At 43.9% G+C, this 142,899-nt stretch overlaps 4 protein-coding genes across 6 annotated transcripts in view; 2 read left to right on the forward strand and 2 right to left on the reverse strand.

Annotated features, from left to right (window-relative positions):
* The first annotated feature begins 6,423 nt into the window (after positions 1-6,423).
* Positions 6,424-49,632, forward strand: SCAF4 (SR-related CTD associated factor 4). 2 transcript variants are annotated; one of them, XM_065741783.1, is made up of 21 exons: positions 6,424-6,673; positions 18,297-18,380; positions 18,972-19,016; positions 19,621-19,782; positions 20,924-21,059; positions 24,315-24,454; positions 24,780-24,956; positions 25,296-25,396; positions 25,887-25,934; positions 27,048-27,156; positions 27,507-27,674; positions 29,006-29,091; positions 30,304-30,494; positions 32,258-32,358; positions 33,265-33,378; positions 34,021-34,177; positions 35,320-35,474; positions 40,200-40,362; positions 40,477-40,557; positions 40,666-40,854; positions 48,432-49,632. In XM_065741783.1, exons 1-21 carry the CDS (start codon positions 6,644-6,646, stop codon positions 49,265-49,267), a joined length of 3,273 nt encoding a protein of 1,090 aa, XP_065597855.1. In that variant the 5' UTR covers positions 6,424-6,643; the 3' UTR covers positions 49,268-49,632. The 2 variants fall into 2 exon arrangements, with proteins under 2 accessions (XP_065597855.1, XP_065597856.1); XM_065741784.1 differs by lacking the exon at positions 25,887-25,934.
* A 2,333-nt stretch (positions 49,633-51,965) lies between these two features.
* SOD1 (superoxide dismutase 1) lies at positions 51,966-56,503 on the reverse strand. Its single transcript, XM_065741819.1, has 5 exons — positions 56,361-56,503; positions 55,912-56,005; positions 55,356-55,425; positions 53,175-53,289; positions 51,966-52,536 (listed from the first exon to the last, which is right to left on the reverse strand). The coding sequence occupies exons 1-5, from the start codon at positions 56,433-56,435 to the stop codon at positions 52,426-52,428; spliced, it is 465 nt and encodes a 154-aa protein (XP_065597891.1). The 5' UTR covers positions 56,436-56,503; the 3' UTR covers positions 51,966-52,425.
* A 41,077-nt stretch (positions 56,504-97,580) lies between these two features.
* The window catches only part of BACH1 (BTB domain and CNC homolog 1), a 506,041-nt gene continuing 460,722 nt past the window's right edge, over positions 97,581-142,899 (reverse strand). The window contains exon 6 of the transcript XR_010622516.1: positions 97,581-97,591. The gene's annotated coding sequence lies outside the window, so the exon portion shown is untranslated. The remainder of the gene's footprint in view (positions 97,592-142,899) is intronic.
* The window catches only part of TIAM1 (TIAM Rac1 associated GEF 1), a 126,690-nt gene continuing 98,604 nt past the window's right edge, over positions 114,814-142,899 (forward strand). The window contains exon 1 of one of the 2 annotated variants that reach the window (XM_065741791.1): positions 114,814-114,875. Coding sequence is in view for 1 of the 2 variants with exons in the window: in XM_065741790.1 (XP_065597862.1) it covers positions 128,201-128,225 (25 nt within the window). In the remaining variant the exon portion in view is untranslated. Of the gene's footprint in view, positions 114,876-128,026; positions 128,226-142,899 lie in introns of those variants that run through there. The other variant, XM_065741790.1, reaches the window with a different exon arrangement.

A 142,899-nucleotide genomic window follows, 5' to 3' on the forward strand; every position in this document is an offset into this window, starting at 1 on the left:
CCTTAAAAATGCCACCTTCTGAAGTAGCAACTACATGATGATCCTAGGCTTTGGCAAAATAAATAAATAAAATTAAACTTTCTTGACAGCATATTACAAATAAACACCAAAAAAACTCAAATTCCAAAGCAACAAAGCAAATCATTAAAGAAAAACACATTTCTACTGTTCTACTGGCAATTATAAGTCCCCTCATAATGGGGAAAGAAGAAAAGACTGAACGTGACATTTTTTGTTATAATAGGATTTTTTTTAATACCTGAAATAAGTCACTTTAATGCAGGTTCAACAGGATGGATTACTGCAAACACTACACACAAATAAAAATTACTTTAAAATCCACCACTCCTCCTTTCCCCCAGATAACATGGAGAGTAAAGAAAAGAGGATAGAAGAAATGAAGGATGTTATTTATTATTGCTTCCGTGTAGGATGTATTGCATGCACACTTCTGAGATCCAAGGTGAGCATAACAGGTTTTCTAATAATCAGGAAGAACAAAGCCTCCAACACTTTCAATCCACTGAAGACAGTAGATTACTGAGTGCCACAGTAACACATCACTGAATCTTATGAAGTCCCACTGTAACCTGTGGAACATCTATCTCAGTGAAATAACACAAAAGCATGGAGCTTAAATAAGGACACCAGAATTTGCTCCTGTGTAATACCAATTTTGCTACATACATACCAATGCAAGAGAAGGTGAATATTCCTGGGTAATGTGATTTTTCTTCTCCTAAATAAACAAGTAAACACACAAACCAAGAAACACAACTCCTTTCCAGATAAACAAGAACAGTGTTTTGCTGCTTCTCATTGCGGACTGGAGGAAGAAACCTTCTTAAATCAAATTTTAGTGAATCCAAAATACTTTTTCTTAAAAAAAGTAAAGAAATGGGACCAGAAAGCTGCCATAGAAAGAGGCAGAAGCTGTATTACTGGTAAATGGATTCACACTGCCAAAACTGTTGTTGCTATTGGCTTACATACATGCCTAGAAGCTCAGAATGTTGGCTATCCTAGAATTGCAACAGTGTTGGGTTTTTTGGTTTGTTCTTTTTCCAAATAAATGATTCATTAAGAAAAAAATAAAAAAGTAACTGTATTTCCTAAGAAGAGATTCACTTTCAATTATGAAAGTTTCTGAAAGCACCAAATCATTTATTTTAATGCGACAACATGAACACATCTGTTACAAATATTTGTTCTCATAAACCCTATACTGTCCCAGACAAACCATTAAATAATGACATAATACATACTTATGTGTGTTTCCTTTCCCTGTAACCATAAATTCTGTATTTTACCATCATCTCCTAAAACACAAATAAGTGCTGAATTTTCCAACAGAACTAATTCATCTTTGTTTGATGGCTCCTAGCTTCACTAGTCTCTGTGCCTCCGATGAACAGCAAAACAACAGTATGACAGAATTTCTACAGAAGGAAGTAATTTCTGACATATTTTGATCTTCAGTCTTACACCTACAATAAAATGTTATGTAGCTTCATCACCTTGCCAGCCTGCGCATCAGACTAGAGGCTAGTGAGAAAACTGTGGAGGAGCAAAGTTGGAAGTCTGTTTGTATGTGTCTGCTGGCATAAACAAAATAAGTCTAGATTCCACAGAAAATATAGATGGTAGATTGTCTTCTATCAAGTTAATATTCTATCCCATAGGCTTTCATGTGAAAAACCTCCATTTATTTAACAAGAAGTTGCACGAGACCTTGTAAGGCAAACTCGTGATTATTACCTTGCTGCATGACTTGGAATCTTCATTAATACTGGGCTAACAATCAAGAACCACTGGAGGTAATGGATTAATGGTTACCAAAGCTATTTTGCTGAAAGCAGAGGTCTCCTCTCATCTGCAAAATATTAAAAAGGATAAACTCAGTATCGGATTCAGACAAGCCATACCATCAGTGGTTAGATAACCATCAACAGCAACTTTAGATGTTGCCTCACGAGCACTTAGAAAACAACTTTTTTGTTGTTGTTGTTGTTTTTAATACTGAAGTCCACAAAATTATGGCAGTGCATAAAAATCTAGATACTCACAACAGACAGAGTTCTTAAATATCCACTGTTCCAATCTGGTTCAATAAATACGAGTAACCCTTGACCAGAAAGAAATATTTCACAAGAGGCTCAAATCTTGGACTTCATTAAGAATACAAGAGCAAGTCCAATAGATAGAATATCTAAAGTGCAAACATCATAGATCCAGTTGTCTAGATTACAGATCTGTCTGCGTAATTTGTATTCAGTTACTTGTCTCACTCCAAGGCGACCAGCTCTCAACCCTCTACAGGGTTTCTAGGTTAGAATCAAGGACCATGAACTATACCCAGATACTCACAGTGCAACTTAGAGTAAAATTGAAAGATATGTCCATCCAAACCTTATGCACACTGATTCACTCCACTAAGGAGGAAGACAGAACAGTGCCTGTGCTATGAGGCTCCCCAAAAGACCATTAGAAGCAGATCCACTACAGTCCACCTGTCAATATTACTCAAGTTTACAAATAGTAAAAGAACAAAAGGTCAGCATACAGAAACACTAACTTAAGTATACAGTCACAGTGCCAGCCCTACAAGCCTAATCCTTATGGAGCACAGATAAACCGTAAGGGGGATATGTACTCTTCCCTCAAGGACCTGTTGATTTCAGGGACGCGATTTTAGTGTGGCTTGTATTTGGAGCCAATATTTGGAGAATAAGGAAATCACTCCCCATGATCTGAGGGAGATCTATGCAGAGCAACAGAGTGTAAGTATTTATAAATCACAGTAAACTTACACAGTATTGGCTTAATAAAGTCTATAATGCTGCAGTAATATACTGAACACTGCAAGAAAATCAGTTTTGCCTTTCTATGGAATATAAGACTTCATTAAATTCTAAAGAAATCAGTTGTCCAATAATCTAAATTATATCATCAGGTTAGAGATTGATAATGGACAAAATGCTAAGTGGTAACTAATTGTTACTGAATGAGTCAGATACAGTCAGACATAGATAAATATTACATTTTTCATGGATGACTGCTGTCGATCATTTTGACAATAGCAATGCAAAATGCTAGTAATTTGGGAGACAGAGTAAAGCTGGGCTTCTTAACACTTTGAAAGATCAAGATAATATTACCACAAGAAAAAGAACTGTATCATTATGCAAAATTCTCTACATTCTAAAGCTAACTGAAATTCAGCTAAACTTGTGCTTCATTTTGTGTAGAATAACAAGGACTGCACTGAATTCAAAACATTTCAGAACAACAACCTTGAATAGGACACCATCTGATGAGATTTATGTGCAAAAGACAAAAAGAATCATTACATCAAGTAACCATAATTTGTCCTCAATAGCAATTTCCATACATTGTTGTGCATATTTATTTCCCATCTGTCAAAAACAAGAGTGAGCTGAACATAACTAAACTAATGCATCAACACAAATCAAAACTGCTAAACATAAGACACATGGAATTACACAGAATAATATTTAAAAACATATATTATATCAACACCGCTATGAAATGCTCTGTGAGTCATGTCTGACTGCATGGTCCTTGAGGTAAGAACCATTCTTTATTTTGTACAAATATATAATACAACACTAGGCATTATGCATCAGGTATTTGTACAATACCTACTGTTGTTATAAAAGCAGCTTAAATAATAAACCTGCTTTAAGCTGAGGTATCCACAAGTGTAAAACGGACAAAAGCATAATCAAAAGAATATGTTTTTTATTAAGAAATTACAGAATTTTCTCCTTTGTCTCTATAGGTATTCACAATACAAGCAATGGTAAATTTTACTTCAAAATTACTAAGCATATTGCTGTGTGAAGCAGATCTGCTTTGAGCAACAAAGCTGTTAAGTCTGGGTTTTACTGGACTAAGTCTAAACCCTGAGACATTAACCTGCTTTACCCTTTTCTACCCCCAAATCCTAACATCCAGACCCTTAGAAATCCAAATTTCACTCTCAGCAAATGAAAGGAGCCAAGGATACTTCTAGAGAATCCATATGCCATATTGTAAGCAGAACTGGGACTGTTATAGCACAGATAAACAAAGAAACAGATTTTGGTTTGGTGATGGAATGAGCATGTAAAGCTTGGCATTTCAAGGTAAGGACTAACACAGTGGGCACACTCAGTACCAAGTTACTGTAGCTACCAGTGTTTGTACTAGGCAATTTCAAAACACACTGAAGTATACCTATACTCTTTTTTCCCTGCAGGTTACAAGAGCTAATTATGCACAAAGTTTGATTACTAACACACTACAGAAGTGGGTGTTTTATAAAGAAGATACATAGTAAGACAATGCCAAATACGTAAGTAGTAATGAGGAAACTTGGAAGTATTTAATTCTGTTTTAGAGGAGTCACTTCGAGAACCTCTACTGATATCCAGGAAATGCCAGCAGAAGTTTTAATAGGCAAAACAACTAGAAAATCCAATATTATTTTCCAGAACCGCTTGATCTTTTCCTCTCCTGGAAAGGTTTTACTTTTTCTATACTCTGCATAAACTACTAATGTGGTGTTGAGAAGAGACACCTTCATATTACCGAGTTTATATACTGAAGGAACATGAAAATCAGTTACTCAGCAGCAGCAACTAACGTTACAGAAGTGCCAATTATCATCCAGGTTTCAAATCTGAAAATTACCTGCCAGTTTAGGAAGTCCCATCTCATTCACTCACTCTTTTTCACTAAGCCAAGAAGCTTCAAAGAGATCATTCTTCTCAAAAACCTTTTCAGCTGCTCCAAAAACCATGCAAAGGTGATTTAGATTTTCAAAATCTCATCATAGATTTCAGTTCTACATTTGCTGTTCCTATTTTTCAGGTGGTAGAATGAGTCACCTGGATTTTGGTGAAGTTTTGGACAGTGGTGTAAACAAGAACAGTAGCAAAAGCTACTGTATGAAGTAATTTACCATGTTGAACTGTTTTAAAAAATAAATCTCATGCAGCAAGGACACTGAAATAGGACAGTACTACATTCCTTTTTTATATATAATTTTTAAAAAACTATTATTTTTATTATTCTCTACGTTGGCAGCTTTCTTTAGGAACAGCTCTGAATCACAGATTATAGAATCATACAACATCCTGAGTTCATAGAGACCTACAAATACCATCAAATCCAACTCCAGTCTCCACACAGCACCATCCAAAAGTCAAACCCTAGGTCTGAGAGAGTTGTCCCAACACTTCCTGAATTCCTGCAATCTTGGGTCCTTCCTGTTGCTGTCACCAGAGAGCAAGTGAGTCTCCCCTAAGTGAGCAGGCTACGGTGAGCCCTCCTCTCAGCTTCCTCTGCTCTGGGCTGAGCACACACAGGGACCTCAAGCACTTTTCGTATGTCTTCTCCTCCAGACCCTACACCATCTCCATAACCCTGCTTTTGACACTCTCTCGTGGTTTCATGCCCTTCTTATATTGTTGCACCCAGAAACGCACACAGTGCTCAAAGCGAGCTAGCATCAGTGCAGAGCAGAGTGGGACAATCCCTTCCCTTGCTTGGAAAGCCTATTTTAAAAATTCCTCAGAGTAAGAGCGGTACACAGACACTTTGTTTACAGATTTCATAATCTGAGAAACGAGAGGTCTTATCCCTGCCTCAGCTTCCTTAACTTGGAATGTAAAAGACTTGTTTTTAAAGAGGAGCAACTTCTGGACGACCGTCTATTGAAGGAGGGGAGCAGAGACTCTTGAAAGCAGTTTGCATTTGATTAACAAGTGAAATACAAGGCGAAGCCCATTTGCGGAGCAGTCAATGAAGCCAACTACACCTTGCGACGTCTGTACCATTCCTTCCCATTTAGTCCCTGGCTGACATGCCAGACCAGAGTTAAACAACTGGAAGTTCAACAAGCACACCTAGAACGCGACACATCATACAGCACTGCGCAGACTGGCGCTGAGGGACGTGGTTAGCGGTGACAGAGCGGGTGGGCTGACGGTTGGACGAGGTGACCTTAAAGGTCTTTTCCAGCCTTTAATGACTCTACGAGCCCTCAAGTTGCTAACTTGACATCAGCACTAAAACACTGCACGTGACAATGCCCTTAACAAACGAGGCGCCACAGCCACTCAGCGCCCTTGAAGCCGGCATTTTACAGGATAAACGCTCTTCTCTCACGTACACAAACTCCCACCGGCCCGACCACCCCCTACAACGACCCACCGAAGCTCTCCGCCCGGCCCGGCAACGCGCCGCCATTTCCCCTCCCCGGGGGCGGGGCGGCGCTGACATGGCGGGGCGCTGGGACTCACCCGGCCCCGGATCACGTGATGCCACCGTCGCGCGCGCTCCCCCCCCCCCCCCCCCTCCCGCCCCGTTCTCTCCTGTGGGTGGCGCGGGGCCGCGAGGCCTGCGCGATCCCAGGGTGCCGTGCGCGGCGTGGGCTCCGCCATCCCGCTGGGAGAGACGGCCTGCGCCGGGGTCCTGCCAGCGAGACCAGCGAGCAGGCGAGGGAGGCAGGCAGGGAGAGGAGAGGAGAGAGCACCGGCCCCGCCGCCGCCGCCAGACGGCCATGTCCGCGCGCAGCCCCTGAGCGGTACCGAGCCGCCCCTCCCCCGCGCGGACGCCCGCCTCAACCGCCGCCAACATGGAGGCCGTGAACGCCTTTAACCAGGAGGTGGGAGCGCGGGGCGGCGGGGACCGCGGGCGCCGAGGGGTCACGGCGGCCGCCGCCATCGCCTCACCCCCGCCCCCAGCGCTCGGTTTCCGGCTGCGGGCCGCGCGGGCTCGGCCTGCGTTGGGGAAAGGCCCGGGCCCGTCTCGGCCTGCGGTGTAGGGCCTGCCTGGGGTGGGGGGCACGGCGGGGCTCCTCGGGAAGATGGAGGCGGAGGGGGCTCGGCGGTTGTAACGGCCTAGAACGTGGGCCGGCCGGGGTGGGGGGGCGACCGGGGGCTGCTCTCAGTCTCCCCCGTGGCTTCATCGCCCCGGGAGCCGTGCGGCGAGGCGTGCCCGGAGCTGGGGGGGAAGGGGGAAGGGAATGGGAGACGTTTGGGAGCGCGGGGCGCTGCCATGTGAACGGCCGCGAGTGGGAAAGGCGTGACGTTAAACGGAGTGAGGATGTCCGACTGCGTGTGGGGATGGGGCCGGAGGAGCCGTCCGCCACTGACTACCCACCCAGCCGTTGGCAGGTGGGAGAGGGGTGAGCGTCCAGCTGGCGCACGGAAAGGCCCTCCTTTCTAATGATCCCTTAATGAGCCAATCAGAAATTTGTAACGAGGTAGACGACGACTGCTTTTTTGCATCATGTATTGGAAAAAGAAAATCCAACTTGTATTTTATAAAGTTTTTGACACGTGGCTTGAAACAATTCTTACACCGAGTTCCGTTTAATTATTTGGCTTTTTCAGGTCATGTTCAGACTTTCATACTACCATTGCAAATAATCATTTAAAACTAAGCCAGAACCTATTCTCGCACGTTTAATGCGTTTTGAAGGTTGCTGTGCACGTTTGCTGAGCAGAAAGAGGAAAAATGGCAGGCTGCTCTCATGTGATGAAGTCATGCTGTGTAAAGTTCACTCCCTGCAACTGCTTGTCGCACATACACAACTGAAAATCTGTGCTTCCTTAAAATAATACGAAAGTTCAAAGTGAGAGAGCAGATCTGCCCTATTAAGTGTTTTTGTTTTTATCTATTTGTGTCTGTTATGGGTGCACGTTCCATTGTTTTGAATCAAATGCATGAAAGGGTACAAAACAACCTCCCCAAACACATTAGAGTACAATGGCACATTCTGCGTTTTCAATTGCAATGCAGAAGACAGAAGTATTCTTACTTGACTAAATAGAAATAAAAGCAGTAATCTGCTAGAACTTCTACTCAGTTTACTTCAACGTGTTGTTACCTGATAATGCTTAATTGTACAGACAGTGCTTAGTGCTTCTTATATGAAAATACATATATATCTTGCTGATCTGGTGCTGAAAGTACGCGTGACTTTAGAGTATTCTGTGACTAACCTTAGTTTCAGAAACAGGTGAGTCCTAACGCCTCTTCTGTGATGTATATATATACAGATGTAGTAAAAGCACAATTCTTTGGTTGATATATTCAGAAATACTGCATGAAATTCTGGTGACTCTAAGCTGAAACATTAAACCACTGAATTTAATTTGAGTGTAAGTTAAGGGAAGAAATCTCGTTAAAATCCCTGTTCCGCGATCATTTGTACATGTGACGAGTTCCATAGGGCTGCTTGAATGAAGCTAGCATGTTAGTAGGCTTAGGATTCATGTCACTAATGTGTTGCCTTTATAATGTATACGTATGATATGTGTTAGGAACATAAAGTTCCATAAGCTGTTCTGTTAGCTTTACAAAGTGTGATGTCTGAAACTGTGCACAAAACCCAATGCATATTAAAATAAGCTTTGAAACACCTCAGCTTTTTGGGGGAGTGGAAGGTTTACAGTCATGTACCATTCTATTTCTGATCTTTTACAGTAAGAGTGGAGAAAACCGTTTTACGAAAGGTGTCAGTGTTATTCACAGCATGGTGGGCATAGGGCAGGCTGGTGACTGTGAGAACTTGTCCTTAAAATGCGTAGATGTGTTAAGGACTACAGAGGTACCAGCATCTGCTGATTGAATAGATAATTGTTTGACTGAGAATAAAATAGCTTCAGCAGTGAAGATCAGGGTTATCCCAGTCTGTCCTTTAGGTCAGGAATTCTTCAATGTTGTGGTCGACAGTTGTACAGTGCTACTGTAGAAAGAGAACTAGCATTTTATAATGGCAGCTCTAACTTCATCAGCCTTGAGTTTTGTTCTGGGATTCCCATGCGTACCAGGGCTTTGCTGTCTCTTCTGGTGTGGAGGTGGCAGCTGTCATTTACTCACCTCATCAACATACACAAGGAATGTGACTTGCTGCCTCAGGTGACCGTATGATCGTTTGGGATTTTGGGGCAAGTTTGGTGTTTACAGCAAATTTCTGAATGGTGGTAGATCCAAACTCAAATCATGGCTGTAAATTAGGCATCCTCTAGGCTGTTACGTTGCTATCTTTTTCTCACAAAGGCTCTTAGGGAGGAAGAGAAAAGCACGAGCAATATTTTTACTAACGGAAGTTGCACTGTTTTGTTTCTCCTGAAGCTGGGCACCCGGTTCTGTACAAATGCAAATTTTTTTGGTTGATTCCAGTTTTTCAGGAGTTCCAGTTTTGACCTATGGGTTCTGGCTGCATATGGTCACGTTGCAGTGAAGTAACATGTTCCTGCCTGTCAGCTAATTGTGATAAGTATGTGATCTTAGCTGCCCATCTGAATTGGGAGGTGAGACGTAAATATAGAGGTCTGAGCTAGCATGTTCTACTTAGCAATTGTGGCAGGCTGCAGAAGAACACTTAAATTAGTTTGGCTCTGGTGATGGGTACTACCTTAGATGAGTTATGTAATCGGATCATGTTTGTGTTGCCCACTCCTTTAAGTCCTGCTTCTTGTACCTATACTTTGAATGCAATTTTTCTAGACAATGAGCCTCTTTAAAATTGTAATTTTTCTAAAGGAGTGGGCACTTTTTTTTTTGTTTTCACCAAACATATTTACTGCTTTATTTTCATCCAGCTGCGCTCTGAGAAGATATTACTGACTGAAGAGTACGATTTGTCACTTATGTGATACAGTGTATTTTCCCTGAGGAAATTAGTTCAGTCTGTATCTTGGGGGAAGGACTTAATGTTTGTCTATTGTTTGGTGTACATACTTTATTATGTTAACAATATAGTGTAAGTAAATCACAAAAGGTAATTTGATAATGGTGCAAAACTTAGATGTGCCTTCAAGAAGGGAAGTAAATATTTTTCTAGAACAAAAAAACAACAAAAAAAAACCCTAAACAATTTAAAAACAACCCACACATTTATGATGATTTGCAAAGTTTTTAATCCCTGTCGTGTTTTAATTTAGGAAAGATATGTTTTCTTTTTGTTAATCTGAAAAAAGCTGAGGGATGACTTAAAGGTTATAAAAGCTTAAGACCAGAAATGGGGATCTTCTTTACAGTCTGTCTGGAAGTGGAAACAAATTGAGTTTGCTGTTTTGTAATCTTACCTTTCTATTGAGTAATGCAGCATATTAATTTAATCATACGTCTCAGGTTGGCAGTAGGTAATCTGTACCACTAAAACAGTTGATATCTCACTTCAGTTTCCCTACATCACAAATAGAACAGGCATTTTGTGGGCTGTTTATTTAAAGTTACAGCTGCAGCTTCCTTCTTAGCATTTTTCCCTATTGAGTGAACCAGTCGGTTGTATTTTTGTTCTATATAGCTGTCTTTCACTAATGGTAAATTACATTTTACATGCTGTATTATGTAGGTTGCTATAAAAGTAATACCTCATGTGTTTCCATAGAAACTACAACAGATACACTTAGCACAATAGTACTATTTGATAGAGCAGATTCTTAGCTACAAACGCTATTGCTCAGTATAGTCACCACCATTAGCTATGCTTTTTTTGCCAGTGATGAGCAAGAGCTTGCATGCCATGCTTGTAAAGAGCAAAACCAAACTATAACCTGCGCCAGTGGAGGTGACCCACTGTTGCTGTTGTCACTGCTGAAATACACCACCCACCTCTCACTGATCTTACATCGAGTGTTTGATCTCCAGAAATGTTCAGCAAGCATTTATGAATGTCAGTGGGTGCCATTTTTTTTCTGCATGGAGGAATTCGATAACACAGCTTTACTTCACATGCACCTACAAGTTAGATGCAGTTTTGTCAGACTGCCCCTCTGCAGGCACTGTGGGGCAACAGAGTGTAACGGAATACAGTCAAGAAAGTTCAGTGTCTACTGCCATAGCACTGCCATCCACCTCTGATGTGAGCCAACATAATGAAGTGGGAGGTGTTACTTTCAGAGCAACCTTCATACAATCCATCCCATAACCTCTTAGTCCTTCCCTTTGTTGTTTTGCTGTTGCCAGCAAGTTTCATACTCTTCCACAGTGTGAGTAGTATCCGGAAGTTTTGTAAAGGAAACATGGGTAACCTGTATTCTCCACTCCGTGTTCTTCCCCTTCTCACTACAAGACCTGTAAATAGGTCTTAGCAGGGTATCCTTCACAGCAGCTCTTCAGCAGTTCACTGAAACTCGTGAATCTCAGAATCCCTCTGATGTATGGCAAAACAACAAGAGCACAACTAGCGATGCCTGTGGTCAGAGGAAAGACATACATCACAATCTCTGTGCATATTGGTACCCTTCATCTCTTTCAGAAAGCACTGAAACTGGTTGCAGCTGCCTAAAATATGTCCCAGGAGGCACTATAAGGGTGTATTTTTAAGTGAGTGCTGCCTCCCACATATCCTGGGAGAGTTGCTCAAGCAGCAGTTGTAATAATGTTTGGGTGGTGTAGAGCAGGATAAGAGACTGCTTCTGGAGTTTCACACTGAATTTAGTCTTTCTTTGCTCTGCGGTGGAGTCTGAAATTGCAGAAGTAGTGTGAGCTCTTCTGGGACAGAAGTTGCTTTGTTGCTGCATTCCCATTAATTGAAGGGTCATCATCATTGTGATAGTGAAAAAGCTATGTGTTTCTTCTGGACTGAGCCGTTTTCAGGAATGTGGAAAGCTGTGATGTCCTATTAGAAGTTCTTGGTAAGAGAAGAAATGGTGTAGGAAGCTTTTCTGCTGGACTCGTGAGTATAGCACTGACTCTAAGATACAGATGGGTTTTAAAAACGTTTGTGTAGGAAACAAAATTCTGGTCTGCGTGCTCTTACGCTGTCATTTTATTTTGTTGGCTTTTTTTTGTGAAGATTTTTCTCCCTAGTGATTCTGAATTTGTGAATGGCCTTTATAGGCCTCAGAAATAGCTTAGTGTGTCAAGTACTCTTTTTGCTGGGGTTTGAATCTGGTGGAATTGCAGTCTCAATATGTTTTCCAGAGATGAGAGTCTGGCAACTAGTTTTTGTGGTCATCTTCCGCAGCACCTAATTCTTGGGATGTTTCACACTTGATGGTCAGGAACTTAAGACTTAGGTTGTCCTCTGATGAGAGTCTTAGCAACAAAAGTTTGGTCGACATCATCATCTTCTATTTAAAAAATGAGTGAATATGCAGAATACTGACTGTGTCGTACATGTATGTGAAGCAGAAATAAATGTTCTTGGACACATGAAACTTCCTGAAATTGTTAATGGCAACTCTACAAAAGTTGTAGGGGGAAGATTGAATGAGAGTATTGTAACTATGACCTGAGTGCTCGGTGCCCACTGAACACTGCTTTTCTTTCAGTATGTTACACATCAGTGCTGTTCAGTTTCTGTGGATTTTATTTAACAAGTATATAAAACTGAGCCATATCTCTGTTTGCAAATAGAGATCTCTTTATAGCAAAGAGGCTTAAGCTGGAGAGCAATGCCAGCAAAGTCAGTTCATTGCTTGAAAGGTATTTTTACCTTCTTATTATGTTACCTTGTGCTTAAAACAAATAGAGTTAAGACCGGATGTCGAGTACAAGATACAGGAAAAAGTTATAGGCCTTATCTTCCTTCTGTGCCAGTGGGTTAAGTCTCATGGCATGTCACTTTCCTTTTCCCCTCTTTCCTAGTATTTTCAGTTTTTGGAAACATACGAACTGCCTTCTTTCTCTAACTGTTTGCCTTGAATATAATGAAATAGTCCAGTCAGAGAGACATGCAGAATTAAAACAGGACTGCCTGAGCGCTTCAGGACTAACCAAAAGTTAGAGGGCATTATTGAAATACGTCTTTAATGCTCACAGCCACAGGGCATCAGCAACCTCTCTAGGAAGCCTGTCCCAGTGTCTGGCCACCATTGTGGTTAAAAAAAATAATTCTGTAATGTCAAGTTGAGCCTCCCTTGGAACAGTTTTGTACCATTCCCACATGTCTTAACACCGATGACTAGAAAGAAGAGATCATTTCTTCTCTCTTCACTTCCCCCTCTCAGGTTGCTGCAGGTAGCAGTGAGTTTGCCTCTTACCCTCCTCCAGGCTGGACAATGCAAGCATCCTCAGCCTCTCTTCACAGGACATGCCTTCAGGCCCTGTTCACCAGCTCTGTTGCCCTCCTCTGGGTACATTCAAGTACTTTAGCATCCTTTTTATGTTGTGGAGCCCAGAACTGAACACAGTATTCAAAGCAAGGCCACAATAATGTTAAATATAGGGGGAGAATAACCTCTTTGGTTGACTGTGCTGTGTTTCATGCACCCCAAGGTGCAATTTGTCCTCTTGGCTGCCAGAGCGTGGTGTGGGCTCACACCTAGCCTGCTCTTACCATTATCTGCTCCAGTCACTCATCTCACAGTCTGTGCCTGTGTCCCTCCCATGTGCAGCGCCCAGCTTTTTCCTTTGCTGAACTTCTGTGCTTGGTGCCCCAGTCTACTTAAATCCTTCTGCGAGACCTTATCCCTCCAGGTGTCTCTTTCTTTCTCTCTTCTTTCATGCATGCTACTGCATGATTTTGCTTTTCTTCTAATAAACTTAGTAATAAAATAAAGCTGATTGTGTTCCCATATTTCTCTTGTTCCTAAGATGTTCTGTGCCCAGATGTGCTGTCTTTAGGGTTCTGAGATAAGGCTGTGGGTGAACTTGAAAATAGCCATTCTTTGCTTCAAAACCTCATCATTCTTGTGCTTCTGTGTAAAACAGACCCTCAAAGGGCATGAATTAAAGAAAGGCAGAAATGGATAATTTGCTTTTTTTGGAAGACTGAAAACTAATGGTCATCATCCAATTCCTTCTCCCATTACCCACCTCACCCAGGGCTTTGATAGAGACTGGATCAGGTGCTACAGTTTGAATTGGAAGATGTTGGCAGTCTTCTGTTATTTCCTATTGTGTGTTTTCTGTAGTACTTCCATGTTTTACATTGATCTTTAGGGGATGATTACTTGCTTGTTCATTAAATAGCATGTAGTACCATTGATCTCCCATTCTATAGCTGGTAAGGGTTAAGGAGCCTTTCAGTTTTATTATTTGATTGCATTTATTAGCCTTAAAATGAAGCAGTGATTCTCCTCCCTTTGAGATTCTTGACTTTAGAGGTATTCTATCCTGCAATTCTAGACTGTTACAAGAACGCAGAACTATTCTTCACTGAATATTTTGTATTGTAATTTGAGTTAAGTAGGCTCTTTTTTTTTTTTTGTGGTAGTACATGGGATCTTATTTGAAAACGTGGTGCTGCTACAGCACTCAAACTATCAGTTTTAGAGAGGGATGTTCCAGGAGTGTTTGATCTTAAACTATCCTAAGCCAGAGCTGGTGTAAAACAACATTGCATTTTTTTCTGCTGCTTTCAGCAGGTAAGGTGTTAGTTTTCTCTTATGTATGAAAAAATCAATGTGGACAGCAGGATACAACTCCTCTTGAACTACTGAAATCATCAAATGTAGATAAAGGTACAAGTCCTGAATAGTCCTTGTGTTAATTCATTCTTACTTTGCAAGGTTTTGCTTAATTTCTTTTCCCTTACTGTCTCTTGCACTGTGGTGCTCCCCACCCTAGGGAACGGGTTACTTTGCATAGTTCTGAGCAGGAACTGAGTGAGATGGAGGGCAGAAGCCGCTGCTTGCTTCTCTAGACGGCAGTATCATTGTACAGGGAAGGAAGGTGGGAAGCAGCTCTGAACTGTTTCTTTTCGCCAGATACATAGTTACAGTTGGTAGGCATTTCCTAACCGGGTATAGGCTTTACAGGGTGTTGGAAATGCTCTCCAGCTAAGCTTTCGTATCTAGGTTGCCTCTTGAACTGATGGTATCACTCTTGGAGGAATTAGGTATTTCAGTACTACTAGAAGAATGCTGCTCTGAAAACAGTTTTGTTTTTTTTTAACGTATATTAGCTTGGGAAATGGATACAAAAAGAGGATGGAGGTCTAGCTGAATGTATGCAAGTACAACACATGTCTACTCCACAGTTTCCCCTTCTAACAGTGAAAATTCTCAAGGAGCTAGTAATGTTGGATTTTAGATTTACCCTGCTTTTCAGCATGGTTTTGACACGTGTAACTACGATAATGAAAACTTAATAAAAATGAGCTTCAAAATGGTCATTTGATGTTGTAAAATCTTAAGAAAATCTAAAAAGGCAACAAAGTTCTGGTGTGCCATTCAGAAAGATAGCAGTGGGGTGTGTGTGAAAAGGGGGCAGGATATTTATGCATGTACGCACATATGTTTACACGTGGAAGTATTTTCATCTTAATTCATGGGTGTTCCAGCTGAAGTTGATCCTGGGTTGCACTCTGGAAATATCTGTGTGTACTGACCTCACAGGCTTTTACTGTTTTTGTTGCTGTTGCCCAGAGTGCTGTCTGTAACAGCAAATGGACACTTTGTAGTCATCTGCTCAGTCCTGTTCTTCCCAAGCTCCTCTTTATTCCTGTTTTATTAGCCTCAGATCCAGCCTCTCATGTTCTTTAATTAATGACTTCTTCAAGCTACCATACTCTTTATTGCATCCTTCCTGGCTACTTCATCTGGCTCATTTCCCTTCTTGTTGCCTTCCAGCTGTTTTGTTTTCCTTGTATTTTTTTCCCCAGTTGTAACATCATTTTTGGAATGCTTTTTTTTTTTTTTTTTTCTGGCTGTTTCTTGCTATCTATCCTGCTCTGAGCTCCTCAGTTTCCTTTTTCTCTCCTCACCTTTTTGTTGCTGAAGTACAAATGTTGAAGTGCTGCTTCACACTGGCTGCTTTGTTCTCGTCTTGGGGTTGGTTGCTTTATCTGCAGGGCCAGTTGCTTCCCTCTGTGTCACGGTAAGAGTATGGAGTACTTGTCTTAGAATGTGACTTTTTTGCCTGCACCACCTCATCTTTGATGCCTTTTGTTGGCTTATTTGTGAGTACTGTATTTAGTTGTGGTTGTTTTTTTTGTTGTTATTTTTCTTCTGTTACATCTCAAAACAGATTTTCCTGAGTTTTGATGTTCAAATATAAGGCACCATTACTTGGCTTTTATGGAGATTAGGAATGAAAAGTCATTGTCCTAACTTGGTGTTGGATTGGATATTTGGCAACTGCTCTCTTGAAGGACAATATATATTTTTTTTCATTTGTATCTTCTGGAATAAAAATAGGGTTTTTCTTGTTTGCTTGTTGAATATAATTCGTGCTTTGCCCCTTATTTGTGTAAGGCTCACATTTTGAATGGCTGAATGCGTTATGGACACTTTGCTTGCCTTCAAGTAGTTGTCTGTAATGCTTTTTATTTTCTTCATAAACATACCTGCTGTTTTTTTCTTTAATTGAGGCAACAGGCACATCTGTGTAGGTTGGTCACCTCCAAAGCATTTTGGAACTTTAAATTCATAGGAAAAAAAGATCAATTTTTAAATGACTTCTTACCTTCCATTATACTGTCACATGAAGGTACTTTTATTCTCTACTTTGTTCTGTGGTGGAGAATGTATTTCATTTTTGGCTAGTATTTAAAGGCTTTAGTTTTTCTTTATTATGACAAGCAAAATAAGTTAATTATTTAGTCCAAAACATATTTCTATAATTTGTGGGGAAACAAACTCATAGTGAAAATGATAGTGTGCTTAAGAAATCTTGAAGATGTGGTTGGTTTTTCTTTGTTTTTAATTACAAAAACCGTGACAACGTAAGGATTCTGCTTTTAGTAGGCCACAACTTAAATAGCAAGTTAAGTTGATGGGAAGAATAGAATGTAGGATCCAGAGGAGCAGAGTGCCTAACTGTGAGGTGTATTATGGAAGGAGGCATTATATGGGAGAAAGCTGTTTTGACAAGCCAGTGTGAATTGTGTTTCCTGGTCTACAGGGCAGCAGAAATTGCATTTGCATACACCTTAAAAACATAGAGTAGCATATGGTGTACTTTTGAGGATTGGACATTTTGTGATGTGAAATGACAGCAGCGATGTATGGAGTACATAGGGTTCACTGTAGATCCAGAGAAGACAGCCTGGTCTGGAAAGTGGTAAAATATGCATGGGATTTTGGTGTCACAGGTGTGTGCGACACATGCTTCTCAGTGCCAGACTGTAGAACTGTTATTGAAAAACAGATCTTTTCAAATTGATTATTTCCTTATTCTTTTAAAATGCTCTTCACGCATCCGTTACGGTAGGAAAATCAAACTGTTGGAGTGTTTTAGGCATCTGAGGAGAGCATAGTGCCCTTTCCTCAGCGTTGTGCATTGCCATTGAGGATGTAGTATGAGCTGCAAGAGTTCTATGTGCAAGTTTTAGTTTCTATCAGTTTCTGAAGTGTGAATTTAGTACTTGCTTTTCAGGATTATGGTTAGTACTGGAAGACAGTGGTGTGACTTCTCAGTGCCTAGATTCAAAACACTGTGGAACTGATTTGTGATAGAATTCCTCACGTGAGACAAAAGTCATTCTGATGCAGTTTGTGAATATAAAGTTTGGAGTTAGATTTTTATCTCCTACACATGCTGTACCTATTTTGAACACAGCATATGCTTTCTGTGAATTTAAACTTCAAGAAAATAGGAATCTGTATTTAAATCTAGTACTGTGGGACTCTTCTTTTGTCTTTAATGATCGTAACACGACTTCAGACTATTAGCATCTTGTATGATCACAGCTTTTTGATACAGAGTACCTGGGCTATGCTTATATTGTAATTATTCTGTAAGTCAAGGCAGGTTCATGTTGTTGCTTCTGCAAGCTTTGTCCATGATGAACTGATTTTTCCACTTGGTAGTGAGAGTTTGGAGAACAGCACAGAGGATTCTCCACAGCAGTTGCTGCAATTAAATTTAATAATAATATGATATGTTTATAGCAAGCCAAATATCTCCATTAAAGACATTTGCAACATTTATATACAGCAGGATAATGTGGAAACTTAGTGCTGATGCGATTGCCTTGATGGATGAAAGTTGGCATACTTGTAGGCAAATAGAATAATTTGTATTCTAAGATTAAAGGATTATGTCGGTCCGGTGCAGTTAATTCTGCTGTATGTATTTATATTTGTGAAATAGTTCTTGTACTGTAAGTTAAATATCTGTGTTTAGACACAAATAAGATGTTGACAGAAGCCTTATCAAAATCTTGTAACTTGCTCTGTGTGTTAGTTCACGAGGAGTGTGGCTTTCAGCGTAACCCAGAAAGGTCTGCTTGGTAGTACCTTTGTTTCAAGAGCTGACTAGCACTGTTGTGATGCCTAGTGCTGAACATCTGTAATCAGTTGTCTGTCTGAAATGTTGTCTTTTTTGTTTAAACTTCAGAATACACTTTTAATATTTGTTTGGGGTTTTTTGTTTCTATTCAGCTCTTTTCACTGATGGAGATGAAACCTCCTATTTCCCGAGCAAAAATGATTCTCATCACAAAAGCCGCCATTAAAGCTATCAAGGTAAAGTACAACAGAAGAAAAACGAAACTGCAGTGCTATCAGTGTGTTATTATTTTGCTTCCAACTAAGTGCATCTGTGGGTTTTCTAGTCTTAGCTTCATGGATGTTTTATTTTAGTTGGCGTTAAGAATGTTATTTAGAAACAAGTGAGCGGTGAACATCAGCTTGTGGTTTTAGACTGCCAGCTTCTTTTTACAATTACTGCTTTTTAATGCCACTCACTATGGAGTTATGATTTCTATGTAATAAAATTTTCAATGTTGCAGTGTGCAGCTGCATCAGAACATATTAAAACATACTGAACTTGCTTATAAAATAAATCCAGAAGGTTCTTACCAGTACTCTAAAAGCAGTGTTTTGTGTACACGTTGAAATAATGCTGACAGAAGGGTTGGTTTGTGTCTGCCCGCTCTACCTGTGACATCTTTTTCCCCCGTTAGCTGTACAGCTGTATTAATCCTAACATACTTCTTTCTTGAATATGAATACAATATTTTGTGTTAGTCCATGCTATGTGGTCATAAGCTTTAAGAGTTTTTTAAAAAATGGTGTAATGTTGATGATAAATTGATTTATGAATTTCTTTTCCAGCTCTACAAACACGTTGTCCAGATTGTAGAGAAGTTTATCAAAAAGGTAATTAAAAAACATAAAAAAAATACTGTCTGCATCTGTCACTGCTAGTATTATTTGGAAATTGAAGGACAAAATTCTATTTTGTTAAGATTTTATGCATTTTTATCTCTTTGACCCTATAATCTCCTTATTTCAACTTCTCATGCTACACTGGGAAGGGTCGGAAAAAAAGCAAGTGTAAAATTCCCTCCTCTGTAGTTTCTTGGTGGTGTTGAGTTCTTGATATTCACAAGCATTGTGGTTGAACCCAGCAGGTGGCTCAGCACCACACCACTGTTCGATCACTCTCCTAGTTTTACTTTTCACTTTTTCTTGTCCTTGATAACTGTTGCTTGTATTTAATGTTGCATGTATTTAAATATTTGTTTTCATACAGAAGATATTTAAAATTTGCAAAAGGGGAATTATTTCTGACAATATTGTTTGATTTTATGCCATCCATGTTTTTCTCTGGAGCCCGTATTGTTCTAGATACAATTATTTGCAGGTTTTATTTCTTTTTTTCCTACTCTTAAGAAATCTACGCAAGATATATTACAGGAAAGTAAGGAAAGCATGTTACTTCATTATCATCAATGCTAATAGAAAATTGTTTTGTTTCCAGTGCAAACCAGAGTATAAAGTTCCTGGATTGTATGTTATTGACTCTATTGTTCGTCAGTCTCGTCACCAGTTTGGAACGGATAAGGATGTCTTTGGGCCAAGATTCTCTAAAAATATTACTGCCACATTCCAGTATTTGTATCTCTGTCCATCGGAAGACAAGGTACAACTATGATTTCCTAAGTTGAGGATTGGTAACTGTATGACTTTGATGTTTCTGTATGCAAGTGAGTTGATTTGGTGATTCTGTGTGTCCTTGTAGTGAACATTATTATATGAGATGATAAAACATGCTGTGAAAGATTATCAACAGTAACAGTTAAATAGAATTTCTAGCTAAAAAAAAATATTTTGTCTAAATTCATCAGTTCTGTTCTGTGTATACAGATGCATGAACTCTGTGTGTGTGTGTGACTGTGCCAGAACTTTTTCTTCATAAGACTTCTTCAAGATGACTTAATCCTGAAGGTTGTGTCTCCCGCAGAAGGTGTTAGAAGTGCCAGAGTTATAGCCAAGTGCCAGACTTGGAACCGATGGAGGTTCTGCTCATTTTTCCAGACTTTCAGAGTGATTAGTAGAGACTAAAGATGCTGCTGTCTTGAAGTTGTTTTTCAGACCAAAATCGTGTTCAAAGACAATCACTTATAAGTTGCTGTCTAACTCACGGTATTATAGAAAATATTTTGTGAAATTGTTTAATCATTTAGCTTTAACTTCCTGCAGTGATCACAGATTTTTCTGCCTGCTTTTCTGATCTTTTGAATAATGGTGGAGATGGATTTTCAAACGTCAGTGTAGGAGTTGGTTGGATTAGTAGAAAAAAATTTGGACAAACAGTCTTTGCTAACTTTAGAACTTTATTCTAGTATTTTATTGTAGTTTTATGGCCTATCATTTCCATGGGCTTTTCTAGCTCATCTTCATTTTTCCTGTCTTTCTCATCACATTTGTTGTTTGTTTCACCCCTTTTATGACTGTCTGTGAAGAAACGGTGGGGCTGATGTGAATTCCTCTACTGTTTATTAGACCTGGATTTTCTGCCTGGTCGGAGCAACTTCAGAAAAATCTCACAGGGAACTTGTTACTGAAGGGGATAATAAGTTTACAGATTCTGTTTTTTTAGGTATACAAGTTCTTGCTGACCTATGTTACGACAGTGGGTTATTTCAAAGGTCTGTCCAATTCTGATGCAGTCCTGCACTGTTAAATCTTTTGTTCTCAATGCTTAAAAAGATAGAATAAAATCAGAGTTTGTGTATTTAGGAAAGTTGTATCTAGTGTCAATGTCTGCTTTTGTTCAACAGAGTAAAATAGTCCGTGTCCTGAACCTTTGGCAGAAAAATGGTGTCTTTAAAATTGAAATCATTCAGCCTCTTCTGGATATGGCAGCAGGAACTAGTACAGCTGCTCCGGTGACAGAAAACGCTACTAATAATGAAGGTATGAATAACATGAGCAATGTCATCAGTGGACAAAGGGGAGGCAACTGATATCATCTACCTGGACTTTTGCAAGGCCTGTGATGTGGTCCCCCACTACATCCTTCTCTCTGAATTGGGAGAGATGGATTTGAAGGGTGGACTATCCGTTGGAAAGGGAATATAGATTGGAAGGTCATAGCCAGAGGGTTGTGGGCAACAGTTTTATGTCCAGGTGGAGGTTGTTAATGAGAGAAGTCTCCCAGGGGTCTGTCTTGAAAGTGCTAATCTTTACCATCTCTATCAATAAAAGCTCATGTAGATCATGGGATCAGAAGCACTTTTAGCACATTTCCTGATGACACCAAGCTGAGCAGTGCGGTTGATGTGGCAGAATGACGGGATGCCATCCAGAGGGACTTTGATAAACTTGAGAGATGGGCCCATGAGAACCTAATGAGGTTTAGCAAGGCAAAGTGCAAAGTATTGCACTTGGCTTGGGGTAATCCCAGACAGGTATACAAACCCGTTGAGAGCAGCCCTGCTGAAAAGGTCCTGACTGATTAAAAAAATGGAGTGTGAGCCAGCAGTGTGCTCACAACCCAGAAAGCCAATAGTATCCTGGGTTTCATCAGATAAGGGGTGGACAGTGGGGTGGGGGAGGTAATTGTCCCTCTCTGCTCTGCCCTCATGAGGCCCCATCTGGAGCATTGCATCCAGGTCTGGGGCCCCCAATACAGGAAAGATGTGGAGCTGTTGGAGGAAGTCCAGAGGAGAGCCATGAAAATTATCAGAGGGCTTGAGCACCTTTCCTATGAAGACAGGTTGAAGGAGTTGGGCTGGTTCAGTCTGGAGAAGAGAAAGCTCTGGGGAAACCTCATTATGTCCTTCCAGTATTTAAAAGTAGATTATAAACAGAAGGGAAATCACAGCTTTTGCTACTACTTTCAGAAAGGGGAATGATATTAGAAATTTAGTTATTTTCATATTGAAAGTAATAAATTGCCTACTAGTCATTTCAACAGTAACGTATTAATATATTCAACTTGACTGTCACAATTATGCGGACAGACTGAACTCATTCTAAATAAATGCTGATACCAAATGGTAGTTTTCAGAATACCTTAAATCTATATTTGAGTGCACACATTTTCCAGAAAGGTGACTTCAGTATCCCCTCTTAAAATAATCTTTTCTTGAGTCTGAAATATTTTTCTGTTTCATCTCACTTTTATGATTCTCATGTTGTTTTTTTTAATGTTAGGGTCTGCATCAGTAAAGTTCCATTACATGTAAGAGCTTCATGTTACAGCGAATCATTTTAGTATCTGAAAGCAACAGCTGTTAATCTCTTCCAGTATGAGACTCCGAAACATCTTATATCAGTGTTTCAAATCCAGATTCCTAAACAGAGGATTTATGCCTGACAGCAGGCTTTATGTGGACTGCTTGTTGAAAACCACTGACCTAGAGAACTGAGTAATGACTATCTTCCCTCAGAATTTTTACTGACCTTTTTTATGCCACATCAAATGCTGGTTGTGAGGTTACTGAATTGTGGAGGAGAAAATGCTTACCACAATTCTCTTTCTCTGGAGGGCCTTCTTTTTGAGCTTCTCTATTTGTCTTCACTTTGGTAGTCTTTGATGAGCTCACACATGTTGTGAGTGAAGTGTGATGACAGACAACAAAATAAGGATGCACAGTAGCATTAATAGAGTCTTCTCCAGTGGTGGTGCAGAAAGTTCATCTATTGACAGTCTATACATGGCAGGGCAGGGGGGAAACGTCTTCACATCTGAATGCAAGTACAGACTGGTGGTTATACAATTGCATTCTGATATGACAGTAGAGTGACACTATTTTTACTGTCTCTGTTTCATCACTGGTTGTCAACAGATGAGGCGTTTTTTGCCTGAATATTCATTTTTATTTCAGTCAGATTATTCACATGCACCTGGGGGGATCATTTGGCCCTGGAATAAACTTATTAATGATTAATATAGATATATTATGAAAGATAATTTGTTTCACTCATAAAGCTACAGTCTATTTAGCCAAAAAAGAGGAAGATAAATGCAAATTTTTCTCCCTTCAGTGAGCAGATCTCCTTCTGAATATATACAGGAAGTAATTTGGGGAGTTGAATTATATTTCAAAACAATCACATACCTTTTTGCAGGATTTTAGTGTTTGACTGCTAGGAAAGTATTATTCAGCATGGTTGGGTTTGCTTGCTGCGTGTCGTTGCAGAAAATTAAACTGCAAATAGATGAATGGATTTAAATAAATCAGTGTTGTGAAGCAAGAATATTTGCTTAGTTCCTCTAAATAATAGTCTTTTTTTTAACTTTATCCTATTGTACAGTTTCACAGTATTCCAGTAATATTTCTTTGCTGGAGAACAGTTACTTGCTCACAGCATGGAGAAGCTGATGGCATTGCTGCTTATTTACAACATTGTAATTTAAAGCAAAGAGAATGGGAAAGCTGCATGTGTAGACTGAGCTAAGAGCGTGCCTTAAAATGTGATTGTGGTTGTAGGAGGGCTCGGTGGAAATGAGTCTTTTCCTGGAGGAGTTAGTACGTGGTGATTTGTACTATACAAGGAAGGATTTATCAAGCATATGCAAGTTTAGCTTTTGCCTATGCAAGAGTGGCATGTGAAAAAGCTTTGTCAAAGAAAGGAGATGCTTGTGAAATAAACTTTAGAAACCTTTAATTATTACCGGGCTTTCCAGCAAAAGTTCTGTTAATCTAGAAAGTATGTTCTGTTGTCTGTAGTTCAAATACTTCAAGTTAAATGAAGGATTATGATTATAAAAATTAACTTCTCTTAACATGAACCATTAGATGATTTATTTGAAATACTTATCAGAAAGAATTTTAAAACTTGGAAAATGAAACTCATTTTAAGGGTACTCGTGTACATTGCTTAACGCTGTCTTGAGTAGTGGTCCTTCTATTAACTATTCTACAGTTGTAAATACATATGCATCAAATTATCTTCTGAAATAACATGCTGGGATCACTTTTAGATAGACTGTCTATTTAAAATTTCTGCAGTACAGTAATGTGAGCAAGGAATGGAGCCAGTCATAGGCAAAATGAATAGAATATGCAGTTGGTGTAGTTTGTGTGGGAAGAAGACTCGCTTCTTGGGTTAAATAAGCTAGTGTGGGTAGTCAGTTGTTTTGGGGAGGTGGATGTATGTAGTGAAGAGTACAGTGAGTGTTTTGGAATAACCTAGCTTTCTCCTTTCCAATGGAACTTGTAGGTTCACCACCCCCTCCAGCAAAGGTTGCTTCGGAGCCCCCTCAGGTCACTGCTAATTCAGTACCTACTATGCCACAGTTGCCCAGTTCTGATGCCTTTGCAGCTGTAGCTCAGTTGTTTCAGACAACACAAGGACAACAGGTAACCTGTATTTTTGTGGACTTGGGGGCATGAATGGGTAAGAGTTATGAAGTTTCAAAACTAGGTTTAATATGTAAATGTTCAGATTTAATGTTTGTACATGTGATTAAACAATTGCACTGTTGCAAGGCTTGAATACTCACATATTAGGATGTGCTAGATTTTGCCAGTGGAGTATTTTAAAAATGACTTCATAATTCACTCGTGTTATTGGTGGTGATCATTTTGTGCTGCAGTCTGATTTGATGGAGAATTTATATCCTGCAATGCTTCTGGTACTATAGAAAATTTGTTTACTGAATACTGTATATGTTTTTTTTTGTAGCTTCAGCAAATTCTTCAGACTTTTCAGCAGCCTCAGAAAGCTCAGTCTCCAGTCATAGATAACACTGTGATGGCTCAGGTTCAAGCTATTACTGCTCAGTTGAAAACTACAGCATCACAACCACCTGAACAAAAAGCTGCTTTCCCACAGCCTGAGCAGAAAACATCATTTGATAAAGTAAGTTTTCATTTGTTCTGTGTGTAGTATCATCAATTCAGCAGGAGGCTGCTTAGTGGATACCTCAATGTCTTCAATCTGCTAGGGGGAAAACAGTACAACCTGTGTTTCTTTCCTTTTGGTCAGGAGTTGTCCTCCCGTTTTTATAACCTCTGCATTTTCTAAAGCTTAATACAATTGGCTTGATCATCTGAGTTAATATCAGTGTTTTTGTCCAGCTCCTAACCTTTTAATTCCAGAGTAGCTAGTGCTATAGGAAGACAACAGTATTAAGGATATTTTGTTTTCCAATTGTGTAAACTATTGAAAAAAACGTTGACTCAGTATATATTCTTTCAGAAGCTGCTAGATCGGTTTGACTATGACGATGAGCCAGAAGCAGTGGAAGACTCAAAGAAAGAAGATTCAGCTCCTTCTCCTTCAGTTTCTCAGCCTACCTTGTGAGTTTTCTTTGTCATAATAAACAATTATTTGGTATAAAATACCTTTTTGTTTTCAAAGCTTACTAAAATTCCAAGTTATCAGTGCTTCACTATTAACAATCAAAATTTAAAATATTAACATTCTCTGTTCTTCACTTCGGTGATTTATTGTAGATTTGGCATGTGGCATCATTGATTGAGTAGTGTGTTTATTAGAAAAAAGCTCAGTCATGGTTTCAGGATGGGTCTGTGGTTTTTTTTTGCACAACTGCATGTGTCAGGACATTGTTAGTAATTAGCTGAATTGCTTTGTCCTCTGAAAAAAAAAACTATTCTAAACATCGTAGTAATGTTAGATATTAACTATTAAAAAAAAATAGGTTTGGCTTTGCAGCTTTAAGATAGCAAAGATTGAATACCCATGCAGACTAACTCAGGCTCCTCCTCTTCTGGTGTGCGTTTTGATGAAGTCTTGAATTATATGATCACATACTAGTTTTTCCCACAGGACTTCTCTCTCATTCAGTGCACAGACTGGATGGTGCTTAATACCTGGGTTAGTCAATATTTCTTTTTTCCCCTGCTTTAGTGTGTGGCCTCATGTTTTTCTTTCTATATATGCTGTCAAAAACCCTGCTCTGAAAAACAGGATCGCTAACTTTGTAATTAGTTTTTTTGTTAATGTGTTTATCACTTTAAGCACTTTAACATTATATATGTTAGTTGATTAAAATGCCCTTTGAATAAATTGGTGGAGTTTTACCTCTAATACAAAACTCTGGAGTACAGAAATATGAAATAGGTCAAACACGCACCACTTGTGTATGCCTAATCTAGAGGTCATTGGGCTCGACTTTTCAGCGTGCTTGTATTCCATTTGTAGCACTTCTAAGCCTCTGCCCTTATTACCTTATAGTTGTGTGAGATACTTCTGAAAACTGGATTCCAGTAGTCTCATTTTGGGCACACAAATTCAGAAGTATTCTATATAATCTGTCCAGTATCATGTGTAAGAATTATATGGTGCCCATGTTTTCAAATCCAACAAAGTTCCATTTCACATAACCATTAAATTACTTTATTTTCTTGAAATCCTGTTTGTTTTCATACACAAACTGTATCCTGTAAACAGGTTCAGTTAACTGCACATACCTTGTTAATTCCCTGAATGCTGTTCATTCTGTATGTTGATTCAGGGACTGAAGGGCATCACTCTGATCCTCATGTATTATACATATCCCTGTCTCCTCTGCCCTAAATTCCATGCAAACTGATTCATTTTTTTTCCCCAGTAGAAGTATGGCCACTGTCTGATGTACTCACAAGACAAACTTGAAAAGAGGATAATTAACCTAAGGCAGACTACCTTAATGAAAGATTTACATAATCTTAGGGCTTTAGCAAGACCGTATAAATAAAAGGGAAGAAGTGGGCTAACTTTTATGTAGCATTTCCTTAGATGTTAAAGGGCTGTTCTTACAATGGAGAAAAGGAAGACAGTTTTTATTCTTCTTTTACAGTGAAAATAGTATACTAAGAAAGATATATTTTTTTCTGTCTAAGTTTAAAACAAGAACGTGTAACTGTGCATAGAAATATGTGAAAGAAAGAAAAATGAAGAAGTCTGTATGCCTACTGACTTATCTCACCAAAATATTATTGTTTTTAGTGGGTTTGCAGGAGAAGGTATACAACAGCCAGTATTTCCTCAGCTCCCAAATATGGATCCTTTTCAGCAGCGAATGATGGGAATGCAACAGGATCCAATGCGCCATCAGGTAACTTGAGGGTTTTTGTAGTTGCTTCTTCATCTGCTATGTCTTGTGTGTCATTTCCTCTGCTGAAGAAGCAAAGTTATCATGTTTCTGTTAGTGGAAAGTGATTATGGCTTAATCTTTCGGCTGTTCCAGAAAAGATAATTTTGTTGTCTGTTCTAGTCAAGCTTTGGAGTATTTGATATTGATGCTTTTTAAATATACATAATTGCTTGACCTACTTCATCTTTCTCATGCTTCTGGTCTTCCATTGTGACTTTTGTGCATAGAGACAGTTTTAGTTCTTGCAGACTAGAAAAGCTAATATAATTTTTTTCCTAACTGGAGGTTTTTGTGTATTTTGTTCTTCAAAGGTCCCACTCCCTCCTAACGGACAAATGCCAGGTTTTGGTCTTCTTCCTACCCCTCAGTTTCCTCCCATGGCTCAGCCTGTGATTCCACCAACAGCTCCTGTGCAGCAAACTTTTCAGACTCCTTTCCCAGTACAGAGTGAATCGCACATGCAAAAAACACATCAGCCGGTGAGGATCCCTTGCAGTAAATAAGTTCTTAACTTAAAGTGCTCTAATACTTGTCCTTACCCATGTTAGATGGAGTAGATTTCATGGTAACGGTGTCCAGAGGTGGCTGTGAGGGTTGCTCATCTGAGAGAAAGTTGGATAGCAGTAGTGCTACATGACGAGTTCAGGAATCTAGCTAAACCAGAGTGTGTATACTGTATGTTTCTTTCTGTGACAGATTTGGGTTTGCATTTTGTCGACCGCCTTCTTGCTTCTCCTTATTCCCTTTTCCTGTTCGTGCTTCAGGAGCTCTTAACAATGCAGTCCCATTCAGGAGAGAAGCAATCTGAAAAATATAATTTTTAAAGGCTCCATAGATCACTCAAATAGAAAAAGTGAACTCAGAAGTCTGTAGAAGTTCTAGTAAATAAAATAAAACTATCTCTATACACCTCTAAAATAAAACTATCTCTATACACCTTTTGAAGATTTTGGAAAATACTGCTGGAAAAATTTTAAATGAGTAAATAATACTAAGCTGTACTGTATGGCAACTTGTGATGTGACAAGTTCTGTAAGTAATTCTTGCTTCCCACTGGGAGTGATGATCCTCTAGATGATCTTCATAGTTCGTTAGTCTTGAAGTGTATTTATTCAGGAAATTCTAAGAGGTTACCAAGGTGCTTTTTTAGATATTCCCTACTAGGCTTGCATCATGAAGACTTTTTAAAGTTTAGGCAGGATGCGGTGTGTTTTGGCATGGGAAGCTATAGAGGATTTTGGGTAGGAAGGAAGATCCATGCTGTTATTTTTTTTCTTTATACAAATGCATTTTAAGCACGTTCATTTTAACTATTGTTTTGATGACTTTATTGCTTTATTCTTCAGTGTATTTTACTATGATTAATTTACATTTTATGGCTTAAAGTTCTCTCCGGTAACATCTTGAAGAAAAACTTTTCAGCAGATGTTACATTATACTACCTGTGAATTTGAACACAGAGCGTGATTGGCTGACTTGACTTTTATCATATTATTCAGGCATCTGTATGATGCTGAAATTAATAAAAATATAGAAAAACAATTTCTACATTAAAGATGTGATTATTTTTTTCCAAATTATCTTAAAGATGTTTTCACAGTGACTGCATTACATTAACTTACTATCATAGATTCTGTATTGGTGACTATGCTAGTGGTGAAGGTTCTGAGAGGAATTGCGTTACATTTTATTTTCACATATGTGACTATTCAGTATTATTTTAATACTCTTACATAACTCAATCACGGCACAAAATGAAATAAATACTTGCAGTGCTCACCCCTAACAGCAGTCATACTTAATATTTTAGAACATGGAAGTGGAACAGCCACCTATTCAAGAAAGAAAACGGCATGTTTCTGACAACAGAAAGTCAAGATCTAGATCTGCATCAAGGTAAAATAACGGAATCGCTTTAATTTTGTGAGGTTATATATTATGTAAAGAATTAGATTTTATATAAGGAATTTAAGCGTCTCGTGTCCAAAAATGTGGAAGTGCTTTATTCGTTCTGAGTGCTGAGAAGAGCTAGGCTGGTGGGAGCTCACAGAATCTGTTTCTGTGGTGCCAAATCTGCTGTGTGGTGTTGGAATTTCTGTAAGGTAGTAGTAAATAGCGTGGAGGCAAGCTAATTCCTCAGACTGCTGCTGAAGATCTTTTTCGGTGATGTAGAACTTAAAAGTTTTGTTACCCGTATTTTTGCTGGTGTTGTGAGTGCCCTACTCAGCATGCTTACTGTTGAGGCTGCTTCTTCGAAGTACCAGTCTGCTGTATTGGTTGGTTTCTGTTAGCAAATGCTGATAGAGATTTAGCAGCAGAGTCCCTTTTTGACTTAATTTATGGATTACTTATATTGCTGTCTGTGCATGACTCCATGTGTGGACAGCACTTGTGAAATTTCTTGGTAGAGGCAGAGCCCTCAAGGATTTTAACAGGACTCCCCTTCTGGAAAGGGAATAAGAACAAACAAACAAAAAAGACCTTTTCAACTGTATACCTCTCACGGAAGTCCATATATATAATATATGTACGTATAAGTACAGCTTAATATTGCATGCACTTCCATGCAGGGGTAATGAGGAGTAGACTAGTGACTCTTTAGACTTGCAAACCTCTGAAATTCATCTGCCTTCCAAGGGAAATGGAGTAGCTGTATAGTTTTCTTCTGTTGGTGGAGAATAACTTCTGATATTCCCTAAGTTAAAGGGAAGCAGAACGTGATTTCAATTTTGTCTGCACTCTAAGGACGCTTTTCTTATGAAGAGATCTGTGAATCTGTCTACTCAGGGGTCTTGCAAGTGCAGTAAACATTTTCCTCGCTTATGCAGATGACTTTTTTTTCTATTTTAATGTAGATATCATTTTGATACTTGACTTCTATGTAAAAATAATAATAGCAGAAATTGAAAGATTTAATGTCAGCTGGTATGCTTTAACTAGTTGCTATAGTAATATGCTCTAGTTGTAAATGCGTGTGAGTGAACATGGATTTATTTTTTTAATGACCGAACTCATGCCTGGTTATCTAAATCAGATCTGAAGTAGTGATCCATCTGTAAATGTCTGGGTCAGAAAGACTGAAGGTAAATTGTTCCTGGTTTAAACTAGGTCACCTAAAAGGAGACGTTCGAGGTCTGGCTCCCGCTCTCGAAGGTCGCGTCATCGTCGATCTCGATCACGGTCCAGAGATAGACGCCGACACTCTCCTAAGTCTCGATCACAAGAAAGACGTGAACGTGAGAGGGAGAGGGAACGCAGGTCTAAAGGCCTTCCTCAGATCAAATCAGAAACTGTCAGTGGTAAGTTCACCCTTTCTGTAGTAGGTACTATACGTAAGTGAAATAGCAGGATACGTTTAGTTATGTTAGAAAAATTTCAAATGGCTTTAGAAGCTACTCTGCTTAAACTTAATTTGGTTAACTTTATGTTGATGGACCGTACATCTTCCCCAAAAGCACACCAGAAACAGCTCAAATAAATGTGAAGAAGTGTATCTTAAATCATCCCTCTTGGCTCCCTGTCCAGATGAAGACGGCAGATGGCTTAGTGCCACTTGGAGTATTTTATCTGATTCCTATCCATCTTCTTCTCTCCATCTTTTTTTCTTGTTTCATGCTATTTGATGTGCTGTCCTAGACTCATCCATACAAAAAAAAAAAAATTGTACTGAATTATTTTCTGAACTATTTTGAAGTTGGTGAGAATTATATGCATTGTGTGCCAGAACATCCTGACACTCATAAGGGACAGTTGGGCCTTCTTGGAATATCTCCCAAGTCAGAAATACTTTGTTTGTGAAGTAGAAGAAGAAAAAAACTTAAAACACTGTGGCGTTCTTTTCTTTCCTTCAAGATGTACAAAGTAAAGCAGATTGAACAACAAGAGGTTGAGCACATGATGATGATTTTTTCTAATGATCCAGTGTTGTGCATTTCTCAAATCTGAAGGGGAGCTTTGACCTGGAAAACACATAGGCTAATGTTATTCTTAAAGGATCTTGGCTTTGTGGGGCGTCATAGGCAATATCTAGTAGCTGTCTGGTAGATATTCTTGGGGGCATCAAATAGAATGAAAGTGTTCTTTTTGATATAAAAGAGATGAAAGATACAAATCTGTATCTCATCAAAACCTTGGGCATGACAGTAACATTAATTTTAAAGTACTTGCAAGAACTAATAGCTGTTATTTTAAAGGATTTAATGGCAGTAGTGACATACAGTTTTGCCAACATGTCTCCTAGTTTGCTAACCTAAAAAGTATTATATGACAATTTTGCTAACACTTAGAGTGAAAACATAGGTGAGTGCTGAATGTTGCTGTAGTACTCTTGAAAGAATGTGTTACTTTGTGCTTGTCTGCTGCTTTATTACCTTGAAGAAAAAAGTGAAATAGTAGGCATGTTGCTTTCTTTTCTCTAGGGAATGTGTGGGGGGAAGCTGCTATGGGTTAATTTTTCAGTTAACTAACTTAAGAGGTATGGCACCAAGTTTGTTGCTAAAGAGGGTAAAAATTCTGCTGCTTGTGGTAGTTTGTCACCACATTCTGGAGGAAAACTTGCACAGCAGTGAGTGTGTCACTATGAATAATCTAACCATCACTTCGTTAGTAAGTGCCATCCATAATTTGGGATGCTGGTACTGAGCTTGGATTTCATGCTAAGCAAAGTGAGTTATCTTGTTGTAAAATATCCATTGCAGGTGTGAGGATATTTCATGGAACAGTCTTGGAAACAATGCATGTTTTTCCTTTCTGTAATTATTTGCCGAGCTTATCCTTATCAGAATTTGCAGGTAATTTTAATAGGGGTTAACTAGAGTTTCTAATAGGGGTTAACTAGCGTTTTTTCTTAGTGTTTGCATCCTAACAATGGTTTAGATGCCATGGTTAATTCAGTTCTGGGCAGGCAAGAAAAGAGGCCTTTCAAACACTGCTAATGATGATATACTAGCATGCTTTTCTCCTTTAGATGTCATAACTATTTTAATGTGACTCTTGACATTTTGGCTTGTGAATTCAGTATTTACAAGTGCTCTTACAGTCTTTGTTAACTCTTTGGTTGTAGTTTGTAGTACTACGCTTTGGGTAGGACAACTTGACAAAAGGACTACGCAGCAGGATGTTGGAAGTCTCTTGGAGGAGTTTGGCCCAATAGAATCAATAAATGTAAGTACGAGTGGTTTGATGCAAGTCTAGACTACAAAAGAACTTTTCAGACTGTGTCAAGTTAGCTTTACTTTTAATACATTACAAAGATTGAAGGTCTGTCATTTCCTTTACAATTGTGTTTTCTAATGTGAAAACTCAATTCATTTGTCCTCTCATTTGGAAAGGGAAAAAAGACAGTTATATTTGTGTATTAAAAAATGCCTTTGGAATAATTTTCTGGATCACCTCTGTTTTCATATCTCATGCTTTTTTTAGGGGGAACAGAAAAAGAAAGGGTCATTGAGTTCCATGTCTGCTCCATTTTGTTGTTTGATAATAGGAATGTGGAATCTCAGCTGGTGATCATTCATTTTGTTTGTTTCTCTTAGGTCATTTTTAGACATAAGCATGGAAAACCAGTCTTATTTGGCTGTATTAAGGATGAATATATGTATATATGATTGTGAAATTTTATTTAAAATATGAGACTGATTTTCTTGCTATAATGAAATTTTGTTAAATGGAATTGAAGCTTTTTTTCCTCAAATTCTTTGCTCGTAATAATGATTATAGAACTGCAGATAAAACAATGTGAAGGTACAGATGGCAGTCTGTGGTATTTGGAATAAAGCAGGGGTATTAGTGTATGTTGTTTCTTCCAAGAGATTAACTAATTCTGAGGCCATAGCACTTGTGTGAGCGCTGTTGGACAGTTTTAAGGATTAAACATGCAACAGGAGTCCATGTCCTCACAGTTGTTAGAAGCATTTATTTCTGGAAGATGCTGGCTGCTTTAGCCTCTTAAACATTCTCTTTCATACCTGGTAATCTTTTTTGTAACATGTGTTCATGTTCCAGTTTTCTGTAATTTGACATTTGTTACTTGGTTAGTTAGCACATTTTTTTTTCTTAAAATACAAACAGATGATACCACCGAGAGGATGTGCCTATATTGTAATGGTTCACAGGCAAGATGCTTATCGTGCCCTACAAAAATTGAGCAGAGGCAACTTCAAAGTCAATCAGAAATCTATAAAGGTACTTATTGGACTATAATCCTTTTTCATCTGTTCTAGATGCATTAGTATATAGGACTTCTGTATAGTCTGGATGTGGTGTTCTGTAAACTTATGTGAATGAACCTCTTTATTAATATGTATTCTTCCTTTTCTGTCATGTGATTTAAAAGAACTTGTATCAGTTTCTCTGAAAAACTGCCAGTAACTGTGTAACTGGTGCAGTTCTGTAAATGGTCATTGTGGTGGACTGTAAATGTGGTCTTCTTGTTGCTGCTTAGTAGTCTTATCTGTAATTAAACACAGTTACAGTCTCACAAAGTGTACTAGTAATTAAGGAAGAACACATTCATTAGTCAGTTGTTTCCTTTTGCAGAACGTCATATTTGGGAGTAACACTGTCCCCTGAAGAGAAACAAAATTAATTATAGTGACTGTGTACATGTTTGCAAATCATGTGCTAGAGTCAAGCAGGGACATAAAAACTAATTGTGCCTTTAAAAAAAGCCTCCTATTCTCTGAGTGTTCTTCCTGCTGTTTCAATTAGAATATGTTTGTTTGCTTTGTAGCCTTTTTTTTTTTTTGGATGTGCTATTTTGTCATAACTGATAATTTAAACCATTAAAATGCCAACATTACTAACTGTGTGTATCGTTTCCTCAAGATTGCGTGGGCTTTGAATAAAGGAATAAAGCCAGATTACAAGCAGTATTGGGATGTAGAGCTAGGTGTTACTTACATACCGTGGGACAAAGTTAAGCCTGAAGATCTTGAAAGCTTCTGTGAAGGTGGAATGCTGGACAATGAAACTCTTAGTCCAGGTAAAGTACTGCTACTTTTTTAAATGCTTTTTAAAAGTTATCCTTTATATTGATGCAGTGAAATTGGTATGGCTGACTTTTCTGACTCTGAGGGTGCATATAAAGTGCTTGAGGTGGCTAAGAAGCGCAGGATGTGAAACCATAGAATAGATTACAGGCATTTAAGGGCAGTCCCTATAAAGGGTTGAACAGTTGGATTTCCAGAGGTCGAGCTCAAGTTGCACATGGACACCAGACAAGCTGTGAGTTGCTTGGAGTTTGCCACCGAGAGTAATGGGTGTTGGAAATGCTCAGTAGTCCCAGAGTCTGGTTCCCCTCTGGTTTGTGTGAGCTATCTGTAGCAAAGGAGGCTGTTGTTGGACTGCTTGTTTAGGAACTGATCTGACAGCAGCTGTATGCTTTCCGTAACAAATTGCCTTTTGTTTTCATACTTAAGAGCAGTTCCATTAGGGAGTCTTTTATCTTGACCTAAACAGAAATCTTATTTTATGTAAGCAGTGAAAATATTAGGCTTCTGTGATTGCGTTAAGAAAATTACACCTGTTCAGCAGCAGCAACTTCAAGCAATGACAGGCTTCAAATGAATACAGAATTGCTAGTCTGCTGGCTGTTGTGATTTCTAAAAGCAACGTTAAATGAAAGCCATACTTGAAATTGCCTTAGGCTTCTGGTGCTCTAGGCTACTGTGTCAGTTTTAACAGTGCAACCATTGTGTGGTGTTCTATCTCACTACTGAAATTTATTTCAGAGTTTTGTCATTCTGTCAGATTTGCCCTAATTTAGACAGTTACTACTTTAAAGAGTAGTATGCTTTCATGATAAAATGACAGTTGAAGGAACTGTGAAGCACAATGAATAACTAATACAATGAATAAATGTAATGGCCGTTTTTCGGTGATTTACTGTACTTTCGGTGATTTACGTGCTTGAAAATACTTAGATACTTTTTCCTTATAAATGCGTTAAAATGTCTCATAGCTCTGATTTTCCCAGCTCTTCTCATTTTCTGAGAAATTGTTCTAGTTAGGCCATTTCATCACAGAGCAGAGCATATGGATTTTACACAGTAGTATTTGACTACTTGTCAACTTTGTCAGAACTCATGCATATATGTTGTCGGTTTCTTTTTTTTTTTTGTGTAGAGTGGAAAGGGATTCCCAAGAAGTCTGAAAATGAAGTAGCTCAAAATGGTGGTGCAGAAGCTGCACATAATGAACCAGTGTCACCTATACCTAAAGCTTTACCTGTTCCAATTCCTGTTCCCATGCCTGCACCAATTACGGTACCTCCTCCACAGGTGAGAGTTGCTTCCCATTTGCTGTAATACCTGAATAAAAACTTGAATAATTATTCAGCATGGCAATAATACATTAAACAGAAGGGAGAAAATACATACGTTAAACAGAAGAGTGAGTTAACCAGGTGATCTTGTGTGTGTGCTTACATTGTGCCTGCTTAAAAGCAATACCTGGCTTTCTTCACTTAGAGGCACAGTACAGTCTAGAAGGAGAACTATCCTTTTCTGCTGAGTCGCAGTGGCAATGGAAGACCTGAAAGCCTTAAAATCTATTAAGGTTTGGATTGTATTTTGTGCCCAGCAGGAACAGGGAAGACTGGTTTGGTTTTCTTGCAGAAGGGTGTAGTTTTTTGTGTACCAGGACAGCCCTGGGAACTGAATCAGCATGTGCTTTGTGGGAATGATGGAGAATTTGCTCTAAAACCTCACTGCTGCCTTAGTACTGATGTAGACGAGTATTGTAGGAGTGTACTTGTATTACTTACTGTCACAATCTAAATAAATTATTAGAGCAGTTTATTAATAGGATGAATTTCATCCACTGTTTTATGACTGCATTCATTTTTTGTGTTTTTCTAGTTAAGTTTTCTTTACTATTGATTTAATTCAGCTACAGCTCTAAAATAGTGTATTGCTTTTGTGTTTGTTCATATTGTGTATCCTCTCTTAGAACAGCCCTTGAGATTTCCATGTGAAAAATTCATATTCTGCCTTTGTTGTTATAGTAGTTCTTTAGTTAAAGTTGATGTTTGTTTGTTAGAAGAACATCATCTGAAACTTTACCACTACTTTAGGTAGCATGTAACAACAATTATTCCCTTCTGTGCTTTACAGTCTCTTTCTTTTAGCTTTACTTATTGACATAGGAGTGTTACTAGTTTTATAGTAATAGTTTACTTCCTGTCACTGTTAAGATGGTAGTATGCCTTCTTCCAAATGGGAGAAGTTTGAATAAAACTGCTTTAAACCTTGTGAAATGTTAAAGACTAACATGGCGGGCACTCAGAGAAGAACCAAGAGCTCACGTTGTTTGAAGGAGTATATAACTTACCAGTTACTTGATTCCAGAACGCAGTATGTTGAGTTTTGAGTTGTAAACAGTTCTAAAAACTTAATTAGTAAGTTCAGCAGTGATAATAGTTAAGGTGTTAGTGGTAAAAGTAATGTGTTTAGGACTTATAAGATGTGGAGAGACTGTTACAAAGAGTGTTGGTTAGCTGCTTTTTCTGTCCAGCCTGGAAACAGACATCATCAATAGCAATACCCAGATTCTCAGTCTGTCCGTTAGGTTGTGTTCCTTTTAGCCATTGAAGGTACCCAGTCCACTCTTGTTCCTCTGATCAGAAAAGCAGATATGCCAGAACAGGTTACATGCATTGTCTTATTTTGGGCTGTGGTAATGTAGGGTTGGCTGACTGATACACCAAACATGATTCCCATATTTTACTCTCCCTGTTTCTCACTTCTTGGTCCTATTTTTGTTAGTTTTTCCTCTTTTTCTCTGTTCCAGGCTTGCAAGAACTCTAGTCTCATTGTCCGTTGTGTCCAGAAGCTTCTAGTGCTATATCCAGTAGTTTCCTATATCCTGCTCATTGAGCACAGCTTGAGGCCAGGGCCTGGTTAGCAACTCTGTGCTCTGCCTGCAGCTGTAACATTGTCCCACTAAATGGTTGGGATCAGAAGGAGCTGCATTGCTCCCTTCTCTGCTAGAACCCAAACAGTCCTCCTGAGCATGGATTATCACATAGGAGGCCTGCTCTGCTGGCCGTTGCCTATGAGGGGTGTAACTGCCTGCATCCTGGCCTCCTGTCAGTATCACTGAAGCCCATTAATACACGTAGCAGTAAGGTGCTGTTTTAAGTGATATCTTTTATGAGTGATAGCCCCCATAGGTAAGTCTAATTCTTTGGCCTGATAGCACAACATGGCATTTTTTGGCGACAGCATCCTGGGTTGTTGGCAAGATATGAGGAATATTGTGTTGTGCCACTGGCGTGAGCCCTTTTACCTGTAGATTCAGATCTCTGAGCTGTTGCTGAATCTGGTCCCTCTCCTGCAGGTCTGAGTAATTCACCTCAGTGGTCTGCTCTGAGGATAGGTCCATGTTTATTTTTAAGTCATATTGCATTGCTGAAGATGGAGTTGACTCAACAACCAAGAGAGGGACTTGTGTTAGTTCATAGCACATGTGATGCCAGTTGTGTTATGCGTTCATTGATAAGCTTTACTGGTGTTGCGTTTTCTTAGCAAAGTTTGGTGATATCCTACCAAAACTGCCATTCTTCTGCAGTGAAGAATGGCTCAGGCTTTGCTAGGGTGATAAACTGAAGTTGATTGTAACTGCCCTTACTGTAAGTTTCCCAGTTTAGCACAAAATCCATTTTCTTTGTGTAATGAGTTGTCATCCAGAAACCACAAAACAAAATGTGCGTACCTCCCTGATTTCCTGCCATATTACCAAGTACCACATGCTCCTCCTTCCTACAACTAGATGGATTTTGGACAGCTCCTCCATCATATCCCCTTTACACTGAAACTGGCAGACTTCTCCTTGCCAGTCTTGAGACTCCAGGTGCTCTTAAACAGATACTTACTTGGATGTAAGCATGGATGGAGATCATGCTGAGCTGGTGATTTTCCTTCAGTTCTCAGTCTGAGAGGTATACTTTAAAAAACAGCTGTATTTGAATGCAAATGAAACCCCAAGACATTTGTTGAGATGCAGCATGATTTGCATTAGTTACTGAGGGCTCAGTCACTCCAGTTTCTAATGCTGATAATAAAATACCACTTTTTTCCCTAATGTTCATCTCCTCATTAATAAAAGGTCTCCTTCGTAGCATTTGTTACCCTTGTTTTTTCCAGTCTACTAGCTATTGTTATGAAATTGTTCATCAGTCATCCATCCTTATTGTCTGTCAATGTTTACTAGCCAATGGCTCCATCTCTTTAACACTGGAATTTCAAATCAGATGTTAGGATGTTTCTGCACAATTTTTTTTTTAATTTTTATTTTTCCGTAAAGATTTTTGCCGTGTTACATAAAATCATGTCCTAAAGAATCATTTTTTTGGGGGGGAGAGGAATAAGCAGAGCAGTTAAGCTTTGATAATTAGGTGTGAATATTCTGTTATATCTTTCTGAACGATTTTCTTTTGATGTTACTTCTGTTCTCACTCAGTCACAGTTTTCTCAGCTTTTCACTATGTAAGGGCTGGCAGCACTTAACATATTTGTCCCTATTTTACCTTTACCTCCCTCAGTTCCTTCAGTTAAGTACATACTCTATGTAAACACATTTGTGCAATCAACAGTTCTATTGCAATGTCTATAAACATTTTTTTTCAAGCCGTTTTTCTCTGCAGGAGTGCCTGCAAACAAATAGAAGGATCTACCAACACTTAAATCATTATAGTTTTAGAGTACTTTTTCTACACCTTTAATGATGATTAAATGCAGGCGCTTCTAGAATTACTCAGCACTGGTGTTCATCTATGTAATATCAGTGCTATATGGTATTCATGGGTTGTGCTTGCCTACCTATTCATTGTTGGCCTTGGAAGATTCTAGTACCCAGAAGATCCCCACTAGACCTTTCTGGTTATCTGTGTAGTTTGGCTGTCGTTCACATAACATTCTGTAAACCACCTGCAAAGTCCAACTGACTGTCCCTTATGGGACCACCTGTAACTTTTGTCAACCTCGAGTTTTTTCTGGCTGGCGTTTTCTCCTGTCATGTGCAGTGGTGTCTCAGATCCTGTTCATTTAGCTTAATCAGCATGTTATTGTAAAACAGAGATAAGTAATGAATTAATAAGTGGCACTTCTATGTTAAAGCCTAATAATCAGTGAATTTGAGTCTCATAATGATTAATTTAATAATTCTGATAGTAGATTTAATGTGCCTCAGCTTACCAACAGCCATTAGCAAAGAAGTTGGAACAAAAGTTGGAAGTGCTATTTATTATTTTAACTTTGAACATCTTTGCAGGTTTAAGAACATTTTACTTAGTTCACTTTAATGCCATTTTGTTCAGTTCTGAGAATGAAACAAAAAAGGCTTTCCAAGCTAGGATGGGCCTTGGTGTACTAGTTCTGAAGTTTGATGCAGGGAAGTTAGATACATTCACTTAACTACAAACTCTCCTTCACCTCAGTAGTCAAATTTTAAATGCAAAAGGTATTTTGATTTTCGTTTTGATTCCTGCACCTTTGGTGTCGCTTTTATAGTAAATTAATGAGTCCAATGACCATTTTAATTTAAAACAGTTTTATTCAGAAACAGCTTGATACATACCAGAATTTAAAAACAAAGAATAAGGAAACAAAATTCACTCTAATAATATACAAATTTGGGTAGCAAAGTGAGGGGGGGGGAGAAAGAAGAGAGGGCTTTTAATCAATTCACATTTGTGGTTTAATAGCGCTTCGTGCCAGATGGTAAAATGAATTTCAGCTACTGTGTAAAGTGTATATGCATTAAATAACAATTTAGCTCAGGGAATCATTTTTTTTATTTAAGAACAGAGGCAAATGAGATCAGTGTTGATACTTCAAGTTGTAGGAGTCCTTTGACTGCTGTTACTTAAGCTACTTTGCTGCAAAGAAAGTTAGCTGAAATTGTTTTAGTTTAGCAGCCTAAACGTGAAAGGGAGTCTTCATCTGAACAGGGAATAATGCATTCGGTCTTGAGGTAACATGCTTCTCCTCTTCTTTTTTCCTTAGGTTCCACCACATCCATCAGGTCCTCCTGTGGTTGGTGCCCTCCAGCCACCTGCTTTCACAGCGCCTTTAGGAATTCCGCCTCCTGGGTTTGCACCTGGAGTGCCACCACCACCACCACCTCCATTTTTACGACCTGGTTTCAACCCAATGCATTTGCCTCCAGGTATATTCACAGGGAGATTAAGTATTTCTTTTAGCCATATACCAAATAATAGCATTTGCCATATGAACTACATATTGGTAAATAGTGTAGTGTTAACGCGTACGTTTTTTATAGGCTTTCTTCCTCCTGGACCACCACCACCTATAACTCCTCCAGTATCTGTTCCTCACACTCCAGCAGTAAACATCCCAAACTGTAAGTGCTTAAATCCTGGGCAAGCAACAGTAGAAGGAAACTCGTGAAGCTACCTCACGAGCAGAAAAACTGACTTATTTTTTAATATGTCACTGCGTTGTTCCTTAGCTACAGCAGCTGGAGTAAATGAAGACACTACAAAAGATGCATCTGTAGGAAATCCCATCCCAACAGTGGTTTCTGGATCCAGAGGGAATGCTGAAACTACTGATAGTTCCAAAATATATGCGACTGTTCCACCTCCTGTAGCACCTACTAATGTACCTGCTCCTGTTACCCAAGCTATTCCACTTCTTGGTAAGTTCATTTTGTGTATATTCTTCTGTCTTATTGTTCTCTGAATTTATAGTATAATTTTGATTTTGCTGCTGTCTTAGTTAATGATGAAGTAGAGCATATTTCTTAACACTGTTGAAATTTCTGTCCTTTGTGGCTTCTAGATGTTTTTAAATACTTGATTATTCACACAAGAAGCAATACAAGTTTATTATTCAAGCTTTGTTTTATGAAAAACAAAAAAGCCATAACATTTAACCTAGAAATAGAGGACGGAATGCCATGTTGTCTCCTTTCTTAAGATGTAGAAAATTAACTTAAAGCATTTGTGTGGCATATGATTTATACTTATATACATATATTTATACTAAACTATTACATGAGTAGAGGTTACTAGAAATTTATCTTCACAGAAGGACAGTATTTAAAAAATATATATATATAACATATATATATACTAAAAAGTATATTTTTTTAAAGTCTATGAAAATATGGTATACTTTTTATGTATGGAATGATTTTAATAAAATGGTTGAAAAAACAACAAAAACAAGTTTTATTCAGTCCTGTAGTTCTACAGATTTCGAAACCTTTTACCAAAATGTTACCTTAGGAGTGTCCTTTCATGAATCACTATCAAGAATACATACACTCAGAAAACATTTCCTGCTGAGATTGTTATATTTATGGTATTTTAGACCTCTTAAAAAGAGCCTGACAAGTGAATGGGAAATAGTTTTAAGTGTTCTTCTGTCCAGAAATGTGCAGTGCATACTGCAAAACAACAAAAGATTTGTCTCCCCAAGTGCTTAACTGCTCTATCATGTTTGAAGACTACATTTTCCAGTTGCAACTAGGGATTTTTTGAGGGATTTTTTTTTGTTTCATGTGAGGAACTCCAAATGAGAGCTTTTTAAATGGATTTTTCAAAGTGCCTCTTCTCTCACTCTTTTTAAAAGCGAATATCCAGAACCAGTAGCTGACTATGTATAGAGTACAGAAGACTGTTGTTTAATAAATAAAAATAAATAAATACCTTGTGGTGACACCATGGGTTTCTCTTCACCAAGAGAATTCAGTAATGATGATTATCAGATCATATACTTCAGACATTCCCCTCTTAATGACCCAATTAAATTTTTAGCAATTGTAATACAGCATTACCAATAAACTTCAATTATTATTGAAGTTTCACAGTGTCCTTGTGCAGCATAACTGGAAGTTTTTATTCCAGCCTTTTGAAATGAATGTGTCTGCAGTTTGCTTTATCACTGTCCACAGAACAAAAATGTTTTATAAAGAAGATTAGTGTGAAGCAGATGAAATACTTGTAGTGATAGCTTCCTTAATTCTTACAAATTCCCTCCTGGGCACCTACCTGTGGAGTACCTGGAGCTGCTTTGGCAGGAGGGTTGAACTCGATGATCTCTAGAGGTCCCTTCCAACCCCTACAGTTCTGAAATTCTGTGATTCTGTGAAACTGAATTTGATAAATCTGAAATGGAAGAATTTGACTTTATTTCTGTTAGCTTGCTTACTGAGTAGTCAAGGTGGATAAAGCTGTCTGTGGGGTCAGAGTGACTTATCTCAGCAGTCAGTCTCATCAACAGGCAGTTAGAATTTTTCCTCCTTTAATGAGATTGTCAGTTCACACATTCAGACAGACTTGCAGAGTAGATTTGAGATAATAGTTAAGGCATCTGTGTTTCTTTAAGTAAATGCATTTTTATGGTAATGAGTCTCTTATGTCAAGAAGTTAGAAAATCAAGGAGTTAGGCGAAATCTTTCCATCTTGACATTTCAGAGTTAAGGGGAGCTGTTCACCATCAAGTGTATGATACAAGAAAATTAGTGTCAGTCTTTTTTGCTTTTAAGTCTTTTCAGTAAGTTAACACCAATGAAACACTCGTGTTCAAACCACTCAATTCACTTAACAACGGAGCATAACTGCGTGTGGGAGTCCAGATGAGATCTCCCTGTGAGCTGGAAGAAACCCGTGACAGAGGTGATGCTTAGTGCTATGCATTCTGATCAGATTGCAAAGTGTGCCTCGAGCTCCCTGTCATCTGATTTCAAGAGCTGGCCAGGCTGCATCGTCATTCCTTCCCTTTCACTCTGCATCAGGCTTCACTCCTAGGGAAATCAAAGCATGGGAAGTGGAGTGTGCCGAGGCTTCACCATGTGTACGGGCGTGAGATGCGGTCTGTGCGTGCCTCCCAGTCCCAGAGGGACCGACAGGCCTGACAGTTCTAATGCGTAGCTGTAGTGCACAGTCCAGAAGCAAATGATCTGGACAAAGTAAATGAGCAGGTGCAGCATCACCCTCAGTTAGCCTTGGGGAAAGTGCAGGCAAGGGAAGTCGTGCTTCAGACTAATCCAACTTGTGTTTGCAAGCATGTGGCTTAGCAATTTGAATATACGACTGACTGCGTGACTCGTTGTTCATGGAGTCCTTTTAAACTGCTCCTTATCACACCCATCATGGGGCTTTCCAAGCTGAGACAAAGAAGGCGGAAGAAAGTTTTGCTTGACAGCAACATGAAGTATGTCTTGAGGACTGCTTGGGGACGTAGGGGTAAAAGGGCTTCAATAGTTTTAACAAGAAGAATGAAGAGATGGTCTTCGAATATTTGGGCAGGATAGAAGAACTTACCTCAGCAAAGCTGAATTCAAGGAATGAAGATGGCTTTGGAGAGACTCTCAAATCTGAATTCAGTAACCTTGCTTGAGAATACCTAATATAGACTGTACAAACACAGGAGCTCTTTTCTGATTTGTGTAACTTCACAATGAAGCTTATCTATCTGTTTGCTTTTCATATGGAAGATATGTTACAAAGTAATTCTAAATTGATGATTGTAAGATTTAATTTGCTTACTTAGTATTGTAAGTTACATTCTGTTTCATCTCTACCAATTTCATTTGTTCTTCCAATGTAATTCTCTCATCACTTCCAACAAAGACGTGTTTGTGCTGCAGAGAGGTGATCTCTTCTGGATGTTGTCTAATTTTTTTTGTGCTTATTTCTTGGAAAAATCTGAACAACAACAAAACCACCTTCAGATTGTTTTGATTTAGTTGTATCCTCGATCATATTCACTGTTGTTTACAGCTTCTTTTTCTTGATTGGAACAAGATTATCCAGATTGTTACTGGCTTTGTGAGTGTGTCCTCATATGTCACGTTCAAAATCTGCCAAGCAGATATTTTTAGACTCCTTTTACATGTACGTACTGCAGAAAGTGCCAGGCTTTATTTTTTCTGATTTGCCAACTTGTTCTTAGTGTTGAGCAAATGCTGTAATATGGATCAGTAATAAATTGCTGTTGCAGATGCTGTTTCTAATATTCAGATTGTGATCTATTATCTTGATTAAACACGCCATATTGCAGTTGGTAGGCTTTTGTCTAATGCTCTCTTTACCAAAATTTCTACAGTGATAATTATGTATTCTCAAAGAACAATATATCGTAGTTCTCAGTGACTTGGTATTCATTTCCTGTTAATGCAAGCTCTGCCACTGTTCTTTGCTCCCTCGATGGTTTGCTCTCCAGTAACTATGTGGTCTTTTTGTAATGTGCATTGAATTATAAAAGCCAGTGTATAGTTTTCTCTGAGCTCATCTGGATATTATCTATCACAAAGCGTGTATGGGGACTAAGGAGGTAGGAGCATTTTGTTGATACAGGTTATGAACAATGGGAAACCTAATATGTTTCCAAATTTCTTACGATAGCACATTTTATAAGCATCACGCTCCACTCTTGCTAATTATAGATACCTGTGTTACATTTCTAATAGATCTGAATGGGAACACAGAGGTAAGGGAGCAGCAGTCCTCAAGCACCATTCATGGATTCATTTTTGCCTCAGTGAACCCCTTGCCCTGGATCAGTGTAGTGTTTACGCTGTATGAAGTGGGAATGGTGGAAATGTTAACGCTGGTTAACAACACTATGCACATACACAGTTGGGCTCTTGCTTCCTTAGGGCATCTTAGGTGAACGGGGCCAAGCTCCTACTGGCTCCAGTGATGGGCATTAACTGTGCTGAAAAATGTTGGCATTTATAGCAAGCTATATAGAGTGTGAATCGATACTAAGGCTCTTAAATGTAGGCTTCTTTACATTCTTGACCTGCTTTTAAAGGGTTCTTCATGAAATACCAGGAAAAAACACAAGACTTAAAAAGTTGTGCTTGGTCTTTCTTCCGAGAGTTTCCTGATGGTACGTGATATTCTAGTTTTAACATGCAGCGTTGCCCAATGGAGAATGGTGGGAGAATTAACGTGGCACGCAGAACTGCAGAACGTAAGCAGCAACCTCATCCTGAAACCCTTAGTTTGTTGTTCTGCTGGATTCCTAAGCTTTGACTTTGTGTTCTCACGTGTACTTGACAAATGTTGTATGTGAAGCAGGGTGTTAAATGCAGAAACACCATTCCTCCACTTGCTTTCTTCTAACAACACATATGAGAAGCAATTTTAGCAATTGTGAGATGCTGTCATAACTTATGGAGCAGAGTTCAGCTTAAACAAACAGAAAAAAGCGCCACATCACAAAATGAATGCAGCACTCCTTTCCCATGTTAACATTTGTAATGCTGGTAATTATCACAAAGGAATGTGTCCAGCCAGAAGAGATCGGGATTGGGATTACAGTGCCACAGCAGTCTGGCTTTTTACCTGATTGTCAGTACATTAAGGACACCTGGTGTGAGCTCTCCGGATAGAAAACACCTCTTCAGGACTGATGGAGCATTTGGGCTGTGCTTTATGAGTGAAGTGGAAGCAGGACAATTTTGATACCAGGTGGCTGCTCTTGCATCTTTGAGAACATTCAGGTGGTTGGGGATGGGGTCATCCTCGTAGCTCTTCACATTAAAGGCTTCTCAAGTGCCAACAGCCTTTCCTTATGCATCACTGGTAAAAGTCACAAAAAAAAGTTGTGGAAGCAGTCTGTATTTTTATACATTGAAACAGAACTAACATATTAGGTGTAGGGTCCAAGGATGACGTGTCACCAGCAATAGAAGTTAGGTCTTGTAGTAAGAGCTGTGGTCAAGGCAGCTTGAGCAGAGGAGGCAGCTGGTGGAAGGGATAGCTGGAATGCCATATCAGAAAGCAAGAAGACCAGGCTAGCTACAGAGAGGCTTACAAGTGTGAGCCCATCAATAAAGCAGAGGCTGGGGCAGATAACTTCCGTCGTTCATTTGCACACGTATGAGATTGTCGTTAAGTAAGTTAATTGCTTCTCTAAGAGCTGCTGTATTTCTCTTCAGGTTTGATAAACTACACTCTGCATGCGGTCTTTCTTTACATGAAGCAACAAAAGGCTTTTAGTTTTCTCATGCATTGCACTAATTTTGCTGAAGATTTTCAGTGAACTTGGGGGAGTAAATTTTTAATTAGTGCCTGATTCGTCAGCACAAAGTAGAAACTAACACTGCTTTCTGCACCTGGAAAGGTGAGGGGGCTTATTCAGAATAAAAAGCGTTGCACTGCGTTAATGGCGCAGTCCGGATTGGGAGAGGATGAATTTCCAGATAGCACTGTGCTGCTTCCATGCACTGTTTTGTGTAGGAACATGGCTGAGAAACCTAATTGCAGGTATTGTTTTATTTCAAAAGCTGATGTCATTGCCTCATGCAGTCATAGCCCTCACCTCACCTGCTGCTGTGGAGCAGCAACATGCCTGTCTTCTTCAGCCCATTAAATGGTAGTTCTTCCTTTCTGCCTTATTTTTGAAATTCTGTGGAAGAATTTAGTTAAAAATATCCCCGAATCTCAAAATTCAGCAGTGTATGTTTCCTGGCAGGCACTGCTAGCTGTGTGCCTGTCTTGCCAGATGTGTAGGACTGAGCCTAGCAGGAGCTGGCACAAGGCGACAGGTAGCCCAGGTTGTGAACCTGAGGGGGAGAACCTGCTTATCTTGAAAAGGAAAATCCCCAGAAAAAAAAGCACGCTGTTGCTGGCGGATCATTGTTTTCAAAGAGTGTCGTGTGTCAAGCCAGGTCTTAAAAGTGGCTGCTTGGAGGGGAAGGTAAGATGGCACCGTGCACTGGAAGAACATGCATCTCGTCGCTCCCTGAGGTCTACTCATCAGCGAAGCGTAGTTTCCTTCTATCACCAATAGGAAGAGCATTAGAAGGTTTCTCATCAGACATGTTCTTAGCGTAAGAAACGGTGTGGTGACAGGGCACCAGTTCTGCAGAAAGCTCGGGCTTAGCTGGGCTGCAGATGTGAAATAAATCAGCTGTGATGTCCAACTGGAAGGTGGGATGTCTGCGCAACAGCACGCCTGCTCCATTTTGCTCGAGGTGCAGCTTTTGGTGTGACACTGCCAAGTATTTAATTTCAATATTAATTTTGTTGGCTGGTTAGCATTTTAGCTTTGCCCAGGGGCAGTAGTTCCAAGCTTTCATGTAACCTGCATTCTTACATTATATTTTTATTAACATGTGGGGAAATGAAGCAAATCTAATTTTGGAGTTTGCTTCAAAACTGTCTGTATATATGCGCTCTCAGATGCATGGAGTTTATTTGCAGGTAAATTGCTCGTGAGCAGAAATGCTTGGGGCTGACAGATCCAGTGTGAAAGGCGGAGGGTGTGAGACAATAGTGTGTGTTGAACACAGGGGACGTGTATGATGAGCTGCACGCACTTAATGGTGTGAAGCACCCATCCGCCCCTTGCACCCCCTCAGCTTTTGGCCACAGCTCCTTGCATTGGGGTCAACAGGCTCTGAGAGGTTCCTCTTGTTCCTCTTAGGAAGGTCATGCTGAAACCAGGACTGCAGTACTCCAGAAGGAAAAAAGGAGAATAGTTGACATGGGACATGTGCTGTGATTCTATCCTAATCTAGTGCTAGTGGGGGGCAGCCCTGCCCACGGCAGGGGGTTGGAACAGTATACTTACTCTCTGAGGTCTCTTCCAACCTGAGCCATTCTGTGATTCCATGACAGATTGGAAACAATTCAAAAACAAAAAATAAACCCAGAAACTGCCCCGTTGCATTTCCTTTTAGTTTTACGTCACAAAACTAAACTTGTGCTAGCGATTTTTTTGGGAAGGGTAGAGATGGAACTGTGTAGCTCCTGGCTCCTTTCCCAGCCCTGCTCTGGCCTTAGACTGCTGCCTTTTCTGCACTTGGAAATCATGCTGGTGACCCAGCTGAAATGTCAGACATTTTAACCAGGTATGCTTTAACGGTGCTTATGGTAGAGGGGAGAGGTTTTAGAGCTGGTCAAAGTAGCATGTGTGTAACATGGAAGCATGGGAAGCAGAACCCATTAGGGAGCTGTTGGTCAGCAGCCAAAGCGGCTCGGAGTCGCAGTTGAGGAACTCAGACCTGCAAATGGTGTAGCCTTGAGGAGATGTGAACAGCCACTGCCTGTCTCCACAGTAATTACTCGTAGCACAAAAGAGACCTGTGCTGAAGGACAGTCCTCTGTTGACAGCATGCAAACCGGCACGAGTCACCTGTCAGACGGCTCTCCCCGCACACCGTTTTTGCGTTACTCATTTCATAAGGTTTTCTGAATGCTTTGAAAATGACATTACTTGACTTTAACCTGCGCTTCTGTCTCTTTGCTTCAGGCACCCAAGGAGTCGCACCGCCCCCGCCAGCCCCCGTCGTTGGCTTGCAGACCCCATCCACCGGCCTTCTGGGTGCCCGGCCGGGCTTGATACCGCTGCAGCGACCGCCTGGAATGCCGCCGCCACCAATGCAGCGCTTCCCCTTGATGCCACCACGACACATGCCGCCCCACATGATGCACAGAGGGCCCCCGCCGGGTCCGGGGGGCTTTGGGATGCCTCCTCCCCATGGAATGAAAACCCCCTTCCCTCCGCCAGGCCACTTTGTGAGGCCTGGTGGGATGACGGGAAGCGGGGGGCCCAGCGGACCCGAGGAGAACAGAGACGGGAGGCAGTTCAGGAACGACAGGCAGACGTTCACCCCTAACAGAGACCAGGAGAGGTTCGGAAGGAGATCTTTTGGCAATCGGGTAGAGAACGACCGCGAGCGCTACGGCAACCGCAACGATGACCGAGATCACGAGCGGCTTGGTAATCGTGACAGGAGAGAATGGGGGAGAAGAAGCCCCGAGCGTGATAGGCACAGGGACATGGAGGACAGAAACAGACGGTCCAGTGGACATCGAGACAGAGAGAGAGATTCTAGAGATAGGGAGTCTCGCAGAGACAAGGAAGAAAGCCGAGGAAAGGAAAAGTCCGAGGCGACAGACAGGGCGGATGGTGACAAAAACCACGAATCTCATAGCGGTAAAATGGAAGACGCAGACATTGTTTCAGAACTTGCTAAAGGAGAGTGCGAACCTTCGGGCGTAAAGCCTGAGGAAGAGTTAACAGCTGAGGCTACCTCATCCGTGGAACAAGCTGAAAAGGATCTGAGCGCGGAGGCTCCTCGCTAGGGACTGGAATCTCAGCTGAGGACAGTGACATTTGTTGAGTGTAGAGCTTTAGAGTTGTACAGTCTGCTGTATTATACTTGCTTCTGCTTCTATCAGCCCCTCGGTAGTTGGTGGGGAATTGTAAGCAATTTGATTGCTTCCCTTCTATTTAAAATAGCCACAACGTAACACAAAAATACTGAAGATATGATTAAAGTATTACCCATTTTTGCTGTAACTTTTTTAAAGTTTTGACTTTAAAAAGTTTACAAATCAGAAGTAGAAGTGCTTTCTATTTTTTTTTTTTAATTTAAGAAAAGGTAACGGTGAAAGCTCCTCGAAACCATAGGGATGTGTTTTTAATAAACTCTATTTTCGTAACAAAACTTCTAACGTGTGCTATTCTTCCTACGCTGCACTGAAGTGGAAAAGGATCGCTCGACATCATGTTAAGTTTGAACTGCTGATGCCGTACGGGAGTCTCAGTGAGACCGCGCTGTTTGTTTGTTCAGAGGAATCCATCCGTTTGTGTAGCCGTTCGTGGAAGCTGATTTTTATTTGTAAGTCACCTTGAGTTTTCAGCTCGCTGCCTTTAATGACCTGCCTGACCTTAGGAGGCTTGGAAATGTAAACCGAAGAGGTATTTGCAGCGTTCAGTTCAGTCTTTTGCAATGCAATTGAGGCGTTGTTTTCTTTTCTTTCTTTTTCCCCCCCCCTCCAACCGGTTCTGTGCTCAACGCCGCCCTATTGAGACTGGCGGACGCCTTCGGACATCCCTGGGCGGCTTCGTACCGCTACGCAGCAGTCCCGTACGCGTTGATGCCGTTTGGAAAGCGGGGTGAAAGAGAAATCAAAGAAAGACATCCACACGCCATGTGCAACGCCAAGCCTCTTTCCTTAAGCGGGGCCTGGAAGCGAGAGGCTTCTGGGATTGTAACGTGCCGCCCATTCGTCCTCGCAAAGCCGGGCTTCTCCCGGTGTCTGTGTTAACGATGTCTACCTCCTGTACGCCTGCAAGAGGTAGGTTGGAAGTTTCTAGCCGCCGAGCGTTGCACCTGTTGGACTGCTAGAATGCTTAACTCTTGTGCTTGTCTAAGTTTTGCCACCTCTTGGGATTGCTTGAAGAATTCTGTCAGATTTTAACAGGGCGGAGCTCAGCTCTTCGGGTGCAGACGGTTCTGAGTGCACGCAGCCCCAGCCCTGACGGGTCTGCAATGAACCGTCAGCTCTGAAAGTGTAGTGGAAAAATTGTATGAACCCTGTGCATATTTAAGTTTCTTCTCCTTGCTGTAGGTGTGTTCTACTTTTAAAGTTGTTTTTTTCTCCTAAGGGAGGGCAGCTGCTCTCCTACATCAGTACTTTTTCATAGCTGCTCTGCGGCAGAGGAATTTTTTTTCCTGGGGGAGGGAGAGGGAAGGGAAACAAACGTGGAGTTTCGAACGGGGAAGAGGACATATATTTTTATGTTCTTGCAATAGCAGAATAAACCTGTTTACATACTTGTAGTGAACTCAACTTCCCTGTGTTAAAACGCGCGTCCTTAACATTCACTTCAACGCTGGGCTGTTGGAACTGCCCTTTTTCCACACACAGCCAGACCCTGATGTATTTACGACCGGCTCAGTAAGAACTGCCGTAATTCCATACAGAGGTAGGATTTATTTTTTATTACTTTATGCAAATCCACTTCTGAAGGCAAGAATAAGAGAAATGGAAGGTTTATCCGTTCACACAAATGCTGTGTCTACATTCTCTCTTTGGGAAACTGAAAAACAGTGCGTAAGGAGAAGTCCAGAGGTAGTCTGCAGAATGAGTTCTTAGCGCCTGCTGAAGCAGTGAGCGTGCAGTAAGCCTGCTGGGGATGCATCACCAACGTAAGCACATCCTGCTCTTTGAACTAACTACGCATCTCCAGATTCAGAAAGAGATGAATCTGTATTTGATAGCCCTATGTAAGCACCCACTACTGATAAAGACACCATAGTGTAAGCAATTAATACCTTGATTATTGAGCCTATGCCAGCCACCTGAGGGTGCATGTATATATACAAACCAAGCATCACTTCTCCCTCCTATGATAAGCACTGACTGCTTGCTCGTGCCTGACCCAATACTTCAGCCAACAGCAAAGGCAGCTGAGCATGAGGGTTCAGCACTGAGGGTGGCTGAGCTGCTTCAGAAGCAATAGGGTTCACCTACTATCTTACTTGAGCTGAATGGGAGCACAGGCCAAGCCAGCAGAAGAGCTCTGCCCAGGTGGGTAGAGGCTGTACAGACGTTTGTTTGCCACCTGTAATGACTGTAAGTTCATTGTTTCTACAGAACTCTTGCTATACTGAAAGCCATGCCATTTGTAACATGCTACACTGGAATTTGGGTGTCACTTGGAAGTACAACCACTTCCATGAGTATCACTTATGTACAAGAGGAATGTTGATACAAGTCTCCATTAAAATTCATTATTTTCTCTACTAAAAGACTTGGAAATCTGTGACTATAAAGTACATGCAAGACAATCAGAAGCTGCCAGTCACATGGAGAGGGCATCAGGTTATTACTACAGGACAGGGAACACCATTACAGGAACACACTGAGGAGCAGCTCTGAGGTCATTACCTCAATGCAATTAGTTGGATGCTATCAGTGCCTCACAAACTGACATCAAGTCAAGCCTTCCTCTTGTGTTACCACACAGTTTTAATAGACTGCAAGACCAACGTACATTTTGCCCAGCAAGTTTATTACTCAAGTTTGAAACATACAGTGCTGCAAACTGCCTGTTGCTGTGCGGTGAATAGCCTTGCAGTAGCTCCTAAGACTCCTTGTCATCTAAATCCCATAACACAGGAGCAGCTTTGGTGTTCAGCATGTGATCCCTACCAACCACCTTTCATTACACACAACAGGAGTTCCAGTTGGTGAAGACTGCACTTGAAATGGTTACAGCAGATGCTTTAGCAGAAGACTACAGAGGTTTTTTTCCATTAGTATCACTTTAATTGCAATATACATAATACAAAATTATGTCAGTATTCACCAGTTAAACTGATACTCAAGAACACAGAGTAGTAATGAGATTAAGTGAAATCTTTTGCTTGCACAAAGAAGAGCAAGTACAGCGATCACAACGAAATACAGCTCATTTCCCACTGCCATCTTAAGCATTTCAGATGTAACAGTTAACACTTGGCTATTCCAATTACACCACAAGCTAAACGAGGTCCAGCATTTCCAGTTAGTTTGCTCTCATTATCTCCCCCTCTACCCAGGTCATCACTTTTTGCATGGACCTAGAAGAGAATTGAAGATACCTTAATTCATGTTATTGCATAACCAACATTTTTCACTACACATGTAGTGGCAGTAACTGCCAGCTACCAGAGAGGCCTTATAACACAGAAAGCACTTAGCCATTTTGTCATACTGAATGCCAAACTGATACACTAAGCATTTAGGACTAGAGTTGCCCAGAAAGCTGCATCACCTTCAGTTCTATTTGTTTGGACTGGAAGTCACCAGAACCCCAGATTTCACAAAGTTATCACTACTCCAAATGCAAAAGCTCAGACTTGCAGCTCGCCCTCAGAGCACAAGGCTGAGCACTGCACTGAAGATGCAGCACCCCAGCCACTGTGTTACAGGCATTACAGCTCTCCCTGCTACTTTCACATTCAGAGAAACACTATTGTCCCAAGCTGAGGAGTCCGTTGCCATGCCTTTCACTGATAGCATTTGCACTGCACTACTGGCTCCCTACTCAGCTTGCTTTCATCACACAGCCAGAAGCGAGCTTAAAAATAACCTGCACAAGGCCAGCAGAAAATTAAGAGCTCAGAGCAATGAAGTGCCACCATATGTAAAACCCCACGCTACGAGGTGCGTATCAAACAGCAGGAACTAGCCCCCGGGTTGGCAGCAAGGCACCTACCACCATGGTACGGCCAATGATGCAGTGTGGTCCAGTAAGAGAAATGATGGAATCTTCTATGTCCACTTCTGCCACTCCTCCTTTAGCAGTCACATTGCCCAGGTCACCCACGTGCCTGCACAGAGAAGCAGAGAAACTGCTTGAATTGAAAGCCCTGGCAGATGGCCTGGACAACACAACACCCAGTTATCACACTCAAGCACTCCACCATCTTACTTTACACAACACACGTTCTCATTCACCTCCAGCAGGGGATTTTTAACTCCTTCAGTTCAAGACATGATTAAAATCCAATTCTAGCTAGAACCTGAAATACAAAGGCTGACCCACCTTTGGGAAGGAGTGCCATTATCAACTGGCAAGCTAAGCAAACTAAGTACAACTCTCAGAGCCAACAACTCCTCCATACAGAGCCTATTTCCCTCTGCTCAGAAGGAAAATCTCTAAGTAGCCTCTCAAGCTTTCCTGTACATACATGACAAATGCTGCTACTATGCTTCACTTTTACTGTATATAACAAATCAGCTATTGCACAAACAGCTGCTGGCTTCAGGCTTAACCAGGATTAGTAAAAGCAGTTTGACAAGGAAGAGGTCAAAGGGGATACTAAGTTCCATCAGAATAGGAATGACTGTTCTAGTTTGCCTGGCACTCTCCCATGTTGACAACATTACACTCTCCTACAATTTAGGTAGGAGTTCCCCACTAGGGATTCCCTTTAGAATTAATCCTCACTCAGCTCAGTCTGAGAAACATCTGGACACCCTGGTGTTTTGTCTCCCACACAAATAGCCCGAAACAAGCCATTCATTTGAAGCTGACACCAGCTTGTTCCTAAAACTGTCCATGCTCGCAGGGTGAGCAGCTCCACTAGCTACCTGCTACCTTGGAGAAGAGAGTGCTGATCTCATTTTTAACTCAGTCCTACGGAATAAGGACAAGGGCAGTCTTTCCCTTTGGGAGTTTGCTTGTCTTAAGCTTCTGGGAAATTTTAGAACTGGCTTCCGCTCCAGCCTTACAGAAGCACAGCCCCATCCTCATACCTTCACACAGTCCATAGCTGCTTGAGCAGGCAGGTTACACCAGAAGCAGGATTTCATGAAGAACCAGCAGAAGCCACAACGCTCATGTAACTGTGACCTTTAGCATTAAGGTGCCTGGCTGCCTGGAAGCCCTTAATCCACCATTTCACACTGCTTTCATCCAGACAGATATCACCCAGCTTGCTTCATCTGGCAGTCAACTGATCACTGCAGGAGGAACTCATCAATAACAGAAGCTGCAGGTACAGACTTAAAGTACCTAAAAGCTTAACCAACACTGCCAGCTTGCTCACAATGCTTGTCCAGAACCTGCCTGCAAGACCAATCCACCTTTTAGACTTGCACAAAATCTGAAGACATATGACAGCAGCACCTTCCCAGTCACAGAACCCAGGAAGCGTATTACCAAACCCAGCTGTTCAGAGGTCTCAGACACCACAGATACCCCAGACATGCAAGGGTCCCCCCCGCAAAAAAAGGTAACTGAGCTGTTTAACTGCTTCCAGGGAAAAAATTGGGTCTCAGCTTCCACTGAGAGATGCCATTCAGGCAAGGACACAGGAGCTGAGCACAAACAGACCTGTACTTACACCGGGCACACAACCCTTACAGAATACATCCTATAGGCAGCACAGTACCTAAGGCAAGAGGTTAAGAAAAACCCAGTATACCAAATGAATAGCCACTGTGCCATGCACACAGCTCTGTACTCATCCTGCAGTCTCCTCAAAGCCTCCACTGAAGATCCTCACATGACAATTTAGGGCTCTTGCTATCAACAGCTGGTTCCAAAACAAACAAAGCACCACTAAAGGCATTAGTACGTGGCCCTCCTCCCTTTTCACTTATCTCCTAATGAACATTCACTAACAGCCCTTTAGTTATTTCCCCTTTCCCCAGGCTATGATAAGACAGTGTGCCAAAGACTACACTTTGCACACGCTCTTAAAGCCAGGGTGTGTGAAGGACTGCTGTAAGATCACCAAATACCTTGCTAACTAACCTCAGAAGTCCTGCTGGAACTGCTGGTTTACCTCTAGCTTCATCCTAGCCATTAGTCAGAGAGCAGCCTCTCAAGCTGAACTTACACAGCTGGCTGCACTGAGTAGCATTAGGAGGTCAAGCCCATTAAACTCACCTTTCTGCATCTTTTGGTCCACCATGCTGCTTGCCTTCAGGATTGAAGTGAGCACCTGCACTGGTACACCCTGAAACAGAAAACCACCAAAAGGAGATTTGTTGCAATGAGCATTTAAAGCTGGTGCTTACACTGTATACCAACTTAGTCCTCCTACAGTGTGAGGAAGCAAAACTATTAATGATGAAACAGCTACTCTCATCTACAAACAAACAGTTTGTAGATGAACTCCAAGTTCAACAAATCCAGATGACTCATTCAAGAATGTTCTTTGCCAGGTGAAAGCATGCCTGTTTCTTAACACTTGGTTAAAAAAATAGGTTAAAAAAGTACCCGTGCTTGTGCTCAACATACCAGATCTTGAAGTGTAGCTTAATTATGTTTGAAGTATATTATAAGGACCAATACCTTAGGAAACAAAGTTTCTTAGAGTAGATTTGCAGTCATAAGATATACGTATGGTGAAGATGGTTGCTGCTGTAACATTAGAAGCAGCACCTCAAAGCTGAACAATCACACTGCAGCCGCAACTCAGGAGCCTGGACAGGCATCTTACCATTTGTGTTGTCTCCAAATTCATGGACGTGGAAGCCATGATCTCCATCAGACAAGCCGGTAATTTTCCCAGTAACTTTCACTGGCCCGCTACCCTGCAACAGGAAGAGCTGATTACTAGCGACATGACCGCTACCAGAGAAGCTTCCAGGTCTACAAAAACTCAGCTACCGCCACACAACCACATGAGCTGGAAGCGAGCCCCAACAACTCCACGCAAACATCACAACGTACGTCTGAGAGTTGCCCAAACGCTCCTTGATCTCCCTACCCTGTGCACCCTGCTCCATGCCCACCGCCCTGCGCTGCAGACCCCGTTCCCAGCCTCTAGCCGCTCCAACCCGAGGCTGACCCCGCACCTGAGGAGCGGCCCCGCCCCCACCCTGGCGATGACTCAGCATCGCGGCCGGACAGCGCGCCGACACGGCCTCTCCCGCATCCCAGCCTTGCCTGCTGCTGGAAGTGGATGACCCCTTCCACGGAGCTGTCTCCCTTCATCACGCACACGGCCTTCAGCGTCGCCATGTTCCCGCAGCGGCCGGAGAGGGCGCGCAACAAACACAGCCACCTACGAGCGCCTGAGGGCTGAAGGACCCGCCTCTCCCGCGGGGTTTATATAGCACGGCCGCCAGCGCCGCAGCCAATCACAGCTCTCTCTCCGGTTTTCTCGCGCGACTATAGCCCGAGCTTCTGTCAATCGAGAGGGAAGGCGGGCCTTTCGGTGGGAGAGCCAATCAGCGGCGCCGTCTTCTGGGCCAATGGGCAAGCGAGGCGCCTCCATTGGCTGCGGTGGTGGTTGTGTAAGCGCGGCTCTCCATTATTGTTGCGCTGTGATAATGGGGGCTGTGGGCTTCCCGCGTTATCTGTCCCAGCCGCTTTTCTCCAAGCCCTCAGTTTGTTGGCTGCCAGAAGGGGCCGTGGCGAGATAACGGTGGTGAATGGCTCAGGAGTGGGGGATGTTGGCTCGAGGACAAGGGGAAAACTCGCCGGTTAAGAGGCAAAGCGCGCTGAGCGCAGGGAGACCGACATTATACGTTGTCTGCTGATGACAGGCGCGAGCAGAGAGAAATAAAAGCAAGCACTGTTGTATATATTTTATTATATTCTGGTACCTCACATTCTGCTGTTGTATTCAGCAAATTCGTTTTCTCCCTCAGCTCGTTGCGTTGTCTTTAGTCCCCGTTTCCCCCTTTCCCCCTCACCTCATTAAACACAGAACTGAGCCCAAAACTGTTGACACAACCAAAAAAAACAAAAAACAACAACAACAAAAAAACCAAACCAAAACAAACAACAACAACAAAAAACCCATAGAGGTTAAACAAAAAAAACAGAGATAAAAACACACAGGGAGTTTTTCTCTGAGAGACACAACGCTTGCTTAATCCTGGAAAGAGTCCTGGACCGCTTCCTATCCGGGAGCATCTTGGCATGTGAGTGGCTCAGCTCCATGCAGTTTCCTCCTCGTGCTCCTGGAGAGTGGAGGCTTCTGCAGATGAGCGGTGAGCAAATGAGTTTGTGTGCACGGCGCAGCATCCCGAGCGCTTGCAAGATCAAAAGGGGAGATTTCAGTGCCCGCGGGGCAAATGTGATTTGTTTTCCTTTCTAATGACTTGTAAACATGGAAGGATAGCACTGACTCAGTTTACGTTCTGTCATCCCTAACTTCTTGGATCATTCTCTGTTGTGGGCTTTTTTGGCTCAGGATGCCCAGGGCCCCATACAACCTGGCCTTGAGCTCCTCCAGGGATGGGGCACCACAACTTCTGTGGGCAGCCTGTGCCAGCGCATCATTGCCAGCTCAGTGAGAAATCTCCCCCGACATCTAATCTAAATCTCCTTTTTTTTTCAGTTTAAAACCGTTCCCCTTTAATGCTATCTATATCCGCCTGTGTAAAAAGTTGTTTTCTCTCCTGCTTATAAGCTCCTTTTAGGTACTGAAAGTGGCAATGAGGTCTCCTTGGAGCTTTCTCCAGGCTGAGCAAACCCAGCTCCCACAGCCCTTCTTTGTAGGACAAACAGGTGGCAAAGAACCAGATGTGACAGGACTCTTAACATGTCAAGTTAATTGCTTGTAAGAAGTTATTTCGGAGAACACATTAGGCATCAACAACAGACAGTTATATACGGAAAAAGCCTGAACTCTGAGATACCTGATGCCTAAGTTAGAAAGAAGGCAGCTAACAAAGATACTAAGAGATAGCGTGGTGAACAGATCAACAATGGAAGGTTAAAGGAGAGAGACAGATTTAGAGAGCTACTGTACAAGACTTTGTGTGGCACATACAGAAATAGACCAGTAATCTTATATAGGTCATGGCCTCACCTTTTGAAGTGTCTTCTATTACTCTTTTCTTTCGCTAGTACAATAGAAATAAAAAAGTATTAGGTTACAGGTGTGCTCTTTCACAGGAGTCTTATACAAGAAGGTTTTGTTTTGCTTTCTCCCACGTGCTTGCTTTTAACTAATTTACTTCCTTACATTGCACTGTTAGGGAATAGATTTTGTGGGGCAATAAAAAACAAAACACCACACAGAAGCTGAACAGGGTGCTTGGTAGCAATAAATTATTTTACTGTTTGAAATATCAGTGCTAAAGGAGAGAACAAGTGCAATGTGGGATTGCTAACCTTTGGAAGTATGAATTGCAGTATAATCTGCAAGATCTGGCCAATGTGAGAAAGAGTGTATTACTTCTTACAACTCTTCGTTTGCCAACTCCCTTTTCCCCATAACATAGTTGTACTGCCCTTGCTTGGAAGAAGCCCAGACCTTGGGCCTGGATGCATTTTTATAGGTAGGTAAACTGATGATAGTGAGAGCTGATTTGGAGCCTGGGGCTGGGGTGAAGAGAGTACGAAGGAACAGACTTAGGGCTGGGCAGACACGTCGCTTTGCCTATTCACACTCTTCTCCAGGTGAGCTAAGTACAGGTGTGCCCACCCTAGCACGCTGGAGCTGACAGCTGTCTCTTCTCTGCAACCTCTGGCTCTAAAGGTGAAGAATGCCAGTGGGGCTGGGTCACAGCAGTCCTTCCTCTTGCTCCTGGAGTAGGTCTCTGGTTTTTCTTACCTCATTATTCCCACTCTGCAAAGATGATGAGCTGTATCTTCACAGTGCTGTAATGGGCAGGTTGCGTGGTCTTTTCATTTAAAGGCTCTCTGTGGAAAGTGGAAACTGCATTTCCAATGTTGGTGTGACCTCGTGCTGTGGCACCAGTGAGGATCTGCAACATTTGGGAGTCACCTAGTGAACAGAGAACAGTACACGTATGTTTTTTGCAGGCTTACTCAGGAAAGAGAGTGCTGTCCTGCATCTGGATTTTTATTCTGCACTGTGAAAGGTCTAGAAAGGCCTTGTGGCTCTTTGTTTCTTTCTCCCTTGGGATCCCTTGGTCTAGATGCTGGAATCTCCTAGTGTCTAATGTGTGCTTTGTCACTGAGTTCAGATGTCTAGCATTGATGTCTTAATGCTTCTGAGATATTCCAGAGTACCTCCTCTGGCCTCTAGCTGCTCCTGAGGGGTCCAGGAACTGCTATCCCCTACCCTTAAGGTACTCTATTGCATCTCACACAGCACTGAACACCCAAACCCAAGCCTTTCTCATGTCCTGGGGAGGACTCTGTGTGTCATTCAAGCCTTTCCATTAGATTACACATGGCTAATGACACTTCCCTGCTTCCAAGGGACTCTGGGAGAGGTAATTAAGTCAGTGTTTGTGGGGCATTTTGAAGTTGACAAGTGTGATGGAAATTATTAGAAGTTATTTCACTAGAAACTTTGTGATGGTGGCTCCCTAGTGAAAAGCCTGCCAATTAAGTGGTGGTTGTGCTGCTAACCGAAACATTTGTGTAATTAAAGGAGTGCCAGCCTGGAAATCCTTTAAACAGAGCGTACAAGATTAAAAGTAGCTCTTGCTTTCAATGGCTGAACTGAGGTAATCTGCTGTAGTCCCTGCCCCTCCATTGCTATACAAGCCGAGCAACTCTGAAACAGGAGACTCAGAGGAGAGGTTATGTAAGAGCTGGTGAAGACCTTTGTACTTGGTGCAGGGCTTGTTGCTGCAAGTTGCAGCAGCCACTCACAGCCACTGGTGCTATTCAAGATCCCTCTGCTGATTACGCTCCTTTTTTATTTTTTCAGGGCAGAAAGCTGAGTGCAGGCAAGATGGAGGGCTGCTGCTGCAGTTGCTGCAGCAAAATGAGGGCCCACAGGGTCAGCTTCGCTGCTCTCACAGGAACGCATCGGCATGGCCAGTGTGGGGCAGACCAAAGTCCGGTGAGTTCTTCACCCTGTTTTTGGCCAACAGCTGTGCCTCCAGGTCCAGCCCTCCAGCCTGCTGAGCCCCTGCATCGTGGCCTGCACTTACTGGGCCTCTGCGTAGCAGTCTGTGCCTTTTCATACGTTACGTCATATAAAAAGAATGACCTTGTAACGATTTCATTTAAAGCATAGAAAAAGAAATGCCTAATCTTGTATTTTCAGCTAGGAGTTCCTCTGTGAAGCCCTCCCAGTTGCAAGTAAACTTTTAACATCACTTGATGTGAAGTTGATTTTCAATCCCGACCCAGAGGAGCAGCATATCCTAGCAGTAGCTCCCCAGGCCGTTTCGTAAGGATATACTTCAGTGCTTCCTGACACAAACTGTTTGGCACTCTCTTTAATACTTAAATTTTAGTAACACAACAGGTGTCAGCATCCCAAAGAATGAAGCTATTTATTTATTTATCTTTCTGAACTCATCTAAATGCCATGGGAGGGGAAACTGTGACATTCTGCAGTGGGGAATTGCCAAACATGTTGGAATACACAGGCAGGTCTCCAAGATAACAAAGATGTGTTTGATTAGGAGCTGTAAAGGCGTGATTTATTCTCCCAGGAAGGACACAAGGTGATCAGGGAGTGACTGAGTTCCTTTACAAATCAGAAACATGACTCGGGGAGCATGGGTTCACACAGCAGCCAATGAAAAGAGAATCCCAGGTGTTATTTTAATACAAATAATTCATAAGTGGGAATACAGCTGCAAAACCCATTAGCCAGGTATTGTAATACAGCTGCTACGCTGCTGCATAATTCATATTTCTGTGATCACCTTTGCATCCATTAGGATTTTTTTTTCCACAGATAAGTAAACTTCTCCCTCCTGCCAAAAGCACAAAGTGCACCTCAGGAAGAGGCCTGCAGACTTTGCACCCAGCACGTGTGCAGTGGGATCGTTGGCTCTCTGGGTTTTGTATGGTCCGGAACGCTTTCATAAAATGTGGCCAGAGCAGATATATGCAAGTTCCTGGCTGAGACTCAGGTATTACGACTGTTGGTTTTGGTGGACAGAAGAAGTCCCCTTCTGTTCATTTATAAGCTGTTTGAGACTTTGAAAAAGCCAGCCGGCGGCTCTGTCCCGGGGCCAAGCCTCATAGCTGTTCTGGAACAGGCTACAGCATCCTCTGAAACCCGTGCCTGTGCTGAGCCACATCCAGCGCTGTCAGCACCCAGCACAGCGTGCTGGCATCAGGGACTTGCAGTGGGCACGTGGGCATGTGGCCCATACGTTTCCTGAGCTGGAGTGATTTAAGCCTCCTGGCACGCAGCCCGCTGCATCACATGGCTCCAAAACACTCAGATATGTCAGTGTGCCTGCAGCTGCAGAGGAAGAAGAGGCTGCTGCAGCCAGCTGCTGGAGATTAGCACCCCTTCCTAACTACATGCATAGTTAGTGCTTAATCCAGACCTGTCAGTAAGGTCTAGGCTAACATGCATGTATTTAACAGCAGGGATTTCTGAGCCTGGATCACTCTGGCTATAACCTGGCTATGGAGTGTGCCATGTGCAGTCAGGCCAGGAGGTCTGTGGGGCAGCAGCAGCCTTTGCTCATCATATCGCATCAGCTACTCAATGTGGGCAGCTGCAATGCAGCCAGACACAGTTCCAGACCCAAATACTATGAATATTCCCTGCAGCCTCAGCTGGACACAACAGCCATGTGGAGGATTTTCAGGTCGCATATTCCACCTGTGCCTGACCCTGGGTGGCTGAGGGTTTCCTGCTGGTTCCTCTGAGATGGTCTCAGTTCCTCCCTCTTTCAAGTCACCACCCTCAATGCTTTCAGTTCATCTGCATTCCTCTGCGTGCTGAGCTTCCCTGTGCATGGGACATCAGGCAGCAGCCAGGCTGTCCCAGTCAACCAAGCCAGAGCTTCTCACCCCTGTGGTGCATGGAAAAATTGAAACGTTTCCCATCTGAGAGTTGAAGATTTCCCCACATCGGGTCACCTTTCTACCTGCTTCCTTTTCTCTGGAAGCAGGGCAAGATGTCCCCCCTGTGGGACAATCCTCCGCTGTAAGTCCTCGCAAACGTGCTGGAGTTCAAGAAGCATTTGGACAACACTTAGAAACACAGGCTGAATTTTGTGTGTTCCTGTGTGGAAGCTGAGCTTGATGGAGGAGCAGGGCTGGGCTCGATGATCCTTGTGGGATGTTTTCAGGATAAACATTGGCACTGATAGGACCAAGGGTAAAAAATGCAATGTGAATGATTACAAAACCGTGCATAGGGTGGAGATGGGAGTTGCTGTCTGTTCTGGTGAATTCAGAGCTTATTAGCAATGACAAGTGCTCTGGCCGCTGGATGGCATCATTAGCACAGGTTTCCTTTGACAGATTCTGCCTTTCACAGTTACCATCGCTAAAACACTTGAACACTGAAATTTCCTTTGCTAAAATACCTGCAAATGTGTAATTTTCAAGAGAAAGAAGTGTATAGACCAGGGACATTGCTTATTTTATACAGATACATGATTCCCTGTGCCCTCTCATGGAAATGTGACCATCTTCATCCTTCTTTAGGAAGCCCAGAGGCAGGAGAAGAAATTTCAGCTGTGCCTCATAAAACAGCATACTCATCTCCAGCTTTTCTAAAATGGCCACAAGTCCTTTGTGGGGATCCCTGCACCTACCTGCCAGGCACTCAGACCCAGGGACTATGGGACACTGAACTCCAGGCAGAGTTTTACAAGTCATGCTTAATTCCCTGTTGGTGAATTTCAGTGATAAAAGGACCTAAAAGAACCATTTGCTAAAGGTGTTACTTGCTCTGTTAAACAAGAACTGCTGTGGTAGAGTCCCTGTTGCCCTCATCCCTTTACCCAACTGACAAGCTCACTGCTTAATCCTGTGTTATACAGATTCCAGCCTGAAATCATCTGGGAAAAGTAGGACTTGGTTAAGATCTAATTGCTTGTTGTATTTACTTGGTAACTTTAAGGTATGTGTATGAAGGGTCTGAGGAAGCAAACAGAACAAATGATGAAGGTTCATCCACTGGATAAAAATCAATTTACCCTTTTCTAAGTAGGTTTGTAACTTCTAAATCTTCCTGACTCTTTGGCTGTGTGACAATATAAACTGAAAAAAAAGTCTCTTAGTGTGTCTGGAGAGGATAGTTTTCTGGAAGAGATAATATGCTGAAAATAATATATTTGTAAAGAGATCAGAAAGCCTTCAAGTTAGTACAGAGGATTGCTCTCATTCCTGTGGGAATCCAGAGAAGATCTTTGTATGGCATCTTGTATCAGACTGTAATAAAACAAGGGGCACAAGATTTGCTTGTGGGGAAGAAAACCTCCGTTAGAGGACATGGAAGCAGTCTGTCATGTTCTCATGGTCCGCCTGGGGAAAAAAGGATTTAAAACTGAATGGCACAGAGACACATAATATCTCTGTGAGTATCTTCAGTGAAGATGTCAGGATGTGATCTCTGGCCCTTTAGTATATGGGGACCATGACAATTCCAAGAATCAGAGTCCCCCTACACGCATGAAGTAGCAATTTCAGTTTAGTCAACACCTGGCTCCTCCAACAGCATTCCCTGATTTCATAGGCTGTTGAACAATTCACCATCCTTCCGAAATGAAAGTAAGATGCTGACAGCACAGTCAAGTTAATCCCATAACAGGATTTAGTAACGAGGAGGTGCAGAGGTGGTACCAGTGCCTAACTAACACTGCAGTGGCTGGATCCCAGAAGGTGCTTCCAAGCTTCTGGCTTCCCCCTGCTCTGCCAAATACTGCAAGAGCAGTGCTAATGGCTTGGCTGTATGCACTATGCTTAGCAAAGTGCCTTCCACCTCCAGCACCCCAACTGCATTTTGTCCATGTAGGTGGAAAATAAATGCCCATCATGGGCAAACTGTTTGCTGGAATTGGAGGGCAGAGTGGCTTATTACTCACATCAGCCAGGCAGAGTTGAATGATGGATGACGGCTGAAGCACTTGTGTAATAGAAATAATGGGACTAATAAGCACAAATCAATAGGCACAGTCATTCAGCAACACCTAACGCCCTTTGAAGTGGGACCTAGCATCCATCACAGCAGGCAAGGGCAGGATGCATGGGTACGCTCTCAACTCAGACAGTTCTGTACTGCTGAGCTGCCCAAGATTGCCCTGGGCAATTGTCTTATAACAAGGCATCTCAGAGGCTTAGGGTCCAAATTGAAAATTGAAAAAAGCCAGAATTGTCAAAAGTCAAGATGTTTAAAACTGCCCCATCTTAATGTCATCCAGGAGGACTCATGCCCAGAGAGGCTAACCAGTATGGCGTCATCCTGCTCAAGGACAGCATATGCTTCTATCCAGAAAGCGTTGCTACCTCTATCAAACCAGCAAGAATGAAAACAAACAAACCTAAAACTGTTTTACCTGCCATCTGCCTTTTCTGCCTTTTTCTCTGAGTTTTACAGTGTTACGTTGGCTTGTGAGAATCTTTGCAGGGTAGCACTTCCTCCCCAGCTTCCTCGAGAAGGCAGTAGGTGTGTGTACTTGTGAAGTACAGGAGGAGTAGGGAGTAAGTTCAAGCTTTAGATTCCTGATTATCTTCACTGAGTAGTTGCCGTCAGAGCAGGCTAGCCCATAGGCGCAGAAGTTGTGCCTGGAAGTGCTGTTCAGTGTCTAAGCTTGGAATTAGTTCTTGTTCTTCTTCCATCCAGAAGCATAAGCACAGCCTGAGGTGACAGTGAAGACTGTGAGACTTTCCTCCCTTCTGGGGTTGGAGCCACCCATGCTTTGGCTATGGCGGGCTCTCCTGATGCTGGTACAGGCCAAGGCTGCAGGGAGAGAGCAAAGCTGTGTCCTTTGTCCCTCAGGGATCTGTGCCCAACCAAGGCACTGCCATCATAACTCTGCATGGTGCTTCTTACTTGGTACTCACCAAGCTCAGCTAGCACTGGCTCTAAGTTCTGGTGGAGGCCTCTCATGGGTATTGCCCCCAGGGGTCTGTCTTGGGATCAGTACTCTTTAACATCTCTATCAACAACATAGACAGTGGGATCAAGTCAGCAAGTTTGCTGATGACACCAAGCTGAGCAGTACAGATGATACAATAGAAAGGAGGAACACCATCCAGAGAGACATGGACAGGCTCCAGGAGTGGACCCAAGTGAATCTAATGATGTTCAACAAGGCCAAGTGCAAGGTGTTGCACTTTGGCTCAGAGCAGCCCCAAGTATATGTAAAGGCTGGGTGAAGAACTCACTGGGAGCAGCCCTGTGGGAAAGGACTTGGGGGTTTGAAAAGCTGAACATGAGCCAGTGGTGTGTGCTTGCAGCCCAGAATACAGTTGGCCTTCTGGGCTACATCACAAGAGCGGTGGTCAGCAGGGCAAGGGAGGGGATCTTCCTCCTCTGTTCTGCCCTTGTAAGATCCCACCTGGAGTGCTGCATCCAGACCTGCGGCTCTCAGCACAAGACATGGAGATGTTGAAAAGCATCCAGAGAAGGGCATGAAGATGAACAGAGGGCTGAAGCATCTCCCATGAAGAAAGGTAGAGGGAGCTGGGCTTGCTCAGCTTCCAGAAGAGAAGGCTGTAGGGAGACCTTGTTGTGGCCTATCAGTACTTAAAGGGAACTTATATAAACAGGAGAGAGACCGACTTTTTACACAGGCAGATAGTTACAGGATGAGGGGAAATGGTTTTAAACTAAAAGAGGGGAAAATTAGATTATATGTGGAAAAAAATTTTTCACTTGGGGTGGTGAGGTGCTGCCTGGAGGCGCTCAAGGCCAGGTTGGATGGGGCCCTGGACAGCCTGAGCTGCTGGGGGCAGCCCTGCCCATAGCAGCGGGTTGGGGCTGGATGGGCTTTGAGCTCCCTTCCAACCCAAACCGTTCTGTGCCTTGGTGAAATGAGAGCTGCCAGAGCGATAACGTTTCCCTGCCGCCACCACCAGATGATGCTCCTGAGCAAGCTATCTGAAGATCCGAAGGCTGCGATTGTACGAACACACATACCTGCAGGCTGACTAATGCCGTTATGAAGATAAAATGACTTGTAAAACCATTCTTATTAATCATACAGGTATTTCTTAGACATCATCGCTGCGGAATACTAGTGTCACTCTTGAATTACTCAGCTGAGCTCTTGCCTAGGTGCTGCTGAAAGGGTGATTCCTTCCATGCTGTTGAAGATCCACAGCCACCAGTGCAGAGGGGATGCAGCACCCACATGCATACACCAGACTGATGCCTGCTCCTCTCGGTGCACCCATGCCTTTGGGGAAATGGCATGGGGAAGCCTGCTGCTGCTAGCTGCCAGGATCAACACCCCTGGACCATAAAGATGTCTCAGAGGAGACACTTGGAGGGCCATATAAAACACCTTCAGAAGGTGAGGCTGGTAGCAAAGAACCTACTGGCTAAGGAGACGACCCAGCCACAAAGTATATGCTAACTTTTAAGATATATTTCAGCTGTACCCCTCCTAAGAACACATCGGTATCCCACAAGCAGTGCTCACCTGCCTCTTCTCTACTGTGAGCGCTTCCTAAGCACTGGCTAAACTTCTCACGTTGTCCAGGTGATTAAGATAATACAGTCAGACCTAGAACAGCTGATCTCAAAATGTTCTTAGCAAGGAGGAAGGGACTATGTGCCTAAAAGATGCTGTTTTTTAACAGTGTTAGCTAAAGTAGTGAAAATCCTCGACAACCTCCCAGTACTAAACCAAATGTCCCTTTCCTACAGATACCAGATATACAGGCTATGTTTCCATCAACGTCAATGTCACTTCAAGTGTTTTTTGGCTCCTGTCTATTTTCTTGACCTCCCCGCTGTCCACCTTCATGGTGTCCCCATGATTTCTTTCATTGAGCAAAAGCCAGCCACACAGGGCTGGGGCCAAATCCTGCTGGTTTAGGGAGATGGCCACAACGGCAAACGTCCCCTCTGAGATTTATCTAACGACAGTAAATGTCTCTCTGTCTGCAATCTAAATCAGGGCTGAGGCCAGTTCTCTAGAGCTAATGTAATGTCACAGATTCTGTTTAGGTTTACATGTGTGGGTTAAGCTAATCCAACAAGAAATAACTGTTTGCAGTGATGGTCCTTTTTTTTTTTTTCCACCCTCATATAGGCTTTTCAGTAATGCATTCTTTATCCATAAATTAACAATGACATTGAAATAAACCCTTTAATACCATAAAATGACAACAAATCTGAGATTGGAAGCCAGAGCTATTACCTTCCCCATACGTGTACTTATGGCATAAGCAATCATACCCCAGGGAAAACTCTGACTTTGCCATTAGCCAAAGTACTCTGTGATTTTACATATCGCTTCCCTTGCAACTGGCAGTGAGCACAGATAATAGCATTATTCAGAGAGGGTAAGGTGGACAGTAATTCATCAAGTGCACCTCTGCTTTTACATTATCCTAGAGGTGCCACTACTAGCCCTGCTGCTGCCTGAACATTATTCTGATTTTTTGAGAAGAAATATCAAAACAGGCACTACAAAAGGAAAAATGCCTCATCTATGGACAACTGAATTTTTAAATGGACTTGAAATGTCTAGCATAGAGACAGTATTTTGCTTCTGGTCTTCCTCACCCATTCCTGTCTCCTGATGAGCAAGTGTTATTTAGTGTTTTAGATCATGGAATTACCAGCATTGCAATGCTCTGTTGGTTGTGAACTGCGAGGTGGCGGATTTTCTTTTTTTCCTTCCTTTTCTGTGTGAGCTACTCCTGGATGCCCTGTGTATCATTTGTGCCAAAAGCAACTACAGTTTTGCCGTTCAACCATTCATAAACCCAGACAGACTCTTCACAGGATACCTTTCTTGTGTTGAATTACTTGAAAACAAAGTCCCCGTGTTGGACAAACGATGTATAGCAAGGAGAGTTTTCTTTTCAGTCCCTCAATTTTTGTGCCTTTTAAATTTTCTGGAGGAAAGTGAACTTTTTATGCACACAATTACTGTGAGCCAAAAATAACAACCTTTAAATTAGCAGGGAGTAGGCAGAGGGGTACACAGAGCACAGCAGCTTGCCATAACAGTCTGGATGTATAAATGAAGAGATAGAACTTGACATGCAGAATAACTAGAGCTGTCAGATGACTAATGGGTTTCACTCATTACAGAGCAAGGCCCTGGAAAAGTTGCTAATGAAGTGGGATTACTTAAAAATATGCCTCCATTAGCTAGTGTGAGTCCCAATCATACAGCCAGGTCTGTGGAGATGGAGCTGTCCACCCACACCCACCTTGCCAAAAAGGTTTCAGCCTCTGGCCCATTTCCTGCCAGGTGCCAGTGTTGGCAGAGCAGAGCAGTGTGTGTGGTCCAGGAGCTGGTCCGGTGGGAGCAGCCCCCGACCTCCAGACACCTGAAGCTGTCTGTGCTGTGTCTGATGGCAAACACATCCAACAAGCCAACCCCTCCAGCCCGCCCTGTGTGAGTCTCCTGGGCAGCTGCAGGAAGTCTCACCATTGTTGGACCAGGACCATGCTGCAGTGGTGGGACACGGCAGCATTGCTCTGACACTGGATTCTCCTGACTGGTTTATTGTCTTGTGTGCCCAGTGGGAGGACATAGAGACAAGGGCTGGAGCCTGTGGTGTGCAAAGTGTGTGGGATGTACAGAAGGTGTAAAGGCCTTGAAGCTGGAGACAGACCCCAGCACAACCTACCTGACACTGAAATCAGGCATGCTTTGGGAAGGAAGTTGGACTAGAGGTCTCTTTCAGCTTCACTTTCTGAGTTGCAATCCCAATTATGCCTTCTGTGCTCTGTAAAGTAAGAGAGTTCTCCCAGACTGCCATGCCCAGCCTTCCTGAAAATGCTCCACTTGCCTCTGCTTTATTCACTTCCTCTGGCTCCTTTTGAGGCAGCCCTCTCTGAATTACTTTGCCGCGTGGGGTGGCAGCTTTGTGTTCTCATCTGTAACGCATGGACAGTTTGGCATGCTGAGCTTAGTTCAGTACTGCTGGCTCTTCGCAGCACCACATGAAGCGGGGTGTCTGGCTCCTTGTCCTGGTTTGGCTCTGCGAGGGCAGCTCGCTGTCAGAGCACTCCTCTGCTGGGTGGTAGTGGTCAGGTGCAGGAAGTGATGCAGCTGTCCTCAACCACTGCTAGGACAGAGGCCACTCTCCGTGGAGCTATATCCTGCCGCCTTTGGCCGGTCCACCTTGGCTGTCATTTGAAATGGCGTTCTCCCTTTCTCCTCCTGCACCTTTACTTTTTTGTTTTTCATAGAACTATAGAACGGTCTGGGCTGGAAGGGACCTTTAAGATCAGGTAGTTCCAACCCCCCTGCTATAGGCAGGGACACATCCCTCTAGAGCAGGTTGCTCACAGCCCCATCCAGCCTGGCCTTGAATGCTTCCAGGGAGGGAACATCCACAACTTCGCTGGGCAACCTGTGCCAGTGTCTCACCACCCTCACTGTAAAGAATGTCTTCCTAATATCTAGTCTAAGTCTACCTTCTCCCAGTTCAAAGCCATTTCTCCTCATCCTGCTGCTACCTGCCCTTATAAAAAGTCCTTCTCCTGCTTTCCTGTAAGCCCCCTGCAGGTACTGGAAGGCTGCTATGAAGTCTCAGAGCTTTCTCTGGGCTGAAAAGCTGCAGCTCTCTAGGCCTGTCCTCGAAGGGGAGGATAAATTTTCCCCCTTTTCCGTTCTCCAGAAGTTTTCCAAAATATCAAATCAGATTGGAGTAACAGAGCACCATAACTGCAACTGAGCCCAACTGTGAGACCTTAACGACCCACACGTGATTGCTATAAAGAAACGTGCATGTGAGCGTATCCAGACGTCGGCTGAGGAGCCAAGCATAGCTTGCTAACCAGCAGGGCAGATTACTGGGTTGTACGGAACAGCTTGCAGCCGCATACAGAAATGAAGCGGTGCAGCACCAGGCACACCTGCCTGGCAGGACAGCGATCTCGAGCCGTAGCCGGCAGGTGTTGGCTGGCTGTTCCATGCACCAGCATTGCCTGGCTCCCCGCGGCCGTGCCAGCAGCTCACACGCGCTCAACAGCCGTACTGCACTGTGGCTAAAGGTGCTGGTGGGGCACATCAGGAATCCCAGCGATTGCACGCTGAGCATTCCCCGCCGTCTCAGCCTTTAGCAGCTTCGCAGCCCTTTCGGAGCAGCACCTCGAGGCCACTCGTCGCCGGTGGGCGACGGGAGGGGCGTGGCTCTGCCCCCCCGCAGCCAATCCCGGGAGCCGCCGCCGCCGCGCGCCAACTTCGCCCCCCCCGGTCCCCGGATTGGTTGGGGCTCAGTCGCGCGCTTCGTCGGCCGGTGGCGGCCGCTCGGGGCCGCTTTTGTGGCGGGCGGGGGGGCGGTGCGTGGCCTCGCCGTTGCCACCCGCCCCCCCGGGGGAGCGGCCCCTGCCCTCCCACCTGTGCGCCGCGTGGGCCATTGTCACACAACATTCCAACTCCGAACGCCCCGCTGCTCGCCGCCGCCGCCTCCCATTGGCTCGCTCGGCTCGGATTGACAGGCGGGGAAACCAATAGACTCCGGTTTCCAAGGCGCTCGCTGGCGCCGCCCCTCGCAGCGCCGGCTGTAACAATATGGCAGCGGCGCCTATTGGTGGCGGCGCGCTCTGAGCGGCGGTGGCGGCGGGCAGCGGCTCCCGGTGCGGGCGGCGGCGGGCAGCGCCGAGCCCGGGCAGGTGAGTGCGGGCGGGTTGCGTCCCCGCCCCGGGGCGTAGTGCCTCGCTCCTGGCACGGCGGCTTGAAGCCCACCCGCCGCTAGGAAGCCCGGGCGGGCCGCGCTTCCCCACCATTACCGGTGGGTGAGCGGATTGGCGCCCGGTCGCGGCCCCGCTTTTGTTCGCGGTTCAAGCCGGTGGTGCCGTCCTCGAGCATCGCGGCCCCCAGGTGTCACCCCGCCGCCGGGCACGGCGCTAACGGGAGCACGGAGCGCTGCCGCCGCGGGGCGGGAGGTGGCGGTGGCTCGGGCGCCCCATCCGCGGTCGGAGCATCTCCTCCCCGCGCCGCGTAAGGGCTTGTGTCGGTTTCAGCGACGCCTCCGTGCAGCGGGATGAACGACGGGACAAGGGCGTGCGGGGCACCTTCCCCCCGCCCGTTGGCAGCCCCCCGTAGGGCACCGCGGGCTCGCGCTGCGCGCCGTGGGACGGTCCCGCGGGGCCGCGGGGTGCGGGTGACCTTGGGAAGAGCCGCGGGTTTCGCTCAGCCTTTTGCATCGGTTCTACTCCTTTAGCCGCGGCCGCTCCGTGCGCGGGCTGCGGGAAGCTCCGCGGCTCGGGATGGAGGGGACCGCGGCGACGGTGCCGTTTTTGGCTCTGCGCGTGTGCCGTGCTGCCCTGGGCTGCGATGGGGCTCGGATGGCTGCATCTCTCCCACGTCGTGGTCCCGCGTTCTTCCTACAGCCTGATGCAGAAACGTTTTGAGAGGGGTTCTCTCCGACCAGTACTTCATTGGTAACCTCTTTGTCACCGTGTTCTTGCTTTAATAACCGAGTCATGTTTTGGAGTCTTTAAACAAATGCAGCGCTCGTTGTCTCTAAGGCTTTGAGAACCGTCTCTTCATAAACTGAAGCAAGGCTGGCTGCCATTTGCCTTAAAAGAAATGAAACGTGCTGCTCTTTCAAACGGCCTTTTTGGCCAGGTTTGTGTGAATCCAACTCAGCATCTCTCCAGTGATGGACCCGGCCTTGCTGGGGAGGGGGATGGATCATATTGGAGGAGGGAGTTGTGTGGGCATACCGTGCCTGGGAATGTTGGGAAGATGTGATGCATCGTTGGATGGGACCATTGGTGTAGTAGAGTCCCCACTGGGGTACCAGCCAACCTGTTAGACGCCAGAGCTGGCTGTGCCTCGTACAAAGTTCTTGCGCTGTATTTAGCGGTGTGGTATAAATAGAAATGCTAGAGATTTTCACCACAGAATTCAAAGTTACGGTTTCCACAGCAACCGGCACTCAGGCCGTTGTCTACGTATGCAATATTTTCCTTTTTATTTATTTATTTATTTTTCCTCCCCTTCCTCTTAATCTGTCTTCTCACATTCTGCTGTGTCAAACCCTCTTCCACGAGACTTCCTCCTGCTCCTCTTTGGAGCATCCCCCCTCACTCTGTTCCCGGCTCCAGCATCTGAAGGTGCAGTGCCCCAGCCACGTCCTGCTCATCCTCCAGGTCTGCTTTCCTCCCAGCCCTTTTGGTAGGAGCTTCCAGCCGAGGTATGACCAACACTGCACAAACACAGGAAGAACCCCTGTGTTCAAACCCCTGACTCATCCTGCAAGTAACCACATGCCTTCACATCTTCTTCATCTGATGGGTCATGTTTGGAATGGTAGGTCTGTGCTACCCCTGAGCTCTTCCATGGGACACAGCCTCACAATGTGAGGACACAGTGCTTGCTGTTAAGTCTTCGTCACCCAAGCGTTTTGGTCTTGCTGGTGTGTTTTCATTTATAGCCAGAGGGTTGATGTATAGATGTGGTTGTGTCCAAGTTACAGTTTCCAGAGCAACCGAAGGTTTACATCTCGGAAGGCTGTGAAAACACGAAGTACCGTATCAAATTTTCCCATCTTAAATACTGTATTTTTTAGCTACTGTTAGAAATGCAGCTGGGCTTATCTGAGAATATATGTAAAAACCTTAAATGACCAAACAGATCTTCTTCAGGTGTGTACTCCAGCAGTGAGAACAGGAAATTTCAGCCCCTGAAGTAGTAATTACCGTTAGAGTTACAGCATAAGGCACTTTAGTTAAGGGAAAAAAAAAAAAGGAATGGAAGTGGTATCTCATCTGCATCTACAGCCAGAGCCAATGACAGAAGTGCAGTTGGGCAAGGAGTAAAAGGGCTGATGTAGGCTGAAAGCAGATGTGAAATGAAGGGTTCTTATGGCTGGAGAACTGTTCCTACGAGGGCTGGGGACCCAGGATCCCCCGTGACTGGGAGCAGTTGGGCAGACTGCGGTGCCGGAGGCTGTTTAATATATTTATTATCTCTTTGGCTGCTGCTCCGTATGAAACTGGGTCTCTCTTGCAGTTTCACAGATGGTTTTGCTCTGAGCAGTAATGCCAAAGACCTTCAGCGTCAAAACAGGTCACTTTCCCATTATAACTCAATTTGAGCCAGCATTACTTTCAGAAGAAGTTGATGCATCTGCATTGTGGGTTTTCTCCTTGCTCTGTGAAGTATTTTCTAAGTAATGGGAATGTTGTTCCCTTATAAATTGCTCCACTGGATAGTGGGATTGGTTTGTGCAACGATGCCGTAAAATGGTTTGTAGGTTGCCTGGGAATCTGAGACAGGAGGCTTTAAGTGTTGGCTTGTGCAAAAAGAGATTTCAAACAGAAGGTCTCCAGGGGTCTCCCTTTCTATTACTGTCAGTAACCTTCCAGCCTAATGTTTTTCTTTATTTACTTTATGTATATCAATATATATATGAATGTTCCATTGATGTTGCCACCTGTAATAGCATTGTCAGCAGCCTATGGCTTTTGCTTAATAAAATGGAGGAACGATACTTCTCCTGCGAGATGGTTTTTAAATGAAACTTAAGCCCAAACCTTTGTGGTCTTTGGTATGCTGCCCAGATTACAGAAACGAAAAATGATTGAAACGGCAGCTGGTAAGTGCTCAAAGTAAATTGAAATACCTTGAACTTCTTACTGGGTCTCCTTTACAGAGGTGGGGATTTTGTTTTCTCTGTAGTCAGCCCAGCCTTTGCAATATTGCACAGGAAGGATTTTGGATGGTGTGCACGGGAACAGGCTGTTATCCCTAGCTGTATCCCACCTCAGCAGCTAGCAGTGCTGGGTGGGAAAGCAGAGAGGGCTGACAACAAAGTGGGAGAGGAGCTAGATTCTTTGCTGGAGTAAAAACTACACATTTCTTGCATGCTCAGTAGCTGCCAGTGCTTGCTGTGCTATCAGCATAATTGGCTAAGCCTTGCTAAATGAAGGTGTTGGGCTTCAGCATTGTAAAGGTGCATCTATCTTGGCAGTAGGATGTGTAGTTATATTTTTCTTCAGTGCGTGATATAAACACACCTCTTTCTTGACCTTCTCCATTAATTTCAGGGACTAAAGCCAAGTCTTCAGAGCAATTGAGCACCTGCAATCTGGTGCATAGTCCCCAATCCATTAACATTACAGCAGGCTTGTGTTAAGAACTTCTTGCCTGGAAGGTGCATGTGCTGGAGGGAAGGGGCTGTGTGCCTGAGGGCTGGTTAGCCATGAGGGAGGAATCCTCTCCTCAAGGCATGATGATGCACTGGCACAGCTGCCCAGAGAAGCTGTGGTGCCCCATCCCTGGAGGCACTCAAGGCCAGGTTGGATGGAGCCCTGGGCAGCCTGAGCTGCTGGGGGGCAGTCCTGCCCACAGCACGAGGTGGGAATCTACGATCTCTGTGGCTCCTTCCAAGTTCAAACCATTCCGTGATATGATTCTTTGGCCTTGAAAAGCTACACAGAGGAAAAGAAAGGCAAGATGGAAGAAGAAAGACAAGGGGTTATGTCTGCAGGTAAATGATGAGGAGAGATGGCCTGATCCAGAGCGTGGGATGTCACACGTGCTCATGTAAGCCTAGTAAGCTTCTCTGAAAACAATCCTTTTGCCTTAAGGTTGAGTTAAGCAGAAATATAGCAGTTTTAAAATTAATTTTTAAAATTAATTTTAATTAGTTTTAAAAGTTATAAAGCAAAATACAGCAGTTTTCTGTGTTTTGAATTTTGCAGTCCGCACTGCAATAATATGCATATTTGGAACACACTGTTTAAAAGATTTTTTTTTTTTTTTGGAGTAACATTTGGCCACAGTTGCCTTCTGCATCAGAGAGCTGTATGGCTTCGCATTATTCAGCATGTCTTTATGTTTAATCGTTTTTTCCCTTTCAAATGCTCTGTTCCTAAGATTAGGAACAGTTTTCTTCCTCGTGGATAAATCATTTAAACACCTGAACTGATTACATGCATGCATTTGAGCTCAGAACAGTCACGACTCTCAATTTTTTTTTTTATTCAGAGACTGACTTTTCTGAAGCACCTGAAAATAGCTTCATCGTAGAAGCATCAAGCATCACTTTAATATTATTGCTATCAAATCACGGGTGCTGGCAGCGTACCTCCACCTCCCTGTAAGCGCTGCCTCATGAGGCAGTGAGGGACTTACTGATGGTTGCTTTGCGTGGGCAAAGGGTGTTCGTTTCTGAAGGGCAGGGCTGTCCTCCCCTTTGTAGAATGATGACAAAGGCCTGGATGCAGAGAGGGCCTGGGGTGTGTCTGATGGCTGCCCCTGTTGTTGCTGGGGGCAGATTTACCCTCTGTCAACGGGGAGGATGGGGGGACCGCAGCAGTGTTTCTTGCTTTTTGGGAAAAAGGCACTTCTCTTTTTATTTCAAAACAAATTTTCAAAGAGAAGCTGCTCTTCTGCTCTCCCCCAGGTAAAGCCACGAGTGCTCTGCAGGCTACCTGGAAGAGCTGCAACCCAACTTCCAAAGGAAAGGAGTCTTTTTCCCAAGCGCAAGACCCCGTCTCATCCTGCATCACCATCGGTCTGTGCTCTGCTTTCATCTCAGCCTGGCTGGCGCTAGCACTGTGGGATGGCTGGAGCTTCCTCTCCCTTTGTTGTAGAAGTACTCTTAGGAACTACCTTCGTAGAGCAACTGTGTATCTGTAGGCTAAAGCTGAACCACAGCTGGAAAACCTCTCGCTGAAAACATCTGAAGATTTAAGACCTCACATCAGAAAGCTGTGGCCTAGTGCTTTGTCCGTGCCTTGCTGCTTTATCAGTGTTAGCCAGCCAGAACACAAATACCTTGATCTTCTTTATCTCATCCCATTTTACTCATAGAGGAGAACAGGGAGAAAGCGTGTGATGCTGTTAGAAATCCACTTTGTGTTTTGATTCTCTTTTTGCAGTATTTTGTACAGCAGCCTGTCTGGACCCTCTGGATTTGTGATCACATCAGCCCTGTGTCTGGCTCTCCACCCTCTGCGATGAGTGATGTGCCGCCAGGCACTGGGCTTTCATCACATGTGAGCAGTTCCTGTTTGGATGCAGGTCTGTTTTTATCCACATCTGCATAACCCACGTGGGCCCTCTGTGTGTTGCTTGTCCCTGCAACTAGTGTTTGCCTGCCCTAGTGTTTGGGTAGTACAGCTGTGTGGGACCATTTCAGAGCCAATTTTAGGACAAAATCAACCTCCCCTAAAAAAAAAACCCCACAACCAAAACCACCCAAAACACGTTTGGCTGGCTTTAATTTGTTTTCCCCTTCATATTATGCCTCTTTGCTATCAAGGGGGGGGGGGGTGGCTTTTGGTGGAGAGGATTTGGGGTCTGCTGTGTGGCAAGGTGGAGTGCTGTCAGTGACCAAGCTGTGTGACAGAGAGCTAAAACAGGTTAAGCATCTTCCTGTAGTGACTCAGATTCCCTGAAGTATTAGGCAAGATCAAGTGAGAGAGACAACAAATAAAGTGCAAAATCATGCAGAAAGTGGGCTGCTAGGGAACTATTTTGAGGTGAGGCTGTTGCTGGGAGAGGGGGGGGGATGCTAAAGTGTAATGTATGGGGTGGGCAAAGGAAAACCTTTTAAGATTTTGTGTGATGGTGAGAAAACCTGTTGCACTGCTACAGAAGAAGATGACGAAAGTAGCTTCTGCTTACTGTATGCTCCCTGTATGGCAAGGATTAGAAATGCACATGTGCTAAGTGTACATATTGTGTTAAAGAAAAACTGCACCTAAATCTTCCCAGACTTGTTACTGGCAAAATACGTTTCCTCGCTTGGCTATTGTTGTCTCCTGGGAAAGTCATACGAGTTGGATTAATTTAATGGCAGGACTGCTAGCTAATGAAGTCAGTGGGATCGGGATTTCGCCTCGTGATTCAGAAAACTTGGTTTGTTCTGTTGCTTTAGGCCTTGCAGTTGTAAAAATGTGATTGCTTCATGCTCTCATTTTGCAAAGGGTAGTGACTAAGGAAACTTGAGCTGACACTGTTACCTGCCAAAGTAATTAAGTGCAGAGCTAAATGAATATGAAAAGACCAGACAAGTAAATTGCTTTGTACAAATACCTTTTTTTTTTTCTTTTTTCTTTGAGACTTGCTTAGGTATGTGATTCTCTCTGTAAAAAGGAAGGTGAGCATTTAGTATTAATGGTTCTGCTGCTTATTATCGGCTGGGAAGAACATGCTGAGGATTAGCATGGGAGCATGTGCAATTTCATGATAAACTGATTGTGTTTCATCTTTTGTGTGTCGTTTTCCCTCAAACTGTCAATGGGAGTCTAATAACTAATGAACAGAACATTTCATTTAGCATGCATTAGGCCTGGAACAGCTGACAAATGCCTCTTTGGGATGCCCTTTCTGTATTAGCCCCTCCTTTGGGATATATGTGGTCTTGTTTTTGTTCGCTTGCTTTTAAAGATGTCACTGAAGATGGTAGGACTGTTGTGTCCATTCCTATATTTCCCTTCGGAGAGCACTTTCTTTATGTATTTTGCCTTTGGTGGTAATCACTGCTGCCTGCAGTTGTGGCTTCCAGTTTGGAACAAAGCTGTTTTGTTTGTCTAGTGAGCAATAATTGTTGATAAAGTTGGGGACCTCTCATTGTGGCTAGGATCTGAATTATACCAACTGCTATTGAGCTCAAATTATAGGTTTGTAATTTTAGCTTCAGGGCTTGTCACGCTGGAATATTCTCCCCCCTGTTAATAAACTAAAAAAGAAATCAGTGTTAAAGGTCTTCCTCAAACCTGTTAAGTGAGACATAGAGCTGAAGTGTCTTGAATACTGTCTGGATTCCCATCTTTATTGCTGTATGCTGAGATAGCTTGCTGGTACAAACCTCAGCCTGAGCCCATAATGGCAAATAACTTTGGTGGATGGGGTTTAGGCAGCGAGTCCTTCTTCCTTGCAGCTTTATTTAAGGTAACTGATGCTACCTGAGCATTTTTCAGTTCATTGTTCTTGGTTAAATTTTCATTAGGAGGAGGGCACAAGAATAGCTGTGTTATTAACATATGTCCAGGAATGCTGCTTGCCCAGAAATGATTAGGAGATTAAGTAATGGATAAACTGTAGTTATTCATCTGGAACCTTCCTAATGTATGTAGATCCAAGGCACTCATCCTTTCTGAAAGGGGGCTGTGAGAGTAGGGATGCGCTGTGTTGTGCTACTGAGAATTGTCTACTGGCAATTCGCGCTGCCATCCACACTTCCCAAATGACACAACCTTTCAGCTTTCAACTTGTATTTTGTGGCTGCTGGTGGCGGAGTTGCACTCCCTCATTCTAGAGAGAACCAGGTGAGACAGGTGATTATAGAATCGCAGAATGGCAAAGATCATCAATCCCTAACCCACTGCCGTGGGCAGGGCTGCCCCCAGCAGCTCAGGCTGCCCAGGGCCCCATCCAACCTGGCCTTGAGTGCTTCCAGGGATGGGGCACCACAGCTTCTCTGGGCAGCTGTGCCAGTGCATCACTGCCCTCTGAGGAAAGAGCTTCCTCCCAACGTGTAACCTAAATCTTCCTTCTTTCAGTATAAAGTTGTTCCCCTCCTGTATGTAAACTCTGTCAAGTACCAGAAGGCCACAGTGAGGTGTCCCCAGAGCCTTCTCTTCACCAGGCTGAACAAGCCCAGTGCTTTGCTTTGCCCCTCCTATTGGTGAGCTGTGGGTTTCTGGTCAGTCCATGGCCCTGTCCCGCCTAGCCAGCAGTTAGCCAAGGTGAGCCACCTCTGTCCGTCTCCAGCATAGCTACAGTTGAAGGAAGAGAGAATTTGTAGCTTCATCACAAGAAAAGGTTTGCTTCACTGCTACCTTGGGCTTCACCATTTCAACCCGTTGTGCGAATAAAGGTGTTTTCCTTAAACATCTGCAGCTGCTTTGTAGTAGTTTGTGGTTGGGGCATGTGATGCATTTTTGGGATTCCTGGGAGATGCTTTATTTTCTTTCCCTTTCTTTTTTTAGGGATGCCTAGACATTCATATAGGATTTCTGGTGACTTGCCATCATGCGGAAAGGCAGAGGCCTTGTGCTGAATAGTGTGGTGTAAGGGATTTCATGTCCTTGTGAGTGCGTTCCAGGGCACAGGAGACTGCATCCTCTGGTACAGCAGTACCCAAGTGCTGATATTCTCCTCTTGCTTAATTTCTGATGGGCTGCACCACTTTTTGTGATGACTGCATGCAGTTCTCTTTGGACAATGTGAACTTGAAATCTGTCAGCTCACTGTTACACATCATACATACATACAGGTGTAGGTTGTGTGTGGGGCTCGTGCTGGGCTGGGAAAAAGCCTGAGGAGAGGAAAACAGATTGCATCGCTGACCATGTCCACATTGTGGGTGCATTTTTTTAATTTTTTTTTTTTTGCCCCTTGGTACAGGGGTGAATGAATTTCCATGTTAAAGGCCCTGTGTAGCTGCAGAGGGCTTTCTGCAGGCAGCTGCAGAGGCATGTGACTGTGAGGCACTTAGGCTCGCTGGTTGCATTGCTCACTTCAGCTTGCTCGGGCCGTCTGTGGTTAACACAAGCATTTCTGGGTGCTCCAAGCTTATGGGAAGCAGCTAGGCGGAGATAAAAAACACTGCTAAATGTTGGAACACTCCATAAACTTCAGGCAAAGATACATGGCTGGTGGTTTACTGAGGAAACTCAGTATGTTTTCTATTTCTGTTCACTGGAAGGCACTTATGCAGCTGGGTGTGGGGAGGTATGAGGAAAGGGTGTACCTGATGCAGGGGCCTGAGTGCTGGCATTATGCCTGTGCTGGCCTTTATGGTTCTTTTCTGGGTTTAGACCTTTCTCCTTGTTTATTTGTCCTCAACAATAAATTAATAAAAGATATATCTCTTTATATTTTAATGTTGATAAATACCCTTCTCTATTCTTAGTCTAGGAAAAGAACAGTTTTGAGACTTGTGCAGTGCTTGCCTTGAAGGCAGACTGAATGCCCAGTGACTGACTCAATGGGATCTTGCACGTCGTCCCCCAAGTGCTGGGTGGCTTCTTTCCTCCCGAGTTCTGCACAGGTCTGTGTGGGGCTGGTGTCAAGCAAGTACGGAGCACTGCTGGGTGGAAAAGCAAGTTGTAAAATCATAGTATTGCGGAAAGGCTTGGGTTGGAAGGGACCTCAGAGATCATCTAGTTCCAACCCCCTGCCATGGGCAGGGCTGCCACCCACAGATCAGGCACTAGATTGTGCTGCCTGAGGCCCCATCCAACCTGGCTTCAGTGAGTGCTCTTCCTCCTGCTGGACACCTGAAACACTGATGAAGTGAGCTGGTGCGTTTGCTTATTTACTGCTGAGCAGCCAGATTTCTGCTGTCATTCTGGCCCTGGCCCCTCTAGTTCATTTTCTTAATCTGGACTGTTAGCTCAGACGTGAAATATGGGCTTGTCTGGATAATATCTTCCCTGTCTTTGTCTAGGATTGTTTCATTCAAATGGAGCAGTCCTACAAGTTTAATGACTTTTTTTTGTCAGCACTTTGCCTGTTGCTTGTTTTGCCCTGAAGTGGGAGCAGCTGAAAAGATGACTGCATCTTGTTCTTAAAAACAAAGCTGTCAGCTTGGTGCAGCTGTAGAAGAAAGTTCCTAACTTTTCTTCAGAGTATCCAAATTTCCTTGAAATATGGGATGAGAGGAAGAGTGACTTTGTTTGAGGTGGCTCTGTTCCCCACCTTGTGCTGCTGGAAGGGTGGGAGGATGGCCTTAGGCTTAGATCTCACCCAGGTTATGTTTTTCTCCTTGAAGTGGGAGGAGAAAAAAAACACTGAAGAGGTGACACTGGAGCACTGTACCATAAACAGAAAATATCTTTATTTCTAGAATGATCTGTACCCTGTTGATGTGCCATGGGGACTGACAACAGTATAGCAAGAGCAGAGTTTTGATGCTGGTTGAGATCCCTCAGGATCCACAGCATCTGAAATCCTTACCAAAGTCCCTGGGGGGAGTGAGGGCACCCCAATGGGAATCATCATGTGCAGTGGGAATAGCTGTGCACAATGTGCCTCTGGAGAGCTGCCTGCTGCAAATGCCCAAGGTCTGCAATGTCAGTGAACAGCCAAGCTGTGGTCTGCAAGAAGCTGATTTATCACTCTGTGTAGTGGACAGAAGACCTCATGCATGGTGCATCCTGGCAAGCACAAGAGGGAGCAAGCAGCAGAGTATTGCTCATGTCCTGGTCTGGGGACCTCAACAGCATCTACTCAAGCCCAGGTTTGGTGCTGTGGTTATCTGCACACAGATTACCACAGGAGAGAGGGACCTAGTGATGCTACTGTCTTCTGGGCCACATAGCCTCAGGTTTTGGGGCTGGAAAGCTTCCTGCTTTGTGTCAGTTCCTCTCGACCAGGGAGGGCTCATCAAAGTGTTTTCTCAGCATCCAGCTGCAGACACGGGCAGTTTGTCAGCATTCTTGCTGGGTGGGTGTCTTATGAAAGCATCTGTATTATGGGACCCTATTTATACACAGAGTCATTTTGCAGCTGCAGGGATGCTGAACAGACCTGCTGCAGCTGCTGAGAGCATGTCCTGGGCTGGTGTGAGGGGGAGGAATGGTGGAAGTGATAAAGATACAACATGATGTCTGTGACAGACAAAGTCTATCATTAGGGCTGGTGGTTGTCTTATTCAAAACATGTGTACCTTCTCTCAAGCAGAAGCTATTTTGTGTACTTTTCAAGGGTTCCCAACAAAGCAGTAAGAACTGTGAAACATGTTTGAAAGTTACCTAGGGATGTTGCCCTGTTGGAAAAAGGAGTTTTTTTTTTTCCAGTACTAGCATGTTCGTTATCTGATCTGTGATGCTGAGCATCACTTTTCACATCACTCATTTTCTTGCTGTCTGCTGTCAGTTCTACCTTGGTGTTGAAACTGCTTCCTTTTGAGTACTGTGCCAAAAATTGCTTTGAGCTGAAACTGCAGGAGGAGAGGACTGGGTAATGCAGCCTGTAGGAGTTAGCGAGAGAAGTCCAATAGCTTAACTGTGCGGTTCTGGCAGAAGAGAAATAAGAAGAGTAAGGTTGGGTGAGCCTGAGCTGCATGGAGGAGATGAGGCAGCTCTCTGTGGCATGGGCAGAACACTGTGCCTGGTGGAGCCTGCTGTCTGCCTGCACTTGTGTGTAGCAGCCATTATCATCACTTTAATAAAAGTGGGTATGCAGAAGTGTTTATGCCATCCAAGTGTCCGATGCAAATGTACCATCTTCTCCTGATGCATGCTTCCTTTCTACCCCTGAGTACTTTAAAGCCTCCTTGAGATGGTGGGAGGAATTATACGTGAAATGGCCTTTATCTTTCAAGAGAAGGTGCCTGAACCTGTTTGTACTTTGGGGCAGATACTCTGCCTTCTCCTTTTATCCCATGAAAGACCAGCTTTTCTTCTTTCTGTTTACAGAATGCTTTGGGTTTTCCCTTTGCTTGGTGGTGTCACAAGCCATGTAAAATAGGAAGACACCAGAAGTGTTGCAAAGGAGAGGGTTGCATATGGGTTGTTAGTTTATTTGTTTTTTCCCTTGCCTCCAGTTGACAGTGGCAAGTAAATAAATCTTGGATCTGTAGCAGTATCTGCCTGCTGAATGCTTGCCTGTCTTGTTCTAGCAGGAGGTGTCCCTTCCCTCCTGACTGCACCCCATCTGTCAATTGCTTTGCTTCCAGGGATTCCTGGTGCACCTTCCCTCTCAATCTTTAGATCCCCATTTAAGTAAATTGATTTTTTTTCCCCTTCTGCCAAGTGCTGAAAGCTGAGTGCCAGTGGAATCACCTCTCTTTCTTGAGATGTTGAAAGTGACCACATTTCTACAAGAATTAGGGAGTGCCAAGATTTGCTCTGTTTCCCAGAGCAAATGGGGCATATTTCTTGCATGCTTTATTACATATTTCAAGACTGGTTTGATAGCTGTTGCTGTTCTGACTTGGTGGTATATTGAGATGGAAGGTTTGGCTGAGTCTGTAGACCTTAATGCTTCGCTGGGGACTCACTGTTCCCAGCCAGTGCAAGCTGCAGGCTGAAGTCATGGTGTGCAGTGCCATAAAGCAAGCCCTGCCTCTGTGTGAGCAGGCAGGACAGCTGATATCAATGGAGTTCCACCCACTGGCCAGCAAACCTTAAATCTCATCTTTCAAGTTAGGTGTAGCAGTGCCACTCATCAGAAGGTGGTTTCCTTTAAAATCCTGTCCTTAGTGGAGCATTTCTGCCTTTCTAAGCTTTTGAAGATCTCGAATCAGTTTCTTTTTTGTTAACCTGTGCCGATGTTTTCTCTATTTGAAATATTGTTTCTCATAGTTGATGTTAAAATATTGGGTCTCCTGTTCCTGTTTCATTTGCAGACATCCTGCAGTGCAGGGGCATTGCCAAGGAGGCTTTGTGCCAAAGTAGCCTCTGCTGAAGACAAATCATGGAAATGTGAAAGGGGAGGTTTTGGTGTAACTTTTTAAAGAGGAAGGTAAAGCTTTTAGAAATCTGTAAGAGAATTTGAACTCCAGTACCTTTCCATCCACCTGCATACCTGGGGCTGCATTGACAACAAAGTGGTGCTCAGGTCCTGGGTTTCTCCCTTTAAATTCCTCCAAGGCTTGTTCTGATGTTTGGGTCTGTTCTAATCTCTCATTATCAGAGGTTGCTGCCACTTCAGGCTCTGTTTGTGCTCAGGTTGTAATACCTGCTTGCACTCCAAAGGCCTGAAGTAAGCCTACCACTGCTTTTGTCAAGCCTCTTTTTCTGATTTTGGAGCTGAATATAGCATGGCACGTTCCTTTTGTTTGCGCTAGTGTGGGGTCAGGCTTGTGGCCTGAGGTCCCCATGTGGTTAAGAGCAGTGCAAAAAGCAGCCCCTCTTGTCATATTTAACACGTAAAAGTATTAGTGGCACTACGTTTCTGTTTCAGGTCAGCGCCCAGAGAGCCAAGCACAGCTTTTGCCTGGCCTGCAGCCCTCGTGAGGTTGTGTGGCCCTATGGCTGTAGGGATGCCTGTTCCAGGCAGGCTCCCGTGGTGCTTGGAGCCTCATCCACAGCAGGGATGAGTTTTGTTTTTCCTGCCATTCGTTGGCAAACACATCAGTGGTCTCACCAGTTCTGCGGAGTTAGTCTTGGAAAGAGGCTGTTGAGCATTCTTAAAGCAGCTAATTAAGAATGAATTTAAGCTTATCTGTATGAAGCTAGCCAGCCTCGCTCTAATAGGATTGTTTGGGCTCGCTTTAATTGTGCTGCTGTAAGTTCTGTGTGTTCTGTAATTCAAGCCCAGCGCTCAGGAGTGGAGGTAGGAGGGAGCGCGGCCACGGTTCATTCTCGCAGCCCTCACTGGTCTGAATGGCTCCGCACTGTGGATGACCCCTATCAGGAGCAATGAGGATAGTCCTTAATAAATATTTACATCCGGAGTTACTCATGCATGGAATGTTTCTTTTTAGTTGTTTTTTTATTCAGTGTTAGGAGCAGAAGGGTTGAACACTTGGAAGCATAGGGGAAGCCCTAAATGTTGACTGCTTGTGTGCATTCATCACAGTGGCCTTAAGTAAACGATCCGCTGTTGTGGGATGAGTTTATTTGTTTTCTCTCTGGGACTTCTCCTTCATTCAGGATATTTCCCTTTAGTAAAGAATTGATGGATTTTGCGTAGCCTCCAAAGAATATTTTAAGCAGCAGGTTGCCCTTTCCTTTTTCCTTCTAGAAGAAGTTTGTGTAGAAATAGCAGGATGCATCTTTGGCACGTGTTGTTGCCATTGCTCGGTTTTGCATCTCTCTTGTGGCTTTATGGAATTGCTGTTTCCTTGGCTTCCTAGGCAGCAGCAGTTCCCTACTGAAGCAAAGCATATGATGGAGAACTGCGACAGTGCTCATCGGTGAGAGCTGATCTTCTCTGTGCTGCCAGGCATTTGTAGGGCTTTCAGGTTCCTGAGTAACGCAGTCAGTGCAATTTCCGAGCCACAAGGGAAGAAGGCTTTGTGTGACAGCAGAATCTTACAGCTTTGTCACTGGAGAAGTCACCTGGTGCTATACCTGGCATCACCAAAAATGTGGATTTGAGCTGGGCTAGGCACTGGGCTTGAGAAGAGGAAGCAGCTGTGCAATGGAGACTCGCATTGGTTGAAAGCATGCGGTTATCAGGTCGCAGACCAAGGTGGATGGCATCTCCACGGGAGAGAAACCAGCACTAATATCCCTGTGGTCCCATGGCTTTCCTAAGGCATCGTCACAAATTGGACAGAAAAAAATGTAAACTCATATTCTACTGCTGAACGCTTTACTGTGATAGTATTCGACTTTAATGGCTTGGTTTAAGCCTTGGCTTCTGCGTTCCTTTTAAGTCACATGTGTTGCTGGAACTGGTTTGCAATATTTATAGTTTTGCCACTGAATTCACTATGTGAGGGAGGGAATTCCTTTCTTTTTCCACTGTGGATGAATTGCTGTGAGATTGGTTCTCCTTTTTGTGGAAGAAGGCTTGCTTCAAAAGACTAAAAATATAAATTCTCTATCTGATATTTTACTTGAGTGGGTAATACTACTTAAAAATTAATGGAATAAAATAGCCTGGATGATGATTTTTCTTCTGATGTGAAGTTTTACATTCTTTTTTTTCTTCCTAATTGCCCATGGAGCTTTCTTCTTAGCTCTCCATGTATCTGTCTCATTTTTGCTTTTCTCTATCTCCCTCCTGGTGCTTGTAGCTGGGTTAGCAATGTGCTCTAGCAGCGCGGGCTTTGGTCTCAGTGATCTGACCCGTCCAGTTGCTGATGCATGTGATACAGTTCCACATGTTTGATGTTTGTACCGATAGCCCCAGGCACCTTAGGATGCTTCAGCTGTGTGGAAACAGAGCTGAAGCTGAGTTGTTATACTTAAAGACAGCTTTCTACGCTGGAGCTAACAGCCATATCCAGATTCTTTTTTCTGGCGCGCCTGCATGACCTTTGGCTGCAATGGCACGAGCAGCTGTGCTGGCCCCACTGGGATGGGCACAGGGCCAAAAGCCACACAGGGAGCATCCTAGGAGCAGCCCAGGGACCTCCTGGCTCCTGCTGGGAGCATGCAGTACCCAGCCCTGGGGCTCCCCCCTCTCCTTTCACTCACAGGCAGAGGATTTTCCCTAGGCAGCAATGAGGACGGGGCAGGAAAGGATTTTACTCTGTTACAGTGCTTTATCGTGTTGTGACAGTGTTTATTTCCCGTGGGCAAAACAAAATGGTAAATACCTTTCAGTCATGAAAAAAAAAAAGCATTAATTACCTTCACACATTCTTCTCCTTGTCTGGGCTGTAATTTAAAAGCCCCTCTCTGGCATTTTCCATTGCTTGCATTTGTTTGTGGATGAGATCAGAATTATATAATTTAAACAAACACGTTTTCCAGCAAAATGTTTTCCCTTAAAGAAGTAATGTCTGTAGCAGTGTGAAAATATGTAATTAGTATTTTTCTCTAGTTCTTATTATTCTTTGAAGCATTTTTATATGCTGTACCTAATTGGGAATTTCCAGCATTATTCTTTGTAATTGTTTTGTGGTCGTTGCCTGGTCTGGTTTGGGAATGTTCGTAAGAAGACAAGCACTTGATCCCCAGCTGAAGAGTGGGATTTATGGAGCATTATGTGCCCTTGGTTCAGTGAAGGTGGCTTGCAGAATGTGGCTTTGCTTTTTGTGTCCTTTTGCTGACAAAAGCAGTGCTGATGGCTTGGGTTTTGGCTTTCTGATTTTGAAGACAGCAGTTCTGCTGCGCTCCCCTTCATTTTGAGGGCCCCTGTCCAGTGCTTGGTGCTCCTGCTTGGTTGGCAGCACTGTTGCTTCTCTCAGACCAGGCAGAGGGCTCACCTGGTCTCTGAGCAAGCAGGAGCTCACGTGGTTTGGATTAACTGCTATTAAGAGAAACAACAAATGTGCAAACAGAACCTGGGTTTTCTGCCGGTCACTTGGTTCCCCCACTACCCAAAGGCTTGTTGTAGCGAGCTGGAGAACTGTGAAGTGGCTCGTGAGTGGCTGTGCTTGGCAGTACCTGTCAGCTCTTTGGGTTTATGTGGTGGGAGTGGAGGATGAGAGGTGTTTCACAAAAGTGGGGTCATATTTAAAGTTATTTAGTGGCTCTTGGGGTCTTCAACACTAGAAATGTTTGCCAGCAAGAACAGCACTGCCCTCTTGGAGGGTCTTTTTGCTTTCACCTTTTTGTGATCGTATTGATATGAGGTACACCTTGCATTTGTGTCCAGCCCCCTAGTTATATGTTTTTCTTGCCCTGTTCTATGTTTTAACAAAAAACATTAAAAAATGTTTAGTGGCATAAATTACCTATGTAATATGTTTTATGTGCAGCCCAAGACAATTCCTATTCTCTCAGTGTGGCCCAAGCAAACCCAAAGGTTAAACACCCATGTCTTATGGTGTATGCCTTGGCTGCTCTCTCTTTTCACACTTAGAATCAGAGAATCGTAGAATATCTCAAGTTGGAAGGGACCTGCAAGGATCAGAGTCCAACTTCAGGCTCCTCACAGCACCACTCAAAATTCAGGCCATATGTCTGATTTTGTTTTCCAGACACTTCTTGAACTCCACCACCTTGGGGCTCCGACCACTGTCCTGGGCAGCCTGTTCCACTTACCTCTTTATTTTACAGTATCCTGATGCTGGCATTAGTCTGAGCCATCTCACAAACAAAATCACATAGTTCAGTCCAGAGGTAGAGAGATTAGCTCCTTTGGAAACAGGACTGAAACACCAACCACCATCCTGCTGAGATTTGGGCATCTACTATAGTCTTATGCTCACGGCATGTAAATATAGACCGTGTGTAAATATGTAATGCGTGTGCCTCGGCCTCTGCAGGACCTGACCTATCAGATGGAACAGCTCCAGGTGGAATGGAAAAAGTGTCTGTGTTTTCATTATATGGAAAAGATATTTTAGAAGAAACAAACTGCAGGTTTTAAAACCTGGATATTCCAACACAGTCCAGCTTTTTGGCCCTGGCTTGTATACCTCTGTGTGCATATCTGCAGGCTGTGTTTATGGAACAGCCACCCATCAGGGGCCAGCAGAGCTGAAGCATGGGCTCCGATGGCCTGCGAGACGTGGGTCCTTAACTGAGGTTCTGCATCCTTTGTGTGTCAGCAGCAGAAGGGCACTTACCAGTTGGTTGGATTTGCCAAGACAGCGGGATCACAGAGACGGGCGCCTGAGGAGGAGAGACCAGACGGAGTGGTTCTTCTTGTTCCTGCTATCCACGTTGCTGGTCTTCTCAGCTCCTGCTTTCTCAGCAGCCAGCATGCTGTGCTGTTACTTGGCTCCGTGGTTTTGCCTTGCCAAGGAAAGAGCTGATCCCAAGGGGCTCAGTGGGGCCTCACGCTGCCATGTCCTGTCAGCATGGGCATTGGCAGCCATCAGCCAGGTGTGAGGGTGCCTAGGGGTGAGGACAAAACTCTCAAACTTTCCTGGGGTTCACGTGTCATTATATTTGGCCATGCAGAATCAAGAGGTCTCATGTATTAACCTTGTCTTCATTTTGTAGCTTCATCACAGCCGTTGGCCTTCCCACAATCTGGCGGCCTGGCTGGGTAGTGGTGTCCTGGGACACGTCTGTTTGCCAGTCTCTTTGTATAACTGTGCAGCCATGCTCCCTAGCACATTGTCAGCCTGAATATCCTTTTGCAACCAAGCAAAACAGTAGGTTAGTATAAGGAAGAAATACCCTTTTGCTCATATTGTAGGTTTTGCTGCTATCTGCATCAGTGAGCTGTCAAGGATGGGAAGAAGTTGTTTTTGAATCTGTCATCCTTGTTGCTCACTCTGACACTGCTTTGCCATTGAAATAAAAAACAAAAAAACTTTCTAGAATGTTTCCCTCCTGAGTTGATGAGGCAGTACTCGTTGCTGTAGGATGTGTTACAGTGGGGCTGGATCCTGTGGTAGCACTGATGTGCAGCTTGCTCAGCTCTGCTCCCTGCCTCACTCTCAGCCCCTCCAGTGAATTACGCCTTGTGTTCAGTGCAGGGCCATCTGCTTCCGTATATGTTCTCTATTTTGCTGCATTCTGATTTGAATGGAAAGGTGAGTCTCCGTGCGTGTGACAAGGAGTAACTCTTTTGTGCTTCCATCAGCCTGTTTTCCAGCTGAGGAGCCAAGTGAGAAAGAAGGGCTGGGTTTCCTGCAGGTATGCTTGTATTAGCAGGTCAGGGGGATTACTGGACACAGCTGATGGCACTTGAGTTTGGGGATTAGCTTGGCACATGAGATGGAAAGGTTTCCTGTGGCTGGGCCTGAGCAGCTTGTCAACGATGCTGAAATTTGTGTTGTGACCTAAAGCTGCTGTGTGATAAACCCTCTCAAACAGTTCCTCCTAGTTCATGCAGAGAAAGCTGTTGCTATTCTGTTTTGCTGCTCTAACTCATTTTATGCTATAAATGATAATTTAACTTCCTCACGTGCAGACCTTAATTATGAATAAAAATCATTTTGATTAATTTTATAGCCAAAGTGTGATGGATTATTGTCCCTTTGGAACTTCACCAGAAGGTGTTGAGCACAAGAGCAGCCATGTCAGCTCTCCAGCCTTGTCCCACGTGTATCCCTGTGCCATGGGGCAGAAACGAGATGAGGAACGTGGGATCATTAAGGTCAAGAAAGACCGTTGAGATTGTTCAGTCCAGCTGTCAGCCTACCCCCACCATGCCCACTGGCCACATCCACATGGCTCTTGAATGCATCCAGGGGTGATGACTTCACTGCCACCTTGGGCAGCCTGTGCCTCTGCTTCTTTGCTCTTTCTGAGTAGAAATTGTTCCAAATACCCAACCTGAGCCTCCCCTGGCAGAACTTGAAGCCATTCCCTCTTGTCTTACCAGTATTACCTGAGAGAAGAGGCCAACCTCCGTTGTAGAGAGTGATGAGGTCTCCCCTGATCCTTCCCTTCTCCAGACTGAACAACCCCAGCTGCTCCCCATCAGACTCGTGATCCAGACACCTCACAGTCTGTTGTCCTTCTCTGGACATGCTCCAGGGCCTCAGTGTATTTCTTGTACAGAGGGGTCCAAAACTGAGCACAGTGCTCAAGGTGTGGCCTCACCAGTGCCAACCACAGAGGCTCCTGCTGGCTGCACTGTTTCTGATGCAAGCCAGGGTGCCATCGGCCTTCTTGGGTACACTGCTGGGTGTCTGTCCCCTGGCACCCTGGGGAGGTGGTACCATCAATATATGCTTACCAGTCTGTGTGCAGTGGGCACAAAGAAGAGAAGAAGGAGGTGCTGGTCTCAGGCAGTGGTGCCTACTTGGTGCCTACTTGGTGCCTGCCTGCACAGGGGAGCAGCACAGCACAGTCCCAGTGCACAGGTGGAGTATAGAGCTGAGGTCAGGTTTTGTACTTGAGGACCAAAAGGAGTTTTTTTTTTTTTTTCCTAGAAGCTGTGCTTGCAGAAGTGAATCACGAGCAGTCTGACTCCCGATGGTTTTATTTGTCAAGTTTTCCTACCTGATCGTCTCTAGCTCTCACTCTGCAGAACTGGTGGAAGCACTGTTTTTAATCCCATCCACCTTCTTAGAGTCGCTGGTTCTGTGTTCCTGGCTTGTCACCTTCCCTGTGCCGTGGGTGCTTATCTCCTGCTGGGCGATGGCGGCTTTTGGGATGCGGCACGGCATTGCGCAAGGTCTGTCTGTCTGGAGGGCAGATTGCCATAAACCGGCTTCGGGATTTTTCATGAAACAATCCTTCACTTCAGGGGTCAGCTGGAGGTGACGGTGTCGTGTTGCCTGGAATGACGGTGGAGGCAGTGACAATCTGTAAGCAGCATAACGGTGGCTGAGTGTCACCGAGTGGGATAAACAGTCCTTCCTGCCCCTGCTGATGTTGTGTGTCCAGCTGGAGCCTGGTTGGATAGGTTCTCTGCTCTGTTTTTACCCCTTTGGCCTCTGCTGGTGGCTTTTGTGCCTGTCTACACCGCTACTTGTTGCATTAGGCTGCTGTTAAAGTTTAAATGAAGGGCATAATTGCATCAATGTATAGAATGGACGCAGTTCTGAACACAGGACGTGTTGGGCTGCTTTAGCCTCCGCTCTGGCACACAGCCACAGCCTCTTACTGACTTGGTCAGATGCTTTATGAACCTAATCATAAAGGTCTAATTTACACTAGTAGGTTTTATTAAAAAAAAAAAAAAGGGTCAGGTGGCGGGCAGCAGAGAAAGCAGAACTTTGGCGCTTTCCTGTCTGCATGTTCCTCCCTAATCCTGAATCTTTTCCAGTTCCTTGACAATTACTGTGGCTGTTCGCTCCTTCTTCTGTTTAAATCCACAGTGATTTTGTGACTAATTTCTACAGGATGAAACCCAAGTTTCTGTAAGGGTAATATACCACAGTGGCTGTTAATGAGATGATGAAAATACCACAATGGGGAGGACATAATTCTTTGAGATGACATAGTACGTGCAGTAAATGCTCCTTTTTTAAAGCATTCTATGAAAATTGAGGGGAAAAAAAAGGAAAAAAGGGGAGGAAAGGGGGAAAAAGAAAAGCAGACATGAGTCTTCTGGCTCTCCAGTACTTAAGGGAGCTTATAAGCAGGAAAGGGACCAACTTTTTACGTGGTCTTGTGATAGGACAAGAGGGGATGTCTTTAAACTAAATGAGAAGAGATTTAGGTTAGGTGTTGGGGGAAGCTCTTTCCTCAGAGGGTGGTGAGGCACTGGCACAGCTGCCCAGAGAAGCTGTGGTGCCCCATCCCTGGAGGCACTTGAGGCCAGGTTGGATGGGGCCCTGGGCAGCCTGAGCTGCTGAGGGGCAGCCCTGCCTACAGCAGTGGGTTGGGGCTGCGTGGACTTTGAGCTCCCTTCAAGCCCAAACCACTCTGTGACTGTGGAAGTGCTGGCTTTTTCATCTCCCTTGGCCATCTCTTTCCCATCAGAGCTCATTTGCCAGAAGGACAAAGTCCCTGAGCAGTGAGGTCCCTGCATCCTCTGGGGAGAATGCTGTGCAGCAGCACGTATGCACAAAACTGTACTTGATTATTTCTAACCTCTGCTTGATTGATTCTACCTGATTATTTCTCATTGTTGTTCTACAAAATGCCCTGGTACTTCTGGCTGGTTGAGTAATGATGTTCCCATGAGCATCCTAGGAACAGTGTGTTTTCCCTTAATAAAACTGTATTTCTGAAGTCTCGCTTGCATGGTGCTGCTGGTCTGGAGCATGTCCTTTGTGATTCATAGGCTCAGTTTGAACTGCCATTTTTTTGGGTTTGCCATCCCCTGGGGGCTGGCAGACAGGGAGAATGGCTCTGGGTCTGAGTGGATTGCAATTACTGCGGCTTCAAGAAATCTTGCTTTTCACCTCTGTCTTCTCATACTGGGGGCACATGGTGTGTGCAGGAACTTGTTCAAAGCAAGAGGCAATTAATTCTGCAGGTCAGGAAGTGTATAAGGGGCTGCAGCCATATGGAGGCTTCAAGGGCTTTTGATACACAGCAAAGTGGTGTTGGATGCTGTTATGTTATTAGGGCAAGGCATTAGGTAGATCTGCAGTTGAGTCACCCTTGCTTCCTATGCTCACACCTCCATCTCAGATCTGTCGCAGCAGTCTTAGTACTCACTTTGTTGACTTTTGGCCATCTCTAAACTAGCTCTAAAAAGTATCTGGAACAAAAATGGGTTGCTTAGCAACATACTCCAGCCTGGGACTGCCTAAGAATGGGTCAGTGATTAACAGTTATGTACAATCAAGGTTAAAAATGCAGAGCAGTCTACGGCACTGTGCTCCGACAACTGGCATAGTTCAGCATTACGATGCTTGGATTTATGGTGGCAGTGAGTAAATTTGTAGTACTTGTTGTCCTGACCTCACCAACGAGATGACTCAAGACTTCTATTTTATGAAATTGAACCGAAGTCTCTTTTCTTTGCCAGTGTATTACAAGAGAAGGATTAGATGGTCATCGACTGAGTAACAGTGGCGTGATTTACATTTCATATGCAGTTCTTCCCAGGGCTCTGGGCCTTCCCTTGGCTGTACAGATTCCCACGTGGATGGAAATGGATCTGTGTGAAGGAGTGGAAAATATGGAGGATAGCTATGGAGCACAAGTGTGGGGAAGGGAGAGAAGGCAGCTTTCTGGTTCAGGTCACCTCACTGCATGCTGATCGTACTGTTCTTCCAGACAAGAAAGCAACAAATGCCACGTGAACCTGATGAATTTATTTTTCAGAGCTTTATTTTGGCAATGTGAGCATTTTCCTAAGTCCTTGGTGGTGCTTTGCTTTCTGGAGCAAGGGATAGTTGGCAGCCCTTTCTCTTTTCACAGAGTAGGGAAGGAGGTGACTTGACTGTGATTTCATTTACCCCAGTAAATGTCCCAGCACCTATCACTTCTGTGAGTATGTAGAGTGAGAACATCGATCACTAAAGCAGCACTCTATCTCTTAGATGTTTTTATAGCTCTGGCAATGAAATCAGGCTCGTTTTGCCAAGTCATTTACTTTTATTGTCTAATCAATTTCTGAGGGCTCTTGCCTATTTGCTCTTTTCTGTTTGTTTAATTAACCCTTCTTTTTAGCCTTGTCCCGCCTCAGCCATTTTGCCAAACTTGGGAAATGAAGATCAACTGAGAGTGCCTGTTCAGCAGCTCCAAGAAGGGCTGAGTCCCAGGAGCCTTTCCTGAGGGCGCTTGTACTCCTGAGGACTCGTCTTCCATCTCTGTCCAAAGCTGAAGAAGTCATGGGCAAGAGGACAGCTTTTTTCCTTCGCTCCCTTGGCTTTTTCCTGCTTTCTCTGAATAGGTTAATTGACAGCCAATTTATGTACACACGTTTTTAAAAGCCCCCTTTCAGACTAACATTACTTCTCACCTTATTGTCCTGCTGTCACTGGTCAAAGAGAAAATCACCTTAGCACTCTTTTTCACAAGGGTAAGAGGATGTCTTAATGAATGCCTTCCTATCTGTTGTAATCATTAAATGTAAGTTACCACTGTTGTTTCTTTATGGCTTCTGTCTGCCAAGCACAGGGTAGTGTGCAATCCACACTTGAGATTTTACAGGTGCTTTTAGATGTCATTAAGAATCATCAATACGCAGGGCAGTGCCACACAACGTTCTATATTTTTCTAGGACTGGAAATAGTTGCTGGAGCTGATGATAACTGTAGGTCAGCAGAATCACCGAATCAAAGAATCACTAAGGTGGCTCAGCATTGACTTGAAGGCTTGATAGCTTGTATGAACCGATCTGCTCTTGATTAGCCTCTTCATTTCTGCCTTCTGCTGCTTTTCCTGGTCTTGTTTGCTAGCAGAGATAGAATGCTCAAACCCTTTCCTTCCACCTCAGAGGGAGGAGGCAGCATGGAGAGTGCTGTATGGAGGTTGCCTGCACATGGAGATACCGGCATGCAGAAACTGCTCAGCGAGGCTGGCACCAGTTACCACTCTCTTCCCTTCATGGGCAGCAGCAAGTCGCTTGGTTTTGCTTATAGGAGAGAAACTGTCTGTTGTTGCAGCTGGCCTGCCATGTCTCCAGTCTGTAGGTGCTGGGAATGGAAGATCTGCTGCCTGCTTGCCTGTGTCTGCATGGTTGAGAGCCAGTGTGAATCTTCTGCCTGTCCCTGCTTGCAGTGGGGAAGACCTGGGAGTAGCGGTGGTGAGGGTGAGCCCTCTGCACTGCTCCTGGTGTGCCTAGAACCATAGAGTCATTAAGGTTGGAAAAGACCTCGGAGTTCATCTAGTCCAGTCACCAACCCATCGCCAGCATGCCTACTGCACCTTCCTCAGCCAAAAGGGAGGACTGGTTGAACAGTGAATTCTCTCTTATTTTTTGAAAGAGCATCTCTGCACCTTGGAGAGTTCAGCAAGCCATTCTGTGTGCTGGCTTCCAACACTGAAAAAGCTGGGAATACTAGTGGTTATGTTCATGTTGCTTCTGGCACTCAGGACATTCGCTTTTGCAAAGAATAAAATGGTTTTAATGTGCCTGGCATGTGAGCTTTGATTGGAAACGAATGCTGTCAGCTATATTAAACAGATGATAAATTACATTGAAAACATGTGTTGGTTTTGAGGAACAGCACCGGGGCTATGCCATAAATCGGGTCAGAGCCCAAATCATTCAGCATGCCAACATTTGTCCCCCATGCTCCATGTCCCGTGCCTGGCCGTGATGGCACCTGGCAGCGCGGTGTTGTCAGTCGCTGTCCCCTTCTTGGGCTGCTGCCTCCTGCTGCTGTGTGTGCTCATTAAAAGCAGTGGGCTTTGGTGGGCAAGGAGGAGATGGGAAGTGTAGCAAGGAGTGAACTCTGATGGGTAGGTGGGTGAAAGCCGGCCTGACACATTCCTACGCTTGAGATTTATAGTCTAATAGTTTTCTGCTTGCGCAGCAGGGGCTGAGCCAGCATGTTGTTATTTACATACAGGGAGCATTAAACAACCCCCCCTTAAACCATACGCAAGCATAAAATCCAACAACTGCTGCTGAGTAACGGACAGCTGCGGAGGATGAGAATAGAAATATAGCAGAAACAAACACCATGAAGAACAGTTGCTAGAAGTAATGTGGCACTGACGTGTTATCTGCCTGTGCTGAATTAGAAGTGTGCCCCTGTAAATCTGCATCCCCTTTCTTGCCTCTGGTTAGCACTAAGTGGCCTGGAGATGTATGGGAGGTTTGCTTTGTCTCCTGTCCAGCTGCAGTGACTTTTGTGATGCTGTAAGGAGCTTGTGGAGGACATGGCATGCTGGCCCCTGCATCTCCTCTAGGAACCAGTCCTGTAAGCACTAGGATTAATGTATCTGATGCTGAGGCTCGCTGCTTGTGGTTGCCTGTACTGTGATGGTGTCAGCCGTGCCAGAGTGGGCATCTCAGGTTTGGCATCGTTCCTGTGGATGCTTGGCAGCTCCTGTGGCTGTGGTCAGGCTGCTGCAGTGCAATAGTGTTAGCTTTGCACCTTTTAGCTTCGGGATTGGCAAAAGCGGTGGGATCTGTCACTGTTTTTTATTTCCTCTTTCTGGAGAAAAATGTGTAGAAATCAGTGGGATTTCTAACTGTGAGAAATCAATGCACTCTGTGTTATCTGAATTGAGGGCATGTAGAGATTTCCCTCAAATACAGTATTAGTATGGATTCTTTCTCTCAGTTGCTTGATTTCCTAGAATATGCTGCCTCCTCTCTTGTCCTTTTCCATTGCTTATGTTAACTGTGCACTACAACCTGCAAATAATTTCCTAATAAAGGATAAGCATCCCCTAAAGAGTCTACATTGCAGAAGCCATGCTTATCCCTCAGACAAAGTCTGGTGGCAGATGTGGGTACTGTGGTCTCAGCATGTGGGTCAGATGCAGCGGTGTAGTGGTAATTGTGAGAAGTGTTCAGCTGCTGTCTCTCTGCTGTTGGAGTCCTCTTGGTGCTGATGGTGGCAGGCTCCAGCACAGCAGCTCTTGTCATAGAATCACAGAATGGTTTGGGTTAGGAGGGACCTCAAATCCCACTCAGCCCCAACCCGCTGCCATGGGCAGGGCTGCCCCCACCAGCTCAGGCTGTCCAGGGCCCCATCCAACCTGGGCTTGATTTTTTGGAGCACGAAAAGCTAATTCCTGTGGTTCAAGGGGATATGAAAGTGATTTTGTATCAAGAACTAGAACACCATTTCCTTTCTGTGGCCTTTAGCGAAGATGTCCTTGACATCCCTCTCATCATTTTAACTCCAGGACTCCTGAGCTCTGAATGGAAGGCAAGAAATACATGGATGGTGGTAGGCCTAAAACATTTTTGTTATTAAATCCTCGCTATTTTTAAGTAGGATTTTAGAAATCAACTGTGTTTTAATTTGGTTTGTCAAAGTATAATTACTGCAAATGAGGTAAGAAACTAATTTAAATACAGCAAGTGTAGTGGAGAATCCAATTTTCAGAAATCAGTAGAAATATAATTGGAGTCATTAAGTGCTGACTTCAGTAATTAAGAGTCAGCTTTTGACGTTTCAGGCTTGTGTTGCTAATTGCCCATCGAGAGGATAGAAAAATATTTTGTTTCCTGCAAAATAGGTTGCCCTTTGGGTGGGGCTTCAGCAGCTTTGTGCTTGCCTGGCTAGGTGGACAGATTGGATGGAGGTCCTGGGCAGCCTGAGCTGGTGGGGGGCAGCCCTGCCCACAGCAGCAGGTTGGGGCTTGGTGGGCTTTGAGGCCCTTTCCAGCCCAGACCATTCAGTGATGCTATGACGGTGCAGCCTCTCCTGCTCATGGCTTGTCCAGAGGATCCTGGGTGCTTCCAAACATCCTACTACAGTGTAGGGTCTGATCATGCTCAGCCGTGGTTTTGGTGAAGTTGCAAACAGCCATGATGAGCATTGTTTCGCTGGTGGGTGATGCCTTGTGGTGTTGTGTGGCAGAGTATGTAGTGAAGGCACATCCTTTATGCTGGTGTTCTGGAAATCATCCCACCTTGCTATCAAACTTGACTCTTGTATTACAGGACATATAAAATAAGTAGGTATCTCTGCAGATTTAAAATGCTCTTAAAGATATTTGTAGAGCAGTGAGGCAGTGGCACAGGCTGCCCAGGGAGGTGGTGCAGTCACTGTCTCTGGAGGTGTTCAAGAGCTGTGTGGATGTGGCACTGAGGGACGTGGCCAGTGGGCATGGTGGGGTGGGCTGATGGACTAGGTGATCTTAGGGGTCTGTTCCAACCTTAGTGATTCTTTGACAGGAGATGAGCTGTAGGAGAATTGTGACCTCGTCAACTCTTGCTTACCAAACTCCCCTTCAGAAATCAAGCAGTTGTGCATTTTTAACTCCTGCAGTCCAGCTGAGATGCTCCATACTCCTTTCTTGTGATAATGCCAGAGCCACTAAAAGCTGAACATGTTGACAGTTATCATCATCTAAAGCAAGCCTTATGTTTACTTTCCTATTAAAAATGCTAATTTTCCAGAGCAATGGCATATATGTGCCATTTGTTCTTTCTGCTTTTATTTTCCCCAAAACCCCTTAGCTTGGGCCTTCACTATGGAGATTGTTTTGATGCTCTTGAGCTTTTACACTCACAAACAAATCCATCAGCAGCCGAGAAATCTTGCTCCATGTTTAAGTTCACGCTCACTTCTTAGGTGTGTGAGAACTGCACTCACTGTAAGAAGAAATCCCTTTTTGCAGTTGTGATGTTTCTTGTGGTGCCTTGCACAATCATTTCCCTTCATTCCCTGGGGGGTATGACCCTAAAGCAGAAAGGGCGGGTTCCTGTGTTCACATTTATGCTCCATTAGGGGCATCCTCTGGTAAGCACCTTGTGGTTGTGCAACTGGGATGTGCACCACAGGGGAGCTCCGCAGAGGAGCCCTGCTACCTGGCCATAGCCAGGCTGGCACCCAGACTGTGGGCATCCATCCTGTGCCTCTCTGCAGCCAACCAGCAGCTAGGCTGGGCTGTGAGCTGAGCTGCCTGCAGCTCACTCGGCTCCCCATGCATGGGCACCCAGCTAAGCTTCCGCTTGCAGCAACAGATTAAGGGAATAATGAGGATACGCTTTGCTCTAGACATAATTTCTATCCTGTTTTTTTTTTCCCGTTTCCTTTTGTTTTATTTCTTTAGACAGCCTATGCTGCTGCCTAATTGGATTACTGGGTCATTACCAACTGGCCATGGACCATGCAGAATCGGGACCGGTCCCAGAGGCTTAGTGCTTTGGGGAGCTGATGGAGGCTGGCAGCCCGCTGAGCTGACATGCTCCCATGGGACCCCTGCAGAAAAAATGGCATTTCCCACACAACTGCATAATGGCTGTGCAGAGGAGCTCATCTGTGCCTCTGCTTCACCTGCCTCCTTAGCTCTGCAAGAGCAGGGAGAAGGGTTTTGTTTCCAACTAAGGGCTGGCTGTCGCCTGGAAAATGCATCTAATGGAAAGCCTTGAGTGCAGTTCAGGTGTTTGCATATGGGGGATGAACAGCCCTTACTTAAAGTGCTTTGTATCTTAAACAAAACACCTCCTCGCAGTTTCCATGGTAAGCTCTCCTTCGTGACTGACTAACAGTCATAAATGGTTACATAAAACACAAGCAGAACGCCACACCGAAGCTGGAGGCTGCACGTGTCAGCTCTGTGTTTGCTCTTCCTACAGGGGAGAGCGCTGGCATCTCACGGCAAGCGAATCGGAGCTTCAGCTGCGTGCCTCTGATTGCCCACCAGCTTCCTTCTGCCTGTCCTAAGTAAGCAGAAGCAGCAGGAGGAACAGCCAGGGCCAGATGGGACTGCATGGAGGGAGAATCTTCTTGCAAGGTGCCTCTGCGCAGGTGGTGATGCTGAACTCTCTGGAGCTGCTGTGTTCACCTAGGACTTGTTAGATTTGTGGAAAAGAAGAGATCTTGCCAAGGTGAGTACAAGTGCAGATTGTTTACATACTGGCAGGCTGGAGCAGAGGCATGAGCATTGTGTTGGGCGGCCCATGACTGTGGCATCTTCACGTAGCCTGGTCCCAAGCCTTGTGAGCTTGCCTTCAGATGGAAGATTTGGGGTTTTTCCCATGGCCGTCACCAACCCTTGTGCTGCCTGTGCTCTGATAAGGTGAAGGCTGCTCTCAATGGTCCTTGCTTCTCTGTCACTGATGGGGACATTGTGCCAAGAGCTTGATGAGGATGGGGTGTAGGCAAGAGGTCTGTAGGCTTGGGGTCAATGCATAAGCCCCTACCCCTACTCCGCAGGGAAAGGAAGAGTAGGGAAGGCAGTGGAGGATAGACAGCATTGTCTGTATCTGTCCCCGGCCTCTTGCTGCTCTCTCAACCCAGCAGTGCTTGTTGTGATGTGAGGGGGCTTCATGGCTGCCTGGGGTCTCCTGGGGACATCACTATGTCAACTCCCATCCTGGAAGTGTGGCAGCCTCACTTGTTTCTGGTGGAAGTCAAAGCCATGCAGAGGATGGTGTGTGGTTTGTCAAGGATGCTCCCGGCCCTGGACATGTCCGGGATGAGGGAGGAGTGTGCTTTCTCCTTTTTCATCACTCTTTTCTGCTTTTCCCCGGGGCTTTTGTTAACCATGAAGCTGTTAATGCAAAATGAAGGCATGGAAATTTCATACTGTAGCAGTTAATCTGCCCTTCCTAATATTTTCCAGTTGTAAATTGCCAGTGCTAACAGGTACGTGCTGTTGCAACCAAGCAGCTGATCCTGCCAGGAGCCAGTGGCTGTTGTGTTTGGTTGTTACCGCCTCCTGGGAAGCTGTAATGCTCTCTGCCCAAGCACGGCACTGTGATTAGTTTAACAGGGAGTTTCCAATTATAAGTTAGATGTATTTTTGCTAGCTTTATTTTATGAGAAAAGGTGTTACATTGTCACGGGACAGCCATTGCAAAGTTCCAGGCTTTGGCTTGGTCCCTGCAGCACGTGAGAGCTGCTGTTCCCATCTGCCCCCCGTCTGCTGGTTGTAGCCATCGGGGGTGTTTGGATTAAAATGTTTTGGGGAGGGAGAATAAAGGAGAAGCTAAGCGCATTTCCTACCCTAGATTTTAGGAGTCACTTAAGGGAGTACGCTAAGATGAGTAAGGGCAGGGGCGAATTGCACACTGCACTTACTGCACTCGTCTGGGGATTTTAGCCCTGTAGTTTGTGGCGTGAAAGCTGTGTTTTTCTTAAGAAAGAGCAATAAAAGCCAACAAGCTTAAAGACCCAGATTAATTTAGAAACTGCAGCGGGGGAGGTGAGCTGGAGGCAGAAGCGCAGTGACTCTGGCTGACCTCTCCATCAACTCCTCCAAACAGCGGGAGCTGCCTGAGCCGTGCTGGGACCGTGGTGTCCCCGGGATGCTGTGGCTCTGTGCTGTGCTGCTGCAGTGCTTCCGAAGGAGCGGTGCCAGGATCCGTCCTGAAACTGCCGAGCAGGGCTTTTGTGCAACTTGGAGAAGTTGGCTGGCTGCTGTACGCGCTCTCTGATGCGGCTTGGTGGCTGTTATGAAGGATTTAATTATCCTGATGACCCACAGTAACAGAAGGAACAGGCCCACTCACGTCAAGCCACCACAGTGCGCGTGGTTATTCCATTTCCCTCCTTCCTTTTCCTCTCTTCTCTCTAGCAGAAAGCTACAGAGTGAAAGATGATGCCTGTGTTACTCTTTCCCAGGCTGGTGTGTACGATGGTTCCTATGATCTTTGTTTATACAGATCTAGGGTAGATTAAAGCTCCTTTTAACATTATGGTGCTTGTCATCAGGCTGGGTAAGCCTGTGGATGCATCTCACTGAAAACACTTCAGACCTCCTGGTAGCTTCCATCCTCTTTCCCTAATTGTGCATTTGTGCAGCTGTTCGTTTTGCACGGCCTCACGAACCCCTGCTCTAGGAGAATTTTAACCATTTGCACAGTCTGTTTAAGCTATGGCTTCTAACATTACACAGAGTGAACAAAACTTTATTAACCTGCTATATCTGTACACACTACCCCTTAGAGGGTTTGAGCAGCTTTTTCAGATTGCTGCAAAAACTCCAGAGTGCCTTACTTTTGTGCTTTGCCTCTACGTGCTGCAGGTAACTGCTGGAATTTGCATGGCAGAATGCACTGAGTATGGAGAATTACCAGTTGTATGTGATTGGCGAGGAAAATCCCATGTACAAAGCAGTCCCATTTGAGGAGGTCATAGGGAGGTGGCTGGAAGAGCACAAAACCTCGTGTGTGTTGCTGTGGCTGATAAGCATTTGAAGGCAGCTGCAGTTGGAGCCCTGAACAGTTGGGCTGGCTCCTTATCTTTACATACCATGGCACTCCATCGAGTGAAAGTGAGAGTTAATTTTCCATTTCCTGAGTGAAGGAACAAAAGGAAGACTGATGCTAGAGCCCAGGGCAGCAGCAAAGCTCTGCACATTCAGCAGAAACAGGGAGGCCTTGCTATCTGCTTTGCCGTGCTGTCCCCAACCATCCCTGCCTCAGTGGTCTGAGTTTCAGCCTTGGTGGCTCTGCTCTCAGCATCCTCCCAAGTGGGGGCATGGAGCAGAGAAATCACATCCTGGTGACTGGTGCCTTGAAGAGTTTCATTTAGCAGTGCTTAAATCTCTCATCACTTTAAACTTTTTTTTAATTTCAGGAATCAAAATGGAGGAGAAGACGATGGTAATTTAGTTTTAATGTCAGGTTTTACTGGGAGTGTTATTTGTTACCAGTGAAGTGCACTTAAGGTCTGAATAAATCTAGGTAGGCACTTTTCATTTGACTGTATGGCCTAAGTATATAAGCCTCTTCTCAACAGTTTAAAGCCTAATTAAATACTTTCTCTTCTCAGTTGTAAAGGAGATATTATTTTAATTACAGAAGCTTTCTTCTGACATGCAAAGCACTCTTCTACCAAGAAGAGTTTGGCAATTTCCTAGATTTGATATGCACACTTCTGTGCAATCTCAGTTTTGCTCAGCAGAAAGCTGACCAGAAGATAGGGCACTCAAGTATAAATCATACAATCTTTTCCTGTTTGTGTCATCCAGAGCTGATGTGTCTTAACATTAGCGTGCAAGTTTCCATTCTTCATTGCTAGTGAAGAAAATGGAAAATAATTTTATGACTCCCTCCTCTCTTTGTCCTCGCTTTACCATCTTTGCCATCTGTTAACCTTCAAAAGATATTCCTATGGCTGAAAGCTTACAATGTGAATAGGAAAACTGTCATGTTCTTTTATAACATATGTAAGACTATCCAGATGTGTAACAGGTTGATGTGAACTGGGGCTCCGGTGACTTTGAAAATGAGACGATGACCATGCATACAGCTCCCAGAAAACCAATCAGAGGGCTATTTGTGGTTTTTTAAGCATCTGGAATTATTTCCAGATTTTGCAGGAGACTTAGTGTGCAGTTGAGGGCAAATTGCTTCATTTCTGTCTGTCTCATTTACTCCCTCATGTAGAAGACAAATAAAATGGATGGGAGATGGTTGTACGAACAAATGTTTATTGTTCAGCAGTCTGCATAAGGTACTGCTTAGGTGTAGTTAATCCTGCCTTGCGGCAGCAGGATGCCTTGTACAACCTTCTGAAATTTCTTTCAAGCCTGTGATCTAGGCTCTGTTGGCTCAGAGCAACCAGGCTTGTTTCATGTAGGAGTCTGGCTGATGGAAGCTCTAACCGTGGTTCTGTCTAGTTTGGAATTTCAATGGCTTCTCACATTACCCCAGTTAGTCATTCCTTGTCTTAATTTTTCCTCCTCTCCTGAATTGCAAACCAGATTTTGGTTGGTGGATGGTGCGTATCATTACTAGAATTTGCCCTGGCAACCAGATGGGTTTCCAAAAATAACTTACCCATTGTTGCAGAGCATCTCTGAACCTCGGGACGTTATACTGTGGTCTCTCTGAGTGGCTTAAGGCTGTCATTTTGTTTCTAATAACTGAACAAAAATAAACCTTACGGCGAGTAGACTTGACTTTGTGTGCAGAGTGATGCTATTTGAGACATGAGAGAAATTCCTGCAATGTTTACACGCTGAAGAAAAATGCCTTTGAAGCCAAAATATTTCTTCTGTATATCCATGCGTGTGATTTTGTTTACAGCTCATTATCTGAACAGTCATCTACTCAGTGAGCACCTGATCTTGAGAGGGGCTTAGTGCCTGGGTAGGTGGTGCTATGTTTGAAGTCATCTGCGTAAGGGGCTGCTCTTGGGCCCTTAGCCCAACTACCTGGAGCCACTTGCAGGAGTGGGATGGCCAGGTAAACAAGGTCCTTCCTTTCTCAGAATGGGGGTATTGCAGTTTTTGCTGCTGTTAATTGTTCTATTTATTTATTTATTTATTTATTTATGCATTAATTGGCTATCTGGGAAATATTTGAGATGCTTTTGGACTGCGGGCATTCTCTTTTCCAGTTTCAGAATGGTACCAATCCAGTATTTGGGGTATCTCAGTGTTTTCCTAGTGCAGCAGGAGGATGAGAATGTATAGAGATGTGTTTAGTTGCTGGTCGCCTTGTTGTGGCAGTGCTGCTCGCTGTGATTATCTTGTCACTGCTTTTGGAGAGCATTCTGCAGCCTGACATCTTGTTATACTCCCTTTCCTGCTTATCAGCAGCAGCTCTCCGTATCTTTTTCTCTAGCCATCTCAATATCCCTTACACTCCATATATTTTTAAAACCCTCTCCCTCAGCTGTTTTTTTTTACTTTTAATCTTAACGCAAACTCAAAATGAGGAATCGTGGTTAACTTGGCATCAGCCCTGTGTTTTATGCATCTATTTTAATTGCAGTTATATTGAAAACACAAATTCTCTCTTGTAAAACAAGAAGATACCAAAAACTTCACTGTGCTTGGGTTAAAAACTGAATTTTTGACAGAAGGGAAGAGGTGGGAGCCTGGTTGGGTTGCTGTTTAGACCTCCCAGGTCAAGGCCCTCATCCCCACAGGTCTGCAGACATTGGATTGATGGGGTCTCTCAGAAAGAAGCTTTTGTTGACTCTGCCAAGGAGGCAGATAGTTCTCTGGACACTTTGCTTAGAAGCCTCCTTGGCTTTATCTGATACAAATTGTGAATGAGAATTTCATGGTGCAAAGGGATGTCAGTGGGGAACTGCACCAAAGACATGGGCTAAAAGCCACGTGAAGTTAATGGAAAATTTCTAAACTGTTGTTGGTGGATTCTGTGTTGTGTCCAGAATGACTTTATGTTGACCACTGTGCTTTACGTTGACTACTGTAAATAGCTTCTAGGTGATACAAAGAATGTTGAGTTCAATGCTTATTCCCCCCTTAAATAAGATAGGAGTGGGTCGGAGCAGTGTTTGCTGGTAGGTGCTAAGGGAGGGAGACCTGAGGACTTTGCTTCTGATGTGATCAGGCTGCACCATACAAGATTTTCTTATTCCTGCCTTTGCAAAACTAAAGTGTTTCTTAAATACCATATGCTTGTTTGTCTAGGTTTGTTCCTTCGTAATTCAGAAGTGAATTAAAACAGTGGTAGGTAACTCAGTATAAACATGTGATGACATGCAAGATGTAGGTTCTTGGGGGCCAGAAGTTACATAGATTGTTAGTATGGAAAATGGAAAACTGCTTGGATTAAAGAGAGATGCCAGACATTGATTTGCTTGTGTGGATGTGGGAGAGACGGGACAGTCAGTTGTAATATTTTCTCTGAATTACAGAGAGAGAGCCTTTCATTATCTGCATTCTCTAGAGTATTCTATATTCTCCAGCATATTTTTGCCATATGTGTTTAGTTTCCAGAAGTTTATATACATTATCTGCTTTTCGTTCCAAACAATGTAACATTTATTACTAGTTTCATGAGTTGTTGTTTCAGGGGGAAAAAAAAATCTGCATAGATCTGCCTGTAACTTTGATTTTTGCTCTGGCACCGTACCACATGCAATATATACCATCTGCACCAAAGTGGATGATAAAAAATATGCCTATCAACCACGTCTCTGTATAGTTGTCTCAAACCCATTCACAGTGATGAAAATTGTTTTGAGGAAGGTCACCAATTCTCTGCTGTTGGTGGACAAGACGACTTTTAACTGTTAACTCATCCCTGTGCAGTAGCAAGCAATGATCTTAGAGCTCTTTCCAACCTTTCTGATTCTATGATTTATTCCCAGGGCAAGGGGCGAGCACATCAAAAGCACAGTGGCAAGGAAGTCGTAAGGGGTCACACAAGGAAGCTTCTTGATAACAAACTATTTTGCTTACACAGTGTGTCCTTTGTAACCTTACGAACAATGGGTAAAAAAACTGGACATAATTATAATTAAATAGAGGAATCACTGCAGTGCTGTAACATCGTTTTCTGTGCTCACCTTCTCCTTCTTGAATTACTTATGCTTGATTGTTACAATTGATTGCAATTGTGAGAGCTAATTTTAGTACATAAATTTTTGAATGGAAGCCTGCCAACTGTTTGTGTAATGGAAGGCAACAGCTACAAAGAATTTGGTGCAGGGTGTATTTTCTCTCTCTCTCTCCAACCAAATGTTAGCAACCATTTCATGGGCTTATTCACATATATATATATATGCATACATACATAATGTGTGTATATATATGTATATTTATATATATACAAATACATGTATGGACAGTATACTTAGCCAAAGAAGAAGGAAAATTTAGCCAATGCACTGTGAAAAGCAGAAGAGCAACTTAGAGAACTGTGGTGAGTTTCAGGAACAAGCTGAATTTAATGCTGATGAGAAAGTGATCATTTCCTTAGATATAGAACAAATACCAAAAGCAGTGGAGTTTGATCTTAAACTTTGCATTATGGAAAAGAGGACAAACAGTGTTCCAACCTTAAGAAAAAAATCCAATATGTTTTGTTTATGAAGTTGAAGGCAAGCGTATGAGTATATAGATCTGGGCCCTTAGAAAATGTCATGGCAGTTTTCCTAGCAGCGTGGTCTAATTTCTAAGAAGCTCATTGTCAGAACTTGCAGGAAGAGTAGATCTAATTGCCGGAGAATAAGCAGCAAAGGTTTATTCCTTAGTGAATTCTAACTCAAGGATGAATTTGCTTTCCATGTCCTGTTTTCATATATCCTGGATTCAAGATACAGTAATTGTCAAGGCTGTTTTCCTGGTCCTTTTCTCCCACATGCCAAAGAGGAGGAAGAAAGTTTAAGTGATGAAGAGGGTTTGAAGAGTGCAGGTGGGCTGGTGGGGTTTAAGGCTTTTAGGGATGATTTTCCTATGGACTGAAAAGTGTTAACTTAAAAATAAAAAAGATCATCTGGTAAATTAGTTTTGGTTACTCAGATTATGATGTGAGCTCCTTTGTAAGGTATGCAAACTAACTGGAACTCATGTCATCTTTCTCCTGTAGGTTTTTGGTGTCTCCTCTCACTCGTTTTTCTCCTACTGTCATTCTAGTTGTGATTGTTTAAAAACAAGTTATAATTTGAAGCTCATATTGTACAAACATTTATCTTGGTCATCCTCCTGGAGTTATTCACAGATGTTAAGCTTTGGCAAAGTCATGGCCAAGAATGATAGGTGGAGGATCTATGTTCTTGAATCAGCTCTTTCTTTTGTCTTCAGTTGGGGCATTTTTAGTTCAATTCAGTGCCATATGAAGTTTCCTGAAGGAGATAGTGTGTCTCTGTAAAAGTGCCTTTAAAAGGGATAGAACAGTTTAAATATGTTTGAGAGAATTAATTAAAATGTCTTTCAATTGAAAGGGAACGAGGCTTTTTTTTCAAAATAAAGCTCCAGCCCTGTGAAACATTTTGCATCAATTACAAAAGGAACTTCAGTACATTTTTCTAAAATGAGGAATGAGCAAACTGCATCTGCTAGGTGTGGGAGTGACATTTCAAAATCCCACTGACAGTGGAATTATCAAACTAAACATCATCTTGCTCACCCTGGTGCTAAGTAAGTAACTCCAGAAGTGAAATTGTCCCCTCCTAGGGGTAGAACTGACCCTTGGGAAGTGGTGGTGGAAACCCTCCAATAGGACAGAGTACTCAGTTCTCTAACACAGTAAACTTTGATTTCTGCTGGAAACTTCAGAGCTCCTTGTTCTTAATATCTTACCAACGTGAAGCAGGGCTCTTGGATTTAGTTAGGTTTATTTGGCAAAGCCACCTTCGTCTGTTCTGAAGCAAAGGTGGCCGTATGCCTACTTATGGTTTGTGCCATCCAGTGATGGGCAGCGCCTGCCTCTTTCCTCGTGTCTGTCAGAAACACCTTATTTAAGCAATGCATGTATGTAACCATCCTTATCAGAAATGACTGAAGAAAGAGGAAAGTAAGAGACTTCCTTAACCACGGAAGCTTTCAATGTTGTTTTATACTTAAAAGTTTCTTTGAACGATAAAATAATAATAGTCTATGATGCTATAGTGATGTTCCTCAGTCATAGTTATCTACTTATTTACATCACAGTTTTCATTGCTGAATCACTGGGTGCAACACAAAGGCAGACCTTTGATGTTGTATCTGTTTTAATGGGAATGTATTGTGACTTCTTTGAGAAGTGAAATGTCACAGCAGAGATCACACCATGGAACTGCTGCAGAGCTGGGAAGAAATCCTCTACTGTAGGCAGTCAGGTGAAAGGTGAACAATGGCATTCCCAGTTTCAGTTTTCTACTATCTTGCTTTCAGAAAGATCGCAGGATCAGAGAATTGTGTGGGCTTGAGAACTCTCTGATCCCACCTTCCTCTCAGAAAGCATTTACCAGTATTTATATGTATGTGCATATGTGTATGTATGTGTAAACAGTAATCTGATACAGGAACATCATGCATATTGCTGCCGTGTTTCACATTATTGCCCATGTTATGAAAAAATCTGTCACATTGATCTAGCAGTAATTTACTCAGTCCTGCGTAAACTTGGATCTTGCCCTTCTATCACAAAGAGAGTAACAACATAGAATCACAGAATCATTAAGGCTGTAAAAGAGCACTAAGATCACTGAGTCCAACCATCAGCCCACCCTCACCATGCCCACTGACCACGTCCCTCAGTGCCACAATGGCTCTTGAACACATCCAGGGACAGCAACTCTACCACCTCCCTGGGCAGCCTGTGCCGATAATGGGAAGATGATGCCTTTGCATCCCTCTTGCAACAGGGATACTGTTGCAAAGAGTGAGTTTGAAGGAAGGAGTGATCTGGGTGGGCACGTAGAAAATAATTTTGGCAAAGTAATAAACAGTAGCCAGAGCCATGAACAGAACCAGGACCAGTAATGAAAGAGAACTAGTAATGTCAGAGAAGACCATTTTAAGGGAGAATTGGAGATGCAAGAAGATAGAGGGCTGCTGTCTTTGATGTATCTGAAATATAGATCCATGGAAGCTCAAAGGGAGAAGAGTGGCAGTGATCAGCTGCACCTGCCTTGTCTGGGAATTCTTGGGCATCTGTAAGCTTCTTTGTGAGGGGATCTGCAAAAGCTGTGTGTGACAAGAAGCTTATGTTGCTACAAGCACAGACATACTTGTTTAGCTGGAAGGCATTTCAGCAAGGGCTGCCTTTGCAGTGAAAAACCACGTGTAGAGCAGAAATCAAAGGTGAAGACCTTGGACTTATGTGGTCTTCATGACAGCAGTCATGACACACGGTGTCATGTTGTACTTACTTCCTCCAGGCACCTGATGTACTTCGCTTTGAGTTGTGACATCACTCCTGAGGTGCTGGGGGATGCAAAGCTGGCATCTTTGGTAGAGGTGGTGCCTGGCTCACCACATGAGGCTCCACTTCTCCGAATTCAAGTAGAAGCTGTGCTTTAAATAAAAACACTCACTGTACTCACAGTGGCTGTTATTTGCCTGTTCCCTCCAAAGTCCTGCTAACTATTAGTGGGTTTTTCCCCTCCTGAGGCTTTCATGTTTCTTAACTTCACCGTGTTTAAATACCACAGCACACTTGTCAGCTGCGGAGAAGCAGGGAGGATGGAGCTGGTTATGGCCAGAGTGACTGGTGGATGAGGCAGGCAGCAGCACCACGCTGTGTGCCATGCTCTGTGTCATACCTTATGCCATGCATATGTGGGGCTCTAATGATGTTTGTGCCTGGGGCTGCTGGTGGGCTGCAATTTGACAGTGGTACTCGCATGGATGGATGGAAAGCTCAGCAACACAGGCTGGGATTATGCGTGGGCACCTTGTAACCTTTTATTACTCTTGATAGGGCAACACTGTTAGTGAAATAGGGCTTGGTTAGCTGAAATGGCTTGCTGCGGGGTGGGTTGCTGCATTTGCAGGGCAAGATGTGATGTTCCCCTCAGGTGCTGCAGGCAAACTTGCAATCTGCCATAGTGGCTTACTGGGAAAAGCACAAAAGAAACTGTTCTGAGAAGCATTGTGGTGACAGTGCATGGCTCAAGCTGATTGCAGTGTGCTCCCTGTTCATACTTCCTTTTCAGAAGAAAAATAAAACTGCTTGCTGGAGAATCGAAGCAGGATTTTTATGTTTTTTTCACGCTCCATGAGCTGATGCTGAAGGGAATGATGTTATCCCTCCTCTTCCTCTCCTAGGTCCTTTGTATCTGCTGCCTTGCTGGTGTCTGCCCCGGTGCACTCAGGACACATGGCTGAACAGGGAACTGCTGTCATTGGGTGTGTTTTCATGCTCTGATTTGACTGGCATGTGAGTGCAGCCATGCTGAAGTGAAGTGGCATGAAGGAGTCGGAGGGATGTGCAGTCTTGATTAGAATGAATAGCGGAACTGTACCTGAGTGACACACCTCCTGCCCTTCAGGTTTAATGCCGGTGTCAATGCTCAGCTGCTGGAGTGATAGGTGCAGAAAAAAACACCTTGTAAAGCCCACTCATCTCAATCCTTCCTTTCTTCTCTGTGTATTTACACCAGGAAGCACTTCTGTGCTGTGCAGCAGACAGAACAGGTTGCCCAGAGAGGCTGTGAGATCTCCTTGGAGGTCTTCAGAATCCAACTGGACATGGCCCTGGGCACCTGCTCTGGATGTCCCTTCTGGAGCAGGGATTGGGCCAGATGGACCCAGAGGGCCCTGCTGCTCTGTGATCCTGTGTTACAGTCAGCGCTTCTCAAGCAGAGCTGCTGCAATGCAAGTCAGAAGTATCTGCAGTGTAACTAGGGAGAGCTGCTTGCTTCATGGGCTGTCCCTGGGCAGCAACATCAGAAGTGCTGAGAGCTGTGCATTGAGAAAGCTGGGCTGATATTCTCACGGAGATAGAGCTGTCTCGCCTGTGAATGCTGCGTAACCAGGGCTTCGACTTGCTAATAGTGACTTAACTATGAGCTATCAAGAATGTGTTGGAGGTGTAATATGAGAAGAAATGGGATGAGGTAAGAGGCAAGTCTTAGGAAATAGCACAGGAGGGACACCACAGTAAAAAAGGGAGGAAATCCCTAGCAGATGAGTGGCAAAACAGCATTAAAACAGGTTTTTGGTATTGGATGGAAGAGATGATGATTCAAGAAATGTAAACATGTATCGTGGAGGTTTGGCCTGTAGGAACAGTGCGCTTGAAATAAATGAAACAGGAATATTTTAGCTTTTTATTGTGGAAGAGGTGGATTGTTTTGCTGGGGCGTGTAGACATCTATATGGTAGCTCAGTTTGCTGACAGAAGCTGTGAGTTTGCATGAATAGTATTGAGCACAAAAAAATATGGGTAGCTGGCCTTGTCTGGAAGGTACAGTGGTCAATGTGGTGCAGTGTGTTAGAGTAAGAGATGGGAAAGTGCAAGACAGGACGATTCCCCCACCAGCAGTGTGGTATGCTGGCATGGTTTTAACCTAGCACCCTACCCCCAAGCTTTGAGGCAAGTCTCTGAATTACAGTATTGCTTTTTTTTTTCCCATCACTGCACACAGTTCTCTTTGCCTCCCCTGTCCCTTTGCTAGCTGTGCTCCTGGAAGCTCCTCTGCTGGCCTCTGTGCTCTGGGGAAGGCTCCGTTCCCTTCAGCTTGTGTGGTTCTCGCTGCTGCCACTTCTGATGTGACCCCAGACCCTATGAGTGTGACAGGAATTATTGTGCCCTGCCTTCCCTGGGAGCAGGTTGCAGGGAGCAGGACCCTTGGGCTGCACAAGTTGTCTTTTTGATAGCGTCACTTAGAGACAGGACACTGGGGAAATACCATAACCAGTTCTTTCCACTGCATGCCATAGGGGTGACTACTAGAAGCTGAGCTAGCAGTCTTGACAGTGTAGTGCAGCCTACGTGACATTTATTTTTTTCTTTCCAGATTTGCAGCAAGATAGGAGAAGCATTTGGACGTGACCTATCTATAGCTTGAGATAATTTCTGCACTGGCAAACACATGAAGAGATAAAGCAATGGAGTGCTCAGAGCTAAATCTCCTCTGTACAAATGCTGGGAGCATATGTAATAGGATTGTTGAATTGGAGCTACATGTTTGCAGGGATAAGTACAGTATGGTGATACTGTACTGTCACAGCCATTCTAAATCAGAAAAAAAAGACAGGATTTACACTGGTTGTTGGAGATTCTTGCATTTCACTATAGACTTCTACAATAACAAAAGAATAGAAAAGGCTTTTGTAGATGAGACAAACCAGATCTGTGAGATGGCTGGAGCCCTGACTGAGGGGAATCCTGGATGAAGAAAGCAAGAATGCTCTGACCTTACTGTAGTAAGGTATCAAAGATTACTGTTACACAAAATACACAGAGAAGTAAACTGTGTACAGATCTAGCAGAACTATGGGTGAAGAGGGGCAGAGCCCTGGCAGCTGGAAGCAGCCCACCTGCCCTTGCTCTCACTTGTGCCCAGTGCAGGGGAAGCCACGAGAGGGGCCAGCGATGCTTCCTCAGGCTCTTCCAGGCAGGTGTAAAGTGATCTTTGCAGTGGGAAGCCTTGGGTATCGATGTGCTTTTTGATGTTTATAGAGCGACAGTGCTGCCCCTCATTAGGATTACCACCGATGTATCTTCAGAGCTCCAGTCTAATATCCTTTGTGTGCATGACACCTCCTGTGCTTCTAAGGGTTACAGCAAGGGCACGGCTGTGGGACAGGGCTGTTGGGACTTGGCAAATGGTCTTCTGAGAGCAGCAGAGGCCACAGATGTGGAATGTGTATGTGGTGCTCCCACTGATGCTCAGGCTGGGGTGGTTATAAGGAAAAGCATAGAGACTTCACAGAATCATTAAGGTTGGAGAAGACCTTTAAGATCACCTAGTGCTACCGCCAGCCCACTGTCACCATCCCCACTGACCACGTCCCTCAGTGCCTCATCCACACTCTTGAACTCCACCACCTCCCTGGGCAGCCTGTTCTTTTAATACAAAAATAAAAAGGAGGGCTTTTCCATTATCTTCTTACAGAGGTGGCTACAGATTTTCCTGAACGGAGCCTACAGAAACTCCCCAGAAGAGCCCTAGGGTTCCCATGTGGACCTCCCACATCATCTCTGCCTCTCGTCCTGTTCACCCATGAAGATCCCCGTCTATGTTGATGAGTGCCATGACTGCTGCACTGCAGCTGCTGGGTGAGGATGCAGTGTGGCCCATTTGTGGCCTCTGCTCGGCCTCACTCCTGCTGCTGCGGGCAGCACTGTGACCAGAGGACAGCCAGGAGGAGACTGACCACTTTATTTTTAGTTCGGTTTAGGAGATTGCTACATTTTCTTGCTTTTTGTTGTTGTGGTTGCTAATCCCGTGGGCAGATTGATCGCTCCCTTGTATTCTTGGCTTTTATTTTGTTTACTTTATTGGTGAAAATTATCTTTTTGTATGTGTTGTTTTTTTTCATTTTTTTCCCCCCACTTTTCACTCCATGCCAGCACTGGCGTGAATAAATGGAAGGATGCCACATGTCAACTGCAGGTTACCAGAGCTTCTAACTGTGGCCTGGTGAAGCACAGCTGAAACCCAGCCCTTGGCCCTTCAGCTGCAGCAAGAGAAGGTCTCCTTGTGGGAGCCATGGTGTGGGGGGCTGCCCTCAACAATTCCCTCCACTCTTTCTGGCTGTGTTGCTGTTTGACCTCAGCCATTGCGTTGTTAACTAGCAAAAGACCGTTCACATTGAATTATGAATACATAAAACAGCAGTGGGATTTAATTAGGCAGCTATTCAGAAAGCAGGTGCTTCCTTTCTGGGTTTAAGTTACCGAATTCATCAGGGCATTTCAACTTTGTGCAGTTTAAATTCCCTGCTCCTGAAGAACAAAGTCATTTTCTCAGCTTTGGAGGCTGACATCTGCTTGTGGAGATTAACTGTGTTCCTATAGCAGCTGGCACAGATTTTCTTTGTGGAGGAGATGTATGGAAGAGAGCATTAAGCCCCGGTACAAGTTGCTGCGCTCAGATGGAAATTGCTCTGCAGGTTTTGAAGAAGGTGCATTTATCAGAGGGATGTCTGGTGGTGGCACATCACCTGTAGGGTTTAGGATGGATTTGTAAGGGCTGGCTGTGCTGGTGCAGTTGAGTGTCAATGGGAAGTCCTGTGTTCTGCTGGAGTCATGGGGGCTCATGCTGCAACGAGGAGAACAACTGCTTTAAATAAAGAGCCATCAGCAAGCACTTGCTCAGAGCTGTGTTTGTGGATGGAGTGAAGACAGTTGGCCAGAGGGAGCGACCCCAGTCTGTCTGGGCTGAGTGACTGCTCGGGAAGACGTCCGTCAGCCACACTTCAACTCACCGAACAGCATGTGGTGATAATATTAGCTGGGCATAGGTGACCTCTTATTGCTCTAGCTGGATGAGTGTTTTACAGCCTTATTTTTAAGATGCATTTTTATTTACTGCTTTATACCTAAGTCGGTGCTTTCTGTTTATTGCTTTTTCAGAGCCAGTCTAAACCACACCTGGCCCCCTAATTTAATGTTACTGACAACATGCCGTCTAGAGCCAAGCTTTTTATAAAACTCCAGATCAGGAGAAATGCTTCAATTAATTAAGCCCGAGTCCAGTGGAAAGAGCTGCTTTTAAACAAGGGGAACGTTCCCTGCAGGACTTGCAACCTCAGATCCTGCAGCCGTGAGTGCCTGGAGTGAGCCGACTGGAAACAAAAGTGGAACCGACTTAATTGGGTTTTGTGGCTCTGGCAAAGTATAAAGAGCAACAAATAGTGAGAAACAATTTGGATTTGAATTATTTCCCCCCCTACGTTAACAGGTCGAGGTGATGTTAGTAATAAAATTCTGGCTGGCTCTTTGGCTGCCAGAATTTGGCAGAGGTCTGTTGCAGGTAATGAGGGTCATGCAGATTAACACCAGCTGTGCAGTCTGGCTGGGTGCTTGAAGCTGACCTGTTAATCTTTCTTTTCCATTCCAGGAGCTACAGAGGACAACAAATGTTTCCCAGCCATCCTACTTATTGCTGTAACACCCTGATGTGAGTAACAACCACGGTGGTTTGTTGGTTTGGTTGGTTGTTTTTTTGGGGTTTTTATTTTTTTTTGTTTTGTAAATAAACTTTCTTGTGTACCCATTTGCAGCTGCTGCTCGCTCCTCTCTTGTTCTGCTTATGTGTCCATTCCTTTCCCTGTCCTAGGGCAGTGCTCCACAGCCTGCAGAAGAGAGCAGAGGGTCTCCTAGAGATAAAAATGTGAAAACTTCTCTGTAATATGAAATATAATGCACAGTGAAATGTTTACATGAAAAATCATGTCAGCAGCTGCATCTTTTATCAAAGAATATATATTCAGAAGTGTTTATACAGAAATGTGACAGCACTAAATCTGGGTAGTTGGTTACTAATCTTTGCAAAGATGCAAAGCCAGTTAAGAAAAACAATAACATTCCCCTGACTGTAACTTACAATACACGTTAGACCCAAGCATTTAAAGACTCCTGTCTTGCCCTTATTCTCCTCCACACTTCCTCCATGTGGTCACACCAAATTGCTGCCAGCTGGCCTATTTGTGTGTTTGTTTGTACTGCCTCTAATTTTTGACCTTTCAAAGAGACAGACAAAATCTGTGGCTCATGCAAATCTTTGAATTTACAGCCAGCCCAGCCTACTAGTGGGAAGGAAAAATGCAGGGAGTTTAAGCCACAGAAGGGAACACATTCAATTCTGAAGTGCCTCATTATTGACCGTAGACCCTAGCTTGTGTATAAATTAGTTGAAGCCTTTCCTCTTCTGCCTGTGTTTTTCTTACCTCTGTATCACCTTTTCCCCTTATTGCAGAGAGCGCCATAGGTTTCCTTCTGAGCTAGGCTGAGCCTGACAAACACTCCCTGTTTTGTTTGTTCCAGGGTTCCAAGCTTTTTCAAGTGAGAGATTTTATAGCATGGCGTGTTTATAAAAGACAAAAACAGAAGAGAGGGGGAAAAAAAAGATTTTAAAAATTTCTGCATTTCAGAGAAAGAAGTATGAAACCAGAAGACTGATCTATCATCAAATAGAGCACCCTAGTGTATGGGTATATGGCAAGACAGGCAGTCTGGGTGATATTTCCAGTTTCCCTGGAGTGAAAGCACATGCAGTTTACAGTGGATAATGAAATGTTATGAAATGTTAAATTTTTTTATGAGGAATATGTTAATTTTGCCAGTGTGGTAATCCTGAGGCTCCAGTCCACAGCAAGGCTGACATTTATGTTATGAAGAGATGTGCAGATATTTTCTGAGGTATAAACAGACAGTGCATCTGAAAAAAAAAAAAAAAAGAAACAGAGAAAAATGTGAAAATTTTCTTTTTCATTCTCTTTTTCTTTCTCTTCTATTCCATCATATCAAATAACAGCTGATGTCAAAAGGATTGCTGCTCTGAACAGTGCTGCAGTATTTTGTGATTCATGGCAAACCCAAAAGTTCATTTATTTATTTTTTGTGTGTGTGAGTGTGGGCTCGGGGATACCACATGTGACAGTCAGACCAAGGTGCTGATCCAGCATTTAAACCATATGTAGCTCTTGCTGTAGGTTCACTCTGTTTCCCCAGTGTGCTTTGTTGCAGTGTGGTAGAGGCATGGTTCCCAGACAGAGCTGTCTTTTCAATCAGGACCATGATGGCCAGCATTGCTTCCCGAGGCCTTGGCTTCACATGAAACTCCAGGGCAATCAATGAGGAGTTTGCCTCTGGCTGGAGTGGAAGGTCTCCCTCCTCGGCACCCCCTGGCAAAATTAAAACAGAATGAGCTCCATGCCTTGCTACATTCACAAGCAGAGCTGTCTTACATTATGAAAGGCCTGGAGTACTCCTGGAACTGGCTGTGACATTGGTGAGGGAGGACGCTGCAGGGCTGACATAGGGTATATGGGAAGGGAGGAGTAGGAGGAGCATGCATGTTCTTTCCCCTTTTGTGGGAAAGGGTTGGTTCAGATAACATGAAATTACATCCTCAGTAATATTAGCACCTGAATATGTTGATTTTGACTCAAAGCCTGGAGTCAGTGCATTTAATGAAGATGCAGTGAAGATCTTGCTGGCCTTCATTTCCTGGAGCAGCTCTGGGTCACTCACGCCATGGGATCAGCTAATGGGAAGGTTCCAGGAGATGTTTGGCCTTCCATGGTTTTTATTCTGCTTTTGCAGGGCTCTCTTCAGGATGTTCCTCCATGGCTGATGCAGGAGGCTCCCCTTTCCCGAGGTTGATGGGCATGCTGTGAGGCCTGTGCTATGTCCCAAATGTGGGTGAGGAATTGGATGATCACACCCTGGCCTGACCTCGTCTGGTCACCAGATAGCTCGGCTGGTTTTTGCTGAGGTCCAGAGTGTGGAACATGATCATTTAAGTCTGAAGAATTCCCTTATCTGCGCATTGTAACTACAGTGCGGGAAACTGGCCCAAGTTATGGAAGTGATTTCTTCAAGTGCAGCATTCTTGGCATACTTAAGCTTGTGATATCTGATTACTGTTTTTGAGCAAGTAATGCAACTGATTAAATCAAACTATTGTACTGCTCTGAAATGTATTCCTATATTCTTGCTGCCATTCCCCCATTTATTGCCAGTTTAATGCATACTCACTACTATTTATACCACGTTGCTGTATATTAATCACGTATTTATGGGAGGGGAAATAGGAAGAGAATGGGAGGAGAAATAACTTGGGTCACAGAGGCTTTTGCAGAGAAGCATCTGCCTAAAACACTGACATCTCCCAGAGCTTTGTGAAGCTTATGGAAGGTTTTTGAGACAGAAGACCCTTGCCAGGCAGCTGAGGTCCTGCTTGTGGTTAGCCAAGACAGCCCAGGATATGGAGAATTGTACATGATGAATGTGTGGCAGGATTATAAACTCCTCTAAACATTCATTTTAAGATATCATTTAATCTCTATATATTTTTAATTGAGTTGAGTTTTTAGAAGACACTTAGAAATACAAAGCCACAGAGAAATGCCAAGGAAAAATAATCTGAATAATCCAGAAGCCAAACTTCTGCTGGAAATGCTAGATAACCAGTCAGCAGTGGATAGAAAATGACTAGGAGTGAAAGGTAGTGTAGCTTATCATGCAATTCCTATGTTTTTTAATGATTTTTATAAAATGAGGAGATCCTGTGTGGAGCCAGGAGCTGGACTTGATGATCCTTACAAGTCCCTTCAAACTTTGGATATTCTGTGAGTCTGTAGAGCAGGCAGCACTGCAGTCAGGATTCCAAATGTTGTATTTAATCACAAACCAGTCTTTAATGTTCAAGAGGCAAATACTGAAAAGCCTCAAATAAAAGGAACAAGCAAGACTTCAAAAAGAAACGAAATAAGTTGAGATGAGGAAAATTAATCAGCAGTTCTGAAATGATTATGATTGTCAGAGAACAAGGTTTTTGCCAGCGTAAGAAAGCTGGTCTCTGCCCTTGAGCTTGCTTAAGCAGTTAATCTCTGTATGAACTCTTAGTCTTAGAGATCACTCAGAGGATATTAATCATCCCTGAGCATTTAAAAACATACATTTGTGCAAGTAAAAAAGTAGAGGTCGAGTGGCAGTGGGGTAGCTGCAGGCTCAGCTCTGCTCTTAACTGCAGCTCTTCCAAAGGTGGGTGTGTAACTTTGTGTGTGTGTACCTATGTATGCATTGCCAGTGAGTGTTGTCACTGGTCTGCGATTACTTGGGAGCTGGCTTGCAGGAGAGCTTGTGTTTGACTATTGCAGACCATGTACTTTGCCTGCTTTGTAACAAACTGTCACCTTCTTGAAGCTAGTGGCTTGGAACCAGATTTGGAGAGACTTCATTTTCTGTGAGATTTACTAGTATCAAGAAAAGGACACAAGACTTCAGACTGCAGTTCAGTAAAGTCATTTCATGTTTTTCTCCTGCTCTTTTTCTTCACCTCCTTCCTTTGCCTGCTAAGCACGAAAAAGAGCCAACGTTTAAACAATGTTTCCTGGTCATGCTTCTCAGCTTCTTGTTTTCTTAACAGGGAGTCTGAACAATTTCCTGTAATTTTGAAGCTTTTCAAAGTAAAATGTGCCAGTGGCATTTCTAAATACTATCCTCACTCAGCATGCCTCTGACATGCTCTACTCTTGGCCTCCATACTATGTATGGAAGTCCTCCAAATTTGTTCTGCTTTGGGGTGGGAGTGAGGATGCAGAGAGGGGTGTACCTGGCAGACAGTTGTGCTCTCATCCCATTGCCACTGGGTAATGCTACAACCTCTGTTGGAAGTCAGTGTCTCTCAGATGAAGTGGCTCTCATGGGTAAGCCCAAGCACACACTTGTGTGCCCTAATCTCAGCTGGTCTGAAGCAGATTTCAGTGCTGTGGCCTGGGTAGGTTGGAAAGCAAGGTTAGCAGCAGCTTTATAAGGAGGCAGGATCCATCAGTCGCTGTCATTGGCATGGTTTGAGTGGATCAAGCCCTTCCACGAGCTGTCAGTAAGTTTCACTGCAGTGTGGTTGGGTGGACCAGCACCTAGGAAAGGCTGTTCTCTTCATATTGAGTTTTTGCCTCTCTGCCAGACTTGTTCCTGAGCAGTTAGTTCATAATGGTTTGAAAGTGCGCCCCTTAGCCTGGGATTGATGAGTTACAAGAGTCACTTGGATAGGAAAGGATGTGTGGGGATATCCAGTCCATCCCTCTGCCCAAAGCAGGGCCAGCTCTGAGATCAGAGCAGGCTTCCCAGGGTTTTCTCCAGGTAGATCTTAAACCTCTGAGGATGGAGCCTGCACAACCTCTCTGGACATCATGGTCCAGCTTCATTTCTCACCTCAGGCATCTTTGTGGTGAAGATCTGCATATATTCAGACAAAATTACTAGTGATTCATTTGATGACCGCTGTAGCACTGTACCTGAGCATAGCATGGGCACCATTAGAATGACTGCAGCACTTGACAGCAACTGTAGACAGTGACAAGCTATGCCTCGAAGCTATTCATTTGCTCATTTTGAGGAGTGCAGGGCAGGCAAACAAATAGACATTAATGTATGAGATACTGTGTCATTGCAGTGAACAAGGTGAGTATAAAAAGGAAAAGTATAAAAGTAGCACATACTGCCTGATAAAATTGTCTTGTAATTAAATGACTCGAGGTTTTATAAGGGAGAAGAAAGCCCTCTAAAGAAGCTTGAACAAGTTAACAGGAAAGGTTGAAAAATGGAAGGCACTAAGACATAAAACTGGCAGATCTTAAATCTCAAGTGTTTGAGGGATGGCAAGTCCAGATGTGATATTTATAACTTCGAGTCACAGTGTGGAAGTCAGCAACACTTATGCTCTAGGCAGAGTTCTGAAGGTAGGGTGTCTGCTCACGCTGGAGAGCTTTAGACATATGTGAAGACTTGTTGGGACTGGGCTTTAATTCCTGTGTAGAGCCCAGGTATGGTAAAGTTGACACCAGTTTGGGGCTTCTTTTCTTTGCAGTGACATTGAGGGGAGTTTGTTTATCATCTGGCTGTTAAGAGAGGAAGGAAAAAAAAAAGAAATAGAGCTTGTTGTCTAAAAATGAGAACATGTACAGTCAACTAGCATCTTTTATTTTTATGCATTGTGTCTAAAATAGATGCAGGTCTGCCTACTTTCTTAACATGCATCTGACAGAAAGTAATAGCATCCATTTACATCTCTGTACTGTTTTTTTCTGTGAGGGTCTCGAGGTACTTCATGGGGGGGACCAGACAATGAGAAACAACACCGTTAGCCTCCACCTACCTGGTCATCTGGTCTTGCAACAGCTGGCAGAGCTGGGGCCAGGGGGCAGCTGTGGGTGCCTTTTGAGCTGGCCTTGTTGCCTGCTTTGGGTGGTGCAGGCAGCAGTGGAAGAACACCCTTAATTTCAGAGTACTGTTGTTTAGAACCCCTGGGACTGTTTGTTCTGCCGTCCATCCTGTATGCTGGATGCTTCCCTTCCATGGTTTTCTGATTCCCCCTGCCTGACAGTGAGCAGTTGTGGAGAAGGTGACTTGGCTGGGGTGTGCGCATCACCCCCATGCACTGAGGGTTGGAGGTTGGACAAAAAGAAAACTGCAGATGGCATCACTGCTGCTGTTGTAGTCTCCTTAAAGTATTTAGAATCACCAAAGATGATGATTTTATTGAATAAATGAGCAATGTAAAAAAAGGTAATGTTGTGAGGGTGGTTCCTGTCATGGCGGTTATGTTTGTGGAAGCTTGCAGTCACTGTTTTTAGTTTCATACCCAGTTTGCCTCCTGGCTGTGCCTGGAAAGGGGATCTGGGAAAGGGGAAGCTGCTCAGAATTGTTTATTTTGGATCTGTTGTGGGTGGTGTGGTTTTCCCCCCAGTTCCTGCCCCCCTTCTCCCTACACATGACAGGAGCTTGTGTGCACAGTGAGCCAGTGCTGGAGGTGGGGCAGAGTCTGCTATTAGGCAGCATAGTGGGATTTTGGTAGGTTTAAACCAATTGTGACATTTTAATTAACTAATTTATTTTGGTACTGTTGAGCTTTATATTGGGCTGGTGTTAATGACAGTACCAGGGCATCAGCTCTCTCTGCCTCTGCTCAAGGTCTGTGGCCATGAGCAAACCATTTGCTCTTTGCTTGGCCACGCTGAGAATAATGCCTCGCAGAGGTATTATGAAAGTTAATTCGCTAATTATTTATAAAGCACAGTGGGATGCTACTTCAGTTCTACACAGTGTTATGTTAACATCTAATTAGTTATTCCTTATGATGCTTCATTTTAGTTCTGCTATAAATATTGGCCTAATACAGGGACATCTCTGCCTGTCATCTTGGTGACTCAGATGGAATAAGCAAGCTAGAATGAATAAACAGGATTTGGTTTGTAAATGGTCTCTGTTTTTTTCTTTTTTCTTTTTTTCGCTTCTGTGCCATTTTACCCCTAAAAATGATGCTGTTGGGGTTAGGGCTTTTCAGCAGTTGCATTCAGTGCAGAAGTTGTGTTGCATGCAGGACAGGTGGAGCCCCATTCCTTCTCTCTTACCAGGGCACGGAGGCACACAGCCAGCGATGCCTTGTGATCCTGACCTCTGTGCAGTTCAAATGCGGGCATATGGCATGTGCCATACAGCAAAGCACAGTCACTTGGCAATTTACACCAGGCAAAATAAGGTAGACATCTGCCTGAATGACCATGAACCTTCCTGCTGGACGACGTGCTGCAATGCCTATTTCCATAAGCAGGTCCCTGCTGGGGGAGAAGTCATCACTTGGATAGAAATGTCAGCCTTCAGCAACCTGCTTGCTTCTCTTGGGCCTTCCCATCCCTCCCGTCTTGCTCCCACAGAGCTTGGGTGAAAACCAATTAAGTGTTCTGGGATGGAGAGAGTTGTACATCCTGGAAGTGCTGAGCCATCCCTCCTGTGGAGCCCCAGGATGGTGTCCAGAGACCCTGGGCTGAAAATTGCTGCACTGGGGAGATCTCTGCCATCGCTTTCAGTGGGGCCTGGACCACAGTCTGGGATTCCAAAATGCCTTTTATTTTCTCTCTTCTCCTCTTGTATTTCTGTCTTCCCTTGTTTGTGTTTGCATCCTATATTGTGTTGCTTTATTTTGCATTGTGAGTAACATCTTGTCTTTACTTTGGCCACTGCTATTATGAAGTTTTGTATGGCAGTGTGCTGATTTTTAATTCTGAAAATAAATAAAGCTCGGAGACCTTAGCTGCATGTCACACATTGCTGGCTTTACCTGGCTTTGGGCAGCTTAGGGCCCCTTTGAAGATGAGAATGTCCTGTATGCTTAATTCTTCAGTGTGATGAATCCAAAGGCTTGTAAGTCCTATTTCTAGTGTTGAAAAATGTTGACAACTAACGTAAACCTATGATATCCATCACCTGGCAGCATTGTCACCAGTGTACAGCTTGTCACTCATTTTGTACTGCTTTTTCCAATAGAAATGAAACCATCAGCAGCGATGTAGAAACATGTTAGGAGTGTAGCAAGAAGACAACAGCTACTGTGCAGTTTCTTTTGAAGAAATGAGAGAAAGTGTTAGGATTATACTTCTTGAATAAAATGTGCCTCCTTGATCCCAGTCATTGAAAAAGGAAGCGGTCCCGTTGCATTAAGCTCTTGCAATATTGTTGCGCCACATGATGGTTGTGGATGAAGCAGGATGCAGCGAGCCCTGCTGTGTCTTCAGGGGGTCTCATGCACCCTGTGAGCCCTCCTGGTGCTGGGAGCTGCAGAAGCTTGCAGCAGCCTTGGGTATGTGTGCATGCACTTCTCTGTGAATCCAGGACAGCATCACAATTTATCTTTTCTTGAGGCTAGATGACTAGAAGCAGGCCTCTTTGATAGATAGGAATCCTGTATACTTGAGAGGAACGAATAAGCAGGAGGGGGAATGACTTTTTATAGTCGAAGACTGATAGGACAAGGGAGAATGGCTTTAAATTACAAGAGGGGAGATTTAGGTTAGATATTAGGAGGAAAGAATTTCCTCAGAGGGCAGTGATGCGCTGGCACAGCAGCCTAGGGAAGCTGTGGTGCCCCATCTCTGGAGGCACTCAAGGCCAGGTTGGATGGGGCCCTGGGCAGCCTGAGCTGGTGAGGGGCAGCCCTGCCCACAGCAGTAGGTTGGGACTGAATGTTCTTTAAGCTCCCTTCCAATCCAGACTACTCTATGATATGATTCTATACATGGTGATGCATGCTTTACTTGCATGCACCTGGATGTCTCCAGTAAAGACTGAACTGACCTTTGCACCTGGGGTGACTTGTGCTGAGTGTTGGTGAGTGATTTCCCCAAGTACACTCTGCAGAGTTGGTGTGAGAACTGTAAGCAACGAGTGACACAATGAAACACAAACCTTCAGTTCTAACTTTTCGTTGTTCCAGAGGTAGCAGTGCGTGCCTGTTGCTGTTGGTGGTGGTTTTGCAGGCAAGTGTGCTGGCTGATTGCCACCATCCCCTCCCTGTAGCTCATTAGAAACCTTTCAGCTACACTTGCCATGTAACAACTGGGATCAGTTTTCCCATGAATTGATATATATGCTGATCTCTCCAAAGGAAAAAAAAACACACCCTGTAGTTCATTAGCTTACTTTTGTAGGGGCTGAATGATAATTATTTGTGGCTGAACAATACCTGTCTTTCACTATTCTGTTTCTAATCCTAAATAGAAACATGAGGCTGAGAAACTCGTTCTGATAAAGGGGAGTATAGATGCATTCAATCTAGTATAATTTTCATGGTGTTAACATTCTTTAATTGGCAAGGATTGGTTTGCAGTAAAGACAGGCAGCGTTAAGTATCTGTTTGAGAAGGTAAAAGTGATTCTGATGGTAATGCATGGTTTTCCATCAGTGCCCTCCTGTGAGATTCTGAATCACAGAGATCCAGTTCAAGAGCTGAGACTTTAAAAAAACAATTAAGGAAGCCTGTGTTAACTTTCCATCTCAATAATTGAATAAAAGGTGGCTCAAACCAAACTGTGTCCTCTTCTAGACAGTGACAACCTTTTGCTTTTGTAGTAGTCGTGATCATAGCTCTTTCTGGATGTGTGAGGCTGCATGGGTACCAGTGTAGGTGTTACTTCCAGGACAAGGGTGTTACCAGAGTGGAGCCCCCACTGCACAGTTTGCCCACAAGTGTCCATTATCCACAAGGATATACATGAAGCAGGTTGAACTCTGAAGCCCAGTCTGTGTTTATAGGGCTGTAATTTACAGTGTTTTATGAAAAAGGAATGTATCATCTCAGTCAAGTGTGTCAGGGTGCCTCGCATGCACCACCAGCTTGGTCTCTGGCTACGGGATGTTTGGAGTACCACCAGAACTGGAGCTGGCCATCAGCATCTCAGTGCGCATGTCCAGCCCACTGCTGTTCTTGGCAGCTGATAATTGCCTGCTCAGCCCTCGGTTGTGTCCTGAATATGCTTGACCAGAGGGTTGACAAAAGCAGGTAACAGCCAGGACCAGGATGCTGTCTTCTGCGGTTTCCCTCATTAGAAAGTCCACCACTGCCATCAAAGTCTTAAAAAAAGGTCTGCAGGGCTCCAGTTGTCTGCAGGATGGAGACGGGGCCTTTCTGTAGACAGGACGCTTCTTCAAGGCCATCCGTTTGCACCAGTGGAAAATGCAGCTGATACAATCATGAATTTTTGAAGTGTACCTTTGTAAGGTAACCCATAGTTACAGAGATACGGTCTGCATAGCCCTGGTGCTCCTCATATCATAACTTACTGCTGTGCTCTGTGAGTCACTGTACTGAAGCTACTCCCAACCATTTCTCTGCCCAAAGTGATAATCCATTGTTAAAATGATATTAACTCATGTGTGCTAATTAGCAGGTGTGCCTGGGTGTGAGAAGCCAAGGATGTTAATTAGGTCTGATGAAGATATCTTTACTCAGGGTTCAGACTTACATCTGCTGGGAACACGTCTCCTCTCCTTCCACAGCTGAGGAGGTGCAGTGATGGGGGTATCTTTCTTCTCAGCAGAAAGGGACTCAAGGCATGCCTGGAGACTCCTTGTAGGGTTGGGTTGTTGGGGTTTCTTTTTTTTAATGATGATTGTGGAATGAAATGGGCTTTACCTATCTATTCTGTCTTCATTTGGCTAAGAAAAGGAGGGAAATTGTAAGCACCTCTCACTTCAACTGCATGTCATTAATAGCCAGAGGCCTGCAGGGCTTGGCTGGTGAGCTGGTGGCCACTTCTTCCCTCTCACTCTTCTGGAGGTGATGGCCTCTCTGGCTGGCCAGCTTGGCATCTTGTGTGCCCGTCCCTGGCTCAAAACATGCAAGGTTGCCTCCACACAGGTTTTGGTAGGTCTTTGCTAATCACAGGGGAGCACCACGGTTTATACAAGCTTGCTTGTGCGTCTGGGAGAAAGCCCACATCAAAAGGCGTGTATCGAAATGTCTTAGCGGGGTTGACAGCATGGCTGGGCCTGGAAATGCCTGTTCTCCTGGGGCTGGCGGGCCTGAACCAACAGGCTGCGGTGGGGTGTTGCCAGCTGGCTGCTCCCAGTCCTACCTGCGCCTGTTGCTTCTCTCTGGAAATCTCTGGGGCCTCTGCGGGCCGTGTTCCTCAGTCTGGTTTTGGAGAAGGGTCATCCTTTTTGCACTGGGCCACGATGGAGAGGTGTTGAAATTATTGCTTTTGGTCCTCCTGCAGCAATTTAAAAGTAATTGGCGGCCAGGCTAACTGACTTGCCTTGTTTGCCTGAAGGCAGCTCCTATGGGGGAAGGCAGACACATCTAACCGGCGTTTTGGGGGGACGCTGGGCCGGCCGAGGACTTGCTCTGGATAACCAGGAGAAGGTGTTGCAAAGCATTGAGGCAAAATGCAAATCCATGTAGGGCTTGCAGCAAAAGGGTGTGCCTCGTTTGGTCCTTCTAAGCTGAAAAACACTTCAGACAATCATTTTCAATCTCACGTTGTAAGCATATATGCTTTTTCTTTGGGACTTGAGAGTAATTGCTTTGTATCTCAGGGAGCTTGTGCGTATGCATGCGTGTGTACATGTACACATCAGTTTCCACGTAACAGAGAAGCCATTTTGGTGCTGGTGACTAAGTGCAGATGGCATGGGAGCTCCCAGCGTGGTTTTGCCTTTCGGGCTGTTCAGATTCATTGAAGATGTGAGTGTCTGCTGTGCCCTGCTGAACCTGAGCAGGTGGGAGCAGCCTGTCATCTGAATCACTCCCAACTTGCCAAACCTGCTCGCTAGCCTGACGGGTATTTGCTGTTGCCCTCCCTGAGCATTTCAGGAGGAGTCAGCCTGCTCCCCTGGTCTGCCCGTGGTTTCTTTCTCTTGGCTGGCTCACAGATGTTTGGCTTTACTCATTCCGTGCTCAAATTAGCTGTAAGGCTGGGGATTGGTCTTTCCATTACTTTCTTTCCCAAACATGTGTTCAGTCCCATCCCTCCCTCAGCCCTTCTGTTGTTGTGATGGAGGACTGCCCTGCTCAGCAGGAGTGCCTGCAGCCACGGGGGGGACCCGGTGGTTTCTGAGCGTGGGCAGATACATTGGAAAGATCTGACACTGCCAGTACTTAGATGTGAAGTTAAACAAAACCTGCTGTTTGAAGTGGACTAAGACTGACTGTTCTACAAGTATACTCAGCTTGCATGCTTGGCTATTTCCGATAATAGGATGTATAAGAATGATTGTGCCGGATCACATCACTTGTCCAACTGCCTCAGCTTGGCTGTTCCAGGAAAATCTCTTCTCCTGCCACCCTGTCCTCTAGCATCCATAGTACCTGAGCATGGGGAGCCTTGCAGCTCTGTGTTCATTGCAGTTGCACAAAACTGTGGAAGAGCACTTGCACTATGTGTTGTTGTTTCTTCTTTTTTGTAATAATTTTATCCTCTGCCCGGTTTGTGGTTACTTCTGGGTTGCAGAGGTCAGAACTTTGAGAATATGGTTAGTGCTCTATATTTTTGAAGTATCACACTGAGTTGTAAATGTTAATTTGTTGTTCAATTTATGATTTCTGTTTGCATAAAATATTTACTGTGCTGTCTGCTTCATTCCAAGAATAGTTTGATACCTGTTTTTCTTCTTCCTTATCGTTGGGTGCAGAGTCAAAATAGGGGAAGCTGGTGGATAAATGCAACTGTTCAGGGTTTGTATTTGTGTTTCTTGTTGGTAGCAACCATTGGAAAATACTGCTTTTGGGGACTGTGCTCTCTGCAGTCTCTGCTCTTCCGAGGCAGCTATGTGGAAGCAGTGAGCTTAGAAATACCTGATCCACGTGCAGTTTTCAAATCTCCTCAGTTCCTGATCCTTTGAGCACCAGTGTACAGCCTAACATGTGGCAGTTTGGTATGTACGTATTCCCAGAGAGACATTCAAGGAGAGATCTTACAGTACATGAGAGAGTTGAGGACGACAACGAGGGGTGCAGAATAGGTCAGAAGTTTTTATTTTGCATCTTGCTGGTGAATCGTCCCCTGAAAATGTACACAAACCCTGGGCAGGGCACAGTGTGGCAGTGACAAAGGGGAGCACGGTGCTGTGGTCACAGGTGTGAGTTGCCTCTGTTGGCGGTCTGGGTGTTGTAATTACGGGCTGCCCTCACTCTGCGTCACGTTGGTGAGTTAAAGCCACCCTGGAGGGGTGTCCTCAGGAGCTGGGATTTCAGGAGTCAGCTGCTGAGTGGCAGCAGTTCCCACCAGCCAGCGGCCCCGGGAGCACAGTCGGGAGGATTACCAGGAGAGGGAGGGAGGGATGGCAAGAGCTCAAGTCTTCAAACACACCCCATGGGCCCATCTCATCTTTGCGTGAAACTTCCTAAGTTACACCCACTCTGAAGCAGAAGGAGAATGAAACGCTGACGCTTCCTCCTTTCTGTTATTGGCAGCCAGCGCTTGTGAAATACGGCAGGGAAAGATGTTTGTGCTATTGATGATGAACGGTAAGCTGCTTTACAACAGCACAAACTTCTGCTGGGGGGCTGGGGCGGGGACAGCAGTTGAGCTCAGGCTGTGAAATGTGTCCATAGGCTGTCATGTTGTCGTGCTGTTTGAAATGCAGTGTGTCTGGGAAGCTCAGTGAGGCTTTCCTCTCTCAGCTTGCGTCTTTTCTCGGTGTGAACGGAGGTGTTTCTTTTTCTAAGTCATGTTTAATTGGATCGTCAGGTACTGTTTGCTTTTACCGGGCTTGTGCTGCTCGCAGGTATGGACGCACTATGCTTTTGTTGCAGGCAGTGAGAAGTCAGAGTGACTGAATGGGAGCCAGGTATTTCATAGCTAAATTCCCTCAGAGAGAAAATGTAGTATCTTGTTATTTGCTCAAGATGCTTCCCTTCTCCCGCTGTCTGGCTGTATTTTTGGTAATTACAGGTTGCCGTGCTCTTTAATTGTTTAAAATGAGCCCTGCGAAAGGTTTCAACTTGAACTGAGCTCTGTTAGGTGTTTCTGTGAGGCACTGAAAGCTGAAATGTTCTGAAAGATTTAGGGTGCTGCAGCACCCCTAAATCAGGTGAGAAGGGGGGCCCGAGGGGTCTCGCATGCAGCTGATAGCTGGTAGTGCTGCAGAAGCAGGCTGCATGAAGCTGTCCTGCATCGAGTTGCTCACTTTTTTCTAGTTTCTACTCCGATTGCTTACAAAATTGTTCCATGTACCAATCACTATCTTTAAATCTAAATTGCTTAATTCTTGTGTTGGTGACAGGAAATGTGAGTACCCTGGCTGTGCAGGTACAGTGACTAAGACTCAGCATTCAGAACTGACCTGGCCCTGGGGCAGGCTGAGTGGCTCCACACCACGACCCTGACCCACTGCTGCTGGGATGCTGGGTGCTTCCTGACAGAAGGAATGAGGTTCAGCCCTCATTCACAGCTTACCGGCACTGAGGAATTTTCCTGTGTGGAGGCAAAGTGTACCGTGTCTGTTTTTGGCAGAACAAAGTCACGCTGTAGCTGTTTTAAATGTTAGAGCTTTAATTGTTTCATTTAATATGCCAGAGACCCATTGTCAAGGCAGCTATTAATTCCTCTGACAGCGTTTTGGTGTTCCAGGGGTGACTGAAGTGTTCGCTTGTGATTGGTGTTCTGGAGCCAAAGGAGCAGGTCTGTGGGTGTCAGTGGGCTGCTTGTTTTTCCCCAATCCTTTCAGAGGCAAAAGTGGTCTGTGCAGTACAAGAAATGTGTGGCAAATCACTGTGTTAATCATGGCAAATGGTGCTAAGGGATAAGAGCAGAAGTGTGGCGTGCCTGCTCGCACCTCCTTGAGGATCTCACTCTTGAAAGGATACCCGTCTGTTTGCAAGAGGGTTCCAACTTGTTTTGAGGCAGAACCACTTTGTTTTTCCAGAATGTATGTTGGGATTAAATCTGCCAAGCCACAGATTTGCATCATTCAAGCATTTGCTTTAGCTTTATGCTTTTGCTCCAGGAAATCAGTGATGGGGTTCATACTGGCTTCGGCATAGAGCAGGCATTGCTTCTCCACTGATGCAGCCTGTGGTAGTACAGAGGTGGGAGCAAACCAGCTAGATAGCAGTCTTCTCAGCAAATACAGCTGTCTTTCAATGAAGGTACACAAGAAAAAATTCAGGTTGGATACAAATCAAGTTGGATATTAGGAAGAATTTCTTCTCAGCAAGAGCAGTGAGGCAGTGGCACAGGCTGCCCAGGGAGGTGGTGGAGTTAAAGAGCCGTGTGGATGTGGCACTGAGGGACGTGGTCAGTGGGCATGGTGGGGGTGGGCTGATGGTTAGACTGGATGACTCTGTGGCAGCTTTTGCCCTTTGACACTGCCCTTAGCTTTGGTGTTGGCCAACTAGCCTATGCCAGTGCAAAGAAATAAAGGGTCCTTGGTTTGGGGGGTGAGAAGGAGATCACCAGAAGAGAATAACATCTCATAACTATTTTTTAAGAGAGCAAAATCAAACACAAATGAAATCTTGGTGTCAAATCTTTGAAAGAATTGGTTTTTATTTCTCAGTGTTATTTTGTTAAACTGGAGACTCTGTGGTGTGTTCCAGTGCATTTTATGAAACAGTAATCCATTGCTGGATGAGAGGAATACATTATTTATAGATTAGAATGTTTAAACGTCCTGGTATGGGGTTGTTTAAGAAGGTCAGGATTCAGAGCGCTGGAAATTGGATTAGCCCAGCTGTGCTACAGACAGTGCAGAAGGAGAGGAAAGGAGGAAGTTATCATGTAAATATTTATGTTTTTATTGTGCCTTACAAGACGTAAGTCACATAAGATTGAGGAGTTTCTGGAACCAAAATGTAGTTTTGGTTGTAACCCCTCATGGGTTACAACATCTCAAGTCTTAATTGAATTGTAAACAAACACCAGCATCCTTTTTCCCTAACTCAGCAGGATGTCTCTCTGCTGCCTGTTTGCTTTCTCCATGGGGTGGTGTCAAAAGACTGGAGGAGCAGGGAGCATCTGGGTTAATATCAACCCCTCTTCCTTTCTGGGGGAAGCAAGCATTTTGTGCGTGCACAGGCTCTGGAAATGCAGCCCCCTGGCCAGCACTGGGTGACCTGTAGGCAAATGGGTGTCTGGCTGGTTCATTGCAACACACTCTTAAGTAACTGCTTTTTCAAGCTCCCAGTTAGGCTTTCAGCAAGGTGTGGAATGCCACGATCTCAGGTAGCTGAAAACATTCTTAGAAAGCCAGGCATGCAAGCGATCCCGTAGTGAGGTGTGGGGTGGTAGCTGACAGTTGGCTTGTGGAAGACTGGCAGTGTCTTCTGTTGCATTTTCTACTGTTGTCTGGAGCTGGTCTTGATTATGGAGTAATTAAGAGCTCAAACTCAGTGTCGTTAATAGAGTTTAACAAATTGCCAGGCTTCAGATGAGCTGCAGTAGCTGTGTGTGTGCAGTTAGGATTACAGTGAATGTGCTATGGTGCGACTTCAGCCAGAGAGATGTAAAATAAATTGCACTGCCCTGTATTGCCATGGGTGTAACTGAGTTACAGCTAATGAGCAACAGTTCCATAAGTAAGCTGGAGTAACTGGCTTGGGCTTGACTGCAAATCGCTGTGCACACATCAACGGTGCTGTAGTGGCATGAGTACTTGCAGACAGGGGCATTTCAGGAATGGTTTGGGTCTGTCAGAAGATCAGGCATATGAATTGAGGATGTAGGGGCATTCATATCTTGGCAACCAGTGTTGGTATGCTCTTCCCAAAAGGTGAGGGTGCTGGTGGCAGAGGTAATTCTGGTGGCTATTGGGTTTTCCTCTGAAGTGACTGAAGAGGCAAAAATATTCCAAAGAGACAGAGACTTTTTTTTTTTTTCCTGTGAAACTTGCTCTGTTTCTATTTGCTTTTTCCCTTCCAGTCAGTTTGGAGCTGGTAGACTTAGTCTCATATGACTAGTGCAAGAAAGTGTGCAACTTATTGAAGGGATTTTATATTGGATTGTAAGCATAGAAGGAGCACTTAGATAACACTGTCTTTATGAAACAGACAGATAACCGATACCGTGTACTCCTGTCACTGAGGATCTCTGGTGGTCAAGTCAGAGGGGAAATAAATAACCTTTCCGCTGTCTACTTCCCATCTGAAAATGACTTTGTTATTCATTTGCTTTCACTGATGTGGGGGAGGCATATTGAGAGTGTGCTCCAGGCCCTGAGACATTTGCTCCAGATTGGAGTCCAGGGCAGGGGGCTGTTAGTGAGAGCTGCCATGAATTCAAGTGGTTACTGCAAACATTTGCTGTACATCTGATGACTTTCAGTGTAAGCAGTGAGTAATAACGTGTCAGAGGTTGCTTTGATAAAAATAACTGATGTGCTATTTTCTTTTAACTGTAACAAAGGATCCTATTCCTCTGTGCAATGCAACAATGAAAATTATCATCTTCACCTTTTATTTTTTTTTCTTTAAGCGAGAGGCATTTTTCTTGACTTTCATGGCATCCAAGAGTGGAGTTAGCAAGGGATGCATTGCTAGTGCCTCCCGTCTCTCACAGCAGCCCCTTGCATCAGGTCTCAGTGTGTGCTTCCAGGCAGAGTACCGAAGTCAGTGCAGTTAGAAGTTGCAGGACGAAACTTCTGATAAAGAAGCTAGCAGAAGTCATTTCTTTTTATGTCTTTTCAAAGCAAACTAATCTTAATGCTTCAGTAACATCTGGATGATTTCTTGGTAATTTTTTCTTTTTTTTTGAAAAGCAGTATATTTTTTGTATTTTGAATCCAGGAGTGAAAAATTACTATAATTTACCGTCCTGTGTTTTTTTTTATTTATTTGATATGTTCCATCAAGCTGTCACTCCTGGAGGCATACGAATGAATGCATGATATTTCAGCTTTTGTTTACTGTTTAGAACAGGTCCTTATACTTGACATGATTACCTGAGCATACCTTGAAGTTTGGAATTTATTTATTTTTTTAAGAGGAGCAAGAGTTTTTTGAGCAAGAGGTAGATGCAGTCAGTTGCTTTGAGCCTCCCAGACTTGATATATCTATATAAATATCTAGAGCTACATGAAGACTATGGAGGCCATATGGGGTTCCTGAAGAGCATAATAAGACCTCAGCATGTAACATGGTTAGCTTCTGTTTATGCTTCTGGACAAAAAAAAAAAGTAAGAAATCAAGACTTTTTAGAAGCATGACTTTGGGAGTAAAAGAGTTATTGTTGGGGCTCATGGTGCTTCACAGCTGAAGAGACTTCATGTTTCAGAGAATCTTATGGCTGTCCCCACTGGGATCTCTTCTTCCAGGGAGCTGGTTATTGTGTGAAACCTCAGTGACAATAATAGAGTGTTTGGCAGGCTTCATGCCAGTGGCACGTTGTTAGCAGCCCATCAGGTCGCTGGGAGCTAGGATGATGGCCACATGATGAAATTGAAGGGCAATGGGCAGGAGAAGGGGCAGGGAGGGGCTGGCAGTGAATAGATTGCAGGGTGGGCAAAGATTAAGGGCAGGTTATGGAGGGGAGAAGGGGGGAGCTAGAAACAAGGACATCTGAACTGAACATAATAGTGAGCTGGAGTCTTGTCAGGTTCTATGGGACAAGAGGTAATGGCCTCAACTTGTGCCAGGGGAGGTTCAGGTTGGATATTAAGAAAAACTTCTCAGAAAGAATGGTAGTACATTGGAACAGGCTGCCCAGGGAGGTGGTGGAGTGATCCCTGGAGCTGTTCAAGAACCACCTGGATGTGGCATTGAGGGATGTGGTCAGTGGGCATGGTGGGAATGGGCTGACAAGATGGACTAGATGCTCCTAATGGTCTTTTCCAACCTTAACAGTTTTATGATTCTACAATTCTATATTGGTTAATCCTTCTGGAAGACTGGAGGCTAAGTCACTTGATGCCTGCTGAAAGCTTCTTGAATAGTATAGTTCTCCCAAAGCGTTGGATACCATAGGAAAATGGGAGTTGGGATTACTACACTGCTCTAGGCACAGTGCAGCTCACCCTCTGCCAGCACCAGTTATCCACAAAATGATGGACAGGCCAAATCAACAACAATAAGGAAAACAGCTTCAGCTCTGTGTGAACTCCTGGATCAAGTGTCACATATCCTGGTGAGATAGTAAGGCAGGTGGGAAGTCAGATTTTAGTCCACACTGGAGCTTTGAGATGTAATCACAGCATCAGAATGACAAGGTCTGTGGTAAATCTCAGGAGGTGATTTGGGTAGACGGTATCTTGGAAGAGAGACATTTCAAGAGAATACGTCTCCTGTGTGTGTAAAACATAGATACAACAACTTGTGAAATGTATAGGAAGTATGTCAGTGGAGTATGCTATTTTTGCATAATTCAGCAACGTACAATGTTGGAGAAATGTGTCTTGTGAAAGTAAGCAGTGAAGTGCTGTAACAAATGCATGTTTGGTGCCGAGCACAAATGTGCAGGAAAAAAAGTTGGAAGTCTTTGAGGACTAACCGAGGGAGCCCAGATAAACCACAGTTCTCATACAGTGAGAGGTCAGGCAGACAAAATTGCAAATAAATCCACTGAGAGAAAAAATATCCTCTATACTAGAATTTGTAGAGTTACAGAGATGAACAATTCTAAATGCTTTTGTACATTGTAGTATTTGGTTAACACAGAGTAGCAAAGAGCTCTGAAGTGGCTCTCCAAAAGTGTCACCTCATTCCTTGGAGAATGGCTTTTGTGCTGGGGGTGTTGGTATTAATATCCCAGTATTACTAGCTTGGGGTTTGGGTTTTGCTTTTCACTGTAGTGTTTGGGGGGTAGAGTTCTGTGCTTATGAACCAAGCACCTAGCATTCATTTACATGGTACTAAGTGAGATTATGTGAGTAAACCTTAAGGTTTCTGTACTGCATTCAGGGCTTTCCTGGATTCCTTTACCTCTTCTCCACAAAAAAACAAAACAAACCAAACAAATAAACAAAAACAACAAAAAAAAACCACCTTGACTTTTAGATTGGTTTCTGAGGAGATTAAACAGTGCTGCTTCTAGGGGGAGGTAGCCTGGTGGTTGGGGTAGGAGATTGACTGCTGCCATTCAGGGCTTGCACAAAGTTTGTGTGTGGTTTTTTGATGCCTCAGTTCCTCTGTCTGTAAATGAATGTGACTCCCCATGCCCAGATTTTGAGAATTTAGGAAGATTTACGTTTTAATGATTTTTATTGAGTATGCTGTGTATATTTGCAGTGCATTTTACCCTCAGTTGTTTTAGCCTAGAGCTGTCTTCTGGAATAGTAACAAGAAGCCTGAGATCTTCCCTTTGAAGTCAGTTTGGGGTTCTGGTGATCTCATTTCCAAGCTGTAGGCCTGCCTTCCAGCCTCTCTAAGGACACGTACCCTTGTATGGGGCCCTGGGCTTACTGACTTCGTGGGGCTGCATGCTGCTTGCCACTACAGTCTGCTTCAACTTTGCTTGTTCCTGCTGTGCTTGGTCTAAGTCTCCTGGTTGACTGTCCTGTTTCTGAAACACTGTCTTAGCCAGTGCTGCCTGAGATTGATGAATGCCCCTCATCCAGTTGGGGCTTTCTTCTGCTCAGCACGCAGTGAAGAACAGCTGGCCACCCTTAGCTTGCCTGTAATTTAGACAAGATGACGAGCAAGATGCAGATGATAGCCGTTTTTTTTAAGAGCAGTTTTGAACCTGCACATCAGAGTGAACATCTCCAATTTTAAATGCACCGAGACTGGCCAGCTGCAGAGAGCTATTTCTGTGCAGGAATCCCTTTAATGTTTAATGCACTTTTGCTAATTGAGCCCCACAATGAGTCACTTAAGGGAGCAGCATTGCATTTTCAAAACCTCTGCCCACCTGTTGCTTCCTTTGGCTTCTCTGTGGCATGCCGAAGTCCAAAATTGTTCAGAGAGAGAAGTAAAACAAATCCAAGAGAAGATAGGTTTTGGCACTGTGTTATACTGACGAGAAGGAATCTGGGATTAAAGCATTTTCAGCACATATTAAACGTTAAACTTGTATTGAATTCTCTGAAAAACTGAGTGTTTAAATACATGAGGATAAAAGATTTTAGAACATTTTCTTCCTCTCAGAGCTACTGATTCATTCTGTAAATGACAGTAAAATTTCTTGCCTCGCTGCAGTCTGCAGAAAGGCATTAGTCATGTCTTAATGTTGCCCAGAATTGGGTACAGAAGGCAGAGACGGCGTCTTCATGCCTTCTTGATGATGCTTTACTTTTCATTATCCTCATCTCGCCAAGAGCTACCAAAACGTGTTGATGTGAGTTTCTTAGCAAGGTTCTCAGGAGCTCTCAGAAATTAATGACGTTTTGCAACCTCTCCAAAGGCTTCACTTACCCATTTTCTCAGCTTCCTGCTAAAAGGGCACTGAGTCCACCAGTACCTGGTGCTAGAGGCACCCTGCAGGTCCCCCCAAGGTGCTTCAGGCTCTCCCACAGCTGAGTGAGGCAGAGATCTGGGATTATTGACAAATGAAATTAATTTCTTATGACTAAAGCTGGACCAAATTTCACATTTAGAGTCTCTCCTGGTAAAACTGACAGAGCAATAAGCGGATTATCTTCTTCCGACCTCCTTTTTTTAAACCAAATAGATGAATGCTGGAGGCCAGGGATTCATATTCCATCGTGCCTGACCTACAATTTATTGCAGCATTACCTCAGAGTAATTGAGTGGGTCCTACAAGTCTGTGTATCAGGCTAATTTTGGTTGCCTCTTAAGGAGGTGCATATGATTTCTTTCAATTAATTTTGGAGAGGCTTTCTATGTAGCTAAAATAATGTTGTGTTTTTCTGATACCCTGATGAAATTGTACAGTGTTGAGGGCAATCCTTCCTACCTAACTTGATATTTGTCATCAGCACTTCATCAGCTCAAGTAGCTCACCTGTATAAATGGATTTATTCTCACTTAATTTCAGTCGCGTAGGAAAGTATTTGCTCCATCTGCAAAAGGAGATTTGAGACGCAGGGAGATTTAAGATTCTTGCCTGTGAATCCATGGAATTAAATTGGAGAGTAGAGCCGTGGTCTCGTCCCTTAGCTTTAAGATGCAGCCTTCACTTAAGCTTCACAACTAAATAAACTAATAAACCTGTCAGCACGGATGCTGCATTCTGAGATTCTTAGCTTGCAATGGAACAGAATCCTCTGGAATTTAAAAGCTTAGGAAAAAGGGGGCAGCAGCTTAAAGCTGTGTGCCCTTCTTTGCAAAACACCCCACATGGCTGCTCTGACAGTTCTCCTAAAATCTTTCTGAATAGGGGAAAATAAGCAACAGTGCAAAGTGTAAGGAAAACAACAGGAGCGTGAACACACCCAATCTAAGTGCTGCAGGTTATTCCATCAGACTAATGACAGAAAATAGGTCTGCCTGATGGGACAGCCTTGTATTGTGTTGTCGGATTTATTCAGCAGCACAGAGTGTGATCTGAAGTGCTACCTGTTAGCATTAGCTGATCGTTGTAAATCATGAATGTGGAGACTCGAGGTTTCTGATTGTTTCTGGATGGATGTGATTATCTCAACAGCTACACTTGAAAGCTATTACATTATTTTATTTTCATTATGACATTGCAATAATGCTAAAAGGATTAAACATAAATATAAATGAAGAACTTGATCCCTCAGAGTGTGAGGCATTCAAATTGCATTGTGTGAACTGCGTTATCATGATTTTATGCAGAATTGAATTTATTTATTTGTTCATTTATTTATTGAACCTCTGTGTTTGTGACAACTGTATTGAGGAGGATGTGTCACTGTAATCAGGCTGGATGGGGCTCTAAGCAACCTGATCCAGCTGTAGATGTCTCTGTTCCTTGCAGGGAAGTTGAAGTAGATGACCTTTAATGGTCCCTTCCAACTCAAATGATTCTATGATTCCACGTACAAGATCTCAGTAGAATGGTCATTTTTTTGTTCTGTTGCCAAAAAGGTGGCATGGTGACCAGTGCATAGGTTTCTCCACTCCTCTCCCACTGGCTGGAAGAATCTGGGGTGTGCGCCAGAGCCCCTCTGGGGCATGGGGTCCAGCAGTGGCCATATGTGGCATTTAGATGGGACTCCTAGTCTTGAAAGTGAAGAAGAAAAGGTAGCTAAGGGTGTTGTCTTCTGCAGCAGCAAATTAAACTGAGCACTGAATCACTGACTGCCCGCAGCCGTCCATGCTGGTCCTTTACTGGAAGTTACTGCCCCTGCAGTGGTGGTGGTGATGAAATACTTGGTCTTGAGTGGCTCAGCCTGTAAGCCCAAATTAAAATCAGAGCAGCGCACTTGGGTGTGCCCGTCGTGATCCTTTCAGCCACCACACCCTGACCAGCCTGCACTTTGTATTTACAGTCCCTTGCTACAGATCAAAAGATTGAGACCGAGTCACAAAACAGCACGATTAAGAGTGCGGAGAAAGGACGAAATACTGCGTTCTCACATATTTATGTTAGTGGAAGTTATGTTTTGAACTTCACTTGAACAACCTTCCTGTAGATGTTATGATAAGGGTATTGAGGCACTGGTACAGGTTGCCTAGATCGGCGGTGGATGCCCCATCCCTGGAGACACCCAAGGTCAGGCTGGACGGGGCTCTGAGCACCTGATGCAGCTGTGGGTGTCCCTGCTCATTGCAGGGGGTTGGACCAGATGGCCTTAAAGGATCTCTTCCAACTCAAATGATTCTATGATTCTGTGTTTGTATTAACTTCTAATGGAACCTGTAGTGCAGAATAATCCATAAAATATGTCAGATTTTTCTTCCAAGTCTTGTAGGTTATTCTTGTAATTAAAAATGCAGGAAATGTAAGAGCTTTTTTTTTTTTTTTTTTTTTTGGTAAGAGAGTGCTGAAAATATTCAAAATACAACTTTTCATTAGTCCAGCGTGAAACCATTTTAATTTAAAGCCAACAAATGTTTCAGATGTTTTTTCATAACTATTATTACTTTTTAATTATTTCTGTCATTTTTCCTTATTAAAAATTGAGTTATTAGTATCCTAGTTCTAAATCTAATTCTGCTCAGACTTAGACTTTTTACATGGCTTGGCATGTAAAATCACTTCCTAGCTTCTTACATGAAAACGGACTGCAACCTCCTTTGAAAAACTGGACGATGATGACATCAGTGTTTCTTCTTCTATAGGGATTTGAAGTTATTGGTAGAATGTTGAGGTTTTACTGTAGGTTGGTCTAACAAGCAAAATATTAATACATTTAAGCCTGATGCTGAAGCATCAAATTGGTTCATGCGGCATCAATCACAGCTTCATGATCACACTGGTTCAGGATGTCATGTTTGGTGTAGTGTTGTCTAAATTAAAATTTATGGTTAGTTGTCATGATATTGAATATAATTTATCCTCATCTATTTTACTCCATATGCATATTCAGACTGACAGAATCCTAGAACAGCTTGGGTTGGAGGGGACCTTAAAGATCATCAAGTTCTAACCTCTCCTATGAGCAGGGCTGGCCCCCAGCAGCTCAGGCTGCCCAGGGCCCCATCCAACCTGGCCTTGAGTGCCTCCAGGGATGAGGCACCACAGCTTCTCTGGGCAGCTGTGCCAGCACATCACTGCCCTCTGAGTGAAAAAAATTCCTCCTAAATCTCCAGTCTTCTAGTTTCAAGCCGTTACCCCCTTGTCCAATCACTGTTCAAGGCCTCCTTTCAGTGTTCACAGCCTGTACTTTTGTGCAGTGGCTTTCAGCATCTCAGTGCATCCCTACCTAAAAGTGTTACAGCAGAGGTGTGGAGCCCTGAGAAGAAGCTGGCAGGAAGCAAGGTGCAGAGCAGCCATGGATGTGCCTTCCAGAGCCCTCCTGCAGGTTCCTATCTGCTGCTACACAACCCCCCCAGGATGAGCTGCTGAGGTGTCATGGAGTTATCACCCTGTGGCATGAGCTAGGCTGGTGTCGTCATTTCACGTTGTCTCAAAAGAACAGGCTTTGTGACTTTCATCCTCTGTTGAAATTTATCAACACTTTACACTTGGCACAGCAAAGGAACCAAGAAAATTAACAACATTTTGCTTTTTTATTGCAGCTTAGTACAAAGAACTGCACTTATTATTGTTTGGTTTTGTTATTTAATGCTTGTTTTTTAAACAGGCTGAATTAGCAAATGCATACAACTGAAACATCTGATTTATCTGTTCACAGCACGTCACATTCTTCTCCTGAATATTTCCCTCAAGCTCCATTAATGAATTAATTGGGCAAAATCACACACACAGAGACCACAAAAAATATTTTTCTGTTTCATTTTGATGGATAGTGTCTTAAAGGGTGTAAGTGCGGGAAAATGTGTAAGTAGTGTTCTTACGGGATCAACAATTCATAATTCAATTTAGGATGAAGATATTGTCTGACAGGTTAAACTGAGAGCTGTCCTCTTGTCTCCATTAATCTTCATCTGAATGTTCACTAAAAAGACAGCATGGGGATGGCTTCATTGCCGATACATTGCTAGCAGTCCTTCCTTTGCATTGATCTGTGCTTCAAGCTGCACACGTGAGGTATGGGTTAACTGTCTGGAATTCTGCATAATTTTTTAATCTTGTTTCTTTTTAATAAAGTTACTTGTCAGGGTGGTAGCTGAAATAAAGGCCCCGATGTTGCTCTGTGGGACAATGCTTAAATTCATCTTCTAAGTATTCTTATAAAAACATCCCTTGAGTCAGGTTAGAGCCAAATGCATTACGCCAGTGCTGAGCTTTTTTTCAAGTCTCATTTTATGGCATTTAAATATCTTCCTTGCAAGTGGACTCTAGATTTCTGTGGGGAAAAGAACATGAATTCTGGAAAACTCGCATAAACAGATGAGAATTGGCAAGCAGAACGCTGCTGTGTTTTCCCTTCTTGCTAAAGGTTCCAGTAAGAAGGTCTCTTGACAATACAGAAATATCCCAGAATACAGGCTTTGTAGGAGGAAGCTGGAATCCAAAGCAGGGCCGTACCTTTTCCTTTTGAAGCACCATCCCACCTATGTTTGCGTTTTCTGCATTTTTCATCTCGTATTGACAGAGATACATCAGGATATGTTTGCTGAAAACAAAGGAGTGAATGAATAAAGTCTTTTGCTCTATTGTTCCCCAAACTGGTGACAAGCCTTTTTTCTCCCGAAGCCTGTTAGGCTGGGCTTTAAAAAGCACTCACAAAACCCAAACAATACAGCAAAACCAAAAGCTCCAGAGCAGGTGTTGCTCACTTGTTGAGACAAGCAGAGACTCATTTCCTTTTCAAAACGTGGTTGGGAGTCAGGCTGAAGGAGGAAGATCAGAACAGAATCACCAAACACAAATTAAAAAAATTGGACTGTGCTATAAAATCTCATGTACAAATGCAGCATTGTACAGACAGAACAGTACTGTGCTACTGTGAGTGTGTGTACATCTCATTTGTAGAGCCTTCCTAGAGTTTTTCCAGCATTCTTGCTCATTAGTGAGGTTAATTGCAATCTATTTCATTTCTCCACCCATTCTGATATTCCTGATCTCATTAACTGCCTTTCCTAATGCTCTGCTTTCTTTTTAATGCTTCAGCACAAAGCCGTGTCTTGCGATAAGCACCAGGTTTTATGAATGGCTCTGAGAGATATTCTTGTATTTTTCAGCAGTTGGCAGTGCTACCTGCATGCCACAGTCAGGTTTCTCTTGGGGAAGTCTCTACCTGTCAGCTCTGACTCTCAGTGCTGACGGGGCCATCACCCACTTGCGGTTTCCTAGAGTGGGCAGTACAGCAGCTGCTAATAAATACTTGTGGCATGCTGTATTCATAGAATCACAGAATGGTTTGGGTGGAAGGGGCTTCAATGTGTATGCAGCCCCAGCCTGCTGCTGTGGGCAGGGCTGCCCCCCAGCAGCTCAGGCTGCCCAGGGCCCCATCCAACCTGGCCTTGAGTGCCTCCAGGGATGGGGCACCACAGCTTCTCTGGGCAGCTGTGCCAGCGCATCACTGCCCTCTGAGGAAAGACCCTCTTGGCATCTAACCTAATTTCCTCTCCTTTAGTTTAAAGCCATTCCCTCTTGTCCAGTCAGTGTTAGACAGTGAAAAAAGTCGGTCCCCCTCATGCTCGAAAGCTCCCTTAAGTACTGGGAAGCTGCAGTGATGACTTCCTGGAGCCTTCTCCAAGCTAGACAAGCCCAGCTCCCCATGGACCTGCTTCAACAGCTCAGCATCCTTCTTTTGCTGGGGGCCCCAGGCCTGGATGTGTTACTCCCTGCTGGCCACCCCTCTTTTGGTGCAGCCCAGGATACTGTTGACCTTCCGGGCTGCGAGCACACACATGCATTCTTTGGGCTCCCCAGGCATTGATGAGGGGAGAGCCCCAAGCAAACAGCCTGTCCCTCCTACCAGAACATGGGAGCAGAGGCCTTGAGCAGGATGTGTTGCTTGCAGTGGAGTGGCCGTGACCACTGCTGCCTGGAGTTTCCTACATCCCCCCTGAAAACAAGCCATTGCATGCTTTTTTTATTTTTCTTTGAGCTACACATTCAGATTTCACCGAGGCATTTTTCCTAGTGAGTATAGGAGCTTCTGCCTAATTTGTTGGTGAGGCTGGGGGAGGCTGCTTGCCTTTAGAAGTTCAAGGTGGCCATTGTGTAAAATGTTTTGCAAGTTATGTCATGATGGGAAAAGTACATGCAGGGCAGACTCTGCAAGCCGGAGCGGAAAGGTGCCCTGCAAAAGTGATTATACATTCCTTTTCATGTTTTTTTAAGAGGCAGGGAATATGTTGAGGCGTGTTAAAACCTGTATGAAAAGTGATAATCGAGTGCCTTCCTCCTTTCCCACAGCTGGGTGTAGATAAGACACACCAAACTTAATGCCTGGTTTCTTTTGTTCGTAACCCTTTCCCACTAGGGTGCTGCATATTCTAGTGGTGAGGTTTGATGTAGGTGCTCTGCAGAGCTTCTGTGGGGCTCTGTTCTGGCTGTCCTGGGAGCTGTGACGTGCCACTGGGCTGCCATGGATCCCAGCTGGCTGTTGAGGGGGCTTTCCCCTCAACCACCTCCATCCTACGGGCCTGCACTGAGAGCCCCTGCCTCCTCCTTTCCTTCTACGTAGCACAATCAATAGGTCTTTACAGCATAAAACAGAGCTCGGCGTGAGAGGTGATGAGAATTGGCCTCAAAGCAGTGTTGCATCTGTCGCGGACGTAGTTTATTTGTTTCATTTCCAGAGCTTTGCAAGCAGGGCTGGTT

The sequence above is a fragment of the Cyrtonyx montezumae genome, unplaced genomic scaffold, assembly GCF_038088225.1.
Source record: "Cyrtonyx montezumae isolate F1298 unplaced genomic scaffold, pur_monq_1.0 scaffold_3, whole genome shotgun sequence".
NCBI classification, from domain to species: Eukaryota; Metazoa; Chordata; class Aves; order Galliformes; family Odontophoridae; genus Cyrtonyx; species Cyrtonyx montezumae.

Coding starts and splice junctions, on each gene's coding strand:
- SOD1 (XM_065741819.1), bottom strand. CDS start 56,435: ATGGCGACGCTGAAGGCCGTGTGCGTGATGAAGGGAGACAGCTCCGTG. Junction 56,006..56,360: donor TCATCCACTTCCAGCAGCAG/GCAAGGCTGGGA, acceptor TTCCTGTTGCAG/GGTAGCGGGCCAGTGAAAGT. Junction 53,290..55,355: donor GGACCAAAAGATGCAGAAAG/GTGAGTTTAATG, acceptor TTCTCTGTGCAG/GCACGTGGGTGACCTGGGCA.
- SCAF4 (XM_065741783.1), top strand. CDS start 6,644: ATGGAGGCCGTGAACGCCTTTAACCAGGAG. Junction 34,178..35,319: donor CAATGAAACTCTTAGTCCAG/GTAAAGTACTGC, acceptor TTTTTTGTGTAG/AGTGGAAAGGGATTCCCAAG. Junction 35,475..40,199: donor TTACGGTACCTCCTCCACAG/GTGAGAGTTGCT, acceptor TTTTTTCCTTAG/GTTCCACCACATCCATCAGG.